General features: G+C 41.1%; 3 protein-coding genes across 4 annotated transcripts; 2 read left to right on the forward strand and 1 right to left on the reverse strand.

Annotated features, from left to right (window-relative positions):
- Window positions 1-2,565: 2,565 nt before the first annotated feature.
- On the reverse strand, window positions 2,566-47,739 carry LOC117523067 (pantothenate kinase 1-like). 2 transcript variants are annotated; one of them, XM_034184480.1, is made up of 8 exons: window positions 47,051-47,739; window positions 19,225-19,371; window positions 18,647-18,852; window positions 15,143-15,396; window positions 10,594-10,770; window positions 9,254-9,377; window positions 5,771-5,896; window positions 2,566-3,158 (listed from the first exon to the last, which is right to left on the reverse strand). In XM_034184480.1, the coding sequence occupies exons 1-8, from the start codon at window positions 47,310-47,312 to the stop codon at window positions 3,105-3,107; spliced, it is 1,350 nt and encodes a 449-aa protein (XP_034040371.1). In that variant the 5' UTR covers window positions 47,313-47,739; the 3' UTR covers window positions 2,566-3,104. The 2 variants fall into 2 exon arrangements, with proteins under 2 accessions (XP_034040371.1, XP_034040372.1); XM_034184481.1 differs by lacking the exon at window positions 47,051-47,739 and adding an exon at window positions 46,482-46,596.
- Window positions 47,740-52,451: 4,712 nt separating this feature from the next.
- On the forward strand, window positions 52,452-77,731 carry nphp1 (nephronophthisis 1). The gene is given in 21 exon segments (XM_034185456.1): window positions 52,452-52,616; window positions 53,000-53,031; window positions 53,034-53,061; window positions 53,163-53,223; window positions 54,161-54,294; window positions 54,522-54,726; window positions 56,322-56,456; window positions 56,650-56,783; window positions 57,938-57,983; window positions 58,102-58,189; window positions 60,027-60,121; window positions 60,328-60,456; window positions 61,902-61,976; window positions 62,114-62,224; window positions 63,754-63,836; window positions 64,733-64,809; window positions 65,025-65,127; window positions 73,198-73,310; window positions 73,442-73,515; window positions 76,901-76,945; window positions 77,141-77,731. Coding segments are annotated over 21 exon segments (2,133 nt in total). The 5' UTR covers window positions 52,452-52,530; the 3' UTR covers window positions 77,420-77,731.
- A 22,698-nt stretch (window positions 77,732-100,429) lies between these two features.
- LOC117523802 (myelin and lymphocyte protein-like) lies at window positions 100,430-125,761 on the forward strand. Its single transcript, XM_034185413.1, has 4 exons — window positions 100,430-100,587; window positions 121,925-122,089; window positions 122,247-122,381; window positions 124,397-125,761. The coding sequence occupies exons 1-4, from the start codon at window positions 100,501-100,503 to the stop codon at window positions 124,469-124,471; spliced, it is 462 nt and encodes a 153-aa protein (XP_034041304.1). The 5' UTR covers window positions 100,430-100,500; the 3' UTR covers window positions 124,472-125,761.
- The last annotated feature ends 2,224 nt before the right edge of the window (window positions 125,762-127,985 follow it).

Below are 127,985 nucleotides of genomic sequence, written 5' to 3' on the forward strand. Positions count from 1 at the left end.
TTGCCAGAATGGATGGTCACCCAACAAAGGTGCGTGCGCTTTTATTTGGACCCTACACCTGTGAAGTACCTTGAGATAAGCTGCATTTTTGATTTGACGTAATACAAATAAATTGAAAACTTTCATACTGGACGCCATTGAATAGAACAGACGCCATCAGGACTAAACATATTAATCCAACAGGACATAAAAAGATAGGTGTTGAATTCCATGAATTCAAACACTAAAGCTACAGTGTGTATGATTTCACTCTCTCCTATTGGTGCTCCTTTATACCAGACAACTAGGAAATCATTCATTCTAGTCAATATTCTCTTACTTTGAAACCATCTGGCTTGAAAGACAGGTGGTTTCATATTCAGCATATGAATACACTCTCAGTGGCATGGACAAAAGAATATTTCATTCTGAAGTTTTCCATCAAAGCTAAAGGAATTAAGTGATTAAGTGCAAGAACTGTGTCATCTTCAACAAGCAGGATATGTATCAAATCAGAAGTCATCTTATATTTGCTTAAAGAACATCACGTATTTGAGACAAAATAATAAAAGTGGCATGTTTCATTGAAACATCAGAGGATTCTACAGAATACCACTCCAGTTTACACAGAGAGGAAAAAAAAAAAAATCTAACTTGTCCCATGATAAATCAGTGTCTTCTTCATATATGATCATTTGTTCTTTCTCTACAATATTTAACAAAGGTTTTTCAGTTAATTCGGAGGTCAAATGAAAGATCTATTGCTGCTCTTTTAAAAGTATCTGCAGTGTGTGTGTGTGTGTGTTCATTAGAGTTTGTTTCATTTTAATTCAGGCATATTTATGCTTGACCAATTTTGGACCACATCCAATCACAACTACAGGCTACTTTTGGAGCGCACTATAAATTAATATATGGAAGCCCCAATTTTGACTCCGTTCCAAGCTTTGATATTCGTTACATGGTTTGGCAGTCTTCATGACAGGTGTGGAGACAATATGAACTTGGAAGAATTGTTAAGAAATGCAGAGTGTCTGATTATCCAAGGAGAATATATAGATCCTGCACCCACTCTTATGTACTCAAACATTTTGTCTTTCCTTAGCCTCACTGTGAAAGTGTTTGCAGTATTTATAGAGAAGTAGACTTTGGATTATGACAGCAAGTTATGAGGTCTAGCGTCTATTTTGCCAACCAACATGGCGGCATAAACATTAAAGGTCATGTGACTACATGGGGTCTATATTAAACCAGTGGATAAATACCATTTTTCCCTCTCATAAACCCATACCACTGAGCAAATTAACTCTCAGCCTGTACCGGTGTCGCAGACTGAACGGTCCGCCCCTAAAAAAGTGGTTTGCCCTGGCTGCACTGCGCATGCATCATTTGGGACCACAGCAGCACATCTGAGACGGACTCTCTTCACCCAAAGCAATCAAAGGGAAAAATGTGATTATTAATCATCAGATGACAAGGTAAACCTCTTAAATCATTTATCAAAGGCTGTTTTAAGCAGAAATTAGGCAATATTTGGTGACGCTTTGAAATGACGGAGGCGCAGTGAATGCAACAGGAGCAGCTCAGCATGGCTGCTGTGCTCTGATCACTTCCTCCAACTTTTATTATGAAATAATGCTGAATTTATGTGGAAATGATTGTTGTACAAAAGCTTCAGATGTCTGTCGCTGCGATAGATGATGACTGGAGAGCAATTTTAAGCAGAAACGAGGCGATAATCAGTGAAATACTGCTGATGCGCCGAAATGACGCATGCACAGTGAAGGCAGGACGGACCGATTTTTAGGGGGGACCGTTCAGTCTGCGACACCAGCTTTCCCCCTAAACACCTCATTAAACCACACTGGAATATCCAAACAAGGCAACAGGGCAGTGCAGAGAGAACAAAAAAGTGGAGGCAACAGAGTCCAGTCTGAAGCCTGTTGAAGTGTCCAAGAGCAAAACAGTGATACACAGGGAAAGGCAAGAGACAGGGCAACAAAAATAAGATCCTCCTTCACATAGCAAACACAGATTAGATTCACAGGAGCGCTGATCCAGACTAGATTCTGATCCATCCTGAACTGTGCTGACTTTGCTCTCCAACAAAAATATACAATCTTAGCTACAGCGCTATCTGCTGGAAGACAATGTGGTGGTCCCATTATCTAATTAACTAAATAAATAAATAAATTAAAAAAAAATTTGGCAGGTAGCAGTGTGCATGGCAATATGGCAATAGTGTCGTTAGGCAGATGGAGGAAAGACGACAAACAAAAAAGCAAAGGCCATATGTAGTGGAACACAAAGGATTAAAGACTAATTCTGATGTGAAATGGATTCAGTGTACTCTTCAGGAGTCTGTAGCACGATGGGCAACTTTCTGTGCAACAAACCCATGACCTTTTTAGCTCGTGCCACTTCACTCACATGCCGTTCAGCGGAAGCTGAGCCCAAGCTCATCACTAGCTTGATGATTTTGAAGGCTCAGCTGCTTCTCACTGCAGTTCGCCTGCACTCTGAGTGGAGGTGGCGTTTTAAGGTCAGCTTATGTTTCAGTGGTCACAGAAAAAGGGATTTCCTTGAGTTACGGGCATACTGAACGCCATATAGCTTTACGTTCAACCAAACTTCATGTATGTGCAGAAATATTTTACATTATAAATAGATATTAAAGTAATGTTGCATAAACAGTTGCCCGGGGGGATACAGCCTCAAGAACGTTTGCTACAGTAGCTATTCCCGCAAACACACACAGTAACACACACACACAAATCGATCATTTTGCCTCCCAGCTCAATGCTGATTACAGCAATCGACAGGAAACCATAAATTAATCATTACAATATTAAAAATCTCCATCATCCGGTCAGAAAGTTTGAGTGTTTCCTACTAGAGGTTAATATTTACAAGTATTAAATTAGCAAAATGGCTTTTAACAGTTTCTGTTTCTCACATCTCCCACCCTTAGTGTTCTTTTCATGGACTCTGTGAAAGGGACCTCTCAGCAGCGTCAAAAACTGAAGACATCGCAGCATCAGGAGATGATGACATCACAGCCTAGAGGGATAAACGACATCGTCTCGTCAAGGGTCGATGACACGGTCAGAGAATTTCTTTCACGGCTAATCGGTTGTTTTCAGCAGCTCCATCAGCGCTCCCACAGCTCCAAAATAACCCTGAGGGAAACAGAAAAACATGTTTACATGCTACACAAAAGAGACTTAAAAAACACACACACACACACACATATTAAAAAAAAACTAAACAAAACCTCAAAACCTCATCTCAAAGAGCTCCTAATTTAGCCTAAAATTTCGTGGCAAGGAATCTTAGCCTAAGAGTAAGCCAGCAGGTGTCTGAGAGCAACTCCGAGCAAGGAGGGAACAGAAACTCTTATCTTTGTGAGGAGCTGGGGTTGACCCTGTTGCTATGTATGACACAGTCCTCTACGAGCTGTGATTGGTTGTCACAGAAAGGGGAGGAGAAATGAAAAAAAAAACAAATGCGCTCTGCCCTCCTAGTCATGAATAGACAGTGAAATCAACCGATGATATAAGCTGAACTGCATTAAGACGTGTAATCTTGAGGGCAACTTAATGTTATGATGATGAAACTCAGCAAAACTGAGTGAATTGTTATACAGCTTGAAAATGAACGAACCTCATTCACATGCAGAATATCTATATATTAAAAGGATGCGTGCATGTGTGAGTTTATTTAGTACTTCCATTGTGAGTATATAATATAATTGTAAATGTGTTAAAAATACATGCATGACACAGGAAAGTGAAAACACTTATTTCCATTGTGGTCCATTTAAAATCAAATGACAAAATAGAAGTAATAATAAAAGAAAATAACAATATTAATAATACAGATAACAACAATAATAATGATAATATTAACAGTGTGTGCATGATAAGAACCTAAACAATTTATAAATACATTAAGAGAGTAAATTAATATAAATTATGTATATCAAGTGGGTAGCATGCTATGGAATCACTGTCATTCACTGTCAATATCTCTGCTTCCTCTCTCTCTTTTCTGCCATCTTCTCTGCTTAAGACTCTTTTAGTCTTCTTAAAAGTCTTCCTACTCTTGCCAACTGGCACCTTAAGAGCTCTCTTAAGGCCTAAGGTGCTTTGCAGACAACTTTCATCTAAGAAATGTGTAAGACTTTGAGGAATTTTTAGACATTTCTTAGAATAATGCCTTAGGCTGCTTCGTGGATACGGGCCCTGGAGTCTATGATCCAGGATCATCGAGTTTAGTACAGTAGTGTTCAGAATAATAGTAATGCTATGTGACTAAAAAGATTAATCCAGGTTTTGAGTATATTTCTTATTGTTACATGGGAAACAAGGTACCAGTAGATTCAGTAGATTCTCACAAATCCAACAAGACCAAGCATTCATGATATGCACAATCTTAAGGCTATGAAATTGGGCTGTTAGTAAAAAAAAGTAGAAAAGGGGGTGTTCACAATAATAGTAGTGTGGCATTCAGTCAGTGAGTTCATCAATTTTGTGGAACAAACAGGTGTGAATCATGTGTCCCCTATTTAAGGATGAAGCCAGCACCTGTTGAACATGCTTTTCACTTTGAAAACCTGAGGAAAACGGGACCTTCAAGACATTGTTCAGAAGAACAGCGTAGTTTGATTAAAAAGTTGATTGGAGAGGGGAAAACGTATATGCAGGTGCAAAAAATTATAGGCTGTTCATCTACAATGATCTCCAATGCTTTAAAATGGACCAAAAAAACAAACAAAAAAAAAAAACAACCAGAGACGCGTGGAAGAAAACGGAAAACAACCATCAAAATGGATAGAAGAATAACCAGAATGGCAAAGGCTCACCCATTGATCAGCTCCAGGATGATCAAAGACAGTCTGGAGTTACCTGTAAGTGCTGTGACAGTTAGAAGACACCTATGTGAAGTTAATTTATTTGCAAGAATCCCCCACAAAGTCCCTCTGTTAAATAAAAGACGTGCAGAAGAGGTTACAATTTGCCAAAGAACACATCATCTGGCCTAAAGAGAAATGGAGGAATATTTTGTGGACTGATGAGACTTCAATTGTTCTTTTTGGGTCCAAGGGCTGCAGACAGTTTGTGAGATGACCCCCAAACTCTGAATTCAAGCCACAGTTCACAGTGAAGAAAGTGAAGCATGGTGGTGCAAGCATCATGATATGGGCATGTTTCTCCTACTATGGTGTTGGACCTATATATCACATACAAGGTATCATGGATCAGTTTGATATGTCAAAATACTTCAAGAGGTCATGCTCTTGAAATGGGTGTTTCAACAAGACAATGACCCCAAGCACACTAGTAAACGAGCAAAATCTTGGTTCCTAACCAACCAAATTAATGCCTCGCAGATGTGAAGAAATCATGAAAAACTGTGGTTATACAACTAAATACTAGTTAAGTGATTCACAGAATTACTAAAAAAGCAGTTTGAACATAATAGTTTTGAGTTTGTAGCGTCAACAGCAGATGCTACTATTATTGTGAACACCCCCTTTTCTACTTTTTTTTTTACTAACAGCCCAATTTCATAACCTTAAGAGTGTGCATATCATGAATGCTTGGTCTTGTTGGATTTGTGAGAATCTACTGAATCTACTGGTACCTTGTTTCCCATGTAACAATAATAAATATACTCAAAACCTGGACTGATCTTTTTATTCACATAGCACTACTATTATTCTGAACACTACTGTATAAACCTTAAACTCCGAAACCAAGAATCTGACCATGCGTTATTAAATGCTCACCTCATGTTCCAGGAAGAGGGCTCGTAGTTGTCCTTTAGACCAGAAGTCCATGGCATAGGCTAGCAGTTTGGTGGACACTGTGTTGATACGGAGGAAGTTCCCAACAAACACCACACGCTCAATTTTCTGACACAGAGACATAAACAAAGGTGTACAAAAATAATTACATCAACATATGTATAAAACGTCCCGTGAACCAAATGTCATAATATAACAGAAAGGATTAGAATCACAAATCCACGTGCATCACCTCCTCCACACCACAGGGCCGCAGTAGAGAGCTGACAGGTTTATCACTATACTGCAGTTTCAAAACTTAACACATCCAAGCAGAAATAAGCAAACAAAATTGTGAATTTGTTTCAGTGCCTGGAAAGACATTTGTGACAGAATTTGTCAGGTAAATGCATTTTATTTTCCACCTTCAGTTTAACATCCACTCTGAGATTAGCTTCACGTTGTATGCCGTACACGCTCAGGTTTTGAGATCGACTTGGTTTCAGCAGATATCTTACATTGTGCCAAACATTAAATTCTTCAAACAACTCTAAGCGATAATAAGCAAGACATGAAATCACCTCTTGCTCTTGTATCTGTTGGCTTGCCAATAAAATAATGTAGACGAAGGTGTATGTGTGTGTGTGTGTGTGGCATGTCAACACAAAATCAGTTCTAACAAAAGTGAATATGTGAGCCATTTTTTAAACTCAATAATAATAATAACACAAACAACAATATGAATATTTATGAGGTTTTCATACTTTTTAATGCTTATGTGAAGCATTCAACGTGACTAAAATGTTTGCACAGTATTGTGTGAAGGAAATTAACATTGGCACAAACCTTGGTCTTTCTATGAGTTCAATGTCCAAATTTTAGTATTAGGTTTGAAAAATGTATATCAGCTGACTGCCAGTTATGGCGTGCGTGTGCATGTGCATCGTCGGTGTAGGTCTGTGTTCAGTGATAGCCCTGTACAATGCTGCTTGATCACCATGTTACAAGGCAACACTGTAAAGAAGCTCACTGCATACAGAAAGACTCCAGAGTGACCACATACACCAGTCAGTCCTGAATGTTTTAAGTGTTATACTCTGTGTGTGTGTGTGTGTGTGTGTTTCATTTTGAGATACACTTTATGATTTTACTGTTGCACCAAATAGTGTCAAAAAGCTCAAATTTCCTGTCAGTTCAACCTTCGACGGTATATAGTTTTAAGACTCATGACAATACACAACTGTTTCCAAACATCATGGAGATAAAATGAGATTTATGAAGAACAATAAGAAAAATGTGAGAATGCCTCAGTATCATGGAAAAAAAAAAAAACAAGATATGATGAAATAGTTTCAATAGTTCTGAAAAAATAAGAAAAACTTCAAATATTCTCTGGTTCTGGTTTCTCAAATATGATAAGTGCCTCTATTTCTCCATTTTATTTAACTGTTAATCGCTGCTGCCTAGAGGACAACAATTCATAGAGGTTACCTTCAGTTCTGAGAAATCATGATGTACACATTTTTTTTTATTGTACTATTATGTGTAATAGATGGAACTCAGCCACATGGAGTGTGCAGCCAGTACATTCTGAGTGCTGGTTCCAAGCCCAGATAAGTGAGGAGGGTAGCATCAGGAAGGGCATCCAGTGTAAAACAAGCCAAAATCAAAGATGCAGAGTACAAATCAAATTTCCATACCAGATCGGCCGAGGCCCGACTGCCCCGGTGCCATTGCCCAACAGGGTGCTGATGGAAATTGGGCTACTGCTGGGCGAAGAAGAAGAAGAGGAGGAAAATGTGTCCATAGACAACGGGAGAATAGGAAAACTAGAATGGTGGAAGTGAGAGTCAGGATTTTGAATGTTGGCAGTATGACTGGTAAATGGAGAGAGATGGCTGACATGACAGAGAAGAGAAAGGTAGATATATTGTATGTGCAAGAGATCAAATGGAAGGGAAGCAAGAGCAGGAGCACGGGTGGTGGGTTTAGGAAGAGAAATGGTGTAAGGAAGAGTACATTAAGAGTGTGTTGGAGGTTAAGCGAGTGTCTGACAGGGTGATGAGTGTGAAGTTGGAAATTGAAGGGATGATGATGAATATCATCAGTGCATATACCCCACAGGTAGGTTGCGAGATGAAGGAGAAAGACAATTTCTGGAGTGAGTTAGATGAGGTGATGGAGAGTGAACCTAAGCATGAAAGAGTGGTGATAGGAGCAGACTTCAATGGGCATGTTGGCGAAGGGAACAGATGTGATAAGGAAGTAATGGCTAGATATGGTGTCAAGGACAGGAATATGGAAGGGCAGATGGCAGGCTCTGGTAAACACCTACTTTAAGAAAAGGGAGGAGCACAGGGTGACATATAAGAGTGGAGGAAGGTGCAATGGTGAGGGGCAGGTTGACAAATGAGATCAGACAGAAGTCTCCATGAACTATGATTTTTGCAGATGACATTGTGATCTGTAATGAGAGTACTTTCAATTTTCAGTAGTTAGCCCAGTAGTTAATTAGTTCAGTAGTTTCAATAGTAGTAGTTAGTAGTAGCCAGTAATGCATGCTTATAGTCTAAGATAGCATCACGCCACGCAAGGTGGAATACTTCTAATTTTGAACTATGCCATTTCCGTTCTAGACCTCTAGCCTTATGCTTGAGGTCATGCAGGTAATCACTGAACCAAGGTGACTGTGTTTTGGGGGAGGCACGGTGTTAACAAAGGTGGCGCAATCATGTCGAGTGGAGTTTAAACTATCCACAAGACTGTCTACTGACTGGGTATTTGCCAAATGTGAAGCTAAGACATCAGGCAGTCTAGCTTCGAGTTCAGTCTTAGTTGAGTCCAGAGTAGAAAGCAGGTTGAGTCTAGCCTGGAGAAATGAAGATAGCGCTGGAGAGAAGGGGAATACAAGTCACTAGGAGCGAGTCGGAGCCCAGTGGAATAGTGCAGTTACAAGGAGCAGAAGTGGTGAAAGTAGATGAGTTTGAATACTTGGGGACAGCTGTCCAAAGTAAAGGAGAGTGGGGTAGAGAGGTGAAGAAGAGAGTGTAGGCAGGGTGGAGTGAGTGAAGAAAGGTGGCAGGAGTGATTTGTAACCGAAGAATATCTGCAAGACTGAAGGGGAAAGTTTACAAGACAATAGTGAGACCAGTTGTGCGGCTTAGAAACGTAATGCTAACAAAAAGACAGGAGGCACAGCTGAAGATGTTACAATTCTCTTTGGGAGTGATGAGAATGGACAGGATTAGGAATGAACATATCAGAGGGACAGCTCAGGTGGGATGGTTTGGAGCCACCAGGCAGGAAGACAAGACAGAAGCCAAAGAGAAGGTTTATGGATGTGGTGAGGGAGGACATGCAGGTGGTTGGTGTGACAGAGGAAGATACAGAGGACAGGGTGAGATGGAAACGATTGATCTGGTATGATGAGCCCTAACACGAGCAGCCGAAGGAAGGAGAGGAGCAAATAAAAAGCGTGCCTTGTACCTCGTTGACAGCACACATGCGTGCTATGGATCCGATGTTGTTAGTGATGGTAACCAGCGTTGCTCTGGCCAAGTCTTCCTTGCTGATGCTGTCTCGTTTCTCTTTGCACATCATGTGACCAAAACTGTAAAACAGCACAAGCACATACAACATATCACACAGAAGTCAGTTTTTAAAAGTTACTTCATATTATATATATATATATATATATATATATATATATATATATATATATATATATATATATATATATATATATATATACACACACACAAGGTTGGGTAGGATTACTTTGAAATGTAATCCAAAAGTAATCAGATTACAAGTAATCCACATGTATGTACATACATACATGTAATCCACATGTGTTCTTACAAAGTAATCCTACCCAACCTTGTGTGTGTGTGTGTGTATATATATGTATGTGTGTGTGTATGTGTGTGTATAGAAGACATGTAAACACAAACAATGCAAAAAAAAAAATCTTACCAAATGCATGTCTGTTTTCTAGACAAAATATCTACTGTAGATTTAATATAAGATAATCACATAATTATGTGTTTTTAGATAAGTGAAGGAGATGTGGAAAATGGAAAATGAATGGATGGAATACTAAGATTTTTTGAAATAAGGTCATTAACTTCGCTAAAAAGTGTTACATCTTTTACAAGTAACACAGCAGTTAAAAAAACTTTATGGTGAGTTAGAAAGCTTGTTTATGCCCATGATATGACACAAGCTGTTGAACAAGATAAAAAAAAAAACCCAAGTAATTACATCTTAGGAAGTTTGTACTCATTAAGCAGCTGTGTCTTAAATTGAGTGTAGATTAGATATTTTGCTTAGAAATTAGACAAATACTCTGTAAATAAAAATGCACAAACAAAACACAAAAAAATTAAATCTCATTAAATGTCATGGTAACCTCACAAAACTATTTGTGCAAGCACCAAATTTGGCACAACTACACCTTAGACATTACCCTTTTGAAAAAGCAGGGTGTCCTCTTGAATTTTCAATAGGCAGCCAGGTGTGGGTCAATCGAAGAATTTCTCAGAATTACTCTTAAGATTTCAATTATATTGAAAACTATACCACATTATTTGTCTGATTACAGAGATTCCAAAAAGGTATAGTTTGGACAATCTGTGGCTGAATGTTATGGAGTTATGGGGTTAAAAACAGCAAGAATGGTGACAAAGGTCAGTTTCAGTTTGTACAGAGGTCAAATGTTAGAGGTCAGGGGTCAGAAAGAAAAGCCAATGATTTGTTGCAAAGCACAGTGGTAGTGTTGCAGTCATGGGCGGTCTGACGATAAAAATAATATTCACCACATTCACCTGGATGCCACAGCAGAGCCCTGCAGGCCAAAACGTTCATAGTCTCCACCGTAGATGTCCTTCACCAGTTTGTCCACATTGGTGGAGTCGCCCTTGCTGGCCATCTCCAACGCCTCCTCAAATGTCTCGCAGCCTGTCAGCAGACAGCAGAGTCCCAGGAACGTACCACCTCCCAAACTGATGGGGGAGACAACAGGCAAGGAAAAGAAAATGAATGAGAAATGAAAAGGAAGAAAGAAGTGGTTGGTGTGGAAGAAAAGGAGAAAACAAAATAGAGCAAGAGCAACACAAAGTCTGCCATATGCCCCGCTTGTACAGGGCACCAGGAAAGTATTCACAGCACTTTACTTTTTTCACATTTTGCTTTTTACAGCTTTGTTTGCTTTGATTTTATTACGTCCTTGGAGGATGTAAATATCAAAGGAGTGGCTTCAGGACAACTCTGTGAATGTCCTTGAGTGGCCTAACTACAGTCCAAACCTGAATCGGACTGACCTGAAAATGGCTGTGCACTGTTGCTCCCCATCACACACTCAGCAGAGATCCTCCTATTCATCTCTAAATAGCCTTTCCTGCTTTGCACTGTGACTGAACAGCAGCTTTGAGGACTTTGTAAGATTTTTACCAATATGATGTTCGTATCTTTGGAGTCATAGCCCAACAACTCCAACAGAGCAACAATGGTAAAGAAAGTAAAACCTACTTTTAGGCTGTGATGTACACAGCAATGACAAAAAGTATAAACAAAAGGAAAAAAAAAGCTGGACACCAAGTCTACCATAGTAAGTTACAAAGTTGCAATTAACGGTGGCTACAATTCCATCCCGAAGTCAAATCAAAGTAATAAATGTCACATATATGTATACATATACAGTAGTGTTCAGAATAATAGTAGTGCTATGTGACTAAAAAGATTAATCCAAGTTTTATATATATTTCTTATTGTTACATGGGAAACAAGGTACCAGTAGATTCAGTAGAGTCTCACAAATCCAACAATCAACTTCAATCAACTTTTTTTTATATAGCGCCAAATCACAACAAACAGTTGCCCCAAGGCGCTTTATATTGTAAGGCAAGGCCATACAATAATTATGAAAAACCCCAACGGTCAAAACGACCCCCTATGAGCAAGCACTTGGCTACAGTGGGAAGGAAAAACTCCCTTTTAACAGGAAGAAACCTCCAGCAGAACCAGGCTCAGGGAGGGGCAGTCTTCTGCTGAGACTGGTTGGGGCTGAGGGAGAGAACCAGGAAAAAGACATGCTGTGGAGGGGGGCAAAGACCAAGCATTCATGATATGCACACTCTTAAGGCTATGAAATTGGGCCATTAGTAAAAAAAAAAAAGCAGAAAAGGGGGTGTTCACAATAATAATAGCATCTGCTGTTGACGCTACAATCTCAAACTGCTTTTTTAGCAATCCTGTGAATCACTAAACTAGTATTTAGTTGTATAACCAGTTTTTCATGATTTCTTCACATCTGCGAGGCATGGAGTCAGCTGTTATTCCACTCTAAGATTCTTTAACAACATTCCACAATTCATTCACATTTCTTGGTTTTACTTCAGAAACAGCTTTTTTGATGTCACCCCACAAGTTCTCAATTGGATTTAGGTCCGGGGATCGGGCAGACCACTCCAAAACATTAATTTTGTTGGTTTGGAACCAAGATTTTGCTCGTTTACTAGTGTGCTTGGGGTCATTGTCTTGTTGAAACACCCATTTCAAGGGCATGTCCTCTTCAGCATAAGGCAACATGACCTCTTCAAGTATTTTGACATATCCAAACTGATCCATGATACCTGGTATGCGATATATAGGCCCAACACCATAGTAGGAGAAACATGCCCATATCATGATGCTTGCACCACCATGCTTCACTGTCTTCACTGTGAACTGTGGCTTGAATTCAGAGTTTAGGGGTCGTCTCACAAACTGTCTGCAGCCCTTGGACCCAAAAAGAACAATTTTAGTCTCATCAGTCCACAAAATATTCCTCCATTTCTCTTTAGGCCAGATGATGTGTTCTTTGGCAAATTGTAACCTCTTCTGCACATGTCTTTTATTTAACAGAGGGACTTTGCGGGGGATTCTTGCAAATAAATTAGCTTCACACAGGCGTCTAACTGTCACAGCACTTACAGGCAACTCCAGACTGTCTTTGATCATCCTGGAGCTGATCAATGGGTGAGCCTTTGCCATTCTGGTTATTCTTCTATCCATTTTGATGGTTGTTTTCCGTTTTCTTCCACGCGTCTGTTTTTTTTTTTTTTGTCCATTTTAAAGCATTGGAGATCATTGTAGATGAACAGCCTATAATTTTTTGCACCTGCGTATAGGTTTTCCCCTCTCCAATCAACTTTTTAATCAAACTACGCTGTTCTTCTGAACAATGTCTTGAACATCCCATTTTCCTCAGGCTTTCAAAGAGAAAAGCACGTTCAACAGGTGCTGGCTTCATCTTTACATAGGGGACACCTGATTCACACCTGTTTGTTCCACAAAATTGACGAACTCACTGACTGAATGCCACACTACTATTATTGTGAACACCCCCTTTTGTACTTTTTTTTTTTTTTTTTTTTACTAATAGCCCAATTTCATAGCCTTAAGAGTGTGCATATCATGAATGCTTGGTCTTGTTGGATTTGTGAGAATCTACTGAATCTACTGGTACCTTGTTTCCCATGTAACAATAAGAAATATACTCAAAACCTGGATTAATCTTTTTAGTCACATAGCACTACTATTCTGAACACTACTGTATGCAGCAACACACTGACTGAACACGTCAAGCTTGCTGAATGGACGAAGACGTGACAGAAATACTCAGTTTTAGCGTTGTGTGCTGACATGGGAATTTTTTCCCCTCCAAATTGACATGCTCATATCACAAAGGGAGCAATTTTCAATAGTGCACTATCATAATCTAGCTGTACTGTTGCAAAGCCCACAAAGCACACAAGATTACAAATTAAAAAAAAAAAGTCTTAAAACTCAAAAATGTATTGTAGTGGATCTAGCACAGCTATAAAAAAGTGCTATATCACCCTTTGCATATCTCATACAAAACAAACGTGTTCAAAGTTCACTCATTTTGACCTACAGATTACTCGCTTGTCCTGATCAAATTAGAACAATTTATACCTCACAGTCGACAGCAGCAGGCACTTAGTGTACATACATTTTGGGAAAGTCCACTTTACAGTTTAGAAAGTGCTTAATCTGATAATAAAGCGCCGTATTTTTCAGCATACAAGCCATACCAGAAAATAAGTCACATTTTTCTGTATGTGGGACTCACTTTTAAACAGCATTTCCCTGGTGGCAAGTTTAACAATGGACAAGAACCCAGTAGTACCTGTGCACACTTTCTTTTCACAAGGGCATTTAAATTCCAAAAATAAGCAAGATGAACAAATAAAAATTAATTAGACAACACATGGGAAGATATTGGACACAGATGAATATGGATTGTTGGTCCACAGCACCGGAAACACTACAATAAAAAATGTGAGTACAATTTTTTTTTCAGGTCTCTAATTTGGGATTTTTGTACACTGTTGTTGTGTACTTTTATTATTTGTATTTATTATTTTATTATTGGTGCTTATTTCGTTTAGTGTGCTGACTCGTGGGAAAGCCCTATATAACAAGGTGTTATTATTAACAACATCAACAACAAACTTGATTTTTTTGGCCCACAAGTTGCACAAGTACAAGTCACAGGACTTTCTGGACTAGTGAAAAAAACAAAACAAAACTGACTCCAACACGGTAGTTCTGAAGCACATGGTGCAAAGGGGTTGTATTTAGTCCCTTAATTAATCATGGATATTTTTTTGTGTATAATATGAATCAAACCAATAAGATTATCATGTTATTCCATTTAAGAGCTGGAGTGTGACAACAACTACTGCACTGTCAAATGGTATGCTCAATTGAGAGGTTTTATGTCACTTACCAGATTTTCACCAATCCATCAAACATCAAAGTGGTTGGGCAGAAAATAGCCACCAAAGCTCCCTGAGGTGAAGCAGTGAAGCAGTAAGATCAAGGTTTTTTTTTTTCTAATAGTGCTTTTTTACTTTTATTTAATTTAATGATAGTTTTTAATTCAGTATTGTTGCATATACAATCAGAGTCTATAAATACCAGAATAACTCTGGACTTTAGACCAGGTTTTAGGTAGTCTGTGGTGCAACTGTGGTATATCATCCCACGAAACCAATCCAGCCGGACCGAACCTGACTACACCGCACTTGAAAATGACAATTAATTGGAAACTAGCATTGACAACTCTGCTTTATGGTCAGTGTGTGTGTGTGTGTGTGTGTGTGTGGGGGGGGGGGGGGGGGGGGGGGATTTTAAAACCTTGCAATGAAACAGCCATCTGTCATTTTTTTCATCTCTTCTATCTCTAATTCAACCTTTCACAGGTTTGTCTACTTTCATTCTATACATCTTCTCTCACACCATATCAACCCACTTGTGGTTAATTTATTATCATTATGTACAATACACAGATATATCTGTCATCCTCACCTGGTCCCAGTTACTCGTTTGTAGTTGTCCTCCGAGTATACAGTCAGTATAGAGACCCCAGAACCGATGTTGACCAGCAGCATTGGGAAAGGGTTGTCCAGGGTGCAGGGTGTCTTCACGCAGCTCTGGGTGTCTGAAGGGTTTTGAAAGTAGTAGCACTCTGGATGGCCATTGAATCCCATCCGATCAACAAACAACAGGCCACGAATGAGGCAGTCCAGCTCGTCCAGCTTCAGCAGTTCCAGGTCAGCCATCTAGACCACAGTTGAAAGACAGTTACAATTCAAAGGATTCAAAAGAATTTTATTGTCATATGCACAAAGGAACATGTTCCCTGCACAATGAAATGTGTCTACTGCATTTAACCCATCCTAATTGCCAGTCTGGAGCAGAAGTCGCCATTAGGCGCCCGGGGACCAGCTCCAGATGTACATCCCTGCCTTGGTCAACAGCAGGGCTGAGCAAACCAAGGCCGACCCATAACAAACGACACACACATAACACACAACATAAGCCGGCCCGGTACATAAACATGTATAAAAAGCACACACGAGGTAAGGAAGAGAAAAAAACCCTCATAGCCACTGTGTTACACAGCAGCAATGAGGAAAAAAACCCCCATCAGCACAGAAAAACAATAATCACACAGAGAAACAAAGACGCAGGACGACAACCGAGATTTGAAAGTCCAGTTTATCAGAACACTCCGGAGGCAGCCTATTAGGCGCCATCAACGGCCTTGTCCGACAATCCTGGAAGGGGGAGGGGCTCAGCCCTGAGCAGTCCACTGTCCACAGTCAACGTCAGAGCTGGAGAAGCTGAGGGGAGGGGGATTACCAGGGAGCGAGGCTTAAGTGTTGATCTTCTTGAGGAGGTTTTTTATTGCAGCGGCCTTGAAATGCAGCTGTGTTTGGGGAAGACAAATGAATATCCAGATTAGCAGATGCCTGAAAGATTCCACAGTTCTGAGAACAGAGTGGCTCTCAATACATCTGAATGTAGGATGTGGTCTTTACTGACGGTCAAAGCGGATTTCCAGAGCTGCAATCCTGCCCAAGATGTTTTCCAGCATGCAGTTAACACCCGCCACTGCCTTCCCAATCGAATCAATCATGTGGGGCAGCCTGGACGGCCCAATTATCGCTGCTTCCACCTTCATAATTTTCTGGTAAACCAGCGCCATGCCCGCTCCTCACAGCAGAAAGCCGGTCACCACCAAGCCAAATATATACACATCTTCGACGTCCTCCACAGAAAGCGTGTAAAGGCACATGACCTGCCATCTCCTCCACGAGTCCATCATGTAACCCATCACATGCGTCCCGGCAGGACAGGTCGGGTCCTCCGCCCCCGAATGTCTTGTGGGAAAAAACAGTGTCAATTGCGTTCAGAGACCACTTTAACAGATCCATTTTTGTCGTTTTCCAGAAGAGCAAAGCTGCAGCCTCACAGACAACATGCCACAGAAGCAGGAAAGATAAGGAGGGAGGGAGAAGAGAAAAATGCGTCCGTCTCGGCCGAGTGCAAGCTGGCAAAAAAAAAAAAAAAATGCTGAGAAACTCAGCTGTAGATCATGAGAAAAAAAAAAACACAGCCATATTTTTGACATTCCCTGAAATTATGCAAATTAAAATGTTCTCACATTTCATCATTAGAAAGTTTTCAGAAAACAGGAACTTTAATACACTTAAAAACTTGATAGTGCACGTGAACTTGGATCAGCTGAGTTCATGTTAAAGTGAACAGACCAAGTTCACTGATCCCATTGCAGATAAGGTCAATGAACGCTTATGCAGTTAAACTGGAATAGACAGATATAAAAACATAAATGTATCTGAAGATAGCCTGAATCAAATGCAAGGACTTTATGCAAGACATCAAGGGCAAATTCAATTTCCCCCATCAAGAAGCATGAATTTTTAGCTTTGAAGTATAAGTCCAAATCAGAAAAAGTTAGGACAATGGGGGGGGGGAGTCTGAAGGCAAAACACAGTGATTCTTACACTTACTTTGACTTCTATTTCATTGCAGTCAGTATGAACCAAATATATTTCCTGTTTTATGTTCTCAACTTCATTTCAAGACTGACAACACATTCCAACAGAAGTTGGGACACAAAACCATTTACCACATTGTAATGGTGCCATTCCTTCCCACAACCATAAAAAGTTGTTTTGACATTCAGGATACCATGCGATGAAACATTTCAGGTGTTATTTCATCCATTCTTCCTGCAAACATGTCTAAAGTTGCGTAACAGTACGAGGTTGGCGCGGTTGTATTTTTCCAAAACATTCTCTGTTCGGGACAGGTCAGCACTACAAGCAGTACCCTCTGTACCCTCTTCTCCTGCAGGTGTGCCTTTGTAATGTGTGCAGAATGTGGTTTTGCAAAGTGTCATTGAAAGGATAAGATAAGATAATCCTTTAATGGTCCCATGACGGGGAAACTTGCGATGTCCCAGCAGCACAGGGACAATCACAGAACAACATTGCAAGTACACAAAAATAAGGTAAAAGAAAGATAAATACCAAAATACAGGAGACAAGTTCTGTTTTGACATTAATGCATGGACATCCTTGTAAAATATGTCAGGCTAACTTCAGAAAACAGGTTCAACAAAACCAAAGTATAAACTCGAACCTATTGACTAAATCTGAAATGGAAACCTCAGACTTTTCAATTTCAGAACAGGTGATTTTAATATAGGTCGCTCAACACTGAGTCCAATTAACCCTGAATAAAATGTGTGCATGAGGAGATTAAAAAGCCCACATCAATGGACTACAAAGAACAACATTCACTGAGGCAACAGGTAAAACAAAAGGCTAAATTATACTATTTTACTTTTATGTAGTTAGAAACAATAATGAATGTGTATGTAAATGAGAATGTATTTATACATTTGCAGCAACAAAAGAAAATTTCAGATTTTTTTTTATTAAAATTGATCAAACGATGTAATAGTTTAAATTTTAATATACACATCACACAAATCAAGTAAATCCAAAATACAATAAATCAGATTTTGTGTGCTTGTTGCAAATAATGCTTGTAGCAATAATGGTATCAAGTAAATGTTAATTCAGATTAAAATAACCACAACAAATCAAACTAAACACACAAAGTATACCCCCCCACAAAAACACCTGCACCACAATGCCGTTCAAAATCCACCAAAAAGCACATAAAACTACATAATTACAAAATATATTAAAAAAAATGGTTTATCTATCTATCTATCTATCTATCTATCTATCTATCTATCAGTGCAGAATATTTAAGGTAAAAAAAGAAACAAACATCCCAGCCCATTCTCCATAAAATATGGTGTTCCATGACGAAGGGCATCTGACATAAAACTTGTGCCAAATCAGTATGCAGATCCACCTTGGAGCTGCTGTGGTGACCCTGACTAAAAACAAGGGAGAAGCCAAAAGGGACTTACTGATTACAAAGTCAGCTTTTGAATACACTAATAAAGTACTGTGTCTCTTTGCTTACTGCTCGGAAGTCATTCTCAAATTTGTACGCCCCACCACCAGTGGCACAGAGAGTAGTGTGCAGGCTGGAGAAGTTCTTGTCACGACCCATCTGGATGAAGCGGTGCATGGCTTGTGTCGGGAAGCGAATGAAATGCAGGTTCCCCGTCCGGCCGCACATGGTCAGGTTCCTCAGCTCCAGGTGGACGTCACGGACTCCTGTTTTACCTGAGTTTTGGAGGAAAGCTTTTCAATATGGATTACATCACCATCACATTGATAGCCATCTTATGTTATTTATTGCAGCATTGGGTATCCCAAATCTGATCCATAGCCTGAAGTGGCACAGTGTAAACACAGCTGGACTCAACATTGACGTGAACCAAAAGAAAGTTATTTCTTGTGGTGTACTGATGGTTCTACTCTTTATGGATAAAAACTTGGAACACAGAACAAAAACAGCAAGATGAACCAACAGATCAATACCTCACACTACATCCTGAGAAAGTCTGTTTATAGCCTAGTTTTATTTAAAAGATGACGAAACATTAAAAGACACAAATGTTCTATGAGAACATATGTGCATGCGGGTACACATACCATAGGCCACATTTGAGGTGAGGTAGCGACGGATGGACTTAAGGTTCTCTACTTCTTCCTGTTCTTCCTCTGCAGTTATATCCATTGGCTCAAAGTACACCAACTTGACCAAAGTACCACCGATATCCATGCCAAACCATGGGAATGCTGGAAAGACAGAATAGAGTAACAATGAATGTCTTTAACAAGAAAATAGTGTATGCAGCTCAAGTTGACAAAGATACTGTGAATCCAGGAAGTATTCACAGTGCTTCACCTTTTCCACATGTTCTTAATCTAAAATCCTTATTCCAATAAGGATGACATTCTTTTTTTTTTCCTCAATCCTCAAATCCTACACACAATACCCCATAATAACTTTTTTTTTTTTTTTTAGATTTTTGCAAATTTATCAAAAAAAAAAAAATCGCATGTACAAAAGTATTCACAGCCTTTGCCATGAAGCTCAAAATTGAGCTCAGGTATACCCTGTTTCCACTGATCAGCCTTGAGATGTTTCTACTGCTTAACTGGAGTCCACCTGGAGTAAATTCAGTGGACTGAACATGATTTGGAAAGGCACACACCTGTCTACATATAAGGTCCCACAGTTGACAGTGCATGTCAGAGCACAAACTAAACATGAAGTCAAAATATTGTCTGTAGACCCCCCGAGACAGGATTGTCTCGAGGCACAAAGCTGGGGAAGGGTACAGAAACATTTCTGCTGCTTTGAAGGTCCTAATGAGCACAGTGGTCTCCATCTTCCGTAAATGGAAGAAGTTTGGATCCACCAGGACTCTTCCTAGACCTGGCCGCCCGTCTAAACTGAGCGATCAGTGGAGAAGGGTCATAAGCCACCTTGACACTTGCACAAATTTGGTCCCCACAATGCTGCGCAATTTGTCATGCCAATGTGTCCCGACTCCACGCTATATAAAATAAAACCTGTGCCACAACATTTTGTAGCTGAGGACACATTTGCACTCCATTCTCTCATCGGTCCCAGAATCATACAGAAATTATCTTCAGCTGCAGCTTGACTCATGCTTGTCCGACGTGTGGTGGAGAACGCATTCGGAATCTTGTCTCAAAGGTAATTATTTATATGTATGGATTGATGAAACAGTTGCATTTTCATTCCTTATGACTTAGATAATGTATCTTCAAAGCTACAACCCCAATTCCAATGAAGTTAGGACATTGTGTAAAATGTAAATATAAACAGAAAACAATGATCTGCAAATCCTTTATTCAATTGAATACACCACAAAGACAAGATATTTAATGTTCAAACTGATAAACTTTATTGTTTTTGTGCAAATATTTGCTCATTTTGAAATGGATGCCTGCAACACATTTCAAAAAAGCTGGGACAGTGGTATGTTTACCAGTGTGTTACATCACCTTTCCTTCTCACAACACTCAATATGGGTGTCAAAATCTGAATCACACGGACAAAGTGAGATTTTCACAGTGAATGCCCCCAGCCTGGTGATATTCTGACTTGAGAATTCAAACATTTCAAGTTGAAATTTATGCAGCTAAAATGTGTAAAAAAAAAAAAAGTATGGAATGTCCCACATTTTAAGTTGTCTTTCTGTACATTATTTTTTTTCTTTCAAATAAGTTTATTGCACATTCGTAACATACGGTGTATCAATGAAACACAAACATTTTAGATTAATTTAATGAATCAGCAATTCAGCACAGAATCAGACCAGAAACAGGAAAAAAAATTTCCATTTTTGTTTTCAGGACACAAGGTTCGACATGACCCCGAGTGGAAGCATTGTGTGCAGTGATAGTTCCCAACAGCACCGCCATACTATCTCTAATCAAAACATCAAACAGTTTGCCATTTACTGCTTGATATATAGGAATAAAATTATTATTAATTGTGCAGACTGAAGTTTAGATTTTTGGCCCGGCCATCAACAATATTTTCTGTTTCTCATTTGGCCCTTTGCAAAAAATAATTGCCCACCCCTGCTCTATGTGCTGCAGCCAGGTGACATTCTCTATAATCCAGCACATTTTAGTAGTAATGGCCAATCATGATTACCTCTGCCTCACCATAAAGAAAGAGTTTTTAAAGGGAACTATGTAACATTTTTACCTTAACTTTACAGTTTGGGAGTAATTATAATCGGAAATGACTTGTTCAGGGGAGAATGGAGGCTCTCTTCACCCCCACTCCCCAAGCATCTCAGAGTGGAAAACCAGCCTTGCAGCTTCATGGACATTGACCTTGTATCCTTTCAATCAGAAAGTCTCAGGTTTTGCAAGAAACGCAAACTACTTTACAGCACTGCAACACATACACATACCCTATTGAGGCACCAGCTAGCTAACAGCTATAAGAACAAGCCAACATAGAGTTTATTTCTTACATGTTCGTCGTCATGGCACAGCTGGCATAAAAGCAAAGAAAACTAATGTCGGAGGAATCAAGGAAGAGAAAAAGTGGGTGACTGAGCGAGGGGTCACACACAAGTCAACCTTGGTCGGGCTTTCTCATTCTTTATGTATTTCTGTGTAATGTTGCTCCAAGGATTGTCTTTATTGCCAGTTCTGTTGAAAACAAATGCACATGGCCAGCAGGGGAAGAGGAGAGGGGGGATGGCCAGTTTTGTGAAATATGTATTCTGAGCTGTATGGGGAGCGCAATATAGAAGAATGTGACAAAATAAAAATAATATGAGTGAAGCGTCGCGCAGCGACGTGAAGCTCACTCATTGTACAGGGCGTCCTAAACAGGAAGTGCCAATTTTCAAATCCACAGTAAAACAGGAAATGTTCAAATGTCAAACACTTCCTGAATTGACAGACGAGATCCCATGGAATCTCATGGGAACTCAGTGGCAAGATCACACTCAAACAGGAAGTGCCAGTTTATTGGTCACAGTGAAACAGGAAATGTTCAAATGTCAAACACTTCCTGGCATGGGTGGAGCTAGAGAGGAGGCCAGGGTTTTACTGGACTCCCCTGAAATCTGATTGGACACAGATGATTGACATGTCACGGCACCACACGTCTGGTTGAAAGACCTGCATTTTCAAATCAGTGAGACACATTGACTGCTAGGTTCCTCCTGTCCAGTAGTTAGTGCTGTGTACCACAAAAAGTTCTAATCCACCTTAGTAGAAGAAGAAGATGTTTGCTCCACATTTGAATTGAACACGTCATTTGATCTATGGACTTCTAATCACACCAAAATTGTATTGGTGAGTAAACGACCGTATTTTATGCCAGAAATGAGGTCCTGGTTGTTAAAAGCAGCATTTCTCCTTTAATTTGGGTTGGCTTATGTACACATGTTTAAATTAACAGACAACAGCCGGTTCTGTTGGCTTATTAGTGCAGCAGAAAACTGAAACAATCCTTCAAAAGGTGATACAAGCATCAAATTCAGCACAAATACAGAATCATACAGAAATTATCTTCAGATGCAGCTTGACTCATGCTTGGAGAACGCATTCAGAATCTTGTCTCAAAGGTAATTATTTATATGTATGGATTGATGAAACAGTTGCATTTTCATTCCTTCTTATGACTTAGATAATGTATCTTCAAAGCTACAACCCCAATTCCAATGAAGTTGGGACATTGTGTAAAATTTAAATAAAAACAGAAAACAATGATTTGCAAATCCTTTATTCAATTGAATACACCACAAAGACAAGATATTTAATGTTCAAACTGATAAACTTTATTGTTTTTGTGCAAATATTTCCTCATTTTGAAATGGATGCTTGCAATATGTTTCAAAAAAGCTGGGACAGTGGTATGTTTACCACTGTGTTACATCACCTTTCCTTCTAACAACACTCAATAAGCGTTTGGAAACTGAGGACACTAATTGTTGAAGCTTTGTAGGTGGAATTCTTTTCCATTCTTGCTTGATGGACGACTTCAGTTGTTCAACAGTCCGGGGTCTCTGTTGTCATATTTTGTGCTTCATAATGCGCCACACATTTTCAATGGGCAACAGGTCTAGACAGCAGGCAGGCCAGTCTAGTACCTGCACTCTTTTACTACGAAGCCACGCTGTTGTAACACGTGCAGAATGTGGCTTGGCATTGTTTTGCTGAAATAAGCAGGGACGTCCCTCAAAAAACATTATTCTTAAAGTGTTGGACTATTTTTTCCACGCAGTTGTTCACAAAGTGGTGATCCTCACCCCATCTTTGCTTGTGAATGACTTTTGAGGATGCTCCGTTCATACCCAATCATGACACTCACAATTAGTTCCCAAATGCATATTGAGTGTTCTTCGTTATTCTCGACAAGGGTCAGACAGAAGTCAGACTACCACAGCAAGAATTTTAGCTGAGGAAGCTTCTGGAATTTGAAGCGAAATGTCCTCGCGTCAAGCAACCCAATCCAGTTGAAGATTCAAGCTTCTCTACTATGGAAACCACCTGTACAACTGAGAGGCTACACAGAAATATTGAGTGTTGTTCAAAGGAAAGGTGAGGTAACACAGTGGTAAACATACCACTGTCCCAGGTTTTTTGAAACGTGCTGCAGACATCCATTTCAAAATGAGGAAATATTTGCACAAAAACAAAGTTTATCAGTTTGAACATTAAATATCTTGTCTTTGTGGTGTATTCAATTGAATATAGGTTGAAGAGGATTTGCAAATCATTGTATTCTGTTTTTATTTACATTTCACACAATGTCCCAACTTCATTGGAATTGGGGTTGTAAATAAAATAAATGACTATCATGTAAAAACTGTGGTAAAATCTCAACATTTGTGATAAGGAATGTGAATATGACTGTATGACTCTGGAACAGCACTGAGACACCTACATAAACTTGAATCTGATAAGAAAGCGAGTGACAAAGATTAAAATACAAGTGCCAGAATATACTGGCAGCTTCTCAAAGCCTCCAGCAGGTGGGATTGCACATGATGTTAGAGTATACAGTAATGGCAATGAAATCCATTTTTCTTTCAGTGTCTGCTTCTCTCGTTCTGACAACTCCTGTTCAAAATAAACGCAAAGTCAGGTACATGCACATCCAAAGAAGCCCTTACTGTTCTTAAACTCATTTCCTTTACAGAGTCACCAGTAAGATATGAGTGACACATGCTAATGCAACGTGTACAACAAGAGCAATACAGTCACACTTGTTAAAGTGGCACAAATTTATTCACAATAAAGTCAAACTTTTCACTGAAAAAAAGCTTCGCCATGTTAAATCAGCTGTGCTTGCCAGACCAAAAGTGAGGATTTAGGTATAAAACACAAAGGGCCCAAATAGTTAAGATGAGCAATAAACTTTATGGGCCCTATCTTGACAAATCTATGGCGCACAGTGCATAGCTCCACTTTAACATTACCACACCATGTTGTCCAATAAAGATGTGTTTTTCAATTCCACAATTTTTGATTTCAAATTGATGTGCCAATGCACACTCCCAGTGTATACGAGAAGAGTGTACATACATCGTGAACCCAACTACTAGGGGTGCCGGGGAGGAAAAAAAAAAAAAAAAAAAAATCAATTCACGTCCGAATCGCGATTCTTATTTATTACGATTCTGAATCGATCCAAAATGTCCAAGAATCGATTTTTAAAAAGCATTTTTTTTTTTACATTTTCTTGCTTACTCGCTGCGTGTACTGTTTGTCAGGCCACGGCCTCTGTACTACAGCGTCCCCGCGAGAGGAGGGTCCGGCGTGCTTCAAACATTTGTGAGCTGCAGCTTAGCATGGTGGACGAAGAGCTAATTCAGCCTGCACCGTCTTTGCTGAAGGCAAATATCTGAGCGCATTTTGGATTTTATTCTTTGCTGCGTAAGAAGGAGCTTGACATGACTTATGCAGTGTGCAAAATCTGCAAAATGAAAGTCAAGTACTTTGGAAACACTTCAAATCTGCAAGCCCACATGCTACGACATCACCCGGAGCTAAAAGGAGCGGAGCAGCGGTATCTGCTGACGACTGACCAGCGCTTCACTAAAGTGCCAGCCAACTCTGAACGAGCAAAGCAGATAAGTAAATTTACATCTAGAATCACTTGATTAACCTTGTAAAGCTGCATTTTCTTAAACATAAACATTTTTTAAGTAATAATACTATTTCTCAGAGCTCTTTGAATCAAAAATCGATTCTGAATCGAATCGTCACCCCAAGAATCGGAATTGAATTGAATCGTGAGTTGTTGTACGATTCACATCCCTACCAACTACGTCAGGAGTATCTCAGTCCTGTGCCATGTAAATAACAGAAAAACTCTGAACTCGACTTTAGACCAGGTGATTGTTGATTTATGGCACAACTGCTTTCTCCTGCCTCTCAATATCAATGCACCAGCACTGCGCCTGACCACACACCTCAATTTAAGACCATCATACCCAAGAGTGCACAGATGAGCGGAACTACATTTGCTAGCTATAAGACCATGGATGAGGAAGAAACTAGCGATGACATGTGCTGCGCTGTGCACTGTTTTACACCAGGTGGAAGATAGGACGCTATAAATCAAAGAGACTCATGGCATGGCTAACAAAGCACCACAACATCCATACTGAATGCTGCACATATGCACAACACTGCTGCAGTTTTTTTGTCATCATCTCGAACACTTCATCGGTGTCATAGCAAGAGACACTTTCAACTGCATTCATTCAGGCTGTGTTGACTAAAACTGCAGCTGGGATTTGATCACAGCATCTCATGATGCCTGTTCACGTGTTTCCAGTGCTGCTTAAGAATCAGTCATATGGAAAACGTGGCATTACACGACAGCAAAAAGTGAGCACTGGCAGAATTACTCTAACAGTATAATACTAAAAAAATAAAATAAAAAAATTAAGGGTTACATCTCCATAATGACACAATTCAATTTTACTAATCATTTATCATAGTGAGATGAACTGGCGTTCATGAGTACAATGAACCAGACATGAGAAAAGAACTGAGGAGAGAGAACAAAACAGGGAAACAGAGGTTGAAAAGAAAAAGAAAAGGAGATCTGCAAACACAGGAGAGAGGATAGAAAACAGAACAGCAAAAAAGGGGAAAAAAAAGGAGATGAGTAGGGGGAGGGAGGTGAGAGAATGACGGCGGAGAATGAAGTGGGGGGGGGAATGGAAGAGAAGAAGAAAACCAGCTGAACTGGGCGGTTAGCTTACAGTTCATAACAAAAACCCTTTAGAACAAAACCAGCTGGAAGGAGAGAGAGAGAGAAACAGCTCAACAAGAGCTGTAGTTGTCATGGAAACAGACAATCTTCCCCTCTACTGTCTCTCTCGCTCCGTCTAGCTCACGACCACTCCTCTGGCTGCTATTTTCCTCCATCACTCCTTTTTCCTCTTCATGTCACACTCCTGTTTATCGTTTTCTTGCCTTTCTTTTTGTTCCTTCGCTTCTCATGCATTCTTATAATTTCTTTTTCCTCTAACTCAGTCTCCCACTCCTCTTTCCTTCCCATCTTTCAGTCTGCATTCCATCCCTTCACACCCACTTCTTCTCACTCGTCCATCCTGACCGATCCATATTCCTCCTGTCACTCATCTTCTTAAGCTTCCTTTTTACTTTTCCCTCTAATCACTCCTCATCTTACTTCTAGACTCTCAATCAATTAATTAAATTAAATTAAAGTTAGATTTACTGGCAAGGATGGAAGATAACTGATATACCAAGACCTTTTCAGGCCACCACAAAGCATTGAGTACAATTAACAGAGAGATCCATCACTCCTCGCTTGCTTCACTGGTCCAACCGCAACAATCAATCAATACACATCCAGAAACCATTGAAGCAATTGCAGCTCCTGATGTAAGGAATGAAAATAAATAAATTATCAATAAATGCAGTTTATATTAACAATAGTCATGTATGCATCTGAAGTTTTTCATAGAATATTTTATTTGCCGTCTATATTTTTTGGCTCTGTGGCATAAGACAGATTGGGGTTCAAGTTCAGGCGTGTGCTTCAGGCTACCTGTCTGTGTCCCTGGTCAAGACACTTCACCGGTATTGTCTCAGTCCACCCAGCTGTAATCGGGTACCAACCGTGGCTGGGGGAGTAAAGCTGGCGTCATATGGAACGACCCAACAGGATGTGCCACATCAGGTCAACATCTGTACACTTGTGTTCATGTTGTGCATTTCGTGTGTAAATGCTTAGCGATCAGTATGAGGCACGACTTGCCACAGGGTGATGATTTGGGTGTTAAGTGTGGGGAAACAGCATACAACATGGATATCACTTTGTCATTCACTCCCAACACCTGCCCTCTCGAAAGCAGGTGGTCCAACAACCATCTATTTATTTCCAGTCAGACAATGGACTTTACAAATGACTGGTAATCACACTGAAACAAGGATTTTTAAGCCCCAATTTCATAATAAAGTGTACCCAGACATCTTCTGTTTCAAATGAGCTGAGCTGACATGAGCATACCTAAAACTCCCTGGCGGAACCCAAATGCCGAGATATCAGATTGGTGAGACACAGACACTGAAAGGTACAAATGGTAAATGGAGTGCATTTATATAGCACTTTTCCATCTGCATCAGATGCTCAAAGTGCTTTACAATTATGCCTCACATTCACCCCGATGTCAGGGTGCTGCCATACAAGGCTCTCACTACACACCGGGAGCAACAGAGGATTTAAGACCCAAGGGCCCTTAGTGATTTTCCAGTCAGGTGGGGATTTGAACCGAGGCTCTTCTGGTCTCAAGCCCAACACCTTAACCACTAGACCATCACCTTACAATACAGACAAGATTTCTTACTGAATTAGCTGAATTTTGTGTCAAGTTATCCGTAAATTATGTGGGGTTAACCTGCAATGGACTGGAGTCCCATCTGTTTGTTGGGGGGGGTGTACACTCTCATTTACTTCATACTAGTATGTCTGTAGTTCTCTCTCCTTCTGTATATCACATATAGCCTGGTGTAATAGTTCAGTGGTGCAGCAACAATGTTAACAAGGCGGTGCCTTCACTCTTGTACGTGACCAACAGTCTGTAACCGTAGTTCGTTTTGGCAGAATACCCTTTTCATTCACAATTTGCCAATTTTGAAAACTACACTATTGATCAGATTCTTTGCATTGGCAGTTTTTCTAATTTTCAAAGCTCTGACTGAACACTGAGTGACGCAAAGTTCAGAATGAGGCTTTGCTCAAAATGCTCATGAGAAAATGACGCTGCCAAAGTACAGGCCAGCGAGGGCATCTTTGTGGTCCTCTTCTAAACCAACAATCAGCATTTGTTTGAAAATTTGCTAACAAAATGATAAGAAATATGAAAAGTGTTCAACTGTGGTGATGACTACAAGATATGGCGTTATTGTGAAAAGGAGCTGTGTTCAACATGTTCTTTTGTCGAACACATTTAATCAGTGAGTTTAATCAGGCCACAACACACTGCAAACTCAAAACTCTTACTGCCTGTTTTGCAATAGAGTGACCATAGTGACGGTTTTGTCAGGTTTATTGAGACAAAGTCCACTTTAACATTCACACCACCAAAATTACAAGTACACACTACGTTTTTCATTTACTACTTTTTAAATGGGCAATAATGTGAACTTGTTTTTTAATAATTAAAAAAAACTTTCTATGGAGTTAATGCAACTGTGTCTGCTTTTCAAACAACTGTTTAACAATATCTGGGATAAGAACAGAAAGTGCTGAGTGCTGACATAATCAAATAATAAATTACAATGTTCAACTGTCCAACTGAACAGTAAGAATTCCATAACTCCTGTACTATTGAAATACTCCTAAGACTGCTCCCCGACTACTGCTATTCTACTATAGCAGATAACGTGATTTATCACCTCCTTAATGTTAAGCTGTCCTTCACCAAGAGTAATTTTTCATCTTCCGACATGCTGTATTTGCCAACATGAACTGAGAAATGTAAACTTTGCAGATGTCTCATTTTCATAAAAAGGGCAAATTCATCTTTATACAAGATGCTGCAGTCACAAAATTCCATTCAATTCATAGTGCTAAATCACAACAGAAGTCATCTGAAATTACTGTATGCCAAGTGAAAGGTCTAGGCCTCACATGAAGGGATATTTTGACTTCCCCTCATCTGAGGTACATCCAGGTATGACACATCAGCATGTAGGCATTGCAAATATATTGTATTTGTCTGTCAGCTATTCCTGTTGTGCCAGTAATCACATTGCCACAGCAAATCATTGAGTGCCGATACAGGACTCCAGTGTTTATATTAACAAAATTTACTAAATGTAGTTGGGTTTCTATGAAAACTTTTCACATAAATCTCCTTTATTGCACCTAAAATGCACGCTCCGTACAACAGTGCTGGTCAATGCGGAAGTGAGCATGTTTTTGGATTAATATGAGTGACAGCTAGACCGCGTAAGGCCAGAGTTATCTTATCGTGTTCCATTATAAAGAACCCAGTACAGTGAGTGTCTGAGACCCCATAGTACAGGCTAGTTCAAAGAAAAGCACAGTGGAAATAAAACAGTGCAGTATGTCAACTAATCAAATGGTTGAACAAAAAAGACAAATAAAATAGCTACTTTAATAAGCAGTCAGTCATTCATTTTCTGCAGATTATCCAGGCCCTGGTTCTGGAGCCAGCAGACCTAGCAGCTCATCACACACTTCTCTATCCTCAGCCAAGCCCTTTGACTATTCCTGAGGGATCCTGAGGTGTTCCCAAGCCAGGTGGGAAACATAATCCCTCCAATACACCCTGGATCTTCTCTGGGGCCTCAAATTACCATATAATTACGATATGATACGATAACACTTTATTATCCCCTAAGGGAAATTTGTCTTGGACTCATGCTAAGTGCCTTTACAAAAAGAAAACTGATACAAGTAGAAACACAGCCACATCCATAACAAATTAACATGACAGGAAGTCAGGAGAAACACCATAAGTATTGCACAATTCCAGTTTTAGACATTATTGTTTAGCAATTTGATGGACATGGGGACGAATGAGTTTTTGAGTCTATTCAGTCTGCTCCGAGGGACTCTATACCTTCTCCCAGAGGGAAGGAGAGTGTACTCTGTGTGGAGGACATGAGCTGAGTCCGTCAATATCCTCTGAGCTGCTTTCAGGACACTCTTCGTAGAGTGAGCTGAGAGAGTGATATTGTTTCTTTCCAATTATCTTCATTGCATTGTCAATTTGTCTGTTAAGTTTTGTTTTAAGTTGTACAGAGAGGTTGCCGTACCAATTACTACATCTTCCTTCTCTTCACCCTTTCCCACTTTTATTCAAGCTGAAGTGATTTGTGGTTTTGGCTAATATGGGTTCAGATTCATTGCTCGGCACCAACTTTCCCTACATACAGGATGCAGGCATGGGACCAGCATCAAACTGGGCTGCAAATGACGCCATTCAAGGTTTACTCAAAATTTCTTACTCAAAAGACACAAAAACAATGAGTTGCCAGTGATTAAATTATTGAACCTTTGGTTAATGGATAACCCTGTCTAGCACCACACTACCATTATCTAGTGAAAAGGAGAATGACAGTTGTCTGCTGCAAAACACCACTAGAGACATTTAGAATGACACCATCTTGATCTGATGCACAGAAACCATGTACCAGACACACATACATCATAACCTTAATACACAAAAGAAAAACATGATTTGCACGATATGATTCTTTGTGTAACAACAGTTGCAGGTTATGGGTTGAAGCTGCAGCAGCTTCACTCTCACATGGATGTCACTGAATTAAAGAAATGTGCTGCACGGAGTAAAAAGATATCACAGGAATACATCAGACTGATCTACATTCATTACCTGATCGCAGCATCTCGCCAAGTTCACATGCAACAATACCAAAACCTATAAACTATGAATGAGTAATGAAGCCATCATTCAGAAATTATATGTCACATTTCTATTTCCACAACTAGCAATCCAGTGTTGTTGCTGGTAAACCAACACTGACTGATGATGAAACACAGGTTGCTCAAACTTTAAATTTCCCAACTTCCCTCCACTACTCATTTAAAATACCAAAATGGTTTTATTTATTGTGTTGTCTGGATATTTTCTGTTCTCAGTATTTCCCAAGCTCATGTCAATTAGACTACTTTAAAGTTCAACCCTACATTAAATTCTGTATGCTATGATGTGAGCAATTCCAATGACTGTGTCATTGGAATTTATGGTGTCATATGGTTGAGGACGTCGAGGATTTATTCATTTTTGGTCTTATGGTAGCAGAGCTGGTACATTCTGGCTTATGTAGTGCCCTGATCTACCGAAAAATTGGCAAGACGGCGGCATCAAGAACCACGGCCCCTCGCTTGTCCGTCACGATTAACGAGGTTGGCAAGGCAGTGCATTCTCAGACTGCGATGACTCTTGAACTCAGACGCAAATTAGATGACATCTTGGAGCAGAAGATTTGGGAGGCCGTTGAATGTCTTAATTCATAATTGTGAATATTCTTAATTCATAACTGGGATTTGGTTGTTCTAGTGGAACTATTAAAAAGTGTTTTTCCACTGCTCAAACCATAATACTACAGGCTTATCAAGCCTGAATGACAAATTGCCCGACTGTTTTCCTCCAGAGGAATGTCTTCGGCCTGGGGAACATTTGGTTGTTTCTTATCTCAACTCACAAAGACAATAGGACTGAAGCATGCTCCACTACCTCCCCCCACCCCCCTCCTACCCCACAGCAAACACCCCCCACTCCGGCTTCTGCTCACGTCATTCCTTCCCCCTTCTGCGGGAGTGCTGCAGTTTTAGCTGCAGCTGGTTCCCAATTCCTCCCCCCAAGCTGACGGTGGCGCATCTCAGGGTTGCTACGTGACCTTCACCCACTTGCCTCAATTCGGATAATGGACTTCTTCAAACGTAGTGCACATAAACAATGTCAAATGTGTATGTGCTGTCTTTAATCCTGATGTGTGCCATTATTACGGTAAACAAGTAATAATTATAGACTAATTGCTGTCTGAGGTAACTGGAGTGTAAACATAATTCCTCCACTGTGAGATCAATAAAGTATATCTCAAGTGAGCAAAGATATTGTAATAAATATTTTACTCCATATATATTTTTTACATGCTGTTCATTTTTGCTGAACACATGCAGCCTGTAGTATTTGGTTGTATGCAATCTGTAATAGAACCCAAATGTTGATTACAAAGTTCTGCTGAAAATGAATGTGATGTGATTGCCTGGCAACAATGCCTCAATTCTATTTTTCTGAAAATGGCTATTAGTGCAATTCCAATTCTGTTTGGGACTGACACCAACCATTACCAAAGGAAACCAGTTTCTTACCGTTGGGGACAGTTCACACAACAAACCATTTTCCATATATTTTGTACACATTTACACACAAGCACACACACAGTGTCAAGTCAGAAGCCGGGAGAAGGCTTGGGTCAGACAGAATGGTGTCCATGTAGGGTAGAGGTCAAGCACACTTCTGATACAACAGAGCATTTCTAACTGGTGGATGATTTTCAACTGCTTAATATGTAATCCTGTGCAGGAAGGCTTGGTATGTGCACATGTACTTGGTGTTGTTACACTGAAAAGAGAGCATAAGACAAGAACACCATTTGCACAACATGTGTCTGATAATAAGGAAACAGCAGAAGTTGGTTACTGTAGTCAGTGTACAAGTAAATGTTCACACAGCAAAACTGCAGGAGCTATTTTCCTACTCATAGTTGAATCAGTGACACACAGTAGTCATGTTGAAACAGCTGATTAATTGCTGGATAAGAGGACTACAAACTACAGAATTTTGGTAACAAATTAATCATTTAAAAAATGCAGCTGGCCCATGTTTGTTGGTTTTCCTTGAGGGGTAAAACACCTCATTGGAGAACCTTAAACCATTGCAAAAATCATTCTATTATAAAGAACCTTATGAAAAATGTAAAATATTGACCAGATTTCCCTCTTCTTCGTGGAGCAATGAGACATGGTGACAGCGTTGTTCATTCATTCATTCACTAAACCCGCTTACTCCAACCAAGGGTCAATAGTTTTTGGATACAGTACAGTGAACACATTTTGCACCCTAAAAGTATGTTTTGGATTTTTTTTTTCTCATCAGTGAGTTAACAAAAAAAAAAATCAAATCTGAAATGTCCAAACATTCATGTTCCCCCCAAAAAAAAAAAAAAAATTACATTTTTTGAGAAGGTGATGGCCTAGGTTACAGTGGCAGGCCTGGGACCAGAAGGATTGTTGGTTTGATTTAAATGTACATGCATGACTGGTATGACCATGAAAGCAAGGAACAGAAACTTTGATTACGACAGAGAGAGTGTTGCTTCATTCTATGTGCACAATACCATTACTCAACTGCACCTTAAAAAAAAAAAAAAAAAGTTGTTGGCTGCTATAGTAATGTATTAAAGGTCATTAGCAGCACCGTTAACACTTTGGGTCAGTGCTGTACACATGTGGGTACTCAAAAATAGAGCAGAGTACTCTACCCTCCTTGCACTCTCAGAGACAGGGCAACAGTAATAACTGAAAGCCTGTCTTCCAGTCTAAGCAGGGAGGAGACAGAAGGAGTTTTTTTTTTTTTTTTTTAAACAGTATATATATATATATCAACACCCCTTTTTTACTTTTTTTTTTACTAATAGCCCAATTTCATAGCCTTAAGAGTGTGCATATCATGAATGCTTGGTCTTGTTGGATTTGTGAGAATCTACTGAATCTACTGGTACCTTGTTTCCCATGTAACAACAAGAAATATACTCAAAACCTGGATTAATCTTTTTAGTCACATAGCACTACTATTATTCTGAACACTACTATATGGGGGGGCAAGGGGATCATATATTGACTTCCGTCTTACCTAATGTGTCTCATTATATGGTGCATTAGACAGATGAGAATGAACAACCAGTTTTTTTTTTTGGAAACACTATATACAGTAACGGGTCTGTGCACAGATTCAGGTAAAAAGACGAGTTTCATTTGGTTTTGGGTGTGCCACAGAGTGAATAAGTCCTCTCACCTTGATTTGCATGATCATTGACAAACACCCCAACTCACTTAAACCTTGACTGAAAGCTGGTAAATAGACAACAGTCAGTGGTAGAATATTGACTTGACCCGTACTAGACCTTTGACAATGTTGAATCTCTTTATGGCAGTTATTCTGTTGCTAACAAACACAAGCAAGGTGCAAATGTCAACCCCAGAGAACAACAAATTAGGAATGTAATTGCCATGAATTAATTCTGTTCCATTAAAAATGAGATTATATTACATTAATGCTTTGACGATAATAATGATGCTGTAAATATTGGAAAATGCCAGGAAATAGTCGTTTTCAGCAATATTATGAATTCACTAAATTTTCGTTATCAGCAGTTAAAACTATCCATAGGTGGACAATGTCTCATTTGTAGTCGAAGGCCACTGTAAAATTCTCCGGTCTCTGAGAAATCATCATATATTTATTCTTGTCCCTATATATCACTCCATTATCTATAACAAAATGTGACAGTCTTTGGAAATCAGCCACAACACTGACTTATCCACAGTGGTTGCAGTCACTGGGGCTAAATATGAAATACCTTTCAGTCCAGTCCAGTCTTGTAGTCATGCCATCTTGGCGAGAGGAACTGAGGAAAACAAAAATAACTTCAATAACCAGTCCCCGGCCTGCCATATGGAAACCACCAATTGTCCATTTTGAGTGCGTTGAAACGGCAACCATGCAATACATGGACACGTCACAAAAACTGTGGTGTTGCAATTCAATGGGAGCAGTGTGAGTGTGGTAGCTGGGATTTGTGCCCCGTTTGACTCACGCATGCGTAGCTGCGATGCGCACTTCGCTTATTGCTGAAGCTTTGTAGGTGGGATTCTTTCCCATTCTTGCTTTATGTATGACTTCAGTTGTTCAACAGTCTGGGGTCTCTGTTGTCGTATTTTGCACTTCATAATGCGCCACACATTTTCAATGGGCAACAGGTCTGGACTGCAGGCAGGCCAGTCTAGTACCCGCACTCTTTTACTACGAAGCCACGCTGTTGTAACACGTGCAGAATGTGGCTTGACATTGTCCTGCTGAAATAAGCAGTGATGTCCCTGAAAAAGACGTTGCTTGGATGGCAGCATAAGTTGCTCCAAAACCTGGATGTACCTTTCAGCATTGATGGTGCCATCACAGATGTGTAAGTTGTCTGAATGACACGACATCCATGATTTCCAAAAACAATTTGAAATGTGGACTCATCAGACCACAGCACACTTTTCTACTTTGTGTCTGTCCATTTCAAATGAGCTCAGGCCCAGAGAATGCGGTGACGGTTCTGGATGTTGCTGATGTATGGCTTTCACTTTGCATGGTAGAGTTTTAACTTGCACTTGTAGATGTAGCGACAAACTGTGTTAACTGACAATGGTTTTCTGAAGTTTCTGTAGTTTTCTGAAGTTTTCTGAAGTGTTCCTGAGCCCACATGGTAAGATCCTTTACACAATGATGTCGGTTTTTAATGCAGTGCCGCCTGAGGGATCGAAGGTTATGGGTATTCAATGTTGGTTTTTGGCCTTGACACTTATGTTTAGAAAGTTCTCCAGATTCTCTGAATCTTCTGATTATATTATGGACTGTAGATGATGAAATCCCTAAATTCCTTGCATTTGAAGGTTGAGAAACATTGTTCTTAAACTGCTGGACTATTTTTTCCACGCAATTGTTCACAAAGTGGTGAGCCTTACCCCATCTTTGCTTGTGAATGGCTGAGCCTTTTGGGTATGCTCCTTTTATACCCAATCATGACACTCACCTGTTTCCAATTAACCTGTTCACCTGCAATGTTCCAAACAAGTGTTCTTTGAGCATTCATCAACTTTCCCAGTCTTTTGTTGCCCCGTACCAGCTTTTTTGAAATGTGTTGCGGGCATCCATTTCAAAATAAGCAAATGTTTCCACAAAAACGTCTATCACTTTGAACATTAAATATCTTGTCTTTGTGGTGTATTCAATTGAATATAGGTTGAAGAGAATTCGCAAATCACTGTATTCTGTTTTCATTTACATTTCACACAACGTCCCAACTTCATTGGAACTGGGGTTGTACTCTCAGTCAACTCAGTCTGAGAGAGTAAAGGTGTTCTCTCCTTGATGGAACCTAACCCGTCTTAGCACCTCGTCTCCACTTCCGCATCCCGCTCTTCAGTCGGCGCCAAGCACCGAAACCGTACCTCACTCATACATTCCACCAATCACTCCCGTCACACGCCAGCAAACCAGCCAATCAAAATCCACCAGCTGGTACACGTGCAACTCATTTCACAGTGACTCTCCTGATCTCAATCTTAACCCAGTGCAACATCTTACCTTAATGCAAATATTTACATCAAACAGGAAAAGATACACACATTTCTTTCCTTCCTAACTCTGATTTTCCACCACGCTACATCATAATAATAAAAGTGTGAGCAACACCTCACAATGCTCAACACCAGGAAAAGAGGAGCTTTGGTTTCTGCACTCCATAGGAATAACTGTTCTGCAGTCTTTTCAGGAGGATGGCATGTGTTACGAAGGGGATGAGGAAAAGCCATTTGGGATCTCATCCCTGGAAAAGAAGAAACCACCAGAGAGCACTAAGGCTCAGGTCTCTGGACGGTGGTAGCTGATGATTGTTATAAGACAAAACTTAGCCACTCTTTGAATTCCATGTCCAGAGACTTTTTATTCACAGCTTCACTCTTTGATTGATGACTCAGGACTCCACATTGCCATTTTCCTGCTGTCCTGGCGGTGATTTTGCCCACTTTCAGGCCAGCACAATTTATAAAATGATGGCTTAAAACTTCATTCACAACACTTAAATGGTAAGTTAAATGTAAAATAAATAAGTACATGCAAGGTCTCAGGTTTCAACTTAAAAAAAAAAACAAAAATCTTGAAAAAAATAACAGGTTAAATGGTAACAATTTAGCACATTTAATGTTCTGCACAAGTGTTACTGGCATGCTCAACAATGAATAACATGTAAATAAGTAACACAAAAAGTTATCTACAAAGTAAGTTCAAACAAAAACTCAAACACAAAAAAGTTGTAAACTAATGGCAATTTTTTGCAGTCAGTGTTCATTAATTTCAGCTTTAGTGCACCAGAATCCACAAAATTGCACCAAAATTAAAACATTTTGGCAGCTGTAGTTCATGTTGCGCACATACGCCTGGGCCAGTAGAATTTTCGTGGGGCCAGTAACTTCTCAAAGCTACTGGCCCTGTGGACCAGTGGTCAATGTCTAGCCCTGTGACTGCCCCAAAAGTGACACTCCTCTGATTATAAAGCAAGAGTGGGTTGAGACACTTCATGTTTTCTTTTGCAACCAGTCACCACTGGTAAAACCACATAAGCTTTCATGCAATCTAGGTGGATGACTTGGGAAGAAAGCTGCTGAAGACTGGAGTCACCAATGTCTGCAGGAGAAGACATATAATCTCTGAATACTGTGACTCCTCATCCACAGGAACTGTAGAACATGGCTTGGTGGAAATTCCAGGCTGTGATTGCACTGAGGGTACTTGAGCATTTGTAAAGAAATCTCTGTGCAAATGGCATGCCACCTGTGCTCTAGTGACCTTCAGCATGCTAACAGAGCACTGAAGTAATCCAGAACTACACCTCCTCCCGTCATAGTCATGGCAAGTGATGGTACAGTTGTATAGTCTGTACGTAAATATTTCAACAGCTACACAATTTTTGTGACTTCTGTACACCACCACAATGGAGTTGAAATGACCCAGTCAATATGTAATTTAAGTGTAGAATTTCATCTTATTTTCAAAGGGCTTAACAAAAACATATAAAGTGTCAAGGAGTAACAGACATTTTTATATGCAGCACCTTCATTTTCAGATGCCAAAAGTAATTGGACAAACTATCAATTATAAATATGAAGGAAAGACAATTGTGAATACATGGATGAAAATCCTTTGCAGTCAATGACTCTGAAGTCCGGATGCCATGGACCCAAAATAGTTTGCTCCCTTGAGATGCTTTGCCAGGCATGTACTACACCCAACTTCAGCTGTTTCTTGGTTGTGAGTCTTTCTGACTTCAGTTTTGTCTTCAGTAAGAAATTCTTAGATTGTTTTGGCAGTGTGGTTTGGGTCATTATCCACCTGCACTGTCAGGTTCCATCCCATATGCACAGGATAATATCTGTGTGCATCCACTGACCTGTTTCAAGAAAAATGGCTGTAAAAGTGATGACCCCTATAGTAGAACTATACCACTACCCTTTTCTACACATAGGGCAGAGCTTGCGTTTTACTTTCCTTTGATGCTGTAATAATGAATGTTCAACAAAACATTTATTTTCACAAGAGGTACTGAAATCAATTTGAGGAAGAAAATCTGAGAAACTACACTTACATACTATATTTCTAAAATATTAATCTGATCAGTCACCATCTTTCTTAAATAACCTAAGTTGGCATGAGAGGTGGAGCAATGTCATTGTCAAGTTATTCTTAATTCTTGGGACTGCATGCCATGTTTAAGACACATCCTCGGCACAAGGTATCAAGAAAGGCACATATCGGCTGAGTAAAGACGTGTAGTGACAAGAGTAGAAAAGACTCAACTGTAACTTTATCCATGTCTGTGTTTGTCGACACATAACCTGTGAAATTCAAGCAGTGGTAAACAGTAACTGAAGCATGTTCTTCAATAACTCAGTACAGCATACGGAGTAAGGTCAAAGTGTTCGTGTCCTCACAGCAGGGGATACCTGTGACAACACATTAAACTGAGGCTCCAACTGTGGGTACGGCCTAACCGTAAAATGTACACCCATGTTGACTTTACTGTATCACACCTAAGAGACTGGATGAAAAATATGTCATCATACAACTACTGGTACGGTACATTCTCTGCCTTGTCTAACCATGAAATGTTTACTGGGCCACAATAAGCCAGGGCTTCATCTACAGCAATGGAAGGAAGCTGCAAGAAGGATGCTTCTAATTGCCTGATGAGTGGAGAATCCATTTGGCCAGCTAAACATGACAATTACTTGGTGGGTACACAAAAACAAAAACTACATGACAGACTTTGATCAAATGTAATATGGCTGATTACATTCAGAGGCAGATCTGAATCTGATTGAAAAAAGGCTTTGTCTTGTCCTTTCCCCTCCTTTCATCCCAGCCATGCATTTCAACATTTATGACATTCTGAAGCTCTGTACATATAAACCTAGAGATCAACAATCTCAAGTTTAACCCTTGTGTGGTCTTAACATTCTGTATACTCCCCCTGTCCTATGGGTCAAAAATAACCCATCTTCACCAAAGCCCTAAAATAAAGCATCTTAACTGAACTGTAAATCCAGTATCTATTTTGCATGATGAAACATTCTGTTATTTATCAATTCAACTCAATTTTATCATATTTTTTTTTCTAACAGTGAAAAAATACTTTCACCAGTGAACATGATTATTGTTTTTCTTTCTTTTTTCATTTTACCACAACCCAACTGTCATAATAGTTTTCTTTTAAACAGTAAATGTTTATTATTACTATTATATCAATGTGAAGTAATTACTATTGTATTAATTTTAATGAAAGGAAAAATAACAGTCAACAGTCTGGAACTTTTCCAACAGTTTATTCTTTGTTAATATTCTTTAGGAAGTTAATTATCAAATACATATCTTCTCTTCTCTAATAACAAAACAGCAAAATGTTGCCTGAGATTGAACAATCCATTATATCAACTCTACTTAGCACATGTGGGACAGCAGACCTGAGCATGGGCTTTTCAGATGTATTTCTCACACGTGCAGCACACAACTTTCATCTTGCAGTCCTTCTTCCAGGGGCAGAAATTTCATCTTTTTCTCTTGCTTGACCCAGCTGCAGCCTCAGGTAGCTCAGGACAAGATTCAGCTCCCCGAGCGCTCTCACAAGTGCTGCAGAGGCTTCTGTGTGGAAGAGGCGCTTTCTTCTTTCAATGCATGAGGTAACAAGAGCCTTTCCCAACTGCTCCAGGAAAATCCTCCTCCTGTTCTTCCTCTCAGCCAACCAGGTTGGGTGGATCGTCTGCCGTAGCACAAAGGCATTATACATCAAGGATATTGTGGAAGATGACCAGGGTTCTTGTTCTTTTTTGGGAGGTAAGAAACAAGAATAGTGGTGGGGGTGAAGGCAAACTTTGTTGAGAAGACCACTCTCCCTCTTGTTGCGAGGAGTGCAGGAGGGAGTTCAAGCTTGTTTTTCCGAACAGTGCCAACAATGGTCATTTTCCTTTTCAGGAGCTGTTGGCTGATTTCATAGGAGGTGAAAAAGTTGTCACATGTGACATTGTGCCCCCTCAGTCCAACCGTCAAATCAAGTACAACATGCATCCCCTGGTTCTTCTCTGGTGCTCCACTGGGCAGCTTCCCGGTACAGACTTGCGTATTCCATGCATAGCTGGATTTTGCATCACAGGCCACCAATATGTTATGCCATATTTTGCTGGCTTGCTTGGCACATACTGCCGGAAAGGACAGCGACCTGATAAAAAAAAAGACAAAGATTACAGTCAGTAATGAGTGTGAGTGTCACAGAAAATAAATAAATAAATAAAAATCACATGAATCAACAAAGTAAAAATATAAATTTCAGGCAAGTAACACGACATATATGAAAATAAAAAATTTACCTTTGAATGGAACAAACTGCTCATCTACTGGGACTTCAGGTCCAGGGTTGTAAGAGTATGGCAAACACTCAAACCACTTGTCCCAGACCTCTCTGATGGCTGCCAGTTTGTCTGTCACATGCCTTGCTGGTCTTGACTCACGGCTGTTAAATTTCAGCATTCTTGAAAAAGTGTGGAAGACTTTCAGCGGCACTGTGGCACAAAAAAATTGCCCTTCTACTCTTTGCATCCCAGAGACTAGAAGTAGCCTCACCACGAGATCTATAGACACCTGCTAAGATCAAAAGCCCTATGTAGCCACACAGGTCAGTCTGATCCATATTTTTCCAGTTGTCTCCGTATTTACGGGAACCCTCCAAATTTGTAATTTGCAGTATGATCTTTTCAATAGCTGGTGTGATGAACAGGAGGAAAATGGAGGAGATGGTCCTTCGCATGGGCAGCTGAATATCTTGTTGGCCCTGGGGTCATCCTAATGATGTTTTGTGCTGCAGCTCTTCCTGGGGTGCTGTCCGTGTTTGATGAGGACCATGCTATTTTACTGTTCTTGAATAAAAATGTCTCTCTGTCAGCTTGGGTCATTTCTTCTTCATCTGAAGAGGCTTCATGGTCTGTGTTGTATTCCTCCTCCTCATCTTCTTCAGATACCTCTTCTTCCACAAGATAGTGTTCTTGTTCATCCTGAACCTCTGAAAAAAATCTGGTCCAGGCCGTGCTGGACAGTGAAACGTCCACTCATGGCTTCAGCGAGAAAGATGACAAAAGGTCAATTTCAGTTTGTACAGGGGTCAAAAGTTAAAGTTGCTCCATTAATTTTGCTCCAGCTGTATTTGTGCTGAATTTGATGCTTGTATCACCTTTTGAAGGATTGTTTCAGTTTTCTGCTGCACTAATAAGCCAACAGAACCAGCTGTTGTCTGTTAATTTAAACATGTGTACATAAGCCAACCCAAATTAAAAGGGAAAATGCTGCTTTTAACAACCAGGACCTCATTTCTGGCATAAAATACGGTCGTTTACTCACCAATACAAGTTTGGTGTGATTAGAAGTCCATAGATCAAACGACGTGTTCAGTTCAAATGTGGCGCAAACATTTTTCTTCTTCTACTAAGGTAGATTAGAACTTTTTGTGGTACACAGCACTAACTACTGGACAGGAGGAACCTAGCAGTCAATGTGTCTCACTGATTTGAAAATGCAGGTCTTTCAACCAGTCGTGTGGTGCCATGATCTTGCCACTGAGTTCCCATGAGATTCCATGGGATCTCGTCTGTCAATCCAGGAAGTGTTTGACATTTGAACATTTCCTGTTTTACTGTGGATTTGAAAATTGGCACTTCCTGTTTAGGACACCCTGTATAATGAGTGAGCTTCACGCCGCTGCGCGACGCTTCACTCATATTATTTTTATTTTGTCACATTCTTCTATATTGCGCTCCCCATACAGCTCAGAATACATATTTCACAAAACTGGCCATCCCCCTCTCCTCTTCCCCTGCTGGCCATGTGCATTTGTTTTCAACAGAACTGGCAATAAAGACAATCCTTGGAGCAACATTACACAGAAATACATAAAGAATGAGAAAGCCCGACCAAGGTTGACTTGTGTGTGACCCCTCGCTCAGTCACCCACTTTTTCCTCTTCCTTGATTCCTCCGACATTAGTTTTCTTTGCTTTTATGCCAGCTGTGCCATGACGACGAACATGTAAGAAATAAAGTCTATGTTGGCTTGTTCTTATAGCTGTTAGCTAGCTGGTGCTTCGATAGGGTATGTGTATGTGTTGCAGTGCTGTAAAGTAGTTTGCGTTTCTTGCAAAACCTGAGACTCTCTGATTGAAAGGATACAAGGTCAATGTCCCTGAAGCTGCAAGGCTGGTTTTCCACTCTGAGATGCTTGGGGAGTGGGGGTGAAGAGAGCCTCCATTCTCCCCTGAACAAGTCATTTCCGATTATAATTACTCCCAAACTGTAAAGTTAAGGTAAAAATGTTACATAGTTCCCTTTAAAAACTCTTTCTTTATGGTGAGGCAGAGGTAATCATGATCGGCCATTACTACCAAAATGTGCTGGATTATAGAGAATGTCACCTGGCTGCAGCACATAGAGCAGGGGTGGGCAATGGCCGGGCCAAAAATCTAAACTTCAGTCTGCACAAAAAAAATTTTATTCCTATATATCAAGCAGTAAATGACGAACTGTTTGATGTTTTGATTAGAGATTTTTAGTATGGCGGTGCTGTTGGGAACTATCACTGCGCACAACGCTTCCACTCGGGGTCATGTCGGACCTTGTGTCCTGAAAACAAAAATGGAAATCTTTTATTCCTGTTTCTGGTCTGAGTCTGTGCTGAATTGCTGATTCATTAAATTAATCTAAAATATGTTTGTGTTTCATTGATACACCGTATGTTACGAATGTGCAATAAACTTATTTGAAAGAAAAAAAAATAATGTACAGAAAGACAACTTAAAATGTGGGACATTCCATACTTTTTTTTTTTAAACACACATTTTAGCTGCATAAATTTCAACTTGAAAAGTTTGAATTCTCAAGTCAGGTGGGGGCATTCACTGTGAAAATCTCACTTTGTCCGTGTGATTCAGATTTTGACACCCATATTGAGTGTTGTTAGAAGGAAAGGTGAAGTAACACACTGGTAAACATACCACTGTCCCAGCTTTTTTGAAATGTGTTGCAGGCATCCATTTCAAAATGAGCAAATATTTGCACAAAAACAATAAAGTTTATCAGTTTGAACATTAAATATCTTGTCTTTGTGGTGTATTCAATTGAATATAGGTTGAAGAGGATTTACAAATCATTATATTCTGTTTTTATTTACATTTGACACAACGTCCCAACTTCATTGGAATTGGGGTTGTATTTGCAGGCCAGTCCAAGTCAGTCAAAGGGCCGGATATGGCCCGCGGGCCGTAGAATGCCCAGGTGTGACATAGAAGGTGGTTGCTATTCAGAACCTAAAGCAGTTCTGTGGTTTTGTGGGTTCAACACCAGTGCACGCTCCAAGATTATGGTATGCCTGAACAAAATTGCCTTAATGCAGTCTAACGAAAGCAGGCTTCTATCTTCTTTTTCTTCTTACAGCTGCTCCCATTAGGGATCACCACAGCAGGTCAACATTTCCATCTCACCCTGTCCTCTGCAATTTCAATTTAATCATCTTATAATGCGCCAAATCACAACAAAAGCTGTGTCAAGGCACCTCACACAGAACAATTCAATATAAAAATTAAATATATAATTAAAAAATAATAAATTAAAATGCATAATTAAAAACAGAAGTAAAAGAATCTCTGCATCTGCCTCTGTCACCCCAACCACCTGCATGTCCTCACTCATCATCCATAATCCTCCTCTTTGGCCTCGCTCTTCTCCTCCTTCTCCCTGGTGGCTCCATCCTCAGCATCCTTTTCCCTATATACCCTAGTTCCCTCCTCTGCACATGTCCAAACCATCTCAGTCTCACTTCTCTGACTTTATCGCTGAACCATCCAACTTGAGCTGTCCCTCTGATATGTTCATTACTAATCCTGTCCATCCTCGTCACTACCAAAGAAAACTGCAGCATCTTCAGCTGTCTTTTTGTTAATATCACCGTCTCTAAGATGTACAACATAGCTGGTCTCACTACGACTTTCCCCTTCACTATTGCAGATGTCCTTATGTCACAAATTACTCCTGCCACCTTTCTCCATCCACTCCACCCTGCCTGCATGGCACACTTTTCTTAGTCTTAACATTTTTATTGAGCAGTTTACATTGTACAATTTTTAATTCACAGAGTGTAGCTCAAGAATTTTTTGTAGAAATATAAACAACAAAAAAAAACAACAACCTATGAACAGAAAAAGAAGAACAAAAACCTAAAAAATGAACAAACTGCAAGAATATAAATGATGTGAACGTAAAAATGAAATACAGTCCACAAATATATTAAGTATTCATACAGACACAGATTGTAAGACATCTATAAAAGGTTGCCAAATATTCTGAAACAATGACAGATTGTCCTTCAACAGATATCTTATTTTTTCCAGATGTGAAGTGGTGGACAGTTCTCGTAGCCACATTTTAGCATTCGGTACTGCTGGTCCTTTCCATGATGTCAGAGGTATTTTTTTTTTCGCAGTGATGAGAGAATAGGAAATGAACCTTCGCTGTGCTGGAGTAAATTTTCTAGATATCTGAGAGGTGCCCAGAATGATTCCTGACAATGTATCGAATACATCCAACCAAGTAGGTGGCAACTTTAGGGCAGGTAAAAAAAAAGGCATGGAAGAGTATTGCATTGAAGGACTGACATTTATCACAAGTTGGTGAGGCATTCGAAAAAAAAAAAAAATACTATGAATCTTTACTTTAGAATAATGAAGTCTAAGTATTATTTTGAATTGCATTACACAGTGTCTTGTGTTGTTGGAACAGGACTGTATATATTCAAGTGATTCTTCCAAGATATCAGGAATTTCAATACCCATATCCTTCTCCCAACTGTCTTTATATTTATTAGAAGAGGCGGAGGCAATCGTTAGTAGTATGTTGTATATATTATAGAAAAAAAAAAGATCTTTATGTGAGGTTATGTTTAAACATTCATCAATCACAGTCTGCAGTTCTGTTTCAAAACCTGACATATATTTTCCTACGTAATCCCTAACTTGTAAGTACAGCATGCTTTTCTTCACCTTGCTCCCACACTCTCCATTACTTTTGATAGTGGGCCCCAAAGTATTTATACTCAACCTTAATCACCTCTATACCTTTCTATTCACGGTTTTAGAGTATCCCAAAATCCTTTGCGCACTGGGGAGGGAGGCTTGATAATGGCTCAGCTTAATGCTAACTTTAACATTGAAAATGCCACAGACATGCTAAGGCGTTAGCATCTGTCCCGTTTTTAAGTTATAAAATACATCCATCAACTGTTTCAGAAGACCATAACAGGTTGGTTTACCATTAAAAAGGTAAATATTACTCATAGACATGTGCTCTTTAGGGTTTTAGTGGGGAAAAATTAAGATAAAGCGAAATAAAACAGAGAACCAACAAAGCAGCAGATCGAAGATTGAAGCACTGCTTCATCGGTTCAAGGTTCAAAGCAAAGATGTGCTGCAGAAACGGTTGATTATACAGACCCGCTGCAGGGTCTGTAATCAATGCAGAGAAATTATCATTTTCCTGACAAACACCCAAAAAAACAACGGCCACTCTGAAGGACCGATAAGGAAATCTTTAAGCAAAAAGGCTTTGATGTCGATGGATCGAATCATTTCTTGAAGATACCTGAAAAGAAACGGTTCCCGACACGCAACACGCTTTTTAAATAAAATTTAAAGACTCACAAGTTGATGCTTGTTTACACTGACAACGAAATCTCGGCCTCTCCAACGAGAACGTGATTATGCGCGAGATTTGACACCGTAAAGGCGTCAATAAGAACCATTAAATAATTATTTTAGAAACCTGAATCATGTGCCTTTATATGTTGTACATGAAAGTAGTGACAAATTTTAAATACTGTAGGCAAAATTAAGAGGTTAAAAGTCTTTGAGACGAATGCATTCTAATCTAAATGCAATGAAACAGCACTTACCAGGTTTCTTTGCACTTTTAAGCTTCATAGTGAGGTAAAATGTCAGTTCACAGGTGAATGTAAAAGACAACCAATAAATATTTTTTTAATGATATATAAGAAGCTCGCTTTTAAGGCAGCGAGGAAAACGCCACTGTTAGACATTCATAGGTAAAAGTGCAGTTTTGGATCTGGATTTTCACATCATCCAAGCGGCAAGTACATACGAGGGCGTGGTCCAACCACTTTCAACCTGCCTCCTGGAAACAGCAGCTGGCTGCCCATTGGCTAAAACACGCCAAGCCCACTTATCAGGAGCCACCAGTATCGACCAATCAGGACGCACTAAACGCAAACGAGGGTTCATCATAACAAAAGACGGTCTTCGTCGCTGTCGACAGTCACGGCAGGAATGTAAATTAAGAGAGCAGCTACAGATACAAGCGTAATAAGCGATAACGCCGTTGTGTGTTGAGTTAAAATGTGTATGTACTAAAGGGTAATTTGCTAATACACATTACACATTGTCTGTCCAAAAATACCCAAAAGCAAAAAAAAAAAAGCCCTCCAGCAAGTTGGCTGACACTTACGGGGTCTGTTCCGTCTCAGCGACTCTGTCCTTCTCCGAAGCCTGCACCTCTTGGCCGGGGAGCCGTTGCACTCCGCACCGTCGCTGCGGTGCAGGTGATGATGCATGCCGTCAAAGGCGCTGCTGCTGTGCGATCCGCCGCTGCTGCTGCAGCCGCCGTTAGCGACGTGCCCGGCGTGAAATCCTCTCTGACTCTGCCCGTTGTTGAAATGAAAACCTGCCGTCGCTCCTTTCTTGTCCACCATTGACTTGGCTTTGTCCATTTCCTAGCTTAGCATCAGGGGAAAAACGAAGACAAAAGCCCAATCACCGTGGCTCGCTAGCTCAGCTTAGCTTAGCTGTGTCGCTAACGCCGACCGGCTAACGTTAGACGGTGCTTTTTTCCGTAACGCAGCGTTAGCGCATATACCCTATAACGTCACTATAATCTCCAGTGCCCATTTTATTGCAATACAGTGTCAAATAAAAATACGGAAAAGCGTGGAAAAACAGTGTTTTCTTTGAGGTCACTCTCGGTCATTTCCTCAAACTGAGGTCCTGCTGGCACGCTCTGCAGCACCAGTCGGCGAACTGTGACGTCACTGGTTCCTCGCGCAGCTCGTCCTGAACCGGTTCGCCTCCTCAGACCGGTTTTATCTATAAAGGCCCTGCTGGCGATATCAGTGCCTGTCGATGCTGCTGTTAGCGTATTGAGCACGGGGGTCGCTGTTTTCTTTCCCTGCAATGGTGACATGTGGGGACAAAGCTACCAATCATCAGTCACCGGAATGAACTGTAATAACCCTGTGATCACCAGATCACCATGGTAATCACCAGTGATGCCGGTTACTTTACTCTAACCACTTTTTTTAGTAACGAGTAATCTAACGCGTTAATCTTTCCAAATCAGTAATCAGATTAAAGTTACTTCTCCAAGTCACTGTGCGCTTCTATTATTTTTGCATTGTGGGTCGATAGCAGCATTAAACTTGGTCTGTGGGCAGGATGTCGGGGTTCGACTGAACTGCACACTTTCTGCGAGCTGTGAGCTTTTCATCCACGTTTTTCTGCAACAGCTACGACTTGTCCTCACCTCTTAAAGCGCGGTGACAACAGCACACCTGCACTGAGCTTTACAAAGACATTTTTTATGCTTTTTTTTCTCCGAGCCACTCCGTATCTGCTGCTAAAACAGCTGATCCTCCGCGACGCGTCAACAACTAACACTATTTTCCACTCAAATGCACCTAAACTCTCTTTCTGAGGACCACATGATGTGAAAACTCAATAAAACTTTCTTACCTGTAAACCCGGTCCTGTTTTCTGCATAAATAAACGTTATCCATTCTTTGTGCTCAAACGCCAAAGCAGGGGCGAATCCAGCTGGAATGGGGGCGTGGGGCAAGGATGTGCCGCCCCACAACACCCCTACATTAAAGATCCAGTTTTGAAGCCGTTTTTTTTACTACAACTACTAATACTACTTAAAATATTAATAATTTCAACAAGTAAAATGTTTATAGAGAATTTAAATGTTAGAAAAATGTTACAAAGAATTTAATAGTTACATTTATAAACAATGTAGGTTAGAAATTGCAAGTTTTACTGTTACAGTGCTGTCAACAGTTAAATATGAGGTCAAGAAAGAGGTCTTTATTTTACTTTTTATAAAACAAGTATTTATTTTCATTGAAGTCAAGAAAGGGTGACTATAAAGTGAGTTTTGGCAAAACAAGTATCATTGTCATGTTGAGTTGGTAGAGGGTTGTTGACGGCAGCTGGGGAAAGTAACTAAAAAGTAACTAGTAATCTAACTTAGTTACTTTTAAAATTGAGTAATCAGTAAAGTAACTAAGTTACTTTTTCAAGGAGTAATCAGTAATTGGATTACTTTTTCAAAGTAACTGTGGCAACACTGGTAATCACCATGGTGATCACAGGGATAAAAGTTCAGCTGGCTAGATGGGCACTCAGTAGAACATATACTTTTACCAAAAAGGGCAGCCTCAGCACTCTGCTTATATATACTCAACAAAATATAAATGCAACACTTTTGGTTTTGCTCCCATTTTGTATGAGATGAACTCAAAGATCTAAAACTTTTTCCAAATACACAATATCACCATTTCCCTCAAATATTGTTCACAAACCAGTCTAAATCTGTGATAGTGAGCACTTCTCCTTTGCTGAGATAATCCATCCCACCTCACAGGTGTGCCATATCAAGATGCTGATTAGACACCATGATTAGTGCACAGGCGTGCCTTAGACTGCCCACAATAAAAGGCCACTCTGAAAGGTGCAGTTTTATCACACAGCACAATGCCACAGATGTCGCAAGATTTGAGGGAGCGTGCAATTGGCATGCTGACAGCAGGAATGTCAACCAGAGCTGTTGCTCGTGTATTGAATGATCATTTCTCTACCATAAGCCGTCTCCAAAGGCGTTTCAGAGAAGTTGGCAGTACATCCAACCAGCCTCACAACCGCAGACCACGTGTAACCACACCAGCCCAGGACCTCCACATCCAGCATGTTCACCTCCAAGATCGTCTGAGACCAGCCACTCGGACAGCTGCTGAAACAATCGGTTTGCATAACCAAAGAATTTCTGCACAAACTGTCAGAAACCGTCTCAGGGAAGCTCATCTGCATACTCGTCATCCTCATCGGGGTCTCGACCTGACTCCAGTTACGACTTGAGTGGGCAAATGCTCACATTCGCTGGCGTTTGGCACGTTGGAGAGGTGTTCTCTTCACGGATGAATCCCGGTTCACACTGTTCAGGGCAGATGGCAGACAGCGTGTGTGGCGTCGTGTGGGTGAGCGGTTTTCTGATGTCAGTGTTGTGGATCGAGTGGCCCATGGTGGCGGTGGGGTTATGGTATGGGCAGGCATCTGTTATGGACGAAGAACACAGGTGCATTTTATTGATGGCATTTTGAATGAACAGAGATACCGTGACGAGATCCTGAGGCCCATTGTTGTGCCATCCAAGAACATCATCTCATGTTGCAGCAGGATAATGCACGGCCCCATGTTGCAAGGATCTGTACACAATTCTTGGAAGCTGAAAATGTCCCAGTTCTTGCATGGCCGGCATACTCACCGGACATGTCACCCATTGAGCATGTTTGGGATGCTCTGGACCGGCGTATACGACAGCATGTACCAGTTCCTGCTAATATCCAGCAACTTCGCACAGCCATTGAAGAGGAGTGGACCAACATTCCACAGGCCACAATTGACAACCTGATCAACTCTATGCGAAGGAGATGTGTTGCACTGCATGAGGCAAATGGTGGTCACACCAGATACTGACTGGTATCCCCCCCCCCCCCCCAATAAAACAAAACTGCACCTTTCAGAGTGGCCTTTTATTGTGGGCAGTCTAAGGCACACCTGTGCACTAATCATGGTGTCTAATCAGCATCTTGATATGGCACACCTGTGAGGTGGGATGGATTATCTCAGCAAAGGAGAAGTGCTCACTATCACAGATTTAGACTGGTTTGTGAACAATATTTGAGGGAAATGGTGATATTGTGTATGTGGAAAAAGTTTTAGATCTTTGAGTTCATCTCATACAAAATGGGAGCAAAACCAAAAGTGTTGCGTTTATATTTTTGTTGAGTGTATATGGCTGTGGCTATTCGCACAGTAGCCGTGTCCATAACTCTCACTTGGCTATTCGCACGGCAAGACTCCGGTACGTATATTTGCACGGCAAAACTTGGACCTACTTGTATAAATAAACATACTGCATTCAAGATGTCTTAACCCCTTTAATATTTTTCGATTTCGATTTTTTTTTTTTTTAAATTCGGCCATGTCCATAACTCTTATTTCAGTATTCGCACGGCAAGACTCTGGTGGCAAAAGGCCGACCCTATTCGAACGGCGACCGTGTCTATAACTCTCATTTAATGCAGTATGTTTGTTTATACAAGTAGTTCCAAGTTTACCACCAGAATCTTGCCGTGCGAATATACGTACCAGAGTCGTGCCGTGGACACGGCGGCCGTGCAAATAGCTACTTATATATATAATATATATATATATATTATATATATATATATATATATATATATATATATATATAAGTATATTTATATATAAGTATATTTTATTTTATATATATATATATATATAAAATAAACACTTACAAACCTTCAGTTTCTAAACCTGCAAACAAGGGAAAATTTAATGTACTTATTTTATTAAATTATTGAATGTTTTTATTTATTTACTTACCAAATTACTGTCGTTGTTGTGACTTCTGAGTGTACTCTAAGATCTAGACCTGCCAAAATTCACTCTGTCTGGAAACACTTTAGAATTTCAACCCCTGAAGGGTAGAAATTCAAGGGATCAAACATCATAGATCACATGGGGGCCTCAAGCTTTGCAAGGATGCTGGGAAGGACACAGAGCTTACCAGTTGGAGTAACGAAAGGCAGCGTGATGTCGGCGGGATGCTAGCTCAAACAAAATGGATCAAAATGGCAGAAAACGTGCCAAAACAGCTTATTTCTGTATAAATCTAATATATTTTGTTAAGGTTAGCGAGAAACCTCTGTACTGATTTACAAGACATCTTACGGGGGTTAGCGTGCCATGCACGCCCCGGGAACGGACATTTAGCAAGTGGGTCGAGTTACAGGTAATCCCTACTCTCCTATTTTACTCTTCTTTTTTAGATATTTAGATACACCTTTGTATACTGGCATAGTTCTACCTTACAATTGGAATATATAAGATATACCTTACTGAATTTTCAAGCGCACCTGCACGTCCTCATGCAGTTCATCATCATCATGATTGTTCAGAATCTATACATCAGGTTTGATTAAAATGGCTCTTTGTATTTTGAAGTGGACACTGACCTCTGATTTGGCCTGGACCTTTGACCTTCAGATGAGGCGCTGCAAGAGGACAGGCCACTGAGTTTATCCACCTACACTCAAAGAAATTGTTCTTTGCATTTTGAAGTTATCACAGCAAACATTAATTGATGACCTCTGGTCTGACCTTGCCTTTGACCTATGACCTTAATATGGTCATGTTGGAAAAATGACAGACCACTGAATTTATCCAAGTTAGAATAACATTTGCTGACTCCTTTAATACTCTGATGACATGATAATATGAATGCTCGTGGGTGGATAAAAAAAAATAATAAATGATGTAAATCGACAGAACAAAGTAAATAGTTTGAGGCAGCAAAGTGGAGAAATTAAGTGGAATTCCAGAGAGCGCAAATGATTTTCCTCCCTATTTTTAGTTGTTTGGCTCAGCCCAGCAGGTGGCGGTAATACAACTTGTTTTTTTAAGCGAAAGAAGATGAGAAGAAGAAGAAGCTAAGAAGAAGACGAAGGGGGGGGGGGGGTTGCATAGCGACCAAACAGTGCTTTGATTAGCGTCAGCAAAGGCACTCTAGCGTTAGCTAGCTAATAGCTAACTGAGATCATCACGGATTATGTCCGTTAAAATTGATTATAAATGATACGTAAACCAAAAGGACCATTGCAGCTTGTCCAGAGAGAAACAGACGACATAAAAGACGGTTTGTACAGATGTGTGCGAAGGTGTTTGACAGATAACTACTGCAATTTTAACAGATATTTAGCTTTAACAGATATAATTAGCATAGTTTGCTAAATCAAAATTATAAGGTAGGTTCGTACTGCTACGTTTTTCACAAACCCTTGTTTGAAACGGTCCATAATTGATCCTACGAACAAGTCATTACTGGGCACTAAAGACATTAGTTTTTGTTTTATATGTTACAAGCTTGAACCTGTTCTTTTCATACAGAGCTAACAGGGTGATCTGTACATTTGCCTTTGAAAAGACTCAAAATAGTGTTATAAAAATGCAGTAATATCATTTGATTGAATATTTCAATATTGAATCGAGGATTTAGTGACCAGTGGTTTTCTGTTTCTTGTCTTGATGTCTTTTAACCTAGTTGGGACAGTCTATTGACGGATGTGCAGAGTAATATGGACCTACTGAAGAGGTCTTTCGGAGGTGAGGTCTAATCAGTTAACATTGAAAATGTATTTGCATTTCTTTGTTCTGTTTGTAGCTTTGGAGTTTGGTATTAGTCTAAATGTGTCCAATTTAAACAGATGTCAAGAACTGCAGATGTCAGCACAGAAGACACTGAACACACTGAACAAACTTAGCAAGGTTAGTACTGTCAGTAAAGCTGTGATAAATATCAGATCTGTGTCACATGCATGTAAAATATTCAGCTTGATGCCACACCAGGCATTAATGTGAATGCAGTTCAGGTGGCCCAAATTATAATGTGAAAAGGAGAAGAAGCTCATATGCCATGCTTATATTATTCATCATCGATAAGAATTGTGTCACATTTATGCAAATTGGGGAAATCACATTCAAGTCACTTAACCCAGGATGTTAAGGTAGCATAACAAGCAGATCAGTGGACAAGTAAACTCCAAGATTGAATTAGACCTGATTGCCCATCAACTCATCCAAAATTAAGATGATTACAGCCACAGTTTCTTCAATTATGTTTATTAAATAATAGTTTGTGTGTATCGTCCTAAAATACACTTTCCAATTTTACTGTCACACCAGATAGATTAGGGTTAAGGTGCAAATGAAAAACGGATATATAGAAATATATAAATTAATTAAAATTAACTTCCCATTTGCCAGTTGTAACAATAAAATGAAAAATTAGCACATTAATGCATCTGTAGTTATAATCCAGTAACTGTGCTGAGGAACTACTTACTGCATACAGTAGCTGAACAAGTTTTTAATGTTGAAACTTCCAAGTTTATTTAGTTCCAAGAGTATTTAATGTTGTCTTGAAATTAAAAATGTTTGAATGTTGTCCTGAATATTTTCACCGTTATTGCAGCAAATAGTCTGAAAAACTCAACTGCAACAGCAAATAGTCTGTAAAACTCAACTGCAACAATCACAAAGCACTTACTTACTGAAGCCAGGCTATATATATATATATATATATAAGATGACTTTGGCAAACAGTCATCTCCTATAAGAAATCGATACACCACATCTAATATGCAGTGCAAGGTGTATTTGAAAATTACACTGTTCTGTAATGTCCTGTTGTTTTTGGTGCTAGGCTGATGAGCTGGCTCCAGTGGGGAATTATGATCAGAGAAAGCAGGAGGAGGAGAGACGACTGCAGAGGATCATGGAGAGTTTGGAAGCACTCTCTCTGCAGCTTTCACCTCCAGGACCCAGTACTTCAGCAAAGTCAGTGACCTGGGTATTTGCTGCAAAAAACACAACTATAGTCTCTTAATCTTATTATTCTACTTTTCTCTGCTGTGGTATCTGGATTTCTCCATGAAATTTACTCAAGCAAAACTCACAGAAATATCAAATCAGCATGAAGTCCACTGTCTTCATTGTGACATCCAGATTATTCAGGTCTTAAAAATCATGTTCATGTTTTAAAGATAGTCCAATTTGGTCCACAGTGTAGCCTCAAAAGAAGATGGTCAGGATGATGATGATGATGATGATGATGAAGAGGAGGAGGAGGAAGCAGATGGAGATGATGACAGTAATGGAAATAATGAAGATGACAAGCGAGCTGTGAAGTCACCCTCTCAGTCGCAACAGCGCCACTACACAGTCCTCGGTGACTTCACGGGAGAAGAGAAAGGAGATCTGTCTGTTCAGGTGAAGATCTTTATTGCTTCAGAGATGGAAATCAAACCCAGTTCTTCATTGCAGACGAAGTTGTCCTCCTCTGCTTCTACATCCTTTAACTACTCTGTAGTTATGCCTCTTTAAGAGAATCCCTGATGCAGTTATTTATCATTTAAAAATGTTCATTGTGAAAATAACTGACCTTTCAGAGAGCCACATATCCAGTGCTGGAACCTTTTTCATGTTCCCTGCCACACAGGACAGAAGGTAGTCAACATAGTGTCATATTTTGAAAAGAAGAAGGAAAAAGAACTGTTTCTCCTCTTTGCTTTGCAAAACCTGAATTGTTATTGTTGTAATTTAAATCCTGAATATAGTGCTCTTGGTGTTAGCATGTTAAGCGTTAGTTGGCTGTTGGGTGGTGTGACAGAAAATTAGAGAATTCACAGAGTTAGGATTTGCTTGTTTTGGTGGATTTCAGGAGGATAGATCAACCTCACTGGAGGAATCAAATTTTCTGATTAAGCTTCCAGTGTTTTGAAGTGACTTAACATGACTCTACAGATCCAATGTGGTGATCATAATGACCATCAATACTGAAAGAATTTGGGAATAGGTGCAGAATGAACTCATGTTACATCACGTGTTAATGAGATTATACTGCATTCCGGGGTTCTTCTGAGGATTTTTAATGAACATGTAAATAAAGGCAAGTGTGAAGTGCAAGCCACATACCGAGCATGAAGCATGAAGGGTTCAATAATATGATGTAATGAATAATGTAATTCTCTCATAACTCTTCACTGTACTGTCTCTGTTACGAGGAGGGAAACGGACATGATGAGGAGAAAAACTTGCGAGTTTATGTGGAAATCACTTCCTAATTGGTCAGGAAGAGGGGTACATCACATGTGGCATGCATCAGAAACAGATTTGTTGTGTATTTGCAGCAAAGGAGAGGGGAAATATGTTTTTAAAACTTGCTTTGCTGCAGCACTGATGCTGGCTCTTATCGCAGGTCATTGACATTGAGTTTATGAGTATGTTTCGGTTCAAACCCCAGCCTGACTGGGGTTTGAACCAGAAATCACTAAGGGCCCTTAGACACGGTCCTTAATCCCCAGTTGCTCCTGGTGTTTAGTGAGCACCTTGCATGGGAGCTTTGTCTTTTCAGCTATGTGTTGTAGACACTGGATTGTACATGGTTGCTTAGCTGCAGCAGTTCTGTCACTGCACGTTCTGACAGTCCTCTGTTGTCTTTTTGTGCCGTCTTGTTGGTACGGTCATAATGATGGTCTCCCCACTGAGTTTGGTTGGCTTGAGGTTTCCTCCTATAATCTATAATGCAGAGGGAGATTTCCCTCAACACTACTGCCAATGTGCTTGCTCATGTGATGGACAATATCTAGTAGATTTTGCTTATGTATAGCACTTTAAGATGATGTTAAGATTTAGCACTCTATAAATAAATGCAATGGTTTTGGTGTCTTAATAGTGTGCCCACAGTGCTGCAAGTAGAAGAAAATGCAACAGTAAGGCAGATTCTGAAACTTTGGTGATGATCAGGTAATGGGAATATAAGCAGTATTGACTTGTTTCTTTTGTCTGTCCTCTCTTCCCCCCAGAGGGGACAAGGTATTGAGGATATCAGGGAAACGCCCGATGGATGGTGGACTAGCAGAGGGATGCCTAACGGCAAACAGCTGGAGTGGTTCCAAACACATATTCCTGAAGGTACACAACATTCAGATAACACTGAAGTATTCAACAGTTTAACTGTAGAAAGAAATGTCTAAACAACAGTTTTGACCTGTTATGCAGAGAGATGTCTGGCGTATCATGATAAATCTTCTTGTGTTAGCACATGTAGAAAGGTCTCAGTCATGTTACTGATGCTGGGGGGGTTGGAGTGGGTAAATCACTTGACAAAAACATAGTCCATTCATTCTTCAGGTCGGCTACATGGTCAGTGATGAAGATGACGGTGATAACGATGAGGTGGATGAAAATGATGATGAAGGAAGTGAGGATGAGTCAGAGGAAGAGCCAGATGGTGAAGAACTGACTGATGATCAAGTGATGCAGAGGTTTTTTTTCTCTCCCTTAATGTTTTTAAATGCAGCCTGATTGCATTTTGTTTACTCTATCAAATATTGAGGTGCTGATCCTCCAGTTCGCCTCCAGCTGTGCGTGAAGTAACTGAGATGTAGATCTGCACCTCCAGGTGTGAGGCCATGGTACTGTGCAGAGTAAAATTGAAACTTCTCTGGGTCTGTTTCTGAATGAGGTTGGTACAGCATCTGAAGTGGATACAAAGACTGATGCAGCATCAGTAATAGCTCTTATGGGTGTTGCTTTGGACTATAACTTTGAAATGATGTGCTGAGTTGTAAGGTGAAGCTCCTAATTGCCCCTCGTATTGGCAAAACTGCAACAGCAGGGTAGTGTTTTCACTGGCATGTGTGTCTGTGTGCCTGTGAATAAAATAACTGGAGAAACTATTGGACAGTTTTCCTTTAAACCTGTTGGGAATATTACTTGGATAGCTATCTAGAGGTGATTACATTTTGGAGTAATTTGGCTTGAAGGCCAGTGGATACATCTTTTTTTTGTACTAAATGGATGATCTAAGGCATACATTGATCAGCAGAATATTTGTGATTGATTGGTATGACTCTTATAAGGAAAGTCACACAGAAGTCAAGTACAGTCAGAAACACCCCCATTACAGACTTAACCTATTTTCTGGAGTACGTACAAGTTGTAGTTTTACTAGTTTGGAGGTCCTGTGACTTGACATGACCTTTGCATGCATCTTATGTGAAAAAGGAGGCTCTATCGTGGGACACGTTGAGGGTTTTATATACTCCATGTTGTTCTGGGAGTATTTTGTGATTGAATAATGTGGCTGGGGAGATCAATCTAAGCCACATTATTGACACTGATGTCTCAGTAAGTGGTAGAAAATGGGTGGCTTGTTGGTTTTAGTGCATTTTGTTTTCAGTGTTCTTGGTTCAGTGTTGTCTCTTTGATTATTCTTGGGTTTGTGCACTTCAAAGGAACCAGTGAGTGAAACAGCATTTTTAGTGTCATGCAACAAAAGTAGAACCAAAGTCAGACCTTTATGTGGATAAAATAAAAAAAATTAACAAAAAGCCCTTATTTTATTTTCACCATTATTTTTATGGTGAAAATGTCAAATACTAACATCATTGCTGTTATCTCTGCTCTTTGACAGCAGTGTCTTGCACTCAAACTGGTCTACTGTCAGGAAGGCTGTGACTGAGGTAAACATTTCACTGGAACAGTGATGAGTATTTTATTTTTACTTTGAACAAGCATTAAAGTTGCTGGTGTGAAAGGTGAATTTTTCTCTTTGTCTTTCACTGTGTGTCTGTGTGCCAGATTGATGCCACTGATGTTCTGTCTGCAATGGGGGCCATCCCTTCAGGGTTTAGACCGTCTACGCTCGCAAAACTACTGGTGGAAGAAGGTCTTAAGTAGATAATAACAATAACACATGCATGAACACAACTGGAGAGAAACACATACTTTTTCATTTGGAATGTCGGTGTTGTTTGTATTTTTTATTTTTGTGTGATGATTACCTGTCGCAGAGATAGAAATTGTTAAAAAGCGTGTTTGCGTGTACAAATGCCTTAGAATTAATTTACAATTTTAGAACTTCAATGTTCCTTATTCTTATTTCAGTCGATTGTCTTCTCGTGCACTCTCTTCATGTCTTGGACTTACACATTATTGCTGATTTTTACTATGAATTTGTAAACCTGACCTTGGAAACTTACCTTATGTACAACCCACATTTTGTCGAATGTGACTTTTCTAATTTAACGGACTTTGACAAAATATGAATATTTTACATATTATATTTTATTTTAAGTCAGTCCAATGCTAAATGCAAAATAATTGGAATAAATACTCCATTTATATATGAACACTTTCACTTTAAAGACTACTCAACAGTAGGGGGTCAAAAATAAAATGTCCCATTTCGAAAATATGTTATTGTAGAAACAAATCCCTGCCAAAGCAGCAATTGCTATATGCCCATGGATTCATTCATCTCTTCAAAAGCCCTTCTGACACTGGCCCTGAAAATTCTGAATTTGTTGTCTTGAAGGGACAAACCTTTTAATAAACAGAAGTCAGGTTTTACAATATGCACAACACTTGCAATGTTGTATCTAATTGTAACTCTTTCAAATGAAGGTCAGGAAGTTTGGATGGTAACCGTAAAACGGATTAAATTTGGTGTGCTTTTTAAAAAATCTTTGTTTTTTTGGAGCCCTGTATTGGAGGAAACATTTTTTAATGACATTTCCAAGATTGCAAGGGCACTAAAGAGTACATTAGTTGAAAAAAAAAAAAAAATCTCTGCCAGTATTAAATAAATGACAATGCACCTTGAAGTTTACACTTATTTTTTTGAGGCACAAATTTACCCACAAAACAGGATTTTCCAACCATAACGTTTTACCAAATCATGGTAGACCTTAGATAATTGGCATGATTATTCACAGTGTGGGCCTGCAGGGGTGGTGGCCAAGCGGTTAGTGCGCTTGGTTTCAGTGCAGAAGGTTCCCGGTTCAAATCCGACCCCTGCCACATTTCTCCATGTGAAGTAGAGTTGCGTCAGGAAGGGCATCTGGCGTAAAACCTGTGCCAATTCAACATGCAGATCCACCTTGGATTTGCTGTGGCGACCCAGAGTGCAAACAAGGGAGCAGCCAAAGGGACTTATTTACTATTCACAGTGTGGGCCTGATGCACAAGACACTAATATTACTGAAATAAATGAATTAATCTAGCAGTCACAGTTTGACTATGGATATCCATTTTTTGCTATGTTGTACCCTTTAATGTGAAAGTGCCCATGTTCATTTTTTTAGTAACTGTCAGGAAGGTGTACATTCACAAATTATTGAGGCTGTGGTTAGTGTAAAGTCTTTCTGGTATTCTTTATGCTCCCTGTTTGTTCTAATTTAGTTGGATAAATGTGTAATCTGTATAGTTTCAAAGACTAATAAAAGGATATCTTCTTCCTTGCCATTTTGTAGCCATGTTATGAATTTATAATGGGAGGAATTCAGTGTAGAAGAAGATGCATCAATGTTTCAGTAATCCTTTTAGAATTTTTACTATGTCTTCTCTAACTGAGTGCTGCTGTTATTAGGAGGAATACCGTAAACACCTCCGTTGTTCCTCATATATTCAGTCAGTGGCTGTTCCTGATGCTGACAGTCACTAAGTGATTATTTCTATCAGTATATGTTAAAGCTAAAATCAGAGCCACTCCTGTCTTTTTGTAGGTGTGACATACAGAGGAAGTTATTATATTCAGCCTCAGCTCAGCCAGTCACAGCTCTCCTTCAGAGACCTCTTCCTGGAGCCAGACACGGGCAAGGTGAGACAGTCTCTCTGCTTATGCATTTTTATTAATTTTAGTTTATTTAATACAGCACTAAATCTCAACATGTCGTTCCAGCGTGCTTCACAGTTCGCTCCATCTGGTACATGACAAAGTAAATATGATGGTTTTAGATTATCTCTGAGGACTTACAGTATCCAAACCAGAGATCTGTTTTGTCCAATGTCTGTCCTGGTCTTTAGGTGCGTGCACGGCAGGTCAGGACTACAGTCTGTTTCTCTCTGTGGAATTGCAGGATGATTCCTACTCCCGGGGTTGGAATTCAGGTCCTGAGCAGACACGTTCGCCTCTGTGCATTTGATGGAACACAGGTGACAAAATTTTGTTTGAGACGGAAATTTTTTATCTTGTATCTTGCTGTTAATATTTCTTTAGTGTGGAACAATTCAATAAAGGTAATAAGAAAGGTAGTTCCTTAAAGTTAACATCCAAAATTAGTTCACAATCCACCAATGGTGATATTTCATCTTTGTACTTGCATTGTGAAGAAAATTTTGCATCTGTCTGTCTGTTAATTTATTTATGGCAAGTTATTGTATTGCTGACATGTCATATTTAGCACAAAATTAGAGCCTTTGAAATCTGCAATTTCATCAAAATTTTTCTCTACGGTAGTCTCCCATTTTCAATTTTTGATACCCAGTTGTCTGCATGTTGGCAAAAACAAAACACATGCCAAATCTGAGACTGTAATTTGTAGGTAAAAGTGGATTAGATCACTGTGAGCAATCAGAAAAATTTTAAACATGTTTAAAAAAATTCATGCCATCGAGATAAATTGTGATCCACAAATGAATGAATAGTTTGACTGGAGTGGTGCGGAGTCAGGGTAATTTGTCTAAAAGTAGGGGAAACTGGATGAGCGGGTAAAATTCACTGTAATTAATACCTTCCGTTCTCTGAGTAGAAGCCTCCTTCTGAACCTCCTCCACAACAGGAAACGTTTGAAAAGTGTGTCATGCTCCTCAACAGAAGACCGTTTGAGATGTCAGCAGAGACGGGTATTTGGAAAAGTGGGGGACAAACAGGGAAGAACCATTTTCAACATTCGTCTAATGGGAGTCTCATGTACTAAAGGATTATTAATAGACTGTGAGGTCTGTACGGGGAAATATCAGACTGATGTGGTGTCAGTACGGACTGAGCGTTAGTGAGGTCTGTGTGAAAAACACGTAGGTTTGATATCCCCATACAGACCGAGCAAGCCGACCGAGCATTATATGGCTATTACGGCTCATAGTCCGACTTGTTCGCTTCACCTCCATAAAGAACTTGCTGACAGATGGTCCGGTCGTTAGCTGGTAAACTTTCAATCTGTGTGTTTTTTTTTTGTTTTTTTTTCAGATGATGTTTAGATCTTTATGGAGTATGTTCATGTCAGACTTCATTTTTCTAATCGTGTTTTCAGCTTCCTGGTTTGTAATGACAATACGTGTTGTGGACCGATTGTCATGGAAACTGGTCCGGATATGGGAAAATATCTGACCGGTAATCAGCCAATCAGAGCGTGCGTAGCGTCACAGCCATATAATAATCTGGTATATTCACCAATAGTTGTACTCGTATATACAGTAAGTGGATAGAAAATAGGAAGTAATATGAATTTTACCAATTATTTAAAAAATAAATAAATAAAATGGGGCTGATTTACTCAATTTTGAAATCAGGAAGTAAATTGTGGCCAAAAATCTGCACTGGGAGACCGCCCTTAATCACTTATCATATCCCAGATGTATGATGCTTGTTTGTGTTCCAGGTGCTGAGCAACATTCACACGGTGAGGGCAACTTACAACCCCAGGACCCCTAAAACCTGGAGCTTCTCTCCAAGGGTACGAATCGACGTGCAGCCGAGACTTTGTGTTTACAACATTCTGAACTTTGCATTATATCCAAAGCGTTAAACTTAATTTTGTGAATCAAGATGTAAGTAGCAAAGTTTAAAATTGTGTGTGTGCATGTGTTTCAGATGACGGGTATCCTCCCCGTCCTCCTAGATGGAGATTGTTTTCTCCGCTGTAACTCTTCCTCTCCTGACCTTGGTATCCTCTTTGAACTTGGTGTCACCTTTATGCGAAATGTGAGGATAAATACATGCATGTGATGCGTGATGTTGATGAGAATAACTCAACAGTCACATTAGCTACAAGCGACAAAGGCAAAGCCACGCCCTTCCATTCATTTTCAATCAGAGTGGGCGTTTTGTGGCGACAAGAGACAGCAGTTGCAATGCCGCCACCTAGCCAGGCCCAAAATTGACGAGAAGTGTATTTTGTGCAAATGCTGATTGAAGCAACACGGCGACTGCCAGTGCAGGTAAAACGTCAGTGTGTTGTCAGCGAGTTGCTTGCTCAATTAAAATAATCCAAGATGGCAGAAAATACTCCCAAACAGTTTATTTCTGTATAAATCTGTTTGGCATTTTTTCTCATATATTTTCTAAACATTAGGAAGACATAAACACTTCTAAATCTAAAGGCGCTGTTTCTTTTAACCAGATGGCACTTTGAATGATTTTGTCTGTATGTGTCATCCCTGTGACAGACTGGGGGCCTGTACGGGGTATACCCCATCCCACGTTTCACCCAATTAAAAGAAAAGCTAAATTTGTCTAACAAAGCAGTGTGCATGAGCGCAAGACCTCTGTTTGTATATGGATGTCTGTCAAAATCAAGCGTACTCCTGTCTTCCTCTGTGGCGTATAATGGCAGTCGGCATCCTTATTGTTGCATTGCTGCCACCTACTGCATCAGTCTGTTATAGCAGTACTAAATCCTCTTGATGAGTCTAGTCTCTTTCAAGTACTGTATTTAAAAAAGCCAACACTTCCCCCTCTCACTTGACCTTATGGCTGAAATACTTCATACAGAAACTTTCAGGCCTTATGATTGATTTCCTTCAGGTTTACACTTTAATAGATAAACCATTCAAAAATGACAAGATATATTTTGAGGTAAATTTAAAGCACTGAGCAGGTATATTCACTGGTTATGATTTTTATTATTTATATTCCAGCTGGTGGCATTTGAATGCACTGCATTCTGGTGATGGCATTTCACAACAGTTTTAGAATCCAACTGGTCTGGTGGTGGTATTTGGCAGTATGTGGTATTGATCTGGTGATGGTCTTTTTTTAATTAAATTTTTTAACTATTGCATCAGTTTTAAATGACTTACACGTGGCAAAAGACTTTTCATTGGCAATAGTTATGTCTTTAAGTGTATTATTTACTACAAAGGATGAAATTAGTGATTTGTTTTATAAGACACACTTAGAATTTGCTAAATGTAGAATGAAAACAATGAAAGCAGAATTAAAGTCAGTCAATGCAGACAGTCCATTTGTGGAAATACCACTGTACATGAAGAGTTAAATACCACTGTGTCTTAAACCAAGAAAAACTGACCAAAGTGCTCTCAGAATGCACCAAATTGCACCATCTTTTCAACATTTCCTAGACGAGGCATGCCTCCAGACCCCAGGGGACTTTGGGCCTTCAGTGCTTAGCCGTCCACTCTCAGAAAATGTTCAGTCAAAAGATTTTCAGTTGCTTGCACCCATGAGTGTGTTTGATAAGTTGTGTGTGTGTCTTTGTCTCTGTGGTTTAGTCTACAGGTGAGAGAGGAGACCTGAGCTGTGGGTGGACATTCCTCAAACTGACTGATGACACTGGTAATCCACTTCCAAACAGGTAGACACACACGCACTTACAGTAATAATGCAATTTGTTTGTGCAGTTTTAAATGTACACAATCAAACAGCCAGCTGAGTACAAACAGAATACATACTGTACATACACAAACAGTAGAAGAACAAGTCAAGTCTGGGAGTTGTCCTCAAGTTACTCCTGTGATATCTCGTGTGTTTAGGGTCATTGTCCTGCTGAAAGTTGAACTGTCACCCCAATCTGAGGTCAGGAGCGCTCTGGAGCAGGTTTTCATCCAGGATGTCTCTATACATTGATGCATTCATCTTTCCCTCAATCCTGACTAGTCTCCCAGTTCCTGCTGCTGAAAAACATCCCCACAGAATGTTGCTGTCACCACTATGCTTCACTGTAGGGATGTTGCCTGGTTTCCTCCAAACATGACACCTGACATTCACGCCAAAGAGTTCAATCTTTGTTTCATCAGACCAGAGAATTTTGTTTCTCATGGTCTGAGAGTCCTTCAGGTGCCTTTTGACAAACTCTGAGTGGGCTGCCATGTGCCTTTTACAAAGGAATGGCATCCGTCTGGTCACTCTACCATACAGGTCTGATTGGTGGATTGCAGCAGAGATGGTTGTCCTTCTGGAAGGTTCTCTTCTCTCCACAGAGGAATGCTGGAGCTCTGACAGAGTGACCATCAGGTTCTTGGTCACCTCCCTGACTGAGGCCCTTCTCCCCAGTCACTCGGTTTAGACAGGAGGCCAGCTGTAGGAAGAGTCCTGGTGGATCTGAACTTCTTCCATTTATGGAGGATGGAGGCCACTGTGCTCATTGGGACCTTCAAAGCAGCAGAAATGTTTACCAAAAGTGTACCATACAGACATATTTTTTAATGTAATTTTTAAAATTCTGTAATTAATAATTTGCTTTGTGTGTAGGCTATATGAGTTACCCGTGAATGGGGGCACACCATATGAAAAAGACGTGACAGTGGAGGCTTCAGCCACGAAAGGATGTAAGAAGACAAAGTTCATCACTCACCACCAAACTGAGTCTAGTCAGAATGTTTCTACACACACATTAAGTTTACAGTCTGATTAGGAACACAGCACACAAAACCGGACTTAAACTCAAAGGCTTCAAACTCTTGACATTTTCCAGGATTTGTGGAAATAAGACTGAAGACATTGTGTGGTTACTTTCAACCTGTTCATCACTTGTCCTTTCTAGCACCCCCAGCTAGTGTTTTCAAGCAGATGCTTCAGGCCAGACGGCAGCCTAGACTGATGGTCAAGTTGAAGTCAGCCAGCAGTCAGACCAGAATGCAGCTCAGGTGGGAGAATCACACAGACAAAAACGTGCACATGTCCAGTCAAGTGTCTGATCTCAGACAAGAGATGTCAGGAGCTCACCAAACCGAAATGATACTCTTCATTGTGTGTGTGCGCATATCCACTAGGATTAGTGATTATTTTATTATCAAGAACTGTTGATTAAAATTTAAATCAATATTGATACATGTTCACTGTAAAAACCATCAGAATCTAGTAGTCAAAAGAAGCATCATCATTTCTGGGAATCAAAGAAGTTGCTTTCAACTGGAACATCACATGGTTTCACCAAAACAACGGCCCAGTTTTTCTTTCTTTCTTTCTTTCTTTTATTATTTGTTTGTTACACAACCAGTCAAAAATACCACATTTTCCAGAGTATAAGTTGCACCGAACTATAAGTTGCACCTTTTTCTGTGTTATGAGCTCTTTAATTTTGTTTTTTGTGCATTGTTGTTATTACTGGCATTTTTTCTTTTATTATTGTTGTGTGGGCCGCTGAAGAGGAGGTACTGCTGGCCCACCACCACCAGAGGGCGCCCCGCCTGGAGTGCGGGCTCCAGGCACCAGAGGGCGCTGCCGCCTTACAGGAGCAGCCCAGGTGACAGCCGTCACTTATCAACTGAAACAGCTGACATCCATCAGCTGAGGGGTATATCAGCTGGACGGCATCTCCATCTCATTGCGAGATATCGTTCTACTAGGAAGGTAACGTACTCAGCCAATTGTGTTGTCTTCTTGACAGTAATCCCTTGTTACTTGTGTACAGATAGTGAATATTACAGCTGGAGACTGTGTTGGACTTGTTTTGGATAAGTACTCACATTCCTGCACTTACCAGTATTTTCCTGACGAGAGGTGGAGGTGGTGTTTCCACCCTACGTGTTACTGGGTGCAGCCGCACCCACATCTGACTGTTTCTGTTCCTTGCCAGCAGTACCGGATCCGACGAGCGGAGGCAGTGGCCACCTGGGAGTTCGGGACTTGGCGGCTCCAGTATTCCCGGGGTTCGGTGGCAGACGAAATCGGGTGGTTCCGGTTCGACTCAGACGGACGTCTCCTATCGTCGAGCCTGCCTACACGACACCGTTGGAATTGGTTTATTTCACAATTGTGATCTGTTGTGTTTGTTGTGCGTGTTCACAACAGTAAAGCCTTGTTATTTGACTTTCTTCATTGTCCGTTCATTTGCGCCCCCTGTTGTGGGTCCGTGTTCCTCACTTTCCCCAACAGGATATCTCGGCCAGCGTCATGGATCCCGAGGGGCATCAACCGGCTGTTGAACGGCCAATGGAAGAACAGGGCGCACAGGCGTCCGCAGGAGGGGTGATCGGTGAGTTGCAGCGAATCCTCACCGCATTCACGACTCGGTTGGATTTGATGACCGAGCAGAACGTCCTCCTGAACCGCAGGGTGGAGGCTCTCGCCGCACAGGTGGAAGCGTGCCCTCCGGGCACCGCTGCGGCTCTCCCTCCCGTCGACCCTGTGCGTAACAGCGACGTTCCACTGGTCGTTCAACGACCCCTCCCACCTTCCCCTGAAGCATACATAAGCCCCCCAGAGCCGTACGGAGGCTGTGTGGAGACGTGCGCGGATTTTCTTATGCAGTGTTCGCTCGTCTTCGCACAGCGTCCCGTCATGTACGCGACTGACGCTAGCAAAATAGCTTATGTGATAAATCTGCTTTGTGGTGAGGCACGCGCTTGGGCTACAGCGCTCTGGGAGCAAAATTCACGGCTCCTTCAGACATATGATGGGTTTGTGAGGGAGTTCAGAACAGTGTTCGATCACCCAAATAGAGGAGAGACTGCTTCAGCCGTGCTGCTGTCAATGAGACAGGGGCGCCGGAGCGCAGCTGCCTATGCAGTCGACTTCCGCATCGCGGCTGCGAGGTCCGGCTGGAATAGCACTGCCCTCCGCGCCGCCTTTGTAAACGGACTGTCGTTGGTCCTCAAGGAGCACCTGGTGGCTAAGGACGAACCGCGGGATTTAGATGGGCTCATCGATCTTGTCATACGATTAGACAATCGGTTAGAAGAGCGCCGTCGGGAACGAGACGAAGGGCGTGGCCGAGCACGCGTCGTCCCTCTCCCTTCCAGTTCCGACCGCGTTCCGCCCTCCCCACGCTCCACGGCCCCTGCGCTCCGTGCGGTTACAGCCCCCCCTGCTGACGAAGCTATGGACACGAGTAGGGCAACATTTAGGGCACCGGTTACACAAAGGAGGCTGGCCCACGGGGCGTGTTTTGTTTGTGGCTCGATTGAGCATCAATTAAGAGACTGCCCTGAGCGGTTAAAACACCAACACCCGCCCCTAGAAACTGAGCTAGGGGTGGGCCGAGACATTCACGTGGGACACACCCACATCGCCACACGACTCCCAGTTACCATCCTGTATGAGGATTCAACCCTGAAGGCCCCAGCACTGGTGGACACGGGCTCTGAAGGGAATTTGCTAGACAGCAAATGGGCCAGGGAGATAGGGTTCCCTCTGGTGGCGCTTACCTCGCCTGTGCAGGTACGAGCGCTAGATGGCTCCCTACTCCCTCCAATTACTCACAAGACACCACCAGAGTTACTGGTGGTGTCGGGGAATCACTGGGAGGAGATCGAGTTTTTTGTGACTCCGGCCACCTCCCGTGTGATTTTAGGATTCCCTTGGATGTTGAAACACAATCCCCGGATCGATTGGCCGTCCGGGGTAGTGGTTCAGTGGAGCGAGACCTGCCATCGGGTATGTTTAGGTTCCTCGGTTCCTCCCGGTTCCCAGGCCAGGGAGGAGGTCAGAGCCCCGCCCAATCTAGGGTCGGTTCCGGTGCAGTACCATGACCTTGCGGAGGTGTTTAGCAAGGATCTGGCGCTCACCCTTCCCCCGCACCGCCCGTATGATTGTGCCATTGATTTGGTTCCAGGTGTTGAGTTCCCGTCCAGCAGGCTGTACAACCTCTCACGACCTGAACGCGAATCAATGGAGACCTACATCCGGGACTCTTTGGCCGCCGGGTTGATCCGGAATTCCACCTCCCCGATGGGTGCGGGTTTCTTTTTTGTGGGGAAAAAGGATGGCGGATTACGTCCATGCATCGATTACAGGGGGCTGAATGAAATCACAGTTCGTAACCGATAGCCCTTACCCTTGTTGGATTCGGTGTTCACGCCCCTGCATGGAGCTAAGATATTCACCAAGCTCGATCTTAGGAATGCGTATCACCTGGTTCGGATCCGGAAGGGAGACGAGTGGAAGACGGCATTTAACACCCCGTTAGGTCATTTTGAGTACCTGGTCATGCCGTTCGGTCTTACAAATGCTCCCGCGACGTTCCAAGCATTGGTTAATGATGTCTTGCGGGACTTCCTGCACCGATTCGTCTTCGTATATCTTGACGACATACTCATCTTTTCTCCGGATCCTGAGACCCATGTCCGACATGTACGTCAGGTCCTACAGCGGTTGTTGGAGAACTGGCTGTTTGTGAAGGGCGAGAAGTGTGAGTTCCACCGCACGTCTCTGTCCTTCCTGGGGTTCATCATCTCCTCCAACTCCGTCGCTCCCGATCCAGCCAAGGTTGCGGCGGTGAGAGACTGGCCCCAACCCACAAGCCGTAGGAAGCTGCAACAGTTCCTCGGCTTCGCTAATTTCTATAGGAGGTTCATTGAGGGCTACAGTCAGGTAGTTAGCCCCCTGACAGCCCTGACCTCGCCAAAAGTTCCCTTCACCTGGTCGGATCGTTGCGATGCCGCGTTCAAGGAGTTGAAACGCCGGTTCTCGTCTGCACCCGTTCTGGTGCAGCCCGATCCTAGTCGCCAGTTAGTGGTTGAAGTGGACGCCTCGGACTCAGGGATAGGAGCCGTGCTGTCCCAGAGTGGGAAGACCGATAAGGTCCTTCACCCGTGTGCCTATTTTTCCCGCAGGTTGACCCCGGCCGAACGGAACTATGACGTCGGCAATCGAGAACTCCTTGCGGTGAAAGAGGCTCTTGAAGAGTGGAGACATCTGTTGGAGGGAACGTCCGTGCCATTCACGGTTTTCACTGACCACCGGAACCTGGAGTATATCAGGACCGCCAAGCGGCTGAATCCCAGGCAAGCCCGCTGGTCACTGTTCTTCGGACGTTTTGACTTCCGGATCACCTACCGTCCCGGGACCAAAAACCAGAGATCGGAAGCCTTGTCCCGGGTACATGAAGACGAAGTCAAAACGGAGCCGTCGGATCCCCCGGATCCCATCATCCCGGAGTCCACTATCGTGGCCACCCTCACCTGGGACGTGGAGAAGACCGTCTGGGAGGCCCTGGCATGAAGCCCGGACCCCGGAACCGGGCCGAAGAACAGGCTCTACGTCCCACCAGAAGCCAGGGCTGCGGTCCTGGACTTCTGTCACGGTTCTAAGCTCTGCTGTCATCCTGGAGTGCGAAGAACCGTGGCAGTCGTCCGGCAGCGCTTCTGGTGGGCATCCCTGGAGACCGACGTCCGGGACTATATCCAGGCCTGTACCACCTGCGCCAGGGGCAAAGCCGACCACCGCAAGTCCTCGGGATTGCTACAGCCGCTGCCCGTACCTCATCGCCCCTGGTCTCACATCGGCCTGGATTTTGTCACGGGCCTCCCGCCGTCCCAGGGAAACACCGTCATCCTCACGATAGTGGACCGATTCTCCAAGGTGGCCCACTTCGTGGCCCTCCCGAAGCTCCCAACGGCCCAGGAGACAGCGGACCTCCTGGTCCACCACGTCGTCCGGCTGCATGGAATACCATCAGACATCGTCTCCGATCGCGGCCCCCAGTTCTCCTCGCATGTCTGGAGGAGTTTTTGCCGGGAACTGGGGGCCACGGTCAGTCTCTCGTCCGGGTATCACCCCCAAACCAACGGGCAAGAAGAACGGGCCAATCAAGAGATGGAGCAGACACTACGTTGTGTGACAGCTGCGCACCCGGCGGCCTGGAGTACTCATCTGGCCTGGATCGAGTACGCCCACAACAGTCAAGTGTCGTCAGCCACCGGCCTCTCCCCTTTTGAGGTATGTTTGGGGTATCAGCCCCCATTGTTTCCGGTGATTGAGGGAGAGGTCGGTGTGCCCTCGGTCCAGGCCACCTGCGAAGTGGCCGTCGGGTGTGGCGTGCCGCCCGTTCGCTGTGTTGAGGGCCCGGACGAGGGCTAAGACCCATGCAGACCGGCGGCGGACCCAGGCACCTACGTATCGCCCGGCAGGAAGTGTGGCTGTCCACCAAGGACATTCCACTACAAGTGGCCTCCCCGAACTGAAGGACCGAATACATAGGACCGTTCAAGATCCTCCAAATCATCAATCCCGCCGCAGTGAGGCTTCGGATTCCAGCCTCAACTGCGGATCCATCCTGATGTTTACCTGTGTCAAGACTCAAACCATATCACACTTCGCCCCTCATGGTGCTCCCGGTCCGGCGCCACCTCCTGCCCGATCACGATGCGAGCCGGCTTGGACTGTGCGCCGGCTTCTGGGATGTCCGACGGATGGGCCGGGGCTTTCAATACCTGGTGGACTGGGAGGGGTACGGCCCCGAAGAACGCTCCTGGGTGAAGAGGAGCTTCATCCTGGACCCGGCCCTCCTGGCCGACTTCTACCGCCGCCACCCGGACAAGCCCGGTCGGGTGCCAGGAGGCGCCCGTTGAGGGGGGGGTCCTGTTGTGTGGGCCGCTGAAGAGGAGATACTGCTGGCCCACCACCACCAGAGGGCGCCCCGCCTGGAGTGCGGGTTCCAGGCACCAGAGGGCGCTGCCGCCTTACAGGAGCAGCCCAGGTGACAGCCGTCACTTATCAACTGAAACAGCTGACATCCATCAGCTGAGGGGTATATCAGCTGGACGGCATCTCCATCTCATTGCAGAGATATCGTTCTACTAGGAAGGTAACGTACTCAGCCAGTTGTGTTGTCTTCTTGACAGTAATCCCTTGTTGCTTGTGTACAGATAGTGAATATTACAGCTGGAGACTGTGTTGGACTTGTTTTGGATAAGTACTCACATTCCTGCACTTATCAGTATTTTCCTGACGAGAGGTGGAGGTGGTGTTTCCACCCTACGTGTTACTGGGTGCAGCCGCACCCACATCTGACTGTTTCTGTTCCTCGCCAGCAGTACCGGATCCGACGAGCGGAGGCAGTGGCCACCTGGGAGTTCGGGACTTGGCGGCTCCAGTATTCCCGGGGTTCGGTGGCAGAGGAAATCGGGTGGTTCCGGTTCGACTCAGACGGACGTCTCCTATCGTCGAGCCTGCCCACACGACACCGTTGGAATTGGTTTATTTCACAATTGTGATCTGTTGTGTTTGTTGTGCGTGTTCACAACAGTAAAACCTTGTTATTTGACTTTCTTCATTGTCCGTTCATTTGCGCCCCCTGTTGTGGGTCCGTGTTCCTCACTTTCCCCAACAATTATTGGAGTTTTTATTTTGTTTTGTGGTTTGATTGTTGGGAAAGTTCGATATAAATAGTCAATATCATTACTATTGCTAATAACAAACATGAGTTTTTGGTTATATTGCAGGGCCTCCCAAACCAGTTAAAAGAAAAAAAAAAACATGACTGATACTCCAGAAAATATGATAGTTTATGTTAAATTTTAGGCCGTTTAAACCAGAGTACACCCAGCCAAATTCAAGCACTCCAGAAGGTCAGATCAAGTCTGGGAGCATGGGCAGGTATCACTGCTTCCTGCAGCCATGGAATAGCCCTGGATCCTAGTTGGCAACCGCCCCAGTTGACAACCAAACCAACCCAACTTCTAGAAAGATGTCATCAGTCTGCTGCAGCCACCTGATCCGTGGACATCACTGTGGGCTTTTCCTGTTGCTGGGGTCCTCAGCACTGAGAACTGTGTACTGGATCATACTCAGAGAAGAGCAACACATGGCCAAAATGCACATAGCTGACACTCCCTCATGATGCAAGTCATGCATCACATCCAAGTCTCACCAAGTAAGTGCTCATTTGAGTAGTACTCAAGGATCCTCTGGAGAGATTGCATCCCAAAGATACTCTGTCCTGTACTTCGGTCACTGGTTAACATTTAAGTCTCACAACAGTGACATCACTGAGAGTTGGGGACTTCATGATGAAGTCACAAAGATGACATGTACTATATAGCAAAAAAAACCCCAAAAAACAAACACCTTACTTCACTATGTTGTGGTTCCTTGAAGCTCACTGCATGTTACTGTTTGTCTTCTGGCTGCTCTTGCTTGATCAGTGTCACCACAGCACAGACCCACATTGGGATTTGGCACAAATTTTACATCGGATGCCCTTATTGTTGCAACTCCAGTTTCACCTGGAGAAACAGACACAGCCCCTGGTCTTCATAAGAGGTCCACCATCCAAGTACTAACCAGGACCCACTCATCTTAACTTCTGACACTTGATAGGATCAGGCTTATAGGGAGCAGACTGGCTGCCGAAGCTCACTGTGTGTACTGCTGGCAAAAAAGGATTCATAATGTAAACAACTCAATGTGCAGAGGACACAGCATATGTATCAGTCCTCTGATGCTTTTCATTCATTCCAATTTAGTCAAATTAAACCAGTTTTAAGACATTTTGTGTTGGTTTACAGCTGTGCAAAATACGATTTTAATGGGTTTAATTAAGTTTGTTAGTATTCAAATGAAAACATTTGAAACCATTTAAAACAGTCTTGTCAGTGCAGAACAGTTTTAAAACCACTTTAAACCTTAAGAAAAGATGGTCACATCCAGAGGCTTGAATGTGGCATTTTTATTGATATATATGACATATAATAGTTTTAAAAGGGCATTCGGTGTAAAACTTGTGCCAAATCCTAATGTGGATATGTACTGGATCCACTGTGGCGACTCTGCTCAGATGGGAGCTGCCAAAAATCAAACAACAACACATAATAGCTTTTAAAAGTAGTTTCTTGTTGTTTGACTTGTACAATATTTCTTCAAGTTTTCGGAAACAGTGTTAAAAAGTGCTTTACTGTTATTTTTGCATTGATTGACCACTCAGTTGACTAGCATTGGCTGAACTGCAGTGCTCATTACAGTGTACATGTTGTGACCAGTGTGGAATCTGTTAGTCTCCTTCCAGACACTCTGCTGCACTGCAGGAGCTGCATCCGCTTGCTGGCTCTGCACAGACAGCTGCTCGCTGACACACTGCTGATGGATAGGCCGACGATGCAGAATGCAGGTAACACCCACCTGTTGATTTTATCCTCCTATCCAAAGATACCTGTGTTTACAGGTATGTACACAAACTTAATTATTGTGTAAGGAGTTGGCAACTATTCCTGAAGTGCTGCTTTTTGCTCTGTCTGTCAGATCTGATATGCAGTCCTGTGCTTTCTACCCTCCCGGTGTTGTTGGACCAACCAGACTTGATGGATGCTCTTCGGGTCTGTATGTTCCACATTATGGTCACACATTCCTAATTAATGAATTAACAACATCAGAGGGACTTGTGTGCCCTGAGGCGGTTGGTCTTCCTTGACAGCTGGCAGGAAAGCGTTTCTGTACGTTGGTCCCACCGCAGGAATAAACTTCAGGGCCCTCACTTCAGTCAACTTTTATTCGTATAGCTCTTTACACAGCCCAAAAGATGACCCAAAGTGCTTTCCAGTAAAAACTAAAAACAGCCACACAAGGACAATATACAAGGACAAAATAAAATCAAGAATTAAACCATGAGTGTGAACATTTCTACACAAAGTGTGGAATTCATCAACTCGTGTTACGGTCGGGAGGAGGTGAACCAAGGGACGAGGGGAACCCCTAGATGCAGGACAGCCGAGGCAATGAGAGTGGCATTAAAGCACAGTTTTATTAGCGATAATGAAATTAGGCAAAGACAAAACGTGGCAACAAAACTCGGAGTTGGAGTCCTCTTTCAAATCCTGGTGAGGGCCACGGAGGAATGCTCATCAGACCCTGGGGACTCCTTTCCTACACCACAGATGACATTCAACAGAGACTGGGTGAAAGGAAGAATGTCCTTTCTTCCTAGAAGATGAGTCAAAACACAGATAACAGGTGGCAGCGAAAAACTGAAAATGATCTTCTTCTGAAAATGTGATATCAATAGAGGACTCCTTCCTGTAAAGGGGAATGCACTGAAACGTCTCTTCGTAAAAAGGGTGAGTACCAAACAGATTAGGCAAAGCCAAGGAAGTCTTTGCTGCTTGGAGTGGTATTTCCAAATGAAACCTCAAATTCAACCAGTAGTATTTCTTGTATACAAAATAAAGTTCAGACACCAGTCTTCTTATTCAAAATGGGGTTGAACCAAAAGTATTTCTTCTCATTCAAACAAGATTCCAACAAAGTCTTTCTTGTTAAAGTGTGAATTAAACTCCAAGGTGCAAAACCAACTTTTACTCATGCTCCAAACATGATCCCAGGAGGCGCTCAGGCTACAAAGTACAAACCTATCATGCCTACACAGCCAACCAAACAGAGACAATGGACCTGCCCTGAAGGTAAACCAGTCACTTTAAATAGCCTCTCTCATCAGATACAGGTGAAGTCCAACCAAGGTGTAAGTGATAGTCTAATTATGTGTAGGACAAAACGAGCACTAGATGGAGGTAAAGGAAAGACAGAGACTAAGACCTGTGAATACATAAAGGATCACCAGAGGGAGGCAGAGAGTGCTAAATACTGAAAGGTGATAGAGGGCAATTGCAGAGAATACTTGACAAGAAAAAAGGTGAAATAGACAAGATGGATATCAGAGCGACTGTTGAGAAGGAAATGACAAAGGACTACTGGGGCAGATAGAAAATAGATGAATGAGAGAGGAGGAAATGACTCAGACAAAGCTGGAATAAAGTGTGAAAAATAGCAACAGAAGACAAAACCAACCAAGGCGGGACCCCAACTGGACAGCACCGCAACATTATGCTTAGACATATATGAGTAAATAGACCCATAGGTCTGATCATGTATATGCACGCCATCTAGTGGTACATCAGGGAAACTGCAAATAGAAAGGACTGCTGTCGTCACCACACGCAGCCTCGACTTGTGTTCTTTATTCCTCAATTAATAATTAGACAGTTAGTAATCATGTTGAGTTAGAAACAGATGTTTAGCCTCGCTGGTGTCAAAACGTAGAAAGGACACCTGTGAATTGTATCTGTCACTACCAGGCATGAAGCAAATAGTTTCCTTCCTGCAGTTTTATACTAAAAATGGACCCATGTTATTTTTGCAGCGCAGTGATGTCACGGGAGCAGCGTTGCCAACTCCTCAGTAAGGCAAGGCGATATTGGCTGTCCTAAAATATCTAGAAGTTGCTAAATGACATAATCACCTAATTTACACGATTGTCATGTGCTTGTAATTGTAATGGATGCTGTTGATAAAATGGGGGGAGGGGGCCAGGGAGGAGCTTTGGGACAGGGGAGGGGCCCAGTCCCATGGAGGCACCTGCTGTTTATTGAGAAGCGTAAGAATACGGGCTTTCACGTCAGAGTATCCAGTAGCACCAAGAAAAGTCGCTAGATTTTTGGCTAGCTACTTTTTTTGAACAAGAGTCACTAGAGAGGTCTTAATACTTGCTAAATATAAAATGGACTGCATTTATATAGCGCTATTCCATCTGCATCAGACGCTGAAAGCGCTTTACACATCAATGCTTCACATTCACCCTGATGTGAGGCTGCTGCTATGTAAGGCGCCCACTACACACCGGGAGCAACTAGGGGATTAAGGACCTTGCCCAAGGGCCATTAGTGATTTCCGGTCAGGCTGGGATTTGAACTGAGGATCCTTTTCTGAAGCCCAATGCTTAACCACTACTAGACCATCTCCTCCCTAATATAGCAACAGACTCGCTAATTTTGCAAAAAACAAAAAAAAGCCTACTTTTTCTGTTAATTGGACAGGTTTATGCTGGTTGTTGTGGTGAAGTTGTTCAAGCTTTTTAAAGCTTGTTAAAATGATATCTAAGTTTAGAGACATGCGGTATGAGTGAAAGGTCGTTGTAAATGGTTGGATTCAAAACGACTTGTGTACTCATCGTCACTCCCTAGTGTTGCCACTCTGCATTCAGTTGTGTCATCCCTCTGCTGTGACCACACACAAGCACTTCAATCTCTGTTTCTCAAAATTTTATTTTCTTCACTCTCTTGTTCCGTTATTATGGTGAGAAACACAAGTACCATGTGGTTTTTAAGCAGATATTTTGTTACCACACATGATTAATTGAGGGTGTTTCTTAATGCAGATGACCGTGAGCGTGCACGAGCATGGAGGTTTCGAACACGTGGGATTTACCAACAGTTGATACGTACTGATGTGGTACTGGCGTGCACCTGTTGAAATACAGATTGTTTTTGCGTGTGTGTGTGAATTTTGGTTCTACTCACAGTTTTGTAAATGAGGGCCCTGGATAGTTTGCAACTTAATGAAAAATTAACTCTGGGGGGGTTTAAAAAATGCTTTGTCAGACACTCAGCTTTTGTTCTGTGACTGCTTTAATTCGTATTTCTGACTTAATTTTGTATTTTTAATGTCCTTTTATCTATCTTTTTACTGTTAACTGTGATTTCACTGGTTTATGTAACTTGCTGCTACACTGCTGCTGCCGTCTTAGTGAAGTCTCACTTGCAATTAAGAGTTTGATTCTTAATGTGACTTTTAATCAGGTTTAAATAAAGAAACTATAGGCGCGAGTGATATGAAATATACTGATATCTTTTTTTAAACCTGCTGAATTAAAATTGTTTTTATATGCTGTTATTTCAGATGATAATTAATTGGCATGTTCTTTTTCTTCAGCATGCCTGGCTGGATGCTCAAAGCAACATGAGCAGAGCGCAGAAGGTCAGATGCTGTGTGTGTGTGTGTGTGTGTGTGTGTGTGTGTGTGTGTGTGTGTGTGTGTGTGTGTGTGTGTGTGTGTGTGTGTGTGTGTGTGTGTGTGTGTGTGTGTAATACCGCTGTAAACCTGTAGAGGATGCTGACAGTACATGGACCACCTGTGCTGATGTGTGGTTCCTTCCTCCCTGTGTCTGTACAGAGTGACTTATCTCACATGAAACAGGAGTTTGTCAAAGTCTACATGTCGTCGGTGTACTTCCTGCTGCACTCGGCCTCGCTGCCGTGTCACCGGTGGGCAGACGCATCCTCAGAGGACGAGCGCGCCAGAGTCATGTACGCCACCCTGAATGCCCTCAAAGAGGCCCAGCAAGCCACCGGCCAATCAGGAAGCCTAAAGGTTTTTGTCGATCCTGGACACCAGCATCTAGCCTTTGATGTCACTGAATTGACCTTTGACCTCCTTTCTGTTGCACAGTAACAGGAGTGCATTTTTTTTTGTATATTTATCAGTTTCAGTTCTAGGAAAAAAGTGCCATCAACAATATGTTGAAGATGTATGAGAACATAATCAAGACTTTTCTCAAAGCGGGCAGCGGAAATGTCGCTGAAGTTGACTTGTTTCAGCAGCCTGCACACTGGGGTGGGACTTAAAAGGTTCATATTGTGAAAAAACAAGTTTTGGTTATCGTTTGCATTTAAATGTGGCAGGTGTTTTGTGATAAACATCTCAAAAATCTGTGAACGTGCATGAAGAAACCCTTTTGTTATCAGTAAAATCAATGGCCTGGAATGTCTCTTGTGTGAGCTTTGTGTGGCATGTGTAACGCTGCTTGCGATTGTACTCTGATAGAAACGAGCTCTGCCTCAGAAATGTGCAGCTGGAATTCCAAGTCAGAAACTCAGGACAGGATCTTAGCCTTAGCCCACGATCATAGCCTTTTTGTTCATTTTTACTTGTATGTAACATTTATGCAGTAAATGTCTCTGAGTCCCGACTTGAGTTGTGGACTTTGGTGTCGCTCTCATTACACCAGTGTGTCACAAACACATGACAGTTCCCCCTCCCGAGATGGAGAACAAAAATATTGCAGAAAAGAGCTTGGTGTCCTTTTCCCCGAGTAGATGCGCTGGAACACATTTAGATCAGACGCCGGAAATACCGACTTCTGACATGCAATCGAACGCAGCACAACAGAAGGTTGAGCAAATCTAGCAACCACTGCCACGCCTTTGTGCACGGGCTGACGGATGAGTTTAGGTGCAGCGAAGTTTTCCTCCAAACTGAAACACTTTGCACACCTAAAACAGGTTAAAATGTCAGCTGTTTTTAAAACAGACTTAAAGTGGCCAAATGTTTTTTTTTTCCTCTTTTTAAATAAACACTCTGTTGATGTCATTTACTTATATAACTAACAAAGTTATTGTGTTTACTGTCATTTGAACAGTGAGCTGCTTCATTCATTCCCACCTGTTAGCTCACCATTGTGTGTTTGTGTGGGGCGTAGTGTTACACAGCGTAAGGGGAGTGTTCAGACTAAATAATGACATTGCTGCCGTCTTTTTATAGCAGAGTATAAAAGCAGCTCCAGCAGTGAGCGTTGTGATCAGTCTGAGCACTCACATACCAAAGACTTGTTCCTCTCAGTTCTGAATGGCCAAGTTTTAATTGATTTTATTGTAGTTTGTTAAATAAAATATCAGTACAGGGTCAACAATATGCAGGTACATTCACAGTACATTCACAGTGAGTGAAATATATATCTGGAATTGTTACATATAAACTACAACCCCTGGCAAAAATTATGGAATCACCGGCCTCGGAGCATGTTCATTCAGTTGTTTAATTTGTAGAAAAAAAGCAGATCACAGACATGACACAAAACTAAAGTCATTTCAAATGATAACTTTCTGGCTTTAAGAAACACTATAAGAAATCAGGAAAAAAATTGGCAGTCAGTAACGGTTACTTTTTTAGACCAAGCAGAGGGAAAAAAAATATGGAATCACTCAATTCTGAGGAAAAAATTATGGAATCATGAAAAACAAAAGAACGCTCCAACACATCACTAGCATTTTGTTGCACCACCTCTGGCTTTTATAACAGCTTACAGTCTCTGAGGCATGGACTTAATGAGTGACAAACAGTACTCTTCATCAATCTGGCTCCAACTTTCTCTGATTGCTGTTGCCAGATCAGCTTTGCAGGTTGGAACCTTGTCATGGACCATTTTCTTCAACTTCCACCAAAGATTTTCAATTGGATTAAGATCTGGACTATTTGCAGGCCATGACATTGACCCTATGTGTCTTTTTGCAAGGAATGTTTTCACGGTTTTTGCTCTATGGCAAGATGCATTATCATCTTGAAAAATGATTTCATCATCCCCAAACATCCTTTCAATTGATGGGATAAGAAAAGTGTCCAAAATATCAACGTAAACTTGTGCATTTATTGATGATGTAATGACAGCCATCTCCCCAGTGCCTTTACCTGACATGCAGCCCCATATCATCAATGACTGTGGAAATTTATATGTTCTCTTCAGGCAGTCATCTTTATAAATCTCATTGGAACGGCACCAAACAAAAGTTCCAGCATCATCACCTTGCCCAATGCAGATTTGAGATTCATCACTGAATATGACTTTCATCCAGTCATCCACAGTCCACGATTGCTTTTCCTTAGCCCATTGTAACCTTGTTTTTTTCTGTTTAGGTGTTAATGATGGCTTTCGTTTAGCTTTTCTGTATGTAAATCCCATTTCCTTTAGGCAGTTTCTTACAGTTTGGTCACAGACGTTGACTCCAGTTTCCTCCCATTCGTTTCCTCATTTGTTTTATTGTGCATTTTCGATTTTTGAGACATATTGCTTTAAGTTTTCTGTCTTGATGTTTTGATGTCTTCCTTGATCTACCAGTATGTTTGCCTTTAACAACCTTCCCATGTTTGTATTTGGTCCAGAGTTTAGACACAGCTGACTGTGAACAACCACCATCTTTTGCAACATTGCGTGATAATTTGAAATTGGAAATGCTCCTGCTGGATATGTCAGGGATTGTTACCGTAGGGTTCCCATGGATCCTTAAAAAAACATAAAAGACATTGAATTATTGAATTTGTTAATATAACAATAAGGCTTTAATTGGTATTAAAATGTCTTAAATCAGGCTTTCAAAAGTATTAAAAATGCCAGACATTGGATTTTATTCATGTTTTCGTCTGACAGTGCAAATAAAAATATCAAATTAGTGAGATGCCTGGGCCTGTTGCAGGGGATCTTATCACCACATGCATGGTGGGAAATTAGGAACAGGTGTGAGTGAAATTACATGTAGCTTATCTGCCCCCTACTGGACATATCTGGACTTACTGGCATTGGGGTGAATGTGAGGCATTATTGTAAAGCACTTTGAGCATCTGATGCAGATGGAAAAGCACCATATACATGCAGTCCATTTACCATATCACTGTGAATTTTATTACATATATGGTGGAAATTGGGTGCAAGTGGGGTTGAATTTACGTATAGCTTGTCTGCCCCCTGCTGGACATATCTGGACTTGTTGCAGGGAATCATCACATTCATGATGGCGATTGGTGATGAGCTTACATGTAGCTTGAAAGTAGCTTGTTTTTCGTCTTCTTTCATGTCCAAAGGTCTGAAATTGTGACTGCACAAAATGTTTGAAATTTGCAGCCAGCACTTGTTATTAAATGACAACAATATGTCGCACAACCTGGTCAGATGAAAACGCTTTGACGATGTCTGGGCAAAATGCGAAAGCTGCTTTCTACAGATCTCTATGGATTGTGAGGATACTCATACTACCACATGCACATCCTCATGCCCACTGAGAGAAAACAGTGTCAGGGAGACTGATGTTATCTACACTCAGCAAAAAATACAAACGCAACACTTTTGGTTTTGCTCCCATTTTGTATGAGATAAACTCAAAGATCTAAAACTTTTTCCACATACACAATATCACCATTTCCCTCAAATATTGTTCACAAACCAGTCTAAATCTGTGATAGTGAGCACTTCTCCTTTGCTGAGATAATCCATCCCACGTCACAGGTGTGCCATATCAAGATGCTGATTAGACACCATGATTAGTGCACAGGTGTGCCTTAGACTGCCCACAGTAAAAGGCCACTCTGAAAGATGCAGTTTTATCACTAAAATTAACATTAAATCGGTGTGTAACTTTGCAAAAACAATGTCGGACTCTGTTGTTTTCTCTGGGCCCCTCCCCAATCAGACCGGGAGTGACATGTTTAGCCGCATGTTCTCCTTGAATTGCTGGCTGTCTGAGTGGTGTCCAAAAAATGAGGTGGGCTTCATTGATAATTGGCAAAGCTTCTGGGGAAAACCTGGTCTTGTTAGGAGAGACGGCATCCATCCCACTTTAGAGGGAGCAGCTCTCATTTCTAGAAATCTGGCCAATTTTTTTGGATCCTCCAAACTGTGACTGTCTAGCGTTGGGACCAGGAGGCAGAGCTGTGGTCTTATACACCTCTCTGCAGCTTCTCTCCCCCTGCCATCCCCTTATTACCCCATCCCCGTAGAGACGGTGCCTGCTCCCAGACCACCAATAACTAGCAAAAATCTATTTAAGCATAAAAATTCAAAAAGAAAAAATAATATAGCACCTTCAATTGCACCACAGACTAAAACAGTTAAATGTGGTCTATTAAACATTAGGTCTCTTTCTTCTAAGTCCCTGTTGGTAAATGATATAATAATTGATCAACGTATTGATTTATTCTGCCTAACAGAAACTTGGTTACAGCAGGATGAATATGTTAGTTTAAATGAGTCAACACCCCCGAGTCACACTAACTATCAGAATGCTCGTAGCACGGGCCGGGGCGGAGGATTAGCAGTAATCTTCCATTCCAGCTTATTAATTAATCAAAAACCTAGACAGAGCTTTAATTCATTTGAAAGCTTGTCTCTTAGTCTTGTCCATCCAAATTGGAAGTCCCAAAAACCAGTTTTATTTGTTATTATCTATCGTCCACCTGGTCGTTACTGTGAGTTTCTCTGTGAATTTTCAGACCTTTTGTCTGCCTTAGTGCTTAGCTCAGATAAGATAATTGTAGTGGGCGATTTTAACATCCACACAGATGCTGAGAATGACAGCCTCAACACTGCATTTAATTTATTATTAGACTCTATTGGCTTTGCTCAAAAAGTAAATGAGTCCACCCACCACTTTAATCATATTTTGGATCTTGTTCTGACTTATGGTATGGAAATAGAGGACTTAACAGTATTCCCTGAAAACTCCCTTCTGTCTGATCATTTTTTAATAACATTTACATTTACCCTGATGGACTACCCTGTAGTGGGGAATAAGTTTCATTACACTAGAAGTCTTTCAGAAAGCGCTGTAACTAGGTTTAAGGATATGATTCCTTCTTTATGTTCTCTAATGTCATATACCAACACAGAGCAGAGTAGCTACCTAAACTGTAAGGGAGCTAGAGTATCTCGTCAATAGTTTTACATCCTCATTGAAGACAACTTTGGATGCTGTAGCTCCTCTGAAAAAGAGCTTTAAATCAGAAGTGTCTGACTCCGTGGTATAACTCACAAACTCGTAGCTTAAAGCAGATAACCCGTAAGTTGGAGAGGAAATGGCGTCTCACTAATTTAGAAGATCTTCACTTAGCCTGGAAAAAGAGTTTGTTGCTCTATAAGAAGCCCTCCGTGAAGCTAGGACATCTTTCTACTCATCACTAATTGAAGAAAATAAGAACAACCCCAGGTTTCTTTTCAGCACTGTAGCCAGGCTGACAAAGAGTCAGAGCTCTATTGAGCTGAGTATTCCATTAACTTTAACTAGTGTGACTTCATGACCTTTCTTGCTAACAAAATTTTGACTATTAGAGAAAAAAATGACTCATAACCATCCCAAAGATGTATCGTTATCTTTGGCTGCTTTCAGTGATGCCGGTATTTGGTTAGACTCTTTCTCTCCGATTGTTCTGTCGGAGTTATTTTCGTTAGTTACTTCATCCAAACCATCAACATGCTTATTAGACCCCATTCCTGCCAGGCTGCTCAAGGAAGTCCTACCATTATTTAATGCTTCAATCTTAAATATGATCAATCTATCTTTGTAGTTGGTTATGTACCACAGGCCTTTAAGGTGGCAGTAATTAACCATTACTTAAAAAGCCATCACTTGACCCCAGCTATCTTAGCTAATTATAGGCCAATCTCCAACCTTCCTTTTCTCTCAAAGATTCTTGAGAGGGTAGTTGTAAAACAGCTAACTGATCACCTGCAGAGAATGGTCTATTGAAGAGTTTCAGTCAGGTTTTAGAATTCATCATAGTACAGAAACAGCATTAGTGAAGGTTACAAATGATCTTCTTGTGGCTTCGGACAGTGGACTTATCTCTGTGCTTGTTCTGTTGGACCTCAGTGCTGCTTTTGATACTGTTGACCATAAAAATTTTGTTGCAGAGATTAGAGCATGTCATAGGTATAAAGGCACTGCGCTGTGGTGGTTGAATCATATTTGTCTAGTAGATTACAGTTTGTTCATGTAATGGGGAGTCTTCTTCACAGACTAAAGTTAATTATGGAGTTCACAAGGTTCTGTGCTAGGACCATTTATTCACTTTATACATGCTTCCCTTGGGCAGTATTATTAGACGGTATTGCTTAAATTTTCATTGTTACGCAGATGATACCCAGCTTTATCTATCCATGAAGCCAGAGGATACACACCAATTAGCTAAACTGCAGGATTGTCTTACAGACATAAAGACATGGATGACCTCTAATTTCCTGCTTTAAACTCAGATAAAACTGAAGTTATTGTACTTGGCCCCACAAATCTTAGAAGCATGGTGTGTAACCAGATCGTTACTCTGGATGGCATTTCCCTGATCTCTAGTAATACTGTGAGAAATCTTGGAGTTATTTTGATCAGGATATGTCATTCAAAGCGCATATTAAACAAATATGTAGGACTGCCTTTTTGCATTTACGCAGTATCTCTAAAATCAGAAAGGTCTTGTCTCAGAGTGATGCTGAAAAACTAATTCATGCATTTATTTCCTCTAGGCTGGACTATTGTAATTAATTATTATCAGGTTGTCCTAAAAGTTCCCTAAAAAGCCTTCAGTTGGTTCAGAATGCTGCAGCTAGAGTACTGACGGGGACTAGCAGGAGAGAGCATATCTCACCCGTGTTGGCCTCTCTTCATTGGCTTCCTGTTAATTCTAGAATAGAATTGTAAAATTCTACTTCTTACTTATAAGGTTTTGAATAATCAGGTCCCATCCTATCTTAGGGACCTCGTAGTACCATATTACCCCATTAGAGCGCTTCGCTCTCAGACTGCGGGCTTACTTGTAGTTCCTAGGGTTTGTAAGAGTAGAATGGGAGGCAGAGCCTTTAGCTTTCAGGCTCCTCTCCTGTGGAACCAGCTCCCAATTCAGATCAGGGAGACAGATACCCTCTCTACTTTTAAGATTAGGCTTAAAACTTTCCTTTTCGCTAAGGCTTATAGTTAGGGCTGGATCGGGTGACCCTGGACCATCCCTTGGTTATGTTGCTTTAGACGTAGACTGTGGGGGGGTTCCCATGATGCACTGTTTCTTTCTTTTTTGCTCCGTATGCATCACTCTGCATTTAATCATTAGTGATCGATCTCTGCCCCCCTTCTCGGCATGTCTTTTTCCTGGTTCTTTCCCCTCAGCCCCACCAGTCTCAGCAGAAGACTGCCCCTCCCTGAGCCTGGTTCTGCTGGAGGTTTCTTCCTGTTAAAAGGGAGTTTTCCTTCCCACTGTGGCCAAGTGCTTGCTCATAGGGGGTCGTTTTGACCGTTGGGGTTTTTCATGGTTATTGTATGGCCTTGCCTTGCAATATGGAGCGCCTTGGGGCAACTGTTTGTTGTGATCTGGCGCTATATAAGAAAAAAGTTGATTGAGTTGATTGATTATCACACAGCACAATGCCACAGATGTCGCAAGATTTGAGGGAGCGTGCAATTGGCATGCTGACAGCAGGAATGTCAACCAGAGCTGTTGCTCGTGTATTGAATGTTCATTTCTCTACCATAAGCCGTCTCCAAAGGCGTTTCAGAGAATTTGGCAGTACATCCAACCAGCCTCACACCGCAGACCACGTGTACCACACCAGCCCAGGACCTCTACATCCAGCATGTTCACCTCCAAGATCGTCTGAGACCAGCCACTCGGACAGCTGCTGAAACAATCGGTTTGCATAACCAAAGAATTTCTGCACAAACTGTCAGAAACCGTCTCAGGGAAGCTCATCTGCATGCTCGTTGTCCTCATCGGGGTCTCGACCTGACTCCAGTTCGTCGTCATAACCGACTTGAGTGGGCAAATGCTCACATTCGCTGGCGTTTGGCACGTTGGAGAGGTGTTCTCTTCACGGATGAATCCCGGTTCACACTGTTCAGGGCAGATGGCAGACAGCGTGTGTGGCGTCGTGTGGGTGAGAGGTTTTCTGATGTCAATGTTGTGGATCGAATGGCCCATGGTGGCGGTGGGGTTATGGTATGGGCAGGCGTCTGTTATGGACGAAGAGCACAGGTGCATTTTATTGATGGCATTTTGAATGAACAGAGATACCGTGACGAGATCCTGAGGCCCATTGTTGTGCCATCCAAGAACATCACCTCATGTTGCAGCAGGATAATGCACGGCCCCATGTTGCAAGGATCTGTACACAATTCTTGGAAGCTGAAAATGTCCCAGTTCTTGCATGGCCGGCATACTCACCGGACATGTCACCCATTGAGCATGTTTGGGATGCTCTGGACCGGCGTAGACAACAGCATGTACCAGTTCCTGCCCATATCCAGCAAGTTCGCACAGCCATTGAAGAGGAGTGGACCAACATTCCACAGGCCACAATTGACAACCTGATCAACTCTATGCGAAGGAGATGTGTTGCACTGCATGAGGCAAATGGTGGTCACACCAGATACTGACTGGTATCCCCCCCAATAAACAAAACTGCACCTTTCAGAGTGGCCTTTTATTGTGGGCAGTCTAAGGCACACCTGTGCACTAATCATGGTGTCTAATCAGCATCTTGATATGGCACACCTGTGAGGTGGGATGGATTATCTCAGCAAAGGAGAAGTGCTCACTATCACAGATTTAGACTGGTTTGTGAACAATATTTGAGGGAAATGGTGATATTGTGTATGTGGAAAAAGTTTTAGATCTTTGAGTTCATCTCATACAAAATGGGAGCAAAACCAAAAGTGTTGCGTTTTTATTTTTGTTGAGTGTAGAAATGTTGAGATGTTCTATTTGTGTCTGAGGAGGAACAGGACCAGTTGTGCAGGAAAATGGGAGGTAAAATGTCTGTGCAGGAGCAGGAAAGATGATCTGTAAAGCTCAGAGAGATTTGTTGACTCAGTACAAAAAATGAAAACTGAACACTAAAGACTTTGTACTAATGACTTTGTACAAAACTGCTAAACTGCCTTTCATTGTCTGATGACAATGACAGTAAAGATCTATCTATCATTACATAATATTGGGAGGAAAAAAAACATTTTCTACCAAGGCCTAATCAACTTTATTGCACATAAGTAGTTAGTTAATGCATAATGCAGCATATTCCTCAAATCATTTTTACCCGAGGCCAAAAAATATGGCCATCAGGTATTGCAAAGGCCTTGCATCTCTCTGTCTGTCCGCCTGTCTGTCTGTGCTCAGCACAAATCCAGTCCTGTTACTGCCAGTCTTCAAATTCACAGGGAACATTTTTGAGACACTGACCTTTGATAAATTCAAAAATGGCTAACCTTGACCTATTTTAAGAGGTCAAAAGGTCATTTTCTGTTTCCTATTATTATGCTTATGGCTGATGGCATGAATCATGTAAATCTGTTTTTTTTTTTCCCTCAGGGGGGTCTTGGAGGGAGCCGCTGACAGCCGATCAGAGTAGAGAGGTGCTGGCTGGTCTCTCTCTGGTTGCTAATCCAACATGGTGGAATGTGTTCCAAAACCACTGCATTTCTGTATAAATATATAACATGTTTCTCATATATTATGTAAAGGCTAGTGAGAAATAAACGCTCCAAAAACTGAAAACGCTGTTCTTGTAACCTGATAACTCTGGAGTGATTTACAAGACATCTTGCAGATGTCAGCGTGCACGCACATCACACGCGGTCAAAGGTAACTTTCAGTATTTTCAAAAGATCATGTATGTGTACACACACGCCGTCCTGCAGACGCTGTTAAAAGGTACATGCTCATACAGCTGAGGGTATTTTAGCACTGCCTTATATTCTATTATTATAAGCAAAAAGGGCCAATCCAACAGTCATGTTAAATTAAAAAAGCAGCAAAATGACAATTGAACATTTTCCACATATTAGCAAAAAGCAAATACTGCTTCCAGCACCTTTACCCCCCCCCCCCCCCAAAAAAAAATTAGTCATCTGCTTCTCGTTATTACTTTTATAAATGATCCCTTTATGACTTTTAACAGAGGTGGGACAAAGGCACTGTCAAGTCATTTTCAAGTCATCAGTCTGCAAGTCCCAACTCAAATCGCAAGTCAGCTTGTAAGCAGGCAGTCATTATGACTTGAGACTTGCTGATTCATGACTTGAGAGTGGCTTGATGGTGACTTTGTCCCATCTCTGCTTTTTTAAATACATCTCGTGTGTAAAATACCTCTGTATACTTTTGTTGGTTGAATGAATGATCATAAGTATTATTATCAAGAATGCTTGCAAATAATCAGGGTTTTTTAAATGTAATTTAGTTGATAAATCTATACATTTTTGGAAACTGCATGCCAATAGCCAATCAGAAAATGGATTATTCCATTTTCCAGGAAGCCACCATGGAGGCCATCTTGGGTGTGTAAAAAATGGTGGCTCAAAATTGGAGTTTTTCCAGATACAGTGGTCCCTCGTTTATCGCGGGAGTTACGTTGTAAAAATAGCCCGCAATAGGCGAAATCCGCGAAGTAGTCAGCGTTATTTTTTACAATTATTATAGACGTTTTAAGGCTGTAAAACCCCTCACTACACACTTATACACTTTTCCTCAAACAGGCATTAACATTTTCTCACTTTTTCTCTCGTGTGTAAACACTCTCAAAGTTAGTAGAAAAATAAGACCAACCTGTTTTCAGGCCCAAACATTTGTTTGAGAAATAAAAATAGAACATTTTCCTATAATTATGATGGCTTTTAGAACTAACAAATTTAATTTTAACGATCAACCTACGAGGTTGGACACATAAGAAATTATTAATAGTGACTGACCAGTATTTCACAGTTCCTCTGATTGCGCCTCTTCGTCCTGTCGCGCCTTTTTCCACTGAGTCACACCTCGGTGCAGGTGTCTTTTTCCGAGTGAAGAACACAGTTATGGGTAGTTGTTGGCGCGCTTTTTTCTTCTGGGCGAGAAGATTCTTATAAACAGCCACGCAGACCACAATGCGCGCACTCTCCCTTCGCGGTGCCGCGACTGACCTTGATGAGGACGCATAACACAATGCGCTGTAAAAAAAAAAAAAACATGCAAAATTGGACTAAAAAAATCTGCGAAACTGCAAGACCGCAAAAGCTGAACCACGTTATATCGAGGGACCACTGTATCTCAGGTTCTCTGTGATCTTGATTCTAGTGGATAAATGCACATTTTCTTGGCCACGGAATCTATTGTGTGATCATGAGGCTGACATATGATATACAACTTAGACTTTGTTGCTTGTTGTCTGTCTACATGAAGCTGGCTGAGAAGACGGAAGCCCGAGATATTGATAAAAGGCATAATTTTAGTTGTCCATACTCAAAAACCTATAGCCACACATAAATGTCACTTTGCCCACACATACAATTTTGTAGTTAACACCATTGGATTCCAAATATATTTAGCCACTGGAACAATCTACATTGTCTCAGTCTACCCAGATATAAATGGGTAGCGGTCTTGGATGGGGAAGTAACCTGCTTTGGACTGACGTTCCATCCGGGGGGAGTTGTAGGCTCTCATCTGCTTGATGCTACAGAAGCACCAGGGGGCTTCAGGGCTACACAGGGATAATGTGTGTGTTTGTATGGTGAGTTCAGATCCAATGGAACAAAATTGCCTTTTCATAGGGTGATGATTTCAGTCAAATGGGCCCAGAAGCTATTTGCCCTGGGGGAGGTCTGTGTGCTCAGAGTGCCTTTTTAGTTAGTTACTCATTTATGTTAATCCTATGAGTCAGGACGGGGTCAACTGCACAACAAAACGACTTGTTCAAACAGTCTGATCAGCCCTGCTTTGATCAGAGTTCACGAGTTATTTCAGGGCTTTTTGAAAATTAAAAATGACATATTTTCATCTTCAGGATGGAACAATTTGTGAGTTACTTTACTGTGTGTGTATTCATGTGTCGTTGATGTAAACCTGATGCTAACAATTAGCCATTGTGTTCAGACGGACCTCAGTGGGGTTCCCATGGAAGTGTGTGAACATGTGCAAGCAAAAGGTTACGGCTTGTAACTAGATCCACACCAAAGCAGCTAGTCTAAGGTGTGGCTGTGGATGCTGGCCAAACAAAACTTGTGTTTGTGTCTGGTGCTTAGCTTAAGCTACGTTGTTGCACTTCAGACTGTCGCATGAAGGAATTCGTTAAGTTGTTTTTTTTAAGTTAACTCCACCTGTATGGATTCTAGAAAACATGGAGGCAGAGCAAACCCCCCAGTGTCCCAGACCCAGTGCAGTTTATTCCAAGTACTGCTTTCCGTAGCTTGATACTTGGTAGCAGTTGATTGGTGCCTTCAACAAAACACCAATAATGTGTCATGAGACCAGACTACAGTCAAATATCCCACAGGGTTTTTTTAGTGAAGGTGTGGAACACATAACCTCTTGGATAGTTTTCAAAAGTACTTCTGATATCCTTTTATGGCCAAGACATCCCTCCTGCTGCGATGAACAGTGGATTCAGAGTTCATGCTTGAGTAATTTTCTTGTATTTAAACAGCTTTCTGTGTTAATTGCACATTTTGTTGTATGTTTCATCAAGTGTTTTTTCCCACATTGTGATGTCTTCTTTTTGTTACAGACTCCGGAGCAATAGTGGCAATGCACGTCAAAATATTTTGCAGCAGTGTTTCAAGGAAAGGCTCATTTATGTTCTATTTTGGTTTTGAAATCTGTGTGTTTCAAACGGTGTAACCATCACGGCCCACATAATTCCATATGTCCTTTACATTGGCATGGTTGTTAAGCCAAATATCTAGTAGAGGGCACTGCAGACCCTCAAAGTTTTTGACATCAAACATGTTGATGGTCAAAGAAGTCGTAATAATGTTTCTACTGCAAAAGAAACAAAAGCATAGGCATAGGTCTAGGCGGCAGTCATCTATGAATGTGTTAAATGCTTCACAACAAGCTATATATATATATATATATATATATATATATATATATATATATATATATATATATATATATATATATATATATATATATATATATATATATGAGGTCTGTTAGAAAAGTATCAGACCTTTTTATTTTTTTCAAAAACCGGATGGATTTGAACCACGTGTGCTTGCATGAGCAAACCTTGAACCTTCGTGCGCATGCGTGAACTTTTTCACTTCTGTCAATTGCATCATTTCCTGGTAAGCAGCCTTTGTGTGGGACGTGTGCAGCGCACTCTGCGGATTTTCATTTCAAGGAAAAAGACGGAATGACTGGAGCAGCGCCGCATCAAATTTTGCTGTGCCGCATGGCGCACAACAACGCCGTGATGAAGCCTCACGGGACATGTTCTGGCATGTCCAGGCACATCCACAATTTCTCGGATAATCACTCAATGGAAAAACCACCGACAGCTGTCTGAACGCCATCTCAAAGCCGTCCTGTGAGACAAAAACGGAGGTGGTTTTGTCTCGCTCCAGTAGCGAATCCATCGTGATGCGCAAAGCCTCCGCTCGGCTTTCCATGACAAAATCTCTTGTTAAAAGTGAAATCTGCCGGAAAATGGTTGATGTCCAGCTCTTGTGATAACCAGAGAAATGGCACACGATGGTCACGGATCCAGACAGCCAACCGTTTAGAAATGAAATGGTCGTTCAGCCTGTCGATGGCGGCTTCGGAGCGCGGTGTGCCCCACAGCCGCTGGGGGCCATCCTTAAAGAGACAGTAACACTCCTTATTCTCTACCAAGCCCGTAACATTTTCACCGAAAGCCAGATACATTTTTTTAATGGTTTCCAGCTGCCAGTCTCTAACAGTTTCTGAAAAAATTCTGATGGAAAAAAAGCCCAAATCATTCCACCATTTCCTGACAATGAAAATTCGACGAGGGGGCTGGACCACTCCTCACTCAAAGCCTGCTCACAGGCGAATGGCGCAACCGACAGGCGTGGAAAAACTCACGCATGCGCACGAGGGTTCAAGCTTGTCTGATGCAATCACACGTGATTCAAATCCATATGGTTTTTGAAAAAAATAATAAGGTCGGATACTTTTCTAATAGGCCTCGTATGTGTATATATATATATATATATATATATATATATATATATATATATATATATATATATATATATATATATATTCCATCTACTGTTTAATTCTAGAATTTCTTGCTCCACTACATATTTTGTCTAGTATTTGCTGCCATATTGGACATTATGTTTCTCGCTGCAGTTGCTATCTTGCTAAATGTGCAGAGTAAGGTGATTAGCACACAGCGTGTCCAGTGTTCAGGAGATAGACAAACTGTGTGTTTTAACAACAGCTGTTCATAATTATCACCAATTTATGCATCATTCACTAACCATATATAACTTAACTGAGGCTCACATGAAAGGCCTCCTTTAACTGTCCAGCAGGTGGCAGTACATCTATGGGATATTACACAGGCAAAACAAAGGTGCTATTGTGATTGATCGTGTATCAAAGTTCACCAGATGCAAAATGGCTTGTCCTCATTATGTGCTTTTTTTAATTTGCTGAGCTACAAGATGCCACCATTTATTGTTTATAAATTACTGTTGACAAAAATTGGCTGGGATGAACTAACTCACTCGCTCACTCACTCACCCACTCATGTACATTTTTGCTGTTCAACCCCTAATGCTGTTACCAGCACAGGGATGATGTATTATATCTACTCCAGGTGAAGTCAGAAACTCTTTGAGATTTACATGATACTAAATGAGATACAACTGTCTTGACCTTTAAGATTACTGATTATTATTATTATTATTGTTTTTGCAGTTTAAAACCATAGACCCTGTGCTTCTGGTAATTTCTCATCCAAGATAGAAAATCACCTTCAGAAAGGTTTTCATTGGAACATCTGAAGCTTTTACATGCTTCACTGTTATGAAACACTGAACACTGTTTAATGACAAATGAAAATATTCCACTTTCAGTCAAATTATATTTCATTGACTTGTTTCCTTAAAATGAAAACTGCGGATATTTAGATTTGCTAAGAGAAAGCTGATTCCCTAAAAATGAGGAGGGGCCGGTCTACCGAGATAAAAAGAAGTCTGATACAATAGGTTTTGTGTTTTTGAGTCTTAATCCTTGATCCTGGAAACCAGCATATTGTGTTTGCAGGTTGGCAGCTTTGAGATGACGACACAAAACACAATAATGGCACTGACAAATATTTGATGCAACAATGGAATTGTTCCACCCTAAAATGATAAAGCATGACACAGCAGATCTAGTACACTATCTAGTGAGAGCAAGATTTTAATTTGCAATTGTCTTTTTGTCCAACTTTTCCACAGCTGAAGACCAGTTTGGTAGGTTTCATTGAACACAGTTAACCGATGACAATCATGGCAAATGTACATATCGAGTGTGGCAAGTAATCTTACAAATAGTAATAACAATAAAATGATGGTTATACTTGTGAGCGCAAGAACACCTGAAACCATGGAAGTCCATGGCTAACAAGTGTGGTGGCTGACAGAACAATTCTTTCCCTGGTGATGACAAACATAACAGTTGTCCAGTTCTGGAACACTTTTTAGGAGGTAGATATATCTGTACCAACCCAACTTTAACAAGCCCAGAGCAGCACCAAGAATGCGAGTGTGTGATAACACGTGTGGGCTCGAGACATCAGGCAGTCTTTGGTGGCAAAAGAGCATTATGTTTGTCCAATTACTTTTGGACTCTCAAAAGTGAAAGATGATCAACAAAATGTGCCGGAGTTCTGACTCGACCACATTCACATACGAGGTCTGTCCATAAAGTATAGGTCCTTTTTATTTTTTTCAAAAAACTATATGGATTTCATTCATATGTTTTTACGTCAGACATGCTTGAACCCTCGTGCGCATGCGTGAGTTTTTCCACGCCTGTCGGTGACGTCATTCGCCTGTGAGCACTCCTTGTGGGAGGAGTCGTCCAGCCCCTCGTCGGAATTCCTTTGTCTGAGAAGTTGCTGAGAGACTGGCGCTTTGTTTGATCAAAATTTTTTCTAAACCTGTGAGACACATCGAAGTGGACATGGTTCGAAAAATTAAGCTGGTTTTCAGTGAAAATTTTAACGGCTGATGAGAGATTTTGAGGTGATACTTTCGCTTTAAGGACTTCCCACGGTGCGAGACGTCACGCAGCGCTCACAGGCGGCGTCATCAGCCTGTTTCAAGCTGAAAACCTCCACATTTCAGGCTCTGTTGATCCAGGACGTCGTGGGAGAACAGAGAAGTTTCAGAAGAAGTTGGTTTCAGCATTTTATCCGGATATTCCACTGTTAAAGGAGATTTTTTTAATGAAAGACGTGCGGACGGGTCCGCGCGTCGGGACGCAGCCGCCGAGACGCTCCGCCACAGGAAAAACACCTCTGTTGAAAGCCTTAAGGACAAGTTGGAACATGTCCAGCTGTTAAACAATTTCTCATATACTCACTCCACTGAAAGCCATCAAAAGCCGCCTGGATTTTACAAATGGTTATCAACACGGAGGTGTTTTTCCTGTGCCGGCGCACCGCGCCGGCTGCGTCCCAACGCGCGGACCCGTCCGCACGTCTTTCATTAAAAAAATCTCCTTTAACAGTGGAATATCCGGATAAAATGCTGAAACCGACTTCTTCTGAAACTTCTCTGTTCTCTCACGACGTCCTGGATCAATAGAGCCTGAAATGTGGAGGTTTTCAGCTTGAAACAGGCTGATGACGGCGCCTGAGAGCGCTGAGCGACGTCTCGCACCGTGGGAAGTCCTTAAAGCGACAGAATCACCTCAAAATCTCTCATCAGCCGTTAAAATTTTCACTGAAAACCAGCTTAATTTTTCGAACCGTGTCCACTTCGATGTGTCTCACAGGTTTAGAAAAAAATTTGATCAAACAAAGCGCCAGTCTCTCAGCAACTTCTCAGACAAAGGAATTCCGACGAGGGGCTGGACGACTCCTCCCACAAGGCGTGCTCACAGGCGAATGACGTCACCGACAGGCGTGGAAAAACTCACGCATGCGCACGAGGGTTCAAGCATGACTGACGTAAAAACATATGAATGAAATCCATATAGTTTTTGAAAAAAATAAAAAGGACCTATACTTTATGGACAGCCCTCGTATGATCACTGAAAGTCTGTATTGATGCTGTGCAACGTTCAGCACTGTGACAGTTTACAGTCACTAAGAGTTGCAGGTGGACCCCCCCCCCCATGTGTTCACTAATAACATGTATGTATCAAGAGTATGAAATCATATGGTCTTTTCTGCAACACCTATTTGTTTCTTGACTCCTCCCAGGTAATACAGCTGATCTCCACCAAACTTTATACAGTGAGGCAAATAAGTATTTTGATTTTGCAAGTTTTCCCTCCTACAGAGAATGAAGAGGTATGTAATTTTTATCATAGGTACACTTCAACTGTGAGAATTTAAAAAAGAAACCATCAGAAAATCACATTGTATGATTTTTAAATATCCATCCATCCATCCATCCATCCATTTTCTTCAGCTTTATCCGGAGTTGGGTCGCGGGGGCAGCAGCTCAAGCAAAGCCACCCAGACCTCCCGATCCACACACACCTCCCCTAGCTCCTCCGGGGGAACCCCAAGGCATTCCCAAGCCAGCCGAGAGATGTAGTCCCTCCAGCGTGTCCTGGGTCTTCCCTGGGGCCTCCTCCCAATGGGACGTGCCCGGAACACCTCTCCAGCGAGGCGTCCAGGGGGCATCTGGAAAAGATGCCCGAGCCACCTCAATTGACTCCTTTCGACGTGGAGGAGCAGCGGCTCGACTCCGAGCTCCTCCCAAGTGACCGAGCTCCTCACCCTATCTCTAAGGGAGCGCCCAGCCACCCTGCGGAGGAAACTCATCTCGGCTGCTTGTATTCGCGATCTCGTTCTTTCGGTCATGAGCCAAATTTTATTGCATGAAATAAGTATTTGATAAAATAGAAAAACATACTTTAATAATTGGTGCAGAAACCTTTGTTTGCAATTACAGAGGTCAGACGTTTCCTGTAGTTCTTGACCAAGTTTGCACACTGCAGCAGGGATTTTGGTCCACTTCTCCATACAGATCTTCTCCATATCTTTCAGGTTTGGAGTTTCAGCTGCCTCCAAAGATTTTCTATTGAGTTCAGGTCTGGAGACTGGCCAGGCCACTCCAGGACCTTGAAATGCTTCTTATGGAGCCCCTCCTTAGTTTCCCTGGCTGTGTGTTAGGGGTTATTGTCATGCTGGAAGACCCAGCCACGACCCATCTTCAATGCTGTTACTGAGGGAAGGAGGTTTGTTTGCCAAAGTCTCAGGATACATGACCCCAACCACCCTCCCTTCAATACGGTGCAGTCATCCTTTGCAGAGAAGCACTGCCAAAAATGATGTTTCCACCCCCATGCTTCACTGTTGGGACGGTATTTTTGGGGTTGTTTTCATCCTCCAAACACAGCGAGTGGACTTGATACTAAAAAGCTCTATTTTGTTGCCATATTTTGACCACATGACCTTCTCCCATGACTCCTCTGGATCATCCAGATGGTCACTGGTGAACTTCAAATGGTCCCGGACATGTGCTGGCTTGAACAGGGGGACCTTGCTGCCCTGCAGGATTTTAAACCATGACTGTGTAGTGTATTACTAATGTAATCTTTGTGACTGTGGCCCCAGCTCTCTTCAGGTCATTGACCAGGTCCTCCTGTGTAGTTCTGAGCTTTCTCAGAATCATCCTTACCTCACAAAGTGAGATCTTGCATGGAGCCCAAAACCAGAGAAGATTGACAGTCATCTTGTGTTTCTTACATTTTCTAATAATTACGCCAGTTGCTGACTTCTCAGCAAGCTGCTTGCCTGTTGTCCTGTAGTCCATCCCGGCCTTGTGCAGGTCTACAGTTTTGTCCCTGGTGTCCTTAGACAGCTCTTTGGTCTTGGTCATGGTGGACAGGTTGGAGTGTGAATGATGTGTGTGATTGAGGTGTCTTTTATACAGGTAACGAGTTCAAACAAGTGCATTTAATACAGAGTGCAGAACAGGAGGGCTTCTTGAGTGCCCCTTCACACACAGTGTGAATTTGGTCGATTTGCGCATAAAGTGCGCATGAAGTAGCAATCGTATGTAAAACGTGTAAAATCGTAGCTGCCTCATACACCTGTTGCTACATCTATTCATGCACACCAGCGGCTAAAAGACAGAGTGTGCACTGTGTGAGCCCATTCCATCCCTCTCGCAGCAGGTGTCAGCCACGTGACACACACGAACATCTAACACTTGTTTGGCACTTAGAAAATGTGTGGCCATTCGCACTATTAACACGACAACAGTCAGCAGACAATCATTGTCGTGCTGGCAGTGAAATTTGTCTAAGTGCCCCACGAGTGTGGCTTTGGTGTGTGCGCTAAACTGACAGGAGGTGTGGCTGCCGGCAAGAAGCATCTGTGGAGATCTGTCAATCTAGACAACATGTACTGTGTTTGGACGGACATGGACTAACAACTGCCCACTGTGACGCGTATGTGTCTGCTTGCTGTCATCACGTGGACATAAATAAAAACATATATCACTTGGCGACAGTCTGCAGGGAGTGAGCACAGATGAGCAGAAGGATCGTACTTGTATTGTCCACTTGATAAGAGGGATTCAATATTATGCAGTGTTTTTATATGGTGTATGTTATTTTATTTTTTTTATACGTCCATTTCCTTTTTGATATTAGGCAGTTTCCCGCAGTTTTTACAGGACAGCGATTGTAGCTCAGTGGTAAAGTTTCTGACTGACAAGCAGAGCTTTTGGCGCAGGTTTGATTCCCATGGGCGGCATATAATTTTTTTTATTTTTTTTTATTTTCACAGCAGCTCCGCAAAGTGTAACCACATCGCACAGCTGCTGTGAAAAGTTGCTGTGTTCCTGCGTGCACAAAAGCATTGCAGCATGTATTTTTAAAATGTTTTATTTATTTTTCTTCACAGCAGCTGCGTGAGATGTAACCACATCATGCAGCTGGTGGCACTGTGCTCCCGCATGCACGAACCGTCGCACCGGCATCGTGCGCGCCTTCCCATCAGCGCAATGTTTCGTGGTTGACTCATACAAGCTGCTCCGATGGGTGTCGCCTTGTGTTGTACATATTGTCACTATGTGTGAAGGGGCCCGAACGAAAAACTAGCAGGTCTGTGAGAACCAGAATTCTTGTTGGTTGGTAGGTGATCAAATACTTATTTCATGCAGTAAAATGCAAATTAATTATTTAAAATCATACAATGTGATTTTCTGATTTTTTTTTTTTTTTTTTTTTTTTTTTTTAGATTCTTTCTCTCACAGTTGAAGTGCACCTATGATAAAAATTACAGACCTCTCCATTCTTTGTAGGTGTGGAAAACTTACAAATTGGCAGTGGATCAAATACTTATTTGCCTCAGTGTATTTATCTGGATGATGATCAAACACAGAATTGCACAGGGTTTGTCTTGGCAAAAGTCATTGTCATTTGGGTCAAAGATCAAATACTTTCATTTTTCACTCCAATGTCCACCATATGTGGTGCACATATGGAGGTAAATTCTGGACTTGCCCACCCAAGATCAAATTTCCCAAAGATCATTCACTGGAATCAATGTTTGTTTGCAAGACCCTCGATCAGTACTGAGGCGTGAACAAATGTTCCTCACCCATCCAACCTCTTAAAATGTGCGATCCTCAAAGGCCATGGTGTAGTTTGCACAGTCTCCTGTTGTGTTGTCAGGGTGGCTGTTGTGTGTTGGGGGGGTTTGGCTGGACATTTTGGTGTTCTTTTCTTTTCTTTGCTCTCCAGGTGGTATGCAAACTGATTTATTGTCTGTGGAGAAGGTGCTGGCAGAAGAGTCCTTCACCCTCATCAACGTGATATGCAGCACCTGTGGATGATGCTCATGTGCAACCTTAAAGACTTTCAGCTGAAGCAGATAATGAGATGGCGTTCTGCATTTAAGCCATGTGTGATTCAAGCAGAATTGCCGGGAACTCCACCTTGTGATGTTCGTTTGTGAGACGCTGAGGACCGCGCCTGGGTTTGACACATCGTGCCTGTGAAGGAGGACGGGTGAGGGACACATGCTGTCAGCACACATCAGAGGTGATTTGATTGTCTGAATAATTGTTAACATTAATTTGGTATTTTGTTACGCAGTATAGGTGAATATTGATGAGAGTTGTGCAGCTTGCTTCTCACGGCCGTGGCGTGCGGACAGATGATCATCCACCTGTTGTGAGAAGCTGCTCATTTACATAAAGCTTAAATTCAGACCTGAATGTGTTGCTGATAGTGTGTGCCTTTGAAGGATATTAGTTGTAGCTGCTGACTTACCTCACCTTTTCTATCCTTCACAGAGTCGGTTTGTCGTGTCCACCTGGGGGGTGTTTGGCGGTGAACGTGGGTCCAGAGGCGCCAGGCTTCGATCCCTTTGGGCGCTGGAGAGCGCGCCGTCCTTCACTCCGCCAGACAGACGCGTTTTATGTTTGTACACCGAGTATTGCACAAAAGGGGGAAAATAAATTGTTTTGTTATTGGAACCGCTTTCTGGTTATTTTAGCGCTGGGTTCAGTCAGACGCAGGTCCGCTCCTCAACCCGCGTCGACACATAACAGTGGCTATTGTCTGCTGTGGACACTTGTCTTTTTTCTGAGTGCAAGTAAACAGTGGTTGTGTTATGCGCTGGAGTGTGGTGCCGCTATGTCTAAACTTCTGCTCAGAACTAGTTCAACTCATAACTACCCACCTTGTACCAAAAGTACCGGTACTTTGTGCCACAGCAGTGTTTATTTTAAAGTACAATAGAGAGTCTGTAGTTCGATTCACCACTGGCTTAATCATAACTCCACAGTTGATGCAGAAACGTTTATAGGCGGTGTGAAATCGGTAATTGGTTTAGAAGTTATTCCCACATACTACGCTTGCATTCCGTCTGCGGTCCGTTGTGTCTGCAATACGTGTACAAAGCTGACAGTCTCAACTCAAGTTGATGCTTCCTTTTCCACTCATTCATTCACTCATACAGGGGCCTCCTCCTGCTGCCAGTCCTGGGGGCACAAAGGCGTGGTGGTGTTAGGTCACAGGCATGTGCCTGGTGGCTGCGTCTACCACTGTTGGACTTGTTGGGCTCAACCCAAAGAAAAAACACAATGTCATTTCCATGTGGGCTCCCTGCCTGCAGGGAGTCCGTAGAGGGTTTGGTGTGCTGCTTTTCTGGAAGTGAGCAGGGGCAAATGCCTGCACTGACTGACACTCTATTATGGAACTTAACTCTTGCAACATGGAGGGTTACCTCTCTGGTGGGGAAAGAACCTGAGCGGGAAGTGGAGCGATACCAACTAGAAATAGTTGAGCTCACCTCCACACACAGCACGGCTCTGGAACCACACTCCTGGAGAGGGGCTGGACTCTCTTTCCGGAGTTGTCCAGGGTGGCAATTGCCAGGCAGTTGTGGAGATACTTACAAGTCCAGCTGAGTGCTGTTACTTGTTGGAGTTTTCCCCAGTGAACGAGAGGGCTACCTCGATGCAACTTCATGTTGCATCAGTCTACATCAATCTATTGCAGGTTACTTCTACAATCCAGACCAGTACTCATTTACAACTGGGTGGATTGGAACAGTATGGTGTAGTGTGGCTATGGGTTCGAATCCATGCCTCCATATTTCTCGTCCAGGTCCTCTTCCCACTGAACTACTTTCTCTGCCTCTCAGCCTCTTCCTGGCTCCATGTCGCACTTACAGCTGCTTTCAGGCTTTTTCCATTGTTCTTGCAGAGTAACCTTTTTACATTAAACCACAAACTGTTTCGACATTTCTGCAAATTTTATTGAATAAGGAAACAAATCATCATTACTGATCACAGCGAGCCCCAGGAAAACTCAGTGTGCCTAAACAGAGACAAACAAGCAGTCATTTCTCACTGCACAAAGAAAACAAATGCACTTGTCAAACTGGAAATTTCAACCGGAGTGATGGGAGAGTAGGAGGAGGGGTAGAGGGAGGTGTGGGAGAAAACAGAGAGAGAGAGAGAGAGTCAGTCCTTAAAAAGCAGATTAGGAAAGGTCACACATCTCAGTCCAGAGGAAATCAGGTGTCATTCAGGACTATGGCCTCCACCACCTCAGGGGATGTTATGCCCAAAGGCGGCAGTATCTTCACCACCGTTCCTGACATCTTTTTCCTCCCAGAGTTTGTGAGTTTCCCTCAGAGACCTTGACATTTTCTTTCTTTCCACTCTCGTCCTCCTTCCTTCTTTCTCTCTGCCTTATTTGCCCACATTGTTCAGATTATGATCTTGAGGTTTCTCCCCCTCTTTCTTTTCTATCTGCATCTTCATCGTTGCTGCATTGAGGTCAGGAATGTGCGTGTCATTAACGCTGTTCAGACATCAACGTTTGATCACTGAATTAGACCGACCAGTTAGCAACAGCGGAGATAGGGGTCGATAAAACCAGCTTGTTACAACAGTCTGCAGCAATACGAGAAACGCTGACAAACATTAGTATTGTACTCATTAACTGAGCCGCTGAGAGGTAAAGCAGTTTATCCATGAAATAATATTAAAAGTAAAAAGGCTAAAAAGGTTTAGCCAAGAGTGATGTAAGAGTTAACTGTGCTTAATCATCTGTTAGTGATGTTCGGGTTCTTTATTAAATAATGCCTAAATTAACACCTTAGTTATCATGAACAAACCTTTATAAATGATTTCTAAACAAAGTGAAATCTTAATTCATTGTTACTTAATCCTTATTACTGTATTAATTAATGTCCCCTTGTATTGCCGTATTAATAATAATAATAATAATAATAATAATAATAAAGCAGGTTTCTAGAAATCAAAGTGCATGCCAATAGGTAAAAAAGAAAAAAATTCAAAACAAAATAATAATAATTAAAAAACAATAAAACAAGAATTCTCAGCTACACACCCTTGTTGATTATGAATAGCAGGAAGTAAACAGTGTTTGCACGCAAAGCATGCAAACGCTGTAAGACGTGCAAGTTATTTTGAGATATTGGCTGTGTGTGACCAGAGGATCCTCGGTTCAAATCCAAGCCTGACCGGAAAATCACTAAGGGCCCTTGGGCAAGGTCCTTAATCCCCTAGTTGCTCCCAGTTTGTTGTGGGCACCTTGCATGGCAACAGCCTGACATCGGGGTGAATGTGAGGCATTGATGTGTAAAGTGCTTTGAGCGTCTGATGCAAATGGAAAAGTGCTATATAAATGCAGTCCATTTACAGCAGGAATATACAGACAAGACAGGCTTGTATGCAAGTTCATCAGAGACAGGTTGTCAGATGCACAACATGAATACACGTTGGCAAGACCAGAATGAGCATTGCTGATTGCTCAGGTAAAAACAAAGGCAGGGACAGGCATCAAAGGTGCAGAGAGGCTTTATTTGGCTAGAATCCACATTATCGAGACAGGAAGCTCAGTCTGTGCACCTTGGCGTGTTAACACATGTAGTACATGGGACACATGGCCTATGTTTGCACATTCAGGCGTGTTAACAGATCATAGAACAGACAAGGACCACTCAGTTATGGTGAATTATGTCCAAATGTGATGAATGTCGCTACAATATACATATATATGCATGCATACACACACATGCACATTTCAATAAATAAAATAAAATCAACATCCAGCCAGCATAGGATACATTCTAAAATGTGATCATAAAAACCTTTGAAAGCAGTTAAACTTCAGAATCAATTGAAGAACGAAACTAATTTCAGATGTAAAGGAGGGAACCATAACAAATTCATTATCGAGCATATAACATTGGAAATATTACAGGACCATTATTTCCACTATTTATTTATTTATTTTTAGATTTGGCATAGGTCATTTTATTTCTCTGCAGTTGAGTTTGTAACAATGGGGGAAATTTTCATGTTGCTATAGCAATCAGTAAACAGCAACCTATAGACAGAGGAGCTTGTGCTCAGTTTTGCACTGCTGCACTCTGACGGAGATGTATATTTAAGTACCACTCTAGTCTGTACCCTAATACAGTTTCAAACCAATCCTGATACCAACCTTGGTTGGGAAATCAACCTTATTTGCATCTTTGATGGTACACGGGGACAACATGCAACAGAAGAAAAGCTTTGACAGAAAGAAGCTTTGATGGAACCAAGTTTGAACTAAGTGTTTATACAGTACATAAAGCAAACAGTATATCAAGACTGAAATGCGAAGAGTTTACAATAGTTGCTGAATAATGTAGTCTCAGAAAGGACTGAAAAACATTTCATCTGTATTTTGTTGAAACCAAACACTGTTTTTGTCAGAGCAATAGTGTCCCATGTTTTCAGTAAAATGTTAAAAATAAAATATTTATTGCAATGTCACCAACATGTATCGATGATTAATGCAACTAAAATCCTAAATAAGCCAAACTTGAACTTTCTGATGCACTTGGATATTTCTAAATGACCGAACCCTTGTCCATGTTGTGACACCCGAGTAACGGATCAAGTAGGGGATTGGCTGTTGGGGTGAAATACGGCGGGGTCCATGTGTGCTATGGTAGCCGTGAAGGCCCAACAGGAACCATGAACACGAGACAGCAAACGGGACTCTGGTAAAACAAGAAGCGTGACGCTCTTCAGACTCTCACTTGCTGAATGGATTCATAGTTCTTATGTATTTGTTCAAATTATCATCAATAATTATTGCATTGTCTGCAGACCACCATATGTGTTGCCAGAGTAGTACACATAGTGACCTGTTATGCTTCTGACTTGTCCATTTCTTCAGTATGTTGTCTACCAAACGCCCAGCAAAGGTATGTTGAGTCTTGCCCAATTTTACAAGCATTTAAATATTCCCACATGTTTAATGTGTTACATGTGCTGAGTACAGGGCACGTTTGACTACGCTCTTGTTTCGTACTTCAACCATTGCCATGATTTTCAGTTAATCTTGTTGTGTCAGTACTGTGGTTTTGATCTTAAGTTGAAGGTTGCTTATTTTGCCCTCTGGATGCAGTGGACCAACCTTCTTGTACCAGATATCGTTAGTAGTCGTCTGCTGGACAGCAGGGTAGATTCCCTTGGTTTCCCCACTGTGTCTGTTTATAGGACTCATTGGTCATGGCTGGAGCATATAAATGAAGCAGCAGGACCTTTGTGGCCAGGACGACGGTGGGGGATCAAACCCACGCGGCTCGCACCAAAAGACCATCCTGTACCAGGTCAGCCAAAGGGGAACTCCCCGTTAGCCAACCTAGCGGAAACGTCTTTTCAATTGGGACCTGGGACTTTCATCCCGCTACACATCTCCCCACCATTTTTGACTTCGTCCCGAACTCACAGGTGCACATTAGCATACTCTGTGACGCACATCCTGTTCGTGACGCCAGATTGAAGCAGCAGGACCTTCGTGGCCGGGACGACGGTGGGGGATCGAACCCACGCGGCTCGCACCAAAAGACCGTTCCTCTACCAGGTCAGCCAAAGGGGAACTCCCCGTTAGCCAAGCTAGCGGGAACGTCTTTTCAATTGGGACCCGGGACTTTCATCCCGGTACATAAATAATGCCGTATACACCCACTCATCACTGTGTAATAGTTGCTGGTTGCCTATGCTGTTGTCAGCAACTGCTATTGGTGCTGCTGCCCACCAGTCCAGGATACCAAGTAGCAAAACATACTCCACCAGCAGACGACATCATCTTGCCACTGCAAGTAGCACATCCTCACTCCCAAGTCAACACATTTTGACTCAAAGCCTTTTTTTAACCAAACATGAATATGTGAGTTGAGGAACCTTAACCATAACTTACATATCTATAATACAAACATACAACCCCAATTCCAATGAAGTTGGGATGTAGTGTAAAATGTAAATAAAACAGAATACAATGATTTGCAAATCCTCTTCAACCTACATTCAATTGACTACACCACAAACACAAGATATTTAATGTTCAAACTGATAAACTTTATTGTTTTTGTGCAAATATTTGCTCATTGTGAAATGGATGCCTGCAACACGTTTCAAAAAAGCTGGGACAGTGGTATGTTTACCACTGTGTTACATCACGTTTCCTTCTAACAACACTCAATAAGCATTTGGGAACTGAGGACAACTAATTGTTGAAGCTTTGTAGGTGGAATTCTTTACCATTCTTGCTTGATGTACAACTTCAGTTGTTCAACAGTCCGGGGTCTCCATTGTTGTATTTTGCGCTTCATAATGTGCCACACATTTTCAATGGCCAACAGGTCTAGTACCCGCACTCTTTTACTATGAAGCCACGCTGTTGTAACACGTGCAGAATGTGGCTTGGCATTGTCTTGCTGAAATAAGCAGGGACGTCCCTGAAAAAGACGTTGCTCCAAAACCTGGATGTACCTTTACGCATTGATGGTGCCATCACAGATGTGTAAGTTGTCCATGCCATGGGCACTAACACACCCCCATATGATCACAGATGCTGGCTTTTGAACTTTACTCTAGTAACAATTTGGATGGTCTTTTTCCTCTTTTGTCCGAAGGACACGACGTCCATGATTTCCAAAAACAATTTGAAATGTGGACTCATCAGACCACAGCACACTTTTCCACTTTGTGTCTGTCCATTTCAAATGAGCTTGGGGCCCAGAGAAGGCGGCGGCATTTCTGGATGTAGTTGATGTATGGCTTTCGCTTTGCATGGTAGAGTTTTAACTTGCACTTGTAGATGTAGCGACAAACTGTGTTAACTGACAATGGTTTTCTGAAGTGTTCCTGAGCCCACGCGGTAAGATCCTTTACACAATGATGTCAGTTTTTAATGCAGTGCCGTCTGAGGGATCAAAGGTCACGGGCATTCAATGTTGGTTTTCAGCCTTGCCGCTTACGTGTAGAAAGATCTCCAGATTCTCTGAATCTTCTGATTATATTATGGACTGTAGATGATGGAATCCCTAAATTCCTTGCAATTGAACGTTGAGAAACATTGTTCTTAAACTGTTGGACTATTTTTTCACCTAGTTGTTCACAAAGTGGTGATCCTCGCCCCATGAACGGCTGAGCCTTTTGGAGATGCTCCTTTTATACCCAGTCATGACACTCACCTGTTTCCAATTAACCTGTTCACCTGTGGAATGTTCCAAGCAGGTGTTCTTTGAGCATTCATCAACTTTCCCAGTCTTTTGTTGCTGCTGTCCCAGCTTTTTAAACATCTTGCAGGCATCCATTTCAAAATGAGCAAATATTTGCACAAAAACAATAAAGTCTTATCAGTTTGAACATCTATCTTGTCTTTGTGGTGTTTTCAATTGAATATAGGTTGAAGAGGATTTGCAAATCATTGGATTCTGTTTTTATTTACATTTCACACAACGTCCCAACTTCATTGGACTTGGGGTTGTAGATTAATGTTCCCTTATGGCATGGAACGGAAGCAGTTTTTTCCCCAGTGTGTCACTAAATGATGTGAAAGTACTACCTAACTCAACAGGGTACTGACCAAGCATAAAGCTGGAAAGAGTTTAGAGTGAGAATGTGTAGTTAACACTCCCATAGACTCCAAGATCAAGAGGTCCATAATGTGGATCTAAGAACAGATGTCTTTATAAGACACGTGGTGAAATCTGAAAACTGACACAGATGTTAACGTCATCGTGACTTGCGGCAATCCCTCAGTGGTGAGGGACATTGTTGATTCAGGGTTCCTGTTGGCCCTTCATGGCTATGGTAGTCACCATGGGTCAGACAAGGTCCACACTGTATTTCACCCCAACAGGCATACGCCTACTTGATGGTTTACGCAGGTGTCATGATGTGGATGAGGGGTTGGATTTTGACACCCAGATGTTATGTTTGTTGTGCTTATCAATAAATATGGCTGAAAATGTAGATTTGTGTGCAGACATGGTCCAATGAAAGAGTTGGAATATGGATGGATGACTTTTTAATGTCCTGGTTCTTCACACAGAAACTACATTTTCAAGTTGGTGTTTAAAACCAAATTTTCTTCAAAGTCTGGCTTGACTGACCATTTACACCAGAAATATTTAGTATTTTGTTATATATATATATATATATATATATATATATATATATATATATATATATATATATATATATATATATATATATATATTCCCACTGTCCTTCCCACTGTCGCCAAGTGCTTGCTCACAGGGGGTCGTTTTGACCGTTGGGGTTTTTCCGTAATTATTGTATGGCTTTGCCTTACAATATAAAGCGCCTTGGGGCAACTGTTTGTTGTGATTTGGCGCTATATAAATAAAATTGATTTGATTTGAGATATATATATATATATATATATATATATATATATATATATATATATATATATATATATATATATATATATATATATATATATATATATATATAGAGGGGTGGTGGCCAAGTGGTTAAGGTTCCGGGTTCAAATCCCACCCCTGCCACATTTCTCCATGTAATGTGGAGTTGCGTCAGGAAGGGCATCTGGCGTAAAACCTGTGCCAATTCAACATGCAGATCCACCTTGGATTTGCTGTGGCGACCCCGAGTGCAAACAAGGGAGCAGCCGAAGGGACTTACTTATATATATATATATATATATATATATATATATATATATATATATATATATATATATATATATATATATATAGATATATATATATATATATATATATATATATATATATATATATATATATTGGAATGTGAGACTTTTTGGATTCATTTCATCTAAAAAAGTTCAACATTCCGGTGGTTTGGATAGGATCGTCAGTCTGATATGGCATTAAGGGGCTGAGGCTTGTGTAATATTTGCTGATCCCGCTACATGTGAGCGCCTCAAGAGATATTTGTATGAGGTGGTGTTTTCACAGCGATGAACATTTGCTTCAGGTGTTTGCTGAGCTCCGTGTTGAAGGCTGGGTCGCACTCGAGCACCTTGGTTAATGAAGCTTTGAATTTCCTAAAAACTCTGGAAAGAAATAACAGACCCTCAGCCGCTCTGATCAGTTCCCTACTTGGATACGATGCATAAACCTGATTTGACACCTGTGAAAACATGTAAATTGACAGTTCTCCTGATGCTACATTGACTCTTTTTTATGATTGTTGGTGCAAAACACATCTCTGTTGCCTGTCTCTTAAAGTTGTACTGTCTGAATTTCTGCCAGTGTCAAAAATGGCTTCTGGTGTAAAACAACTATATCTTGCCATGGCAACAGGGAAACAGCAGCCACATGATGTTGATGCTGAACCAACAAAAATGAGATAATTAAAATGCTCTGCAGAAAGGGTTCTTTGTTTTTTGTTTTAATTCAGAAAAGATTAATATTCCTTCATTCATTTTCTGATTCCGCTTAGTCCTGTTCAGAGTTACAGCGGGTTGAGAGATTCATATATTTAATAATAGATTATAGTTTCTTATGCAGGTGCCAGGATGCATTAGCGTGACACAAAGGAAGCCATTTATTTATGAAAACAAGCATTTTAAGTGTGCTTTAAGTGTTTTCGCCAGCAGGAGATCAATGACTCTTTTGTTTTCTGGAGTCCAACCAAGCAGTAAGCTTCATTGGCCTCAGATGAAGCACTACCAGAAGAAGATAAAGTTGCAGTTCCTTGACTGGCCACTTGAGGCTGACTGTAAAACAGAGCACATTCCCATAGGAGTCCATGTTAAAATGCCCAACTTTAGAGCAGAAAGAAACATGTTTACATCCTGGTACAAAAAACAAAAAACAAAAAAAAAAAAAACAGTTTTGGGCTCTATAGATCATTTCCTCTTCCATGACAACTGTAAGTGAAATTTTTTGTCCCAACTTCTTATTTTTCAGACATTTTAAGCAATAAAGTTCTGCATAATTGTGGGCGTGGTCACTTTGGGTGACAGCAGCTGAGCCCAGTGACTCTGCCTCTCATAGCTCCATCCATAATTCATTGTCCGCTCGACAAACACCTATAATAACATGGCTTTTTGTGTGGTGAAACATCCTCGTGGATTACCTACGGCGTCCCTGCTACAATTTTTGCACTGAGTGAAATTCTCCTGGTATTTAGGGAATAACCCTGTTGTGTTTGATGATTTGCATACATTCATGCTGGTTATGCAGTCGCAAATTTAGCTTTACGGATATTTGCGACCGTATAACAGCATGAACATCTGCAAATCATCAGAATCTGTATCAGAATCCACATCAGTACTTTCGTATGGTACCTTAAATTCACCCATTTTGGCATAGTCATCGGTACGCGACTTTCTCTCACTCTCAGCTAACAGCGCCATTATTACATCTGCGTAGCAGTGCACGCGGCCAGTCAGGGCATGGAGTAATGGATCTAAATGTGAAATGGTTGAATATTTTGCCACCGTTAACCTGATATTATATGGTCTGAAATCTCATGTGATTAACCAGTCAGATTTGCAAAAAAAAAAGTAATTGGATTAGAATTAATGTTGTAAGTAGGTATTGGTAGCCTGATCTGTTAGTTCCTTGAGTGCACAATTAGTGAGAAAATAAGCGGCTTATAACCGCACCAAAGCAAGTCATTATGAGAACTACCGTACTTTCCTCAAAAATATGATTTAATGAACACCTGAACTGAGGTTAGTCTGTTAGCTTAGCTGGTTTGGACTTGAAGAAAGGGGTGTGTTCAGGCCTCTTTCATCACACACTAAGGCACCCAAGCTCCACCCCTTTATGCATTGATGAGTTCATCATGAATCAGCGCTGCCAACATGGTGACCCCCAGATACAGGCTTCATATCGGCTGTTCTTGTCTCTTTTGAAAACCTACAGGTGACATCACACAGGCTTTGTCCAGTATATATACACACAGTCTATGAGTGCAAGTCATGATTATTTGTTATCAGAACCCAAAATGTTAAAAACAATGAATAATAATCCTTAAAAAATACATTTTTAGAAAGGCTTTCTCCAAGCATCTTAAAATTAAAAATTGTGCCAAGTCAATGAGTGTCTGTTGACCACTTCCATAACTTAAAGAGAATCTTAAAATATTCCTGAACAAATAATTGTTGCTATTATAATAATTACTGCAATAGCAGGTTCGAATGCATAGCTAACTAAGTCACTATTGTAATAAGTGTTAGTCATGAACTAATTGTTCTCTCTATGAATGTAAAAGTATGTCTGCAGATTCTTAGTTAAAAATTACTGTTCTTATATTTATTAAAATGAAATGGACTGCATTTATATAGCACTTATACATCTGCATCAGATGCTCAAAGCGCTTTACACATCAATGTGTCACATTCACCCCAATGTCACATGCAAGGCGCCCACTACTCACTGGTTGTAACTAGGGGATTAAGGACCTTGCCCAAGGGCTCTTAGTGATATTCTGGTCACGCTGGGATTTGAACCGAGGGTCATCTGGTCTCATGCCCAACTCGTTAACCACTAGAGTATCACCTCTCCTTATTACAGTAACAGGTGAAATTGCACAGCAAAGTGAACCACTGTTGTAAAAATGATAATAATAATGTAGTAATTACAATGATGCTAAGAATGAAACCAGTAATTTTAGATGTTTTCATGTATTCCTAAAGAGAGGCATTAGTTACTAACAGTTATTAGTGCCATGGTTGAGTTTCTTGTGCTATGTCATCCACTATTGTAATAATGATTGGAAAAGTAATTGTTGTACAGAGAGACTCATATTCATAAAGACAGACTTTCATTACATTATTGGCATTGACTGCAATAGTGGTTGAGTATTTTGCACAGTTACTCCTTCTAATAATTATAAAGAATGTGATTGTCTGACTAAGAATTTGTAGACACTTATTTTCACATTAATTACGTTATTAACATTTATTATAAAAATAGTTGTTAGGTTTACATTTGCAATTGCTATTGTAATGACTATTACAATAGTGATAGCTATTACAAGGTTGCAACAAAACCTACAGGAGGAACAAAAATTAATCAATTCTTTAATAGTTTTTAACCTTGACTTTTGGCAATAAACATATAAAATATACAAAAAATAAATATATTATCAAGGATTAACATAATAAAGCTTCAAAAATATATAATACTTATTTTCATTGTGGTCCATTGTGATAATTATTTGTCAGTTAATTGCAACTGATAGATAATTAGCCTATGCCTAACACTTTTGTACAACTTTTTAAAAAATAATTCTCATGAAAGGTTAAGGTAGGCTCTTGGGGGAACAAAACTATGTAAAATGTATCAGATTAGTTCCTAAAATGAGTTTGTGTATAATAAGTATATAGGTTGAATGAAATGCCTACGATAATGTCTTAAATAAAAATGTGTAAACTGCACAATTAAGAAAAGAAAAAAAAAAACATAATTTGGTGGGTTAAATTATTCCATGCAGGATAAATGGATGGACCATTTGCAAGTGTATTGCTGAATTCAGGGTGTGTCACATTCTTTGCATGCAGTCAGCACAGACTGGATGTTGGTTGTTGAGTAAAAAGCAAATAGCCTATTGGTTCTGAATGCTTTGATGTGATTTTGAACTTTGTATGTTTGAACAGCTGATTGAAACCTGATTTGATTGTATGTACAGAACATTTTACACATTATGTATTAACTTCTATTTCTGTTACAATTTTACGTGCCAACAACATTTTCAGAACTGAATTAAATTACCAAATTGTTGAAACAATTACACCCTTTGCAAACTTGTAGAAATGATTCTTACTTTAATCTTAATAATGGATTCAGTAAAGTAGATTATGAGTATAATTTGTTATCATCTTTGAAACTTTTACTGGTCATATTAAATAAATATAAAACCAGGCCTGCTTCTTCAGCCATACCTTTCACATGGAATTCTTGAGTGTATATGCTTTAAATAATGGGAAAATTATTACACACAGACACACACACAGAAAAGATAACCATTTTTGTTTTGTTCTGAAGATAAAATTTGTAAGATGTTTTATTTTCGCTACATATGTGTGTTCAGACATTTTTTCATTAAGTAATAATTCCGCACAATGACTCTTGGATGTGATTGGTTTTGATGTACAACGTGAGGACAGCTTGTACTGTTGTGATATCCACAACACATTTCACTTGATAATGTAAACCAATAAAAACAAAACAAATTAGTTTAAAGGTAATTTTTGAAAAGCACACACAAACAGAATATATCTTTGTTAGATCCTTGTATGCATTTTTTTTCAGCAATAAAGGAACATTACAACAAAAACTGTCCATCCATCCATCCATTTTCTTCCGCTTTATCCGGAGTCGGGTCGCGGGGGCAGCAGCTCAAGCAAAGCCGCCCAGACCTCCCGATCCACACACACCTCCTCCAGCTCCTCCGGGGGAACCCCAAGGCATTCCCAAGCCAGCCGAGAGACGTAATCCCTCCAGCCCCAACAGTGCTGGAGGGATTACTGTATTTTCTGGAATATAAATCACAACAGTTACGTCCCCTTCACACAATGTAAGAATAAGTACAAATCAGAGCAAATCACAGTGTAACAACTCATATGAGTGAACCACGAAAACATCGAGCCGACGTCGGGAAGGACATGTAGTCAGAGACGTGAACGATCCCGCTGCGACGGTTTCGTGCATGCTGGTGCACGAAACCGTCGCAGCGAGAACACGAGCAGTTGGAGCATGTGTAACCACATCGTACAGCTGCTGTGAAAAAAAAAATACATGCCACCCATGGGATTCGAACCTGCAATTTATAAAAGCTCAGATTACCAGCCAGAAACTTTACCACTGAGCTACCATCACTGTCCTATAAAAGGTGCAGAAAAATACTTCAGATCAACAAGGAGATAGATGTATTTAACAAAAAATAAAACTACACACCATAAAAAAAACACCACCACATTTTATTGAATCCCTCTTATCGAGCAAACACGACAAGTATGAACCGTCTGTCCTCTGTAGATGACCCATGGTCACAAACGTACATTCATGAAATGACATGAATGTGAAGCAGTTTATGCTCTCTTATCATGTCCACATCTACTGGCCTGGCATATCCATGTATGTCCGGCCTGACACGTGTGTCCTGTTGATGGCGCGCCGCAGGACAGACACCCGTCATGTGGAACAGAGCTCATGTGGGTGACGTGATATTCAGCTCGCCCGCTGCGTGTTGTGATCTGACAGTCCATTTCACCTGGGGCAGCCTGTCAATGTGCGCTCGCTCGCTACAGCCTGTCGCAACAGCGATATATGTTTATATGTATTTCCATGTGAGGACAGCAAGCAGACACATGCGCGTCACAGTGGACAGTTGTAAGTTCATGTCCGTCCACACACGGTACGTGTTGCCCAGGCGTGACGTCCAGAAACAGAGATCTCAACAGCTGCGGCTACCAGCGGACACACCCCCTGTCAGTTCAGCGCACACACCAATGTGCCACTGTGTTTCTGTGTTATGTGATCATTTCTTTTGAGTTACTTTTACTGCTATTTAGTTGTGCTCCGGAGTGCAACACACGTGCGATTCACACGCACGGCACGTGTTGCAGGGGAGAGTCACTCTGGCACGCCACATGTATGTTGCTGTTTTTGCAACACCACACTTGTGGGGGCACTTAGGACAAATTTCACCGCCAGCTCGAAAGTAATCGTCTGCTGACTGTTTTCCTGCTAACAGTGTGATTGGCAACACATTTTCAGTTTTTGTACTATGTGTGAAGGGGCCCTTTAAAGAATGCCTCTTGGAGAGAAAAAAAACCCCATATACAAGTCACACCGGAGTATAAGTCATACCCCTTTCTGTATTATCAGTTCTTTAATTTGGGATTTTTAAATGAGTATCCTTTATTGTCACTGTCACAAGTACAACGAAATTGGAAAAGCCATCTGCTCAGTACATTAAATGTAAAAAGAAATAATATAAAATAGAAAAATAAAAGTAGTTCTACATATGAATGAATGAAAACTGTTTATTTCGAACATTTGATACAACAACAATTACAAGATAGATCAGTAAAGACAACAACAAAAAAGTTCCTACTGTGTACCCAACATGTCCGAAAAGGGGTAGGGTGAAGCATCAGCTTATTTATCCCTACCCCTTCTTCCGCACAACCAGTAATACCCTTTGCCACATATACACATAGATTCCTACACACCTAAACCGATATCAATATATATATATATATATATACATATATATACACATACACGTACATATATACATACACACATCAACATACATACACATATACATACACATATATACACATATACATATATACACATATATATACACAAACATAAATATACACCTACACATACCTACTTACATACAAAATACTATATATTTACAAGCCGAAGCAAAAAACAAAAACACCCTAACCCTCATTACCCTTCCTCCTCCCTATACCCAGAAAAAACCATATTTTTGTACCGCTGTTTGAACTGGTTCATGCTTGGACATTGCTTGAGCCCCACTCCCAATCTGTTCCACATCCTCACCCCACAGACAGAAATACAGAAACCTTTTAATGTTGTTCGTGCCCACTGATGCTTTAAATTAAATTTCCCCCTCAGACTGTAATCCCCTGATCTGTTAAAAAACATATTTTTAATATTTGCTGGAAGTAAATTGTTTATTGCTTTATACACAATTTGTACTGTTTGAAAATGAACCAAGTCTGTGAATTTAAGAATTTGGATTGTAAAAATAGTGGATTTGTATGATCTCTATAGCCAGTATTATGAATAATTCTTATAGCTCTTTTCTGCATTACTGATAGTGATTGTGTTGTACCTTTATAAGTATTACCCCATACCTCTGCACAGTACTGTAAATATGGTAAAACCAGTGAGCAGTAAAGAATGCGGAGTGAGTTGTGGTCCAGAATATGTTTCGCTTTGTTTAGAACTGAAATGCTTCTTGACAGTTTACTTTGTATATGTTTTATATGAGTCTTCCAGTTTATCTTATCATCTATTATCACCCCCAGAAACTTATTTTCATGTACCCTTTCAATATCTACCCCCTCGACTTGTAACTGAACCTGTATGTCTGTATTACAATAGCCAAATAACATGTATTTTGTTTTACTTAAGTTTAATGATAATTTGTTTCTGTCAAACCATATTTTCAATTTTCCCATTTCTATACTGATCCTCCTCAGTAACTCCTGCAATCCCCCCCTGAACAAAAAAATGCTTGTGTCATCTGCAAATAATACTAATTTTAATATTTTGGAAACATTGACAATATCATTTATATAAATTAGAAACAGTTTTGGACCCAATACTGACCCCTGTGGGACGCCACAAGCATTGTCCAAGCATGGTGATGTATATTCCCCCAACTTCACAAACTGTTTTCTGTTACTTAAGTAGCTTCTCACCCAGTGCAACACCAACCCCCTAATCCCATACTGTTCAAGTTTATTGATTAATATGTCATGATTAATTGTATCAAAAGCCTTTTTAAGGTCTATAAATATTCCAACTGAATGTAATTTGTGGTCTATGGCGTTTGTAATCTCCTCAACTGATTCTGTTAATGCAAGTGATGTTGAACTATGTGCTCTGAATCCATATTGACTATCAGTAAGTAATTTATGTTTATTTATGAATTTGTCTAATCTATTATTGAATAACTTTTCTAATAATTTGGAAATTGTGGAAGCAAAGAAACAGGTCTATAATTTGTGAAGTGGTGTCTATCCCCAGTCTTATACAGCGGCACAACCTTAGCTATTTTCATTTGATTGGGAAATTTACCGGTTTGAAATGATAAGTTACAGATGTATGTTAATGGTTCTACAATCCATTCAATGACCTGTTTTACCACCACCATATCAATTTCATTTAAATCGGTAGATGTTTTATATTTACAATTATTCACAATGTCTATAATTTCATTTCCATCCACTGCTGTGAGGAACATTGAACAGGGATTTCTTTCTATGAGATTATTATCCCAATCCTCAGGTTGGGAATCGGGAATTTTTTCTGCCAAGCTTGGTCCAATATTTACAAAAAAATTATTAAAACCGTTGACTACCTCATCCTTATTTTCCTTCTTGACATTATTATCAATGAAATACTGAGGGTAACTCTGTTTTTTATTACCATTTTTGATAATGCTATTTAATATATCCCATATTCCTTTAATATTGTTTTTGTTATTATATAATATGTTACTATAATATTCCTTCCTACATACCCGTATAATATTAGTTAATCTATTTTTGTATTTCTTATATCTATTTTCTGCCTCTTTAGTCTTTAGTTTTATGAATTCTCTATACAGTGTATTTTTCGTATTACATGCATTTCGTAACCCTTTCGTCATCCATGGTCGAGCTTGGATTTTTTGTTTTCTGTAGTCTTGTTTAATTGGACAATTTTTATCATATAATGATGTAAATATTTGTAAAAAAGTTTCATATGCACTATCAACATCACTTTCACTGTATACCTTTTCCCAGTTTTGCTCCTGTAAATCCTTCTTTAGTGTGTTCATGTTTTCCTCTGTCCGCACTCGCCTGTATTTTATTTTCTCCTCTGGCTGATTCCGCCGATGGTTTCTATTATAAACGATGAAAACTGGTAGACATAAGCACAAACCCATGTACATACATTCATATTGCACAATTCCCATTATTGCATTTCCTACCATACCTTTTGTGCATTGTTGTAGCATGCTTTTTATTCTTGACATTTATTATTTTATTATTACAGTTTATTTTGTTTAGTCATATACAAATGGTCATTATAATTGTCCTTATTAATAATAAACGTGATTTTTTTTAAGTATATGTCACACCGAAATATACATTGCAGGACCTCCCAAACCAGTAAAAACAAAAAACACACAAAAAAAAAAAAGAAAAAAATAATTCAATTTATACTCTAGGAAATATGGTAGATATGATCCCCTTCAAAATGGTGTTAGTTCCTCAGAGTGTGGATCAACTTGATTTATTGCTAGAGTGGAGTCATTTTAATAGTAAAATAGTGATGTTTTAACACTATTTTTAAAAAATTATAAAAATGATAATAATAATAATACAGTTTATTTATAGGTGCCTTTCAGAACACAAACATTAAAATCAACAAACAAGATCACATTAATCAATTTCGACGAACACATTTCAAATGACTAAAACAGAGTTTAGGATACATCACATATATGATATAAAATGGTATTGAGTGGGGAATGGTCATACGGTGTAAGATAATCTGAATGGGACCATACTCACTCACTCACTCACTGCATTGTTCCTTTACTGTAGCAAAATTTACTGTGTACATGCAAAAACATCCATCCATCCATCCATCCATCCATCCATCCATCCATCCATCCATCCATCCATCCATCCATCCATCCATCCATCCATCCATCCATCCATCCATCCATCCATCCATCCATCCATTTTCTTCTGCTTTGTCCGGAGTCGGGTTGCGGGGGCAGCAGCTCAAGCAAAGCTGCCCAGACCTCCCGATCCACACACACCTCCCCCAGCTCCTCCGGTGGAACCCTGGAAGCGTTCCCAAGCCAGCCGAGAGACGTAGTCCCTCCTGCGTGTCCTGGCCTCCTCCTGATGGGACGTGCCCGAAACACATCTCCAGCGAGGCGTATAGGGGGCATCCGGAAAAGATGCCCGAGCCACCTCAGCTGGCTCCTTTCAACGTGAAGGAGCAGCGGCTTGACTCCGAGCTCCTCCCAAGTGACCGAGCTCCTCACCCTATCTCTAAGGGAGCACCTAGCCACCCTGCGGAGGTAACTCATCTTGGCCACTTGTACTCTTCATGATCTCGTTCTTTCTGTCATGAGCCAAATCTCATGACCATAGGTGAGGGTCGGAACGTAGATCGATTGGTAAATCGAGAGCTTTGCCCCCATGCTCATCTCTCTCTTCACTACGACGATCCAATACAGCGAACGCATCACTGCAGACACTACACTGATCTGTCTGTGGATCTCAGGCTCCATCCGTCCCTTGCTCGTGAACAAGACCCCGAGATACTTAAACTCCTCCACTTGAGGCAAGGACACTCCACTGACCTTCTCCAGAGCCACAAAACACATGTGGACTGGTTGGGCGAACTCCCATGAACCCTCGAGCACCCGATGGAGGGTGTAGAGCTGGTCCAGTGTGCCGCAACCACGATGAAGACCACACTGCTCCTCCTGAATCCGAGGTTCGACTATCGGTCGAATTCTCCTCTCCGGTACACTGGAATAGACCTTACTGGGGAGGCTGAGGAGTGTGATCCCCTATAGTTGGAACACACCCTCCGGTCCCCCTTCTTAAACAGAGGGACCACCACCCTGGTCTACCAATCTAGAGGCACTGTCCCTGACCACCAAGCATATTCCTCTAATTTCTAGTCCAAATAGCTAATTCCAGTTAATATAAGATACAATCATCTAATGAGTACAATTTCAGTAACATTTGAGATGAAATGTTTTTTGTTGTTGTTGTTGTGGGGCTTTTTTTGTTTTGTTTTGTTTTTTTGGCTCACTAACATTTTTTAAACTGCTGTGGTATTTGAAAAATATGTACCTCTTTCTAATCCAATAATAAAAATATTGGTCAAAATAAATTTTTATTTTTTTACAATCAAGCATGTTTTAAAAATTGTAACAATTGTGGAAATTTAGTTGTTAAAATACACTGGAAGACAAGTTCTTATATTTTACTCACATTTTTCTTGTTTGGTGATTGTGTAATTATATAGTTTCACTTGAAATTAGACAAAATGTTCTTTATAAGGGCTTGAGACAGAACATTTCTGTTTCTCATCACAGAATAAGTGATTCTTTGTGGCAGGCCAAAGGCTCTATCAGCACAATATTGACTAAAGGGGTGTGTGTACTTTTACATGCTGTTAGCGGGACTAATCTGAGTTTGATACCTTAAAGCTAACACTCATTTTTCAAAAGGCTATGCATTTTTACAGTGAAGACTAAAATTCATGTGTAACTCTCAAATTGCAAAATCTTCAGGCATTCTTTGGCCGAAGACTCAAAGTCAAAGTCTATGTTGTTTTTCTCTCTTTTAATAGTTACATGAGTGTTCACTGCTCCACTTCATTCACTAGCTCATCTGCTACATTAGCATGTATTAGCCTTAGCATTAGCTTGTGTATGATTACATGAATAAATATGAAAACATGATGAAGTTACGCTGTCCTCCATTTCTTCATTGAGACAGTTTGGTCCATAGGTCTGTTAGAAAAGTATCCAACCTTTTTATTTTTTTCAAAAACCATATGGATTTGAATCACGTGTGATTGCATCAGCCAAGCTTGAACCTTCGTGCGCATGCGTGAGTTTTTTCACGCCTGTCGGTTGTGTCATTTGCCTGTGAGCAGGCTTTGTGTGAGCACTGGTCCACCCCTCTTGTCGAATTTTTATTGTGAGGAAAATGTCTGAACAATTTGGAGCTTTGCTGCATCAAATTTTTCCAGAAACTGTGAGAGACCTCCAGGTGGACACCATTCGGAAAATTCATATGGCTTTCAGGGACGATTTTATGGGGATTACACAGATTAAGGAGTGCTCCAGCCGGTTTAAAGACTGCCCACAGCGTCTGAGAGCACGCCGTGCTCCGAGCGCCAATCGACAGGCTGAAACAACCAGATAATTTCCAACGTGAAGGCTTTGTTGATCCGGGACGTCGTCTGACTTACACAACAATGGCAGAAGACGTGGACATCAGTACTTTTTCGGCACATTCCACTGTTACAGGAGTTTTTTTCATGGAAAGATGAGCGGAGGGATGCGCCACCGTGCCGCTCATGGCACGCCACAAAACCACCTCCGTGTTGGTCTCACAGGACGGCTTTCTGACGGCTTTCAGACGGCTTTTCAGTCGTGTGACTATCCGAGAAATTGTGCATGAGCTGGACATGCCCCAACATGTCCTGTGAGGCTTCATCACGCCGTTGCTTTGTGCCATGCAGCTCCACCACGACGCGTGGAATTCCTCCGCATGTCTGTCTCAATGTGCCGAAAAAGTGCTGGTGTCCACGTCTTCCGCAATTCCTGTGCTAGTCAGACGACGTCCCAGATCAACAGAGTGTCCAGTTTGGAAATGAACGGCACATTCCACAGTTACAGGAGTTTTTGTCATGGAAAGAGGAGCGGAGGAATGCGCCACCGTGCCGCTCATGGCGCGGCACAAAACCAACTCCGTGTTGGTCTGCATGGCGCAAAGCAACGCCGTGATGAAGCCTCACAGGACATTTTGGGGCATGTCCAGCTCATCCACAATTTCTCGGATAGTCACACGACTGAAAAGCCGTCTGAAAGCCGTCCTGTGAGACCAACACGGAGGTGGTTTTGTCCCGCACCATGAGCGGCTCCGTGGCGCATCCCTCCGCTCCTCTTTCCATGAAAAAAACTCCTGTAACAGTGGAATGTGCCGAAAAAGTACTGATGTCCACGTCTCCAGCCATTGTTGTGTAAGTCAGACGACGTCCCGGATCAACAAAGCCTTCACATTGGAAATGATCTGGTTGTTTCAGCCTGTCGATCGGCGCTCAGAGTGCGCCGCGCTCTCAGACGCTGTGGGCGGTCTTTAAACTGGCTGGAGCACTCCTTAATCTGTGTAATCCCCATAAAATCATCCCTGAAAGCCATATGAATTTTCCGAATGGTGTCCACCTGGAGGTCTCTCACAGTTTCTGGAAAAAATTGATGCAGCAAAGCTCCAAATCGTTCAGACATTTTACTCGCAATAAAAATCCGACGAGAGGGGTGGACTACTGCTCACACAAAGCCTGCTCACAGGCAAATGACGCAACCGACAGGCGTGAAAAAACCCACACATGCGCACGAAGGTTCAAGCTTGGCTGATGCAATCACACGTGAATCAAATCCATATGGTTTTTGCAAAAAATAAAAAGGTCGGATACTTTTCTAACAGACATCGTATATTTGGACATTGACAAAGGTTTTGTTTTTAATATGAATTATCGCAGTATGTCACAGTTAAAACAGGTTATGTGTACAGATCCTCCAATCACAGGCACTGTAACTACTTTAGGTTTTTGCAAGTGTCTCTGTAGCTGTCTCCTTATACTGTCAGTCATCATCTGAAGACATTTTGGTGTCTCTGTGGCTTCCCTTACTTGTCTCTTTTAACTCCCAGGTACTATCTGAAGACATCCTGATGTCTTTGTAGCTTCCCTCACTTGTCCCTTTTTAACTCCCAGGTACTATCTGAAGACATTTTGGTGTCTCTGTAAGTTTCCTCACTTTTTTCCCCAGGTGCTATCTGAAGACATTTTGGTCTCTCTGTAGCTTTCCTCACTTGTCTCTTTTAACTCCCAAGTACTATCTCAAGACATCCCGGTGTCTCTGTAGCTTTCCTCACTTGTCTCTTTTTAACTCCCAGGTACTACCTGAAGACATTTTGGTTTCTCTGTAGCTTCCCTCACTTGTCTCTTTTTAACTCCCAGGTACTATCTGAAGACATTTTGGTGTTTTTGTAGCTTCCCTCATTTGTCTCCTTCATACACTGTTATTTTCTGAGGACATCCTGGTAGCTTCCCTCACTTGTCTGTCCTTGGGAGATTTACTGCTCCTTCCAAGTCTTAATCTACATAATAAAGGGGAGTGGCCTCGGTGTGTTTGTGTATCCGGAGCATCAGTTGAAATCAAGAAAGAGCTGACTTTTGTCCTTTGGCATACTTATGTATTTTTTCATGAGGATTCAATTCGTGAAAACAGCAAGATGATAGGACCAATACACACTTCCACAATAAGAGCCTGTATTTCAAAATAAAAGCCTGTGAGGAAGCTGCACACCTGACAGAATTCATCAGTCTGTCCATCCTCTAACATCCCAGACAGCAGATTCAAATCTGGACATTTTCTGTTTGCATGTGACCCCAAACCCAGAATTAACATGAATTAACACTCCGGACTAAACAGCAGAATTGTGTCTCAACAGTGTCTCACACCCCCCCCCCCCCCCAAAAAAAAGAAAAAAAAAGAAAAAAGAAATAAATTTGATCTAATGTGAAGACTGTCACAGTCCAAATATTCAGTTATTTGTCATTTCTTTAGATGGAATATTGTCCTGGTTAAGCAGCTTCAGAAAAGCTTATTGATGACAAAAATTAATATTAGAAAATTGAACACAATTGAAAACAGCTTAAACCTTTAATAAAGACTTTCATAAAAGTCAAGGAATTTTTCTATGCCAATACTTAAAATATGTAGCATAATTGTAAGCAGATTTTCCCCAAAAGTCAGCTGTCCTCCGTATACAGTACAGACGTTCATATCTAGAACCCGTAGTTCCTCGTGGGTCAACAATTGATTGAACTGACTTGAATTCTAAAGCTTTAATTTGCTGGTTTGCAAGTAAAATGATGAGAAACATGAGCTGTGAAGCAGCTCAACAACTCTTTATCCAGTTAGATTGGGTCCCTTTATAAACAGCAGGAAGTGGACCAACTGTCGACCCACAGCGGGATGATGGGATCAAAGTTTGATGATTAGTTGTCATCCAACTGCTGCCTGCCAGAAGGTGATGTGGTTCTTTAATGTCTCACTTTCACTGACCCCCTGTGACCCCTGTGTGACCCTGCAGGTGTTCGGTGGTCTGGTTTGGATCCTGGTGGCTTCAACGTACGTGAGCCCACCAAACCCTTTGGGTTGGGTGATGTTCGTCTCCGTCTTCTGCTTCGTGTTTACGACGCTCTGGTTCTTCATCTTTCTCTGCGGAGGCAATCAGAGCAGCATCTGGCCCGGCCTGGTTAGACACGCCCACCTCCTGCTGATTGGCTGCATGATTAAATAGATGCTAGTGGGATGAGATGAATGACTGATACATTGTTGTTGTTGTATATTCTGTCTCCTCTTTTCTGCTCACTGACTCTTCTCTCTTCCTCTGTCCATCCCGTCATGTGTAGGATGCACTTTATCATTTCGTGGCGGCGGTGTTCTACCTCAGCGCCGCGGTACCCCTGGCTTTTATGACCATTATTAGCGGTCTGACTGTGTCCGATGCCACACTCAAATTTTACCGCCTGGACATTTCTGCGGTGGTAAGAACTCACGCAAACATGCTTCTGGACACTTTCAGGGGACGTTTTACTGACTTTGATTTCTTGAAGCAAAACAACTCCAGTTTTACTCTCACCAAAACCAAAAACCCCATCCGCCGTGACGGGGGACAGAAAAGTCAGCGGGTGACTGTGGAACCAGATTTGTGTTTTTACAAGAATTTGATACAGTACTGCAAAAACATTAGTCCCCTGGAGCTTTTATATGTTTGAATTTTTTATGACATCAAAAAACAAAAAAAGAAATTCTGGCTTTTTTAGATAAAAATTTCTAAAATGATGCCGTTTAAACTCGCAGTGCAAAGTAATCTCTCTCTTTGGCTTTTAGATTTGTATTTCTTTTAATTGGTGATGTAGAGATTACTTTTCACTGTGCATTTAAATGGCATCATTTTAGAATTCTATATATTAAAAGCCAAGTGACCTTTGTGTGCATGTGTGTGTTCATATTTGATCACGGACAAACCGGGGAGAGCTGACATTTACCGTTTTGTATGCTTATGTATTTTGGGTCAAGGATGAACGCCACAAAAAATGAAAAAGAGATTCGCACAGCCAGTTAGCTCCCAAACAAGCTTTAATCAACACCCAACGCCACCAAAAAAGTTGATAGGACTAATATTTTTGGAGAAAATTGGGATATTAGGTTTAAAAAAGTGAACAATGGATGTTTATCACCATGAATCAGTCCCTTATAACCAAACAAGCTCTGAACAAAGGAAATATCACAACTTTGCCAGTTGTAAAACATGACTTCAACTAAATGTGCTAAATAATAAATACAATTATTCACAAAATGTTCTCATTTTAATTTCCTGGACTTTCAGTTAAAATCATTATAGAAACTTTACACAATTTATTACCACCCTTGAAAATGGTCAGCTACCTATTTTATAAACACAACCCAATATAGAACCCATGGATCCCCACAGGCAACACGCTAGTTTTAATGTAATATGCCTGAATTTCTTTTTCTTTTTTTGTTTAATCATTGAAGCAAGGTGACTGTGTTTTTTTTTTTTTTTTTTTTTGGGGGGGGGGGGTTAATATAGGTGGCGCAATCATGTCGAGTGTTGTTTTGAGCACTGAGTTTAAACTATCCACAAGACTGTCTACTGATTTTCCAAACGTGGAGCTAAGATATTAGGCAGTCTAGCTTCGAGTTCAGTCGTAGTTGAGGAGTTGATGTGTCACCGTAGTGATAAATAAGGTTGTTGTTCCACTAAACATGGCAGCAAAACTGTAAATCTAATAAGTAAGTGATCAGAGACCACTGATGTAAGAGGCATGATGTCAATATTTGTGACAGCAATACCACGTGCGAGAACCACATCCAGGGTGCGTTGAGTCCTGAATGCATTGCTGAAATCCTAATGCATCCACAATTTCCATATGATTTGTAGAGGGGATCAGAAGGCTTATTTATATAAATGTTAAAGTCACCAGTAATCAGAATGTTATCTGCACTAGTGGAGTCACTTTGCCAAAATCTTTGAATTTTAAAGTGCCTCTGCGCAATTCAGTAGTAGACTAACAGAGGATTTGATTATTTGGCCCTATCAGCTTTTGTTTAGCCGTGGCAACAGACCCACTTTCCCATGTGTGAAATAGGTATCGAATGACATTCACTATGGTGTAATGTATAGCTGTGTAGAAGACAAAAAAGAAATTCCTGATTACACAGGATTTTTTTTATTTAAATATGTAGAAAACTGTGAATTTATACTTGTCAGGTTGTGTGTGTGTGTGTGTGTGTAAAACAACAACCTCAACAATAGTCTTACTATAATCATCATACTATATGTATATATTTCTGTGGTACCCACCGCTACCCACACACATACACACAACCCCCTTACACACACCTCAGCTGTAGAGCTGTTTTTTTTTTTTTTTGTGAATATAATAATAATAATGGTTTTAAATGTCAGTCGTGACATTTTTAAATGAGGTCCTTTGACCTTCTCGTCACTTTTTTGTTTATTTCTGTGTTTTAGGTGATGTCCTACGTGGCCACTCTTCTCTACTTCATCCATGCTATTTTCTCTGCCATTCGATGGAAGAGGTCCTAAAAATGTACAAAACAGCAGCACAACTACAGACCAAGAACAAGGACACCAAAAGAGAACAATGAGAGCTTTTTAATGTTCTTCTTATGCTCATCACGTGTTTCGCAGTAACAACCTATTTGTCAAACTAAAGTACCAAACCCACAAATCAGACAGTTTTGTTTATTGTTTTTTAAGTTACTGATAAATGCTACTTGTTCATGGATGTGGTTAACAAACATGGGCCTTGAGATTTTTTTTCTTCATAATTTGTTAATCAGAAAAGCAGTTCCTATGAAATATGTCTGAGTTAAAGTATGTTAATCACAAAGGCACAGTGGATGATTGTACGATAAAGCTGCTCTTTCACATTCCTGAGTTTGGTGCTGGAACAGGTTGAGCTGCAATTTGACTGATTTCCCCAAGCAGCGCTCACCTGGATGCGTTCAGTGCTACTGAGCAGGCACACCACTCGGTAAAGTCCAGAAAAGTCATGTTCTGAAGCTCAGTAGATCCCAGCCACCTCGGTGCCAGTCGCATTCTACTGAGGACGGCCCGAGGCAGGCAACTCGTTCTAACTCTGGGCAACTTGGTACGCATTCTGTCCTCATATGTCTCGTTATCTCTGGATTATTTTTTCTGTGAAACTTGGACAATGATGTGCTTCAAACTTCTTGTTTTGCTGCCCCAAGCAAAATGCAAGGCAGCCGAGGGATCCAGGAGTCCAGCTGAGTGCCTGAGAATTTTGAACGTTTAACTGTCCTTTCCTGTCTTATGGGGATCTACATTGAGTCATGAACGGACAAACTCAGCCAAGTGAAAGAGCTGTTTAGGTGATTAATTGCACGGGTCTAATACGTAATTACAGAGACAGAAACCATGTTAGAAATGACAAAAGTCAATTTTGGAAGGCTTTAAAAAATGTTTACTGGTGCAGCAAAGATAATTATCTCAACGTTGCAATAAACAGGAATGTTCAAAATATTAAAAGATCTGTCCTGGTGATGTTTACCAGATTGAGTTTGTGAAGAAATTTGTTTTAAATGGTTGTCATTTCTACCTGTCCAAGATGCAATAACTCAAAAAGTGGAGGACAGTTATCAAGTCTTTAAATGACACTTTTATATTTTGACACAGATCCAGATTTAATTCAGTTGTTTTCCTTTTTACTGTAAATTGTTTTCCTTTTATTTCAAGAAGTGGCATTATGACATTACATGGGTCGGTGGCTTTAAACATCAGCGTGTCTTATGATGTAACAAAGATCTATTTGTAGAATCTATGATGTGAAATAAACATATTCAGTTATCTTCATTTTTTTTGTTATCTTCATTTTTTTTCTTGTATTATTTCTATCTCTACAAACTTTTTTTTTGTTTTTCTTTCACCCTCATGTGGGTCAGGGATCAAACGCACCTCCTCTTTGCTACAGGACAAAATGCTTCACCAACTGAGCCAGAGTCACTCATCAGACTCATTTACATCATCATTACACCATCCTTTTCCATATAATTATGATGTTACATTTCAGTTATTGCATGTGCCAATCAACACAGGAGGGCGGAGTTTCTGTGAATACTCTTGTTCATGCTAAAGCTCAAAACCTGGTTTTTGGATTACGATGAATTTTTTTTATTGAGAAATGTTGTCTGGGTTCAGAAAGACTTGAGCATGTTTTGGTAGTGATCTGAATCCACTTCAGTATGTTTTTTCTTATTCTTTATGTTCTCACTTTATGAGGTCACAAAGTCCTCACATGAAAAGAATAAATGGTTCAAAAGGTCAAAGTTACTGTAACCATGGGAGTATTTTTGTGCTAAAATTTGCTTTCTGAGCACAATATTGTTATTTCTGATGTAGTATAAGCTAACTTGGATGTTAGCAAGTCCTACTTAAAAAATTGTCATCAGAAGATCAAAGGTTTAGGCTACTGAGAGCATTTTTTGTACGATAATTTGCACATGTGCACATAAAATTTTTCTCAACATGACTGGTATACAACTAGGCATGCATGCTAGCTCACTTCACTCAGAGGATTTTACAGAGTTTGGGGTCAGAAGCTCAAAGGTCCAGGCTACTGTAAGCATTTTTTCCAACAGTGTGCTTGCTTGTCAACATTGAAGATTTAATCCATAGTCATGTTGCACAGAATGTTAGAACAGTCCTTCGAGGTCATAGTCACGATGGTGAAGGAGTACATTAATTTCAAATCCTTCTGCTAGAAGGAGGAGGCAGCATTTTGGGCCAGCAACTGCAAGCAAAGAAGTGACTTAGAACTGCAGTAGCTCAGTTGGTAGAGCGGGTTGTCCTACTACCGAAGAGATGGTGGTTAGAGTTCGGCTCCCAACCAGCTAAAAATCTGCATCCTGCTGTTGCGTCCTTCCACAAGACACTTAACCCACCTTGCCTGTGTATGAATGAGGTGGTGGGTGCAGAATGGCAGCCACACTTCTGCCACAGGACAGCTGTGGCTACATTAGTAACTTACCACCACAAATGTGCGAGTGAATGAATAATGCAACTTGTAAGCGTTTTGGGTATCTTGAATAAAAATGCACTCTATAAATCCAAGTCGTCATTATTATTATTATGCTTGGTTTGTGCTCTGATGTGCACTGTCAGCTGTGGGACGTTATATATAGACAGGTGTGTGTCTTTCCAAATCATGTCCAATCAACTGAATTTACTCCAGGTGGACTCCAACGAAGCTGTAGAAACATCTCAAGGATGATCAGTGGAAACAGGATGCACCTGAGCTCAATTTTGAGCTCCATGGCAAAGGCTGTGAATACTTACACGTAATTGATATGATTTCTTAGTTTTTAGGTGTTTTAGTAAATTTGTAAAAAAAATTGCGAAAAGAAAAAAAAACTTTTTCCCCACTGTCATTATGGAATATTGTGTGTAGAAGTTTGAGGAAAAAAATGGTTTCATCCACTATGGGATAAGGCTATAACATAACAAAATAAACGTGAAGCGCTATGAATACTTTCTGGGTGCACAATATATATATATATATATATATATATATATATATATATATATATATATATATATATATATATATATATATATATATATATATATATATAAAATAATAGAGGGTTAAAGGTCAAGTTCATTAAAAATGGTCAGAAGAACATATTTTCCAGGATATCCTATCATATCACCCCATCCAATAGTGTGAGAAACCTATTCCAAAGGGTATCAGTAACATCATTATTATGTCACATACCAAGAAATGTCGTAAAACATTTTCTGGGATATCTCTCCACAGTAAAGAGGGCTTGATTAGGGCCCCTTCACACACAGTGTGAAGTTTGGGCAAAACAGCGCAAAACAGTTCGAATTAGCGCACCACGAAACATTGTGCCAACAGGCAGGCGTGCACGATCCCAGTGTGAGGGTTCCTGCACGCGACAGTGTCTTTTGAGCAGGAACACAGTGCGAGGTGCACCACATCGCACCGCTTATGTAGAATAAATAAAATATAAAAACTGACTGGTCCCTGTGGAACCACATTGCTTCTATGTCTATG

Source organism: Thalassophryne amazonica, chromosome 13 (genome assembly GCF_902500255.1).
Source record: "Thalassophryne amazonica chromosome 13, fThaAma1.1, whole genome shotgun sequence".
NCBI classification, from domain to species: Eukaryota; Metazoa; Chordata; class Actinopteri; order Batrachoidiformes; family Batrachoididae; genus Thalassophryne; species Thalassophryne amazonica.

What these genes read in the sequence shown, in the direction of transcription:
- LOC117523067 (XM_034184480.1), bottom strand. Translation starts at nt 47,312, where the DNA reads ATGGACAAAGCCAAGTCAATGGTGGACAAGAAAGGAGCGACGGCAGGT. An exon ending in GCTGAGACGGAACAGACCCC is followed by an intron (nt 19,372 to 47,050) that starts GTAAGTGTCAGC and finishes CTGTCTTTCCAG; the next exon opens with CATTCCCATGGTTTGGCATG. An exon ending in TTGAGAATGACTTCCGAGCA is followed by an intron (nt 15,397 to 18,646) that starts GTAAGCAAAGAG and finishes ACTGTGGTCTAG; the next exon opens with ATGGCTGACCTGGAACTGCT.
- LOC117523802 (XM_034185413.1), top strand. Translation starts at nt 100,501, where the DNA reads ATGGCCTCCACCACCTCAGGGGATGTTATGCCCAAAGGCGGCAGTATC. An exon ending in TCTTTTTCCTCCCAGAGTTT is followed by an intron (nt 100,588 to 121,924) that starts GTGAGTTTCCCT and finishes GTGACCCTGCAG; the next exon opens with GTGTTCGGTGGTCTGGTTTG. An exon ending in GCAGCATCTGGCCCGGCCTG is followed by an intron (nt 122,090 to 122,246) that starts GTTAGACACGCC and finishes CGTCATGTGTAG; the next exon opens with GATGCACTTTATCATTTCGT.